General features: G+C 42.1%; 1 protein-coding gene across 3 annotated transcripts; it reads left to right on the top strand.

Moving 5' to 3' along the window:
- The first annotated feature begins 26,679 nt into the window (after positions 1–26,679).
- Positions 26,680–120,157, top strand: ADRB2 (adrenoceptor beta 2). Of its 3 annotated transcripts, none has more exons than XM_061616880.1 (2): positions 26,680–28,596; positions 114,453–120,157. In XM_061616880.1, exons 1-2 carry the CDS (start codon positions 27,396–27,398, stop codon positions 114,485–114,487), a joined length of 1,236 nt encoding a protein of 411 aa, XP_061472864.1. In that variant the 5' UTR covers positions 26,680–27,395; the 3' UTR covers positions 114,488–120,157. The 3 variants fall into 3 exon arrangements, with proteins under 3 accessions (XP_061472864.1, XP_061472866.1, XP_061472865.1); XM_061616882.1 differs by lacking the exon at positions 114,453–120,157 and adding an exon at positions 40,334–40,453; XM_061616881.1 differs by lacking the exon at positions 114,453–120,157 and adding an exon at positions 31,567–33,506.
- The last annotated feature ends 24,022 nt before the right edge of the window (positions 120,158–144,179 follow it).

Below are 144,179 nucleotides of genomic sequence, written 5' to 3'. Positions count from 1 at the left end.
CTTATCTTAGAATCTTTATTTTAGCATATCCTGTTTCCTATCAATGATCACCAATTTGCTGTGAAAGTATTCAGTTCACTGTTTCGAAGTTGATTTTCATATTCCCCATACATATTTTCTTTCTTCTGGCAGACTATTTTAAATAAATAATGTTATACATTGACTTGAATACACCTTGATGCTCCCAGTAAATTTGCTGTAATATGCTAACTTTAAAAAAAAATTGTTTCCAGTAGGTTGTATCCAACACTGAGTGTGCAGATTTGCATTTGCACAACAGGACTTCTGCTTCCTCTCCTCTTCCTGTGCACCCCTCAACCTTCTTGAGCATATTTTGAGGATCCATGGGGGGCTGCAGGGGAGAGGAAGGTAGACGTTCTGCTGTGCAGGCAGAAGCCTGTTGTGCAAGTGGAATGGTAGTGTTAGATACAACCCAGTAAATCTGCTACACTGTCCCAAAACAAATATAATAAAATGCAGGGAAGAAGGATGACTTAAAACAATTGTGGTGTTAGTAGGCCCTTGGATCATGAAGCAGCTTTAAAGATGAAGTTAGCAAGAAGTTAGTGGATGAAGTTAGCAAGATACCCAGGTGGCCTGGGTCATCTCCTTGTATGATGGCTTTTTTTGGAGGGGTGGAGGTTGGTAGCCGATCACTTGAAAAAGTATAGACCTGGACATTCATTTAATCTGTCCGATAACAAAGCAATTGATTTAATTGTAGGCATTATTTAATAAAGGCCACTCTTTCTATTAGTTAAGTAAATTATAAAAATTTATGGAATCATTTCAAATACAAGCCAACTGAGTAATGAATGTGTGTAAAAGCAACAGCATGTGTGTTTTTCTTCTGTTTCATCTTCAGCAGCTTTTTGCATGAAACTATTTCATCTACGGAGATGTAGTATAGATGGACCAGGATTAACACCATTCTGCCATATTAATTATGCATCAAGATCAGAGCTTGGAAAGTTCATTTTAAAGAAGAACTGGTCCAAGTTCAACATGTACAAAAAAGAGCTAATTTGAGTTCACCCCTTTACAAAATGAACTAGCTTGGTTCACGTTCAATTCAAGCTCATCCAAATAATCCCTGGCATTTTTTTCCAGCATTTAGAATGTTACAAGCTGCTGTGCTGAAGTATAAAATACATTTAAGAAGGCTGAGAAAACATCAAAATGTGCACACAGTAGAATGTGAATTTAATTTATTTTTCCCAACAGTTATTATCTTTAAGCTTAAAAGCTCAAAGAATCTAAAGAGTAAAACACACATGTAAGAGGTGGACTTGAGCTAGAAATCATTCAGAGTTCTACCCCAAAAACAAACTTAATTCATGTTCAGTTCACCCAGCAATTATGTAAAATACTTTCAGGTATAATCCAGAGACTTTTGAACTACTTCAGTGAACTTCATTCATTGCAAGCACTGACCTAGACTGATATAACTAAAAAAGTATAGCATAATTGAAAACTAGACACTACACTACATCAAAATGAGCCCCAATGAATGATTCAGCAGAAGTGACTGTCAAAGTCTGTGTTTCAGAAATGAAACTTTTAAAGTAATGCCATTTCAGAGGAACTTTCAAGAACATAATCATGATTTGTACATGCAGTTCTGTGTCACAGGTGCCAGTTAACACATACTCTATTCCTTGGAGGAAGCACTGATATCTTTTTGTGCAGAGAAATGCCTGAGATAAGTGCTTTGAGATGTGCATGGTTTAACAGGTGCTCCATAGGGGGGTGGCCAAGATATATAGTCATAGAATCATAGAATAGTAGAGTTGGAAGGGGCCTATAAAGTCATCGAGTCCCACCCCTGCTCAAGGCAGGAATCCAAATTAAAGCATACACGACATGTGGTTGTCCAGCTGCCTCTGAAGGCCTCCAGATACAATTTAGAACTATATCTTTACATCTCAGTTTGTGGAGGATGTCACCATCTTTTGTACCCCTCAGCATATTCTTACTATCTCTGTTGTCTTCAGAGGCATCATGACTCTGAGAATCAATTTCTGGGAAACAACAATTTCTTGGAAAGGGCTATTTGCTTGTGTGCTGATCCTCCAAGAGGAATGAAGATGCTGGACCAGATAAGCCTTTGAACTAACCCAGAAGATCTCCTGTGATGCTTCAGGGTTCTGTGATTTAGATGAGGAAAGGTAGACTGCCATCACTCTGGAGAATGGAATAGTCTGGACAGAACATTTGAATATTTCTTTTATCTCATAAAATTAAAAGAATACAACCAGTTAAAGGCCAATTCTGACAATTCGCAAAGACTCAAAAGTGCTCTACAATCACCCAATCCCAAACCACTGCAGGCTACTTGACAACAGTGAATTCTTTGAAAAAATGAATCAACAATGCCAGTTAACTGTTGCTATTTATGGGGCAGTTTTTGACTTTGGTCTTTCAATTATCAGGGCCCGCTTTTCTTTCTGCTCTCCCCTTCTTTTCTTTTCCATAATCAGGTCTCTCTTTGCAGTTTCTGCATCAGTCTACTCTGCTGCTTTCACTTGTCACTTCTTTCTTTTTCTTCATTTAAAACAAATCTTATTATTTCTGATTGTTTCTGTATTTGTAATTTAAACTAAATAAACACCAAAGAAAAATCAGAAGAACTACACAGCACAAGAGTATTTTCCATGTTTCAGATATCTATTTTTCTTAATATAACTGATCAAGCCTTATCTCTTAAATATGTTGTTCCATAGATATATTCACGCGTCTTTGGTAGTCTCTAGTTGCTGTCCCCCTATCCACAATGTGAGTAAAAGAATACCATATGTTCTCAAAAATCCAAACAAGATGTTTTGCCTCTAGCTTCCCATATCTGCATTGTTGACTTTTCTAATAATGCAATGTCCCAAAACTTTTTTTTCACAGTTCTATTGGTATTTGTTCTCCTAATTTCTGCTTTTTTGCTGAGCAGCTTTCAATATATATTTTTTAAAAACTCTTCTCTCTTGTCTCCTCTTGTACTTTGCCTCATGCACAGAGAAAATGGGGGATGTTTCCATTTCCTGCTCAGAAAGCTGCCCATGTGCTACAGGTAACAAACTATAAACCAAACTTCAAATCCCATGGGGCTATAATGAGATAATGTGCTATGTGTGAGGCACCATGCATCAGTGCACATACACCAACATTATGAACCAGGAGACAGCTTTTGCAGAAGAACAGAGGAAAACAGGTTTTCTACAAGAGTTCTCTGAGGAAGGTTGGCAGCTTGTTTATCACTAAAATAAACAAAACATTATGTGACATCTCAGGAAGAACCTATATGTTACATATAGTTCTGGGATTGTTTCCCCACAAAGATTGTCCTTTTAGGAGCTAAAGCAGCTGTGATTGGCTTTATATTGGTGTGTGTAAAGAGGCTGGGGGACTTATCTTCCTAGCCACCCCCCTTTTCTATCTCAATTATTTTTCAACTCAAAATTATCCTCTTGTCCCGCACCTTTTTTTATCTGAGGCATAAAAGATATGGTGAATTACCTGTATCTTTTATCTCTTGGAGAGCAAATTAGTTCAGGAACAGGATTATATTGAGCAGACAAGTGAATGAGAATGACAGGGTTAAACTCTCTCCTCTCTTCCTTCCCCTACCAGTCATCTGCTCAATCTGACGTAATGCTTTCAGTGTTAATTCTGAATTAGACTCTAGGGAAACGATTGCAAACAAACAGAAATAGAGTTCTTTCTTGAGTGATTCACAGCTTCAGATTATCTCAAGTGGCCCCACCTAATATTTAAGAAAGAGAGACGAGAGGACTAAAGAGGAACTTGGTGAGGTTGTTGTGTTACCACGTCAACCAGTCACAAAAAGGTGCAGGTCTCTTGCCAAGCTCTTTTGTTTGGAGGTGAGACAAACCCATAATCAACTGTCAAGCCACCCATCCATTTAGAAAAAATAATTTGTTTATGCTAGGCAGAGCCTCTGGGTGTCTTCTTTATGATTTAATCCTGTTTGAGGTTCTGAAGTGGGTTCCATAGCAGAGCACAACAGAGATCTGAACACCCATTACCTATCGAGTGTGCATGGATCCATTTCAAATACTAGATAAGCAGAGAATGCAGAAAATCTCCCTTCTGCAAAAAGAGACTTCAATTCTTCTCTTGGTTTTTCTACTCTGAGCCCAATTGCAATCTCATGTCATATTATCTGGAGAAAATTTATGTATATAGGGACACAAAAACAGTCTATTTATAGAAGTTCTAAACCTCAAGGTTCTATGATATCCAAGATCCCTTGAAATTCTTGGCCTTAGGGATTGAAAGATTCCTCAAATGCTACTGCGATTGCAGAAGGAAGAACAGAGGTGGAGGTCTTTCCCGGCCCTCATGTCTCATCAAATCCCAGTATAGGCTACCAGTCCTCAATTAGGAGGCAACATAAATGGAAACTCCAGCTATTCTACACCTCTGGCCCACTCCCTCCCATGTCAAACTGGATCTGGACTCAACACCGTGCTGTCAACAGCATTTCCAGTCTTGTTTTGCCAAGAGTAAACATTCCAGGGATAGTTTTGTGGCATCTCCAGTCCTATTACTTTTACCACCGCACATAAGGCATGTGAAAAATCAATAGCTGAGAATAAAGTAGTCTGAGGGATACTGAGTAGGTAGATTTGAGCATCTGGAAAGATGAAAAGATTTATTGATCAAGGCCTGTGCACTTTTTTGCACAGACTTATGCCAACCTATAACTTGATAACTGTTGCATCTCTCACAGCAAGCTGTCAAAAATTAGGTATCTCACATGCCTTAGTATATCATGGTGGGACTACTGCAATGCACTCTTTGTGTGTGGCTGCCTTTGAAAAGTGTCAGGGGAAAGCTTTATTCCTTAGATCATTCAAATCTGGAATGAACACAGACCTTTACTTCTGCCTAATATTCAAAGGGAGGGAATTCCACAGGGTAGGTGCTGCCACACTAAAGGTCCGTTTCCTATATTGTGCAGAATGAACCTCCTGATAAGATAGTATCTGCAGGAGGCCCTCACCTGCAGAGCGCAGTGATCGCCTGGGTATATAAGGGGTAAGACGGTCTTTCAAGTATCCTGGTCCCAAGCTGTATAGGGCTTTGTACACCAAAACTGGATCCTTGAACTTGGCCCGGTAGCAAATGGGCAGCCAGTGCAATTCTTTCAGCAGCGGGGTGCCATGTTGGCGATACCTTGCCCCAGTGAGCAGTCTCGCCACCGCATTTTGCACCAGCTGCAGCTTCCGGACCAACCTCAAGGGCAGCCCCACATAGAGCGCATTACAGTAATCCAGCCTGGATGTTACCAGTGCATGGACAACAGTGGTCAGGCTATCCTGGTCCAGAAACGGCCGCAACTGTCTCACCAGCCAAAGCTGGTAAAAGGCACTCCTAGCCACTGGGGTCACCTGGGCCTCTAGTGACAAAGATGGATCCAGGAGTACCCCCAGGCTATGAACCTGCTCTTTCAGAGGGAGTACGACCCCATCCAAAGCAGGCAACTGACCAATTATCCAAACTCGGGAACCACCAACCCACAGTGCCTCCGTCTTGCTAGGATTCAGAGTCATTTTACTGGCCCTCATCCAGCCCACCATCGAGTCCAGGCAGCGGTCCAGGGCTTGCACGGCCTCTCCCAATTCAGATGTTACGGAGAAATAGAGCTGGGTATCATCATCATACTGCTGACACCTCAGCAGTTGGGGGATCCTTTAGAACAGTGGGGGGTGCAAGGGGGTGCAGGAGAAAGGGGGAATTTGGAAAAATCCCTTCCTCCTCCTCCTGTTCACAAAAGCCTCTGTTCAAGCAAAAAGCCTCCCATGAGTGGGTAGATACAATTGAATACAATCCAGTATGTCTTAAATGTTTAAAGTGCAGGGCCAGCTCTAACATTAGGCAGGGTGAGGTGGCTGCCGCAGACATCAGATGATGGTAGGTAGCCAAAGCCAGCTTACTGCCCTCAGGTGCAGTGGAAGATATTCTGCCATCTTTCAGTATTGGAAGTCAGATTCAACTGCCAGTCCAGTTCAGAGGTGAGGCCATCTTGTCCTTCACCCCAGGCAGCCAAATGTCATGGACTATCTCAATTAGTGTTGCAATATTTGTTATAGGCCTTAGTGTTTTGCATTTTGAGAATCAATCTAATAGATGAAAAATCCATTCTTGTGAAGTTATATAAACTTTTTAAGACTGCCATAGTGGAGTTTACAATGCTTGAATTGTTTAAAAAGTCTTTGGATTTGTGATTTTAATGTTATGTGTTTTGGGAATGGAATATATTAGACCTCCCAGTGCAATCATATGCACATTTACCTGGGAGTAAGTTCCATGAAACTCAGTGGGACTTGCATCTGAGTAGTCATGCATATGATTGTACTGTAAATAAGTATTTCGAGTCAAGTTGAAACAGTACATTGAAATTATGACAAATAGAAGTTGATCAAAAATATGGTAAGTGTTCAGAAACTTCAGCTGGTCCAGAAAGCTGCACCATACAATTGGCCATAGGCCAATTTCTGGAACCTTGTGCTACTCTCTTACTGCAACTGCTTCACCAGCTTCAGTTAAGTGCTAATTATTACTTCTTTACATTCTTTATATGACACCCTATAACAAAGAGTTCTTGTGGTAGCTCACAAAATTAATAACAATACAAGATACAATGCAATAGGTATGGTGCAGCATTAAAACAACAGTTATGAAACAAGATTAAAGAACATGATCTAACAAGGAAGCTAGGAACAAGATGGGCAAAGGCAGGCAGTTTTTAATCTGTTTTGTATATTATTTCTGAATCGTGTTTGTATTGGGTAGTTTTAAATCTGGTTTTAAATAGTAAGCTGGGGTAAAAATATTTTAAATAAATAATAAAATGACCATTTCATGAGTAAATAGGAAAACAGTGTTAAGGGGGAGGGAGAAATCTTGTCTGTTCAGCCAATTATGTCTCATCTGACTCTTTCCTGGGCCTTATTTTCCAAAATGCAGCCATCCTTCAAAATATACCCTTCTCTGAATTTTTACAGTGCAGTTCTCTAACCAGAAAAATGCACACTAGATTGCTGATGAATTTTTGTGAGGACTTTAAAAAAAAAAAAAACGGACATGAAAACATGACAAACTGAATTTGATTGGAAAAATGGGGAATTGAGAGAAACTGATCTGTCAATTCCTATTTAGGGATGGAAGGATCTGTCAATTTTAGTTCTCTCTGTTTATCATTTTTTCCATCTTTAATATTCCCCACATATCTGCAGCAGTTTATTTTTTTTAAAAAAATCCTCCTGAAAATTCATCAGCATTTCTCCTAATAAACACATTTTTGTATGCAGTTTTTACTAATGTACACATTGTGCAAGCAATTTTTCTTAATAGGATGCATTTTTGTATGTAATTTACGCTAAACCATTTTTATGTGCATGTTTCCCTAATATATGCATTTTTGTAAACATTGGTTGGAGAACTGCATTGAAAAATTTGGATGTGTGAAATTTGATAGATGGTCATGTTTTGGTTCTCATATTGTTTCAGAAAGTGCAAATTTTATATCTTGACCTTTAAATGTAAACTGAAACAAATTTCTTCCCATCCCTGCTCCCATTCTACACCTAAGCTTCCTTCCCGATGCTGAGCATCAATGGGTCATTCTCATTCACACTCTGCACTGATGTCTGTCTGCTGGAGACGTTTAAGTAAACCCTAGGGTGCTGCTGGCAGGCAGCCTCCTTACTGGCTTCCCTGAGTCTTGAGGCTACAGCTGGAGGTGAATTTTTCTACCTTGAGGGCCACATTCATTTGTGGGCAATCTTCTGGGGGCCATATGCTAGTGGTGGGTGGGGCCCGAGGCAAAAGAGGGTGGGGCTGGGAGTAAAAGTGGGCAGAGGAATAGATGTGAATCTTATTATATAACCACAAGAGTCTGCAATGCAGCCAATTGTACAAAGATTCACTAATAGGCAAAAAACCCTGCGGTTTAAGAATGTACCTATAGCCCACAGATATTTAAAAAGCAGGGAAATTGGGCAGCTATAGTGAATGCACCAGGGGAGCAGGAGACCTCTCTGAGATATTGGACTGCCCTACAAATTTGAAAAAATGCAAAAACAATTTGGGTTGATTTTTCATAGTCCAATCCACTTCCTGTAGAGCTTTGAAGAATTTAGTAACATGTGCCTCTGAGCATATGGTGAGTGGTGGCAACACCTGCAATGAGGACTGCAGATGGAGAATTACATTTTTGTATGTTGGTATTTTTCTTACTTTGCTTCTTTCCTGTGTTACTACTGTTTCTACAGAGAATCTAACTTAGACAATTATATTTCTTTCATTATTGTTCTTAGAAATATGTGTCAAATTTATTTTTATTAATTTCAGAGCCTTTTTGTTGTTCAGTGTCATGTGATGGTGAAGACAGCCTTTTGTGGTTCAAACTGGAGGTTATATTCCATTTCTATTTTGGGTGATTTACAGTTGAATCTGAAACTGCAGCTTGATGTAAAATTAGACTGACTACAATGTTGCTACTTAAGCAATGACTCTAGCTGTTGGAAAAAACAAACTTGGCCTGCCCAAGATGCATGTGTTCAACCTGCTATGCTTAAACCACTCCACTTAAGGAAGTTTTTTTTTTGCCTATTAGTGAATTTCTCTGGTTTTTGATCCAGGATGTAAGAAATGGTTCCTGTGCAAGTCTGCTGAGAAAGTATTATCATTTGCACACTTATTGAGCTCAATGGGATGTACTCCCTTGCAATCATGCTTAGGATAGGTGAAACTGACCAAGGGGGAGGAGGAGGGAGGAGGAGACAAGGGAGGGGAGAGGAGGGGAGGATGGCAGGGCAGAGGGGACAAGGGGGATGGGAGCAAGGGAGGAGAGGAAGGGGAGGGCAGGTTTGATCATTTCCATGCTTATTGAGTTCAGTGGAATTTATTCTCCCACAATCATGCTTAGGATAGGTGAAACTGATCACAGGGGAAGAGGGGGGAAGGAGGGAGGGAAGGGGGGCTGGAGTGGGGAGGGATTGAGGAGGAGGGAGGGAGAGGAGGGAGGGGGAAGAATGAGGAAGGGAGAGAGGAGGTGAAAGACAGGTGTGATCATTTGAATGCTTATTGAGTTGAATGGGATTTCCTCCTGTGCAATCATGCGTAGGATAGGCGAAACTGGCCACGGGGGAACAGGAGAAGGGGGAGGGAGGGCTGGAGTGGGCAGGGGAGAGGGAAGAAGAAGAGGGGAGGGGGAGGGGAAGGAGAAGCAGAGAGGGGAAGGTTGGGGAGGGGAGAAGCAGGTTTGATTATTTACATGCTTATTGAGTTCAGTGGGATTTACTCCCCCGCAATAGGTGCTTAGGATAGGTCAGCATTTCCCAACTAGTGGGCCACCAGATGTTGTTGGACCACAACTCCCATCAGCCTCAGCCAGCATTGCCAATGGTCAGGAAAGATGGGAATTGTGGTCCAACAACATCTGGTGGCCCACTAGTTGGGAAATGCTGGGATAGGTGAAACTGACCTGGGGGAGGAGCTGGAAGGGGGGAAGGGGGAGGAGGAGGAGATGGGCAGGAAGGGTATGGGGAAGGAGTAGGGGGGAGGGGAGGAGATTGGGGGTTGGGCACTGGCCAGAGGGAAAGCCCCTTTGCTTTCCAAAAGGAAAACATTCAGAACAGTATCTTTTTTTTCAGGCTTTCTCTCTTTTTAACTAGAGATATTGTCTTTTTGCATTCTTCCCTGATAAAATCTCTGACTTCACTCCATAGTTCTTCTGGTTCTCTGTCAACTAAGTTTAAAGCCTCAAACATATTCCTTATTTGATCTTTATATTCTTCTGGGATGTTGTTTAAATTGTATTTTGGCATTATGATTGCTTTGTTGTTCTTCTTTAGCTTTACTCTGATTTTAGATATTACCAGTTGCTGATCTGTACCGCAGTCTGCTCCTGGTCTTGTTTTCGCAGAAAGTATGGAACCTCTCCATCTTTTGCTACCAATTATATAATCAATTTGATTCCTATATTGACCATTTGGTGATGTTCATGTGTACAGTTGTCTTTTCGGTTGCTCAAAAAATGTGTTTGCAAGAAACAAATTATTGGCTTCACAGAATTCAATAACTCTCCTGCTTCATTTGTATCTCCTAAGCCTCATTTCCCCACAATTTCTAGTTCTTCTCTGTTCCCTTCTTTTGTATTCCAGTCCCCCATGATTATCAGCACATCTTGTTTGGTGTGTGATCAATTTCTTCCTGTACTTCTGCGTAAAATTTCTCCAGTTCCTCTTTTTCTGCATTTGCCATTGGAGCAGAGACTTGGATGATGGTTAAACGTTTCCCATTTAATCTCATTGATATAATTCGCTCAGACCTTGCTTTATAGCTCCTAACTGCTTTGCTACATCACTTTTCACTAGTAAAGCAACCCCGTTTCTTCTTAATTTTTCATTTCCTACATAAAATATTTTGTAGTTGCTTGATTGAAAGTGCCCCATTCCCGTCCATTTTAATTCACTCACGACAAGTATTGTAATATGTTCCATTTCTTGCTTGACAATTTCTAATTTTCTCTGGTTCATGCTTCTCACATTCCATGTTCCTATTGTGTGCATCGTACAACTCCGGAGTCTCCTTTCACATCTGTGCGCATCAGCCTCTGGACTTCCTTTCGGCTTTGACACAGCTGCGTCATTAGTCACAGCACTACTCGTACTTGTCCTTTGTTCTTCCCCAGTAGCTCGGTGAGTGCCTTCTGACCTGGGGGGTCTCATCTTCCAGCACTATCTCATGTTGCATTTTGGATACTCTGTTCATAGGGTTTTCGTGGTAAGAGGTATTTAGAGGTGGTTTACCATTGCCTTCCTCTAAGTTTGGATGCATCTTAGTCTGGTGTCTCAGCTTTGGGTGTGCCTTGGGTTCCGCTTTGGGTGCCCCTGCTGGGAGTCTAGCCTCTTGGTCTAGACTCCTGATGGTATTGCTCTCAGCTTCTTCGACACTCTCAAAACCCCTCACCACATTAAGGTGTGTATCCTGAAAAAGGTAATGGATTTAGGCAAGGAAAAAAAGCCTCCTCGTGCTTTAATTAAGGGTTTTCAAAGTAACACTAATTAGCAAAGGCCACATCTGCCCCATACATTTAAAGCACTGTTGTGCCACTTCAAATAGTCATGGCTGCTATGTTTATTAAGGCTGCTGAGAGGAGATCCCTATTCCCCTCACAGAACTACAATTCCCAGAGTGGTTTAACAGTCAATCTGTCCTCCCAGGGGAGTCTGGGAATTGAAGCTCTGTGAGGGAAATATGGGATCTCCTCTCAGCATCCTTAACAAACTGCAGTTCCCAGGATTCTTTGCGGGAAGCCATTCCTCTTTAAAATGGTATGATAGTGCTTTAAATGTATGGTGCCAATGTGGCCAAAGAGATATAATCAGCCCTAAAGTTAAATTACATAATACCACTTCATTCTCTCCTTTGCACCTCATACTTCTCCACATGACAGCAGGTCTGGATTCTTGAAATACATTTTATATGCAGAACAATATTACTCCATTTTGCTGTCTTGTGAATCTAAGGGCTCATCCAGACGACTGCAAAATGTGTGACACACGCGCTATGTGTGCTTATTATTTTTTGGCCGTCCAAATGACGTCGCGCTGTGTCACTCATTTTCGCAGGTTAAATCCGCTCCTTCCAATACCAGCAAAAATGCGATTTGCTATTTGAAATCGGGAAATTCATTGGGACATTTTTTTTTCATTGGGAAACAGCGAACAAAAAGGCAAAAAGTGAGGACTATCAGCTGACAAACCGGATATGGAAATGGTGGATTATCCTGCTCTGTTTGGATAAGCCCTAAGTGCAAAGTCATGCCAGAAGTTGCACCTTTGGACTTGCAAAACCGTGTGTAATTGCTGTTACATATAACCTTTTAAAAAATATATATATATTTTTACATTGGATGATAGTAGTGAGTAGGGGAGTATGGCTTTCAGAGAAAAACCACAAAGTTGCCAATATATATGGCTCCCCCTCACTATGTAAGAAAAGCTTGCTAGTGAAACTGTGGTCATGCTTGAATTTCCTGAGTTAGTGGTATCTTATTACCGCTTGAAGCCAGAACACTTCTATGTATAGTACAGTGATGGGTACATGGATAACATTTCCAAGCCTGTATGCTATAATCCACTTTGCCATTGCAGAAATTTTGAGGATCAGGCATTTGGATCCTGATGCCTGCCACAGTGTTTTCGGAGGCATCCACTGGTGCAGGTGGTTATCTCATGCATTCTACATATTTTCACAGTGGTACCAGAAAAGGCTGCTGCACTGCTGAGGCGGGCAAAACATGATGGCAAAGGAAGGGAGAGGGCTTCCTTTAGCGTGTCAAGCATGCAGAGGGTGATGCAAGCTGGTGTTCTACCTCAGATGAAAGTAATCATTTGGAGGATGCCCTGCAAAGAGGCAGAAATAGATGGTTCTGCTGAATAGGACACTGGCGGTAGGACAGAAGGCAGAGAGGCCAATATTGTGTGGAGCTGGAGCCAAGGACAGGTGGAGCCAGCTCATTCTAGGTTCATGCCCCCCCTCCTCCCTACTGAGTTCTATAGGGACAACACTGAAACTAAGGAGGAGGAAGCTGGCAGTCGGTGCCATTTCCTGAACTGGTTGTAAGCAAGAAGGCAGACCGGTGGGGCTGGATAAGGGTGTAGAAGTGTCCCATTTGCCCTAATGGATCAGCCCCGATTGGAATAGGGACAAGCCTTGAAATTGCTCCAACAAAATCTCCAGGTGATAGCTGGAGCAACAGCATTTTGGGAGTGTGGCTAGGATGCCCACATGAAAAGGCAGATCAAAACCCTTTCAGAAATATTCTGCACAACTGGCAAGGTGAGCAGGTGGTGAAAACACCCCCCCCCGTTGGCTCTGCTGGATGATCGTGACATGGCTTCTTGTAGCAGACCTGTGGATGTCCCAGAATTCTCTAGGTATCTGCTTCGCATGCTCTGATTGCATCTAGCATGACCATGGATGGTGAAATCACCAGCTGCAGGAAGCCTGGTCATGTGAGCAAAGCCATTTTGTGTGCTGTGAGCCTCCAGCATAATAAGCAGGTGGACCACCCAAAAGCCATGCTGGAGGCTTGGACATTCAGGGTGGCCTCCTAGAGCAGGCAGGCAGGGCCTGAAGTGCATTGTAGAAGCTGTTCCAGCTTCTGTGACCCATTCTACAGTTTTGAGCAGGACAGAGTCATTCTACTCTCCATCAAAACTTGGCAGAGCAAAAAGACTTGTTTGTGCTTTATCCCTTCTGCTTAATCTGCGGTAGACAGAAAGTTAAGGGAACTGTGGCAAGAGGATGTGTGGGGAGATGAGAGGGAGGGGAAGTTCCATTGCACAGTCAAGAGCTTGCACTAATGGAACTGTTTAGCTGGATACCACTCCATACTAGCATAACTTGTATTAGCTAGCTTGCTCGGTTTAACAAATATGAAAACTGAAGTTTTGCAATACAGTGCCCTCCCCCCACAATCTATTCAGAGACTCATGCAGCAGATACCAAGAAAGGTAGCTACTAGTTCCATGCTGTAATTTCACAACAAAGAAATGGCAGATGCAAAGAATAAAGTTCGTCTCAAAGAAGCATCACCTTCAAATAAGAGTAAGGTAGGGGGACTGTTGCATATGTATGTTCTTTCTAGAAACAGACTGGTGCTTCAGCCACAGTCCAAAAGTCACTGCTTTGATTGCCGCACTTAAGCTGATCCTACAGATCTTATGGATTCCTTAAGCTGATTGGGAAACCCAGTGCTAAGCAACCTGATATTCAGTAGTTGAATCTATTTCCAATTCTTTTTTGTCCCAATGCAATTACATCAAATTGACTTAATATATTTATTTTATTTTTATTTATTTATTAAATTTATATACCGCCCCATAGCCAAAGCTCTCTGGGCAGTTCACAGGTTTGGACTATTTTCTTTAAAATATTTTTCTCCTTTCAGCAGAATCATAATGAGCTGAGGAAGGAGGTCACTTTGGGTATAATGTAAAGCATGTTTCAGAGCTCATAGACAGCAGTTTTAGATATGATGCTGATTTTGTGGGAACATGGCAGTGGAAATGCCTTGCTCATTCTGTCTTTGTGCTTTCCCATATCATCCAAAACACAGTGTTCATGTCTTCTCCATGGAAAAGCACAAGCTTCCTGTGCATGGACAAGCTATGGGGGGGGAATGCAAGAGTTCTATTTTGGATGAAATAGAAAAGCATGGAGAAAGGAAGTGCAAGATACATCTGATTCTTGTTTCCTCTGCTGCTCTTACTGTCTCTCTCTCACACACACAAAGCATACCAGCTGCTGTGGCTTACAGTACCTGATCTCTCCACCACCAGGTCTGGCTGCTTTTGACCACTGCAAGCATGGATGAGGCCGGCATTCACAGATAAGTATAAGCCTCCAGTGTGCGAGTCACACAAGCTTCAGAAATGTAGTTAAGTGCCTGATCCCCAAGATCTGAACAACTTTCGCCCAATCTCAAACTTACCATTCTTGGGCAAGGCAGTCGAGCGGGTGGTGGCGAAGCAATTGCAAGCGCACTTGGAGGAAGCGGATTATCTGGACCCATTTCAGTCGGGCTTCAGGCCTGGACATGGGACTGAAACAGCCTTGGTCGCCTTGGTGGATGATATGAGGAGAGCGTTGGATAGGGGTGAGTGCACCTTCCTCGTCCTCCTGGATCTCTCAGCGGCCTTTGATACCGTTAATCACGGTATCCTTTTGGACCAATTAGAGGGGTTAGGCATAGGGGGCACTGTTTTGCAGTGGTTCCGTTCCTTCCTTTCTGATAGGTACCAAAGAGTAGCACTGCGGGATGAGGTTTTGGACCCTTGGCCTCTCACCTGTGGGGTGCCGCAGGGCTCCATCCTCTCCCCGATGCTATTTAACATCTATATAAAGCCGCTGGGGGCTATCATCAGGAGATTTGGGCTGCAGTGTCACCAACATGCGGATGACACACAGCTCTATCTCTCATATAAATCTTCACCGAGGTTGGCTGTAGAAACCCTATCCAAGTGCCTGGAATCGGTGAGTGGCTGGATGGGAAGGAATAAGCTGAAACTGAACCCTGACAAAACCGAGGTACTGTTCGTGGGAGACAAGGGAAGGTTAGGGGACTTGGACCTGGTGCTCAATGGGGTACAACTGCCCTGAAAAGACCAGATCCGCAGCCTCGGGGTCATTCTTGACTCCTAACTGTCCATGGAAGCTCAGGTTTTGGCTGTGAGCCAGGCAGCACTGTATCAACTCCATCTAATACGGAGGCTACGCCCCTACCTTCCCAATCATCTGCTCCCATCGGTGGTACATGCCCTGGTCTCCTCTCGCCTAGACTACTGTAATGCACTCTACGTAGGGCTACCCTTGAAAACGGTCCAGAAGCTGCAACTGGTACAGAATGTGGCGGTGTGCCTGATTATGGACAGCCGCCGGCGAGATCAAGTAACTCCAGTGCTCAAAGAGTTGCACTGGCTACCAGCTGCTTGCCGGGCCCAATTCAAGGTGTTGGTTTTGACCTTTAAATCCCTATATGGTTTCAGCCCAGCCTATCTGAAGGAGCGCCTCCAGCATCATCAGCTATGCCGCCTAACAAGATCAGCCTCAAAAGACCTTCTCTCTATCCACCAGTCAAAACAGCTAGACTGGTGGGGACTAGAGAAAGGGCTTTTTCAATTGTGGCCCCCACCCTATGGAACTCCCTTCCAAATGATCTCTGCCAGGCTCTCTCTACAATGAGTTTCCGCCAGGCCGTGAAGACCTGGCTCTTCAGGCAGGCCTTTGGGGTGGGCTAGATTTTAACATCATTGCTTTTAGATTTTAATGTTATTGTATTGATGTGTCATCTTATGCTATTTTGCTTATTTTGTACGTCATCCAGAGTGACTGGTTAGCCAGCCAGATGGGCAACTAAGAAATCCAATAAATAAATAAATAAATAAATAAGACTTGCTGCCACACCTTACATCTACCTTCACATATTTGTTTCAGTTTCATTTATAAGCTGAGTTAACAGGATGCCAGTTTCTACACAGCTTACAATACCTGATCTGTCCATCAATCAAATCAAAATGCTTTTGTCAGCTATAATTCAATGCATCAGGCTCCTATTCAAACAATAATTAAACAGGGGGGTGTGTGTGGATTATGGCTTCAATCATATACTCATTACAGGGAAGTAAATCCCACTGAACTCAATTGGACTTACTTATGAGTAGACATGCGCAAGTTTGGGTTGTAAAACAATCACACATCCCAGACATCAGCTGCTTTAAGTGCTCTCAGTGTTAGTGGGTTTTTTTTTTAAGGTTCTTGACAGCACAGAAAGGGGAGCTGTGAAAACAGATCTGAAGAAAGATGATGAGGTGACCCTGAAAGTGGGTGGAGGAGGATGCCTCTGTGCAGGAGATTCACCATAGGAGAGAGTGCAAAGTGCAAGTCAGAACATTTAATAAGAGTGATGAAAGCTGAATGTGCAGCATTTGACATTTCAATAGTTTATAGAAGATGCTAGAAAAAACTAGACCACAAATGGCCTTACAAGCAATTTTGTACCCTAATTGCCATTCAACAAACAATATTTATGCATGTATCCCCCTAGTCCTGGCTGCCTACTCAAAACTGTCATTATTTCATAGAAAAAGATAGGTGAATACCAAATGGATGGTAGCTGCAGGGGAAAACAGCCTGAAGGTGTTCCTTGAATATAAGAACAGAGAGCCAAAAGCTTAAACAGCCCCGCTCCTCGCTCAGGAAGGAAGCCTGAGAGAATACTAAAGAGTTAAGCCCCAGCTGATAGCCATCAGCCTCAAGTAACACATCATTGACTGGCAGCAGTAGCTGGGAGGAACCAGCCACACATATAAAGTCAGAGCACCCTAGCGAGGGAGCCTGCTCCACGAGCTAGAGGGAGCCCCAGCTGACGAAGTGTCAAGGCCCCAGCTGACAAAGCATGAAGGCGAGTTAAGCAGCAGAGCGAAAAGAGGGTAAGTAGCTCCCATTTAGTCCATTATTTAATTGAAGTAAAACAGCTCAGAGCAATAACTAATAAGGGCAGCCCAAGGTCACCCTGAGCTAGGAGCCAAATCCTGAAAGAACCTATATCTTAGGAGACAGATCCTAGGAGAAGGAAGCGTATAGAAAGCTAGTTTTCAACACCACTCTAGCAGGAAAGCTTCAGGGGACACTGTAAACAAGGCTAAATTCCAGTCAGAGAGAGCCGGGCCTGTACAAAAGGGATGGGCTCCACTTGAACCAGAATGGAACCAGACTGCTGGCACTTAAAATTAAAAAGGTGGCAGAGCAGCTTTTAAACTGACTGAGGGGGGAAACCCGACAGGAGCTGAGAAAGGTCCGGTTCGGAATAAACCTCCCCCCTGGGATAAAAACCAAAGAAATGATGAAATTTTAAAAGGGGTAGGCCTAGAAGTAGGCATTGTGAGAGCAGGGGCACAGGATATAAATTCAGAAGAGCAAAATTACCACAGGCCTAAGCACAAGTGCCAAAGACACTTGAAGAGAGACACTGCTTACAAGTGCCTGTACGCTAATGCTAGGAGCCTGTGAACCAAGATGGGAGAACTGGAGTGCTTGGTCTTAGAGGAGAGCATTGATATAGTGAGCATAACGGAGACCTGGTGGAATGGAGAAAACCAGTGGGATACGGTTATCCCTGGATATAAACTATATCGGAAGGACAGGGAAGGACGTATTGGTGGCGGAGTCGCTCTATACGTGAAAGAAGGCATTGAATCCAGCAAGCTCGAAACCCCAAAAGAGGCAGACTCCTCCACAGAATCGTTGTGGGTGGTGATACCATGCCCCAGGAGGGACTTAATACTTGGAACGATCTATCGTCCCCCTGATCAAAATGCTCAGGGAGACCTTGAGATGAGATATGAAATTGAGGAAGCATCCAAACTAGGAAATGTGGTAGTAATGGGTGACTTCAACTACCCAGACATAGACTGGCTGCATATGTGTTCCAGTCATGACAAAGGAGCAAAGTTTCTAGATATTCTAAATGACTATTCCCTAGACCAGTTGGTCATGGAACCGACCAGAGGGACGGCAACCCTGGACTTAATCCTCAGTGGGGACCGGGACCTGGTGCGAGATGTAAGTGTTGTTGAACCAATTGGGAGCAGTGACCACAATGCTATTAAATTAAACATACATGTAACTGGCCAATTGCCAAGAAAATCCAACATGGTCACATTTGACTTCAAAAGAGGAAACTTCACAAAAATGAGGGGATTGGTAAAAAGAAAGCTGAAAAACAAAGTCCAGAGGGTCACATCACCCGAAAATGCTTGGAAGTTGTTTAAAAACACTATATTAGAAGCTCAACTGGAGTGCATACCGCAGATCAGAAAAGGTACCGCCAGGGCCAAGAAGATGCCAGCATGGTTAACGAGCAAAGTCAAGGAAGCTCTTAGAGGCAAAAAGTCTTCCTTCAAAAAATGGAAGTCTTGTCCGAATGAAGAAAATAAAAAAGAACACAAACTCTAGTAAAAGAAATGCAAGAAGACAATAAAGGATGCTAAAAAAGAATTTGAGGAGCACATTGCTGAGAACATAAAAACCAACAACAAAAATTTCTATAAATACATTCAAAGCAGGAGACCATCTAGGGAGATGATTGGACCCTTGGATGATAAGGGAGTCAAAGGTGTACTAAAGAACGATAAGGAGATTGCAGAGAAGCTAAATGAATTCTTTGCTTCTGTCTTCACAGTGGAAGATATAGGGCAGATCCCTGAACCTGAACTAACATTTGCAGGAAGGGATTCTGAGGAACTGAGACAAATAGTGGTAACGAGAGAGGAAGTTCTAAGCTTAATGGACAATATAAAAACTGACAAATCACCGGGCCCGGATGGCATCCACCCGAGAGTTCTGAAAGAACTCAAATGTGAAATTGCTGATCTGCTAACTAAAATAGGTAACTTGTCCCTTGGGTCCTCCTCCGTGCCTGAGGACTGGAAAGTGGCAAATGTAACGCCAATCTTCAAAAAGGGACCCAGAGGGGATCCCGGAAATTACAGGCCAGTTAGCTTAACTTCTGTCCCTGGAAAACTGGTAGAAAGTATTATTAAAGCTAGATTAACTAAGCACATAGAAGAACAAGCCTTGCTGAAGCAGAGCCAGCATGGCTTCTGCAAGGGAAAGTCCTGTCTCAGTAACCTATTAGAATTCTTTGAGAGTGTCAACAAGCATATAGATAGAGGTGATCCAGTGGACATAGTGTACTTAGACTTTCAAAAAGCGTTTGACAAGGTACCTCACCAAATGCTTCTGAGGAAGCTTAGCAGTCATGGAATAAGAGGAGAGGTCCTCTTGTGGATAAGGAATTGGTTAAGAAGCAGAAAGCAGAGAGTAGGAATAAACGGACAGTTCTCCCAATGGAGGGCTGTAGAAAGTGGAGTCCCTCAAGGATCGGTATTGGGACCTGTACTTTTCAACTTGTTCATTAATGACCTAGAATTAGGAGTGAGCAGTGAAGTGGCCAAGTTTGCTGATGACACTAAATTGTTCAGGGTTGTTAAAACAAAAAGGGATTGCGAAGAGCTCCAAAAAGACCTCTCCAAACTGAGCGAATGGGCAGAAAAATGGCAAATGCAATTCAATATAAACAAGTGTAAAATTATGCATATTGGAGCAAAAAATCTTAATTTCACATATACGCTCATGGGGTCTGAACTGGCGGTGACCGACCAGGAGAGAGACCTCGGGGTTGTAGTGGAAAGCACGATGAAAATGTCGACCCAGTGTGCGGCAGCTGTGAAAAAGGCAAATTCCATGCTAGCGATAATTAGGAAAGGTATTGAAAATAAAACAGCCGATATCATAATGCCGTTGTATAAATCTATGGTGCGGCCGCATTTGGAATACTGTGTACAGTTCTGGTCGCCTCATCTCAAAAAGGATATTATAGAGTTGGAAAAGGTTCAGAAGAGGGCAACCAGAATGATCAAGGGGATGGAGCGACTCCCTTACGAGGAAAGGTTGCAGCATTTGGGGCTTTTTAGTTTAGAGAAAAGGCAGGTCAGAGGAGACATGATAGAAGTGTATAAAATTATGCATGGCATTGAGAAAGTGTATAGAGAAAAGTTCTTCTCCCTCTCTCATAATACTAGAACTCGTGGACATTCAAAGAAGCTGAATGTTGGAAGATTCAGGAGAGACAAAAGGAAGTACTTCTTTACTCAGCGCATAGTTAAACTATGGAATTTGCTCCCACAAGATGCAGTAATGGCCACCAGCTTGGACGGCTTTAAAAGAAGATTAGACAAATTCATGGAGGACAGGGCTATCAATGGCTACTAGCCATGATGGCTGTGCTCTGCCACCCTAGTCAGAGGCAGCATGCTTCTGAAAACCAGTTGCCGGAAGCCTCAGGAGGGGAGAGTGTTCTTGCACTCGGGTCCTGCTTGCGGGCTTCCCCCAGGCACCTGGTTGGCCACTGTGAGAACAGGATGCTGGACTAGATGGGCCACTGGCCTGATCCAGCAGGCTCTTCTTATGTTCTTATGCCCCATTATCACATATCATAGATAAACAGCATCTAGCTATGAGATCAGCAGTGACAGCACTGAGTACATTGTACAACATGGGACAATTTGTGGTTTTTGGTGCTGCTAGTTCTGAGAATGTCACCATTATGACAGTCAATTTTACCAACTGGGTTGAGAAACAGAAAAGTGTCTAGCAGATTTTTCCAGAAGAACGTGCCACCTGACCAGGATGGGATGGCTTTCCTTTTACGCTTAATTTTCTGTAACAAATAGCTGTGATAAGTTCAGTATTATCCTTTGAGAAAAGCTTCTCAAGATCCTTATCCAGAAGTTGTTTGTTAATCTCCATATTGATATGGAGTTGTGCACCCCAAACTAAACTTTGGGTCACACCAAATCATACACCAAAACCTCCACAGGGGTGTTTTTTATGAGCCTACATACAATTGTGTCTGTGCTTCATTTGTGTGCATGACATTGTAATGTGTTTAGGTCCATCCCAACAACAGCCAACACACACACACACACACACACAGAGTAATATGTTTGGCTCAATGGGCTTTTGGGGTCCCCTCCAAGCATGTGATTTTATTGCTGTTAAGATGGGATTTTTGCAGTAGTGGGAAGTTCCACTGGTGTAGCATTTACCCAGTCTTGGTTTCCTTTTGGAAGGTCATTGGAGGCTTATTGACTGTTTGTATTATTTGTATTTTCTGTATTTAAAAATATACAGGCTGAGCACAGGTGAAACCAAGCAGCTTAAGAGCTTTAGCAGAAAGCTAAGGTCTACTGTTTCCACATCATATCTGTAGGGCGACAGCCAGCTTCACAAAACTTACAGAGCTGAAACTCAGCTGTTTCCATGCCTCTTTTCAACTGCTGTATCTCTTTTCATACAGACACCTATATGATTATCATCCTTAGCTAAGGAGTGGAAGGACAGGTATGCCCTTCTGTCAAAATGCCTTCCAGAGAAGTCTCAAGTTTTCAACTCTGTTCGAGTCATTTTGGGCCAGCTATTGAGAGAAATCAGTCAATCTCTCTATTAAGGGGAAGGTATGTGGCCACTTTGCCAGGACTGTCAAGGAGTCTCCAGTTCCATTAACCCCTCCCTTACAAAATGATAGATAGGTTCTGTAGGTCCTCAACTGGGGCAATTAGAGAGCAAGCAAAAGTTCAAGTAATGTCTCTTGACTTTAGGACATTTTCTCCTTCATGGTTCTTAATATCACCATTTCCTCTGCCAACTATAGTCCAAGCAGAATTATCATCTACCTGTCCTCCAGGTATTTTCCCCCTCCAAAATATGAGATTTGTGTTTCGTTTGTATCCATACAAAAAAAAGCAGTAACAAAGAAGAGCATAAAGGTTGGAGGAGGTAAGAGGAGAGGATGCAGCAGTTTTCACCCCTGCAGTGTTAAAGTTGTGTTTGTCCTTTGTTCTTGGATGATGGTTAAACGTTTCCCATTTAATCTCCTAGATATAATTCGCTCAGACCTTGCGTTATAGCTCCTAATTGCTTTTGCTACATCACTTCTCACACTTAAAGCAACCCCGTTTCTTCTTAATTTTTCATTTCCTGCATGAAATATTTTGTATTTTCTTGATTGAAAATGTCCCATTCCCATCCATTTTAATTCACTCATGCCAAGTATTGTAATGTTGATACGTTCCATTTCTTGCTTGACAATTTCTCACTTTCCCTGGTTCATGTGTACAATCATGCAACTATAATCCCATGTGGGGTAACCCACGGGGGAGGTGGTGATTTGTAACAGAGTATTGTTGAGTGGGGAAAGGGATAAGCACTTCCCCCTGTTGCTTCCCCATTCTAAATTCTCAAAGTGCCTTCTCATTTTTTTTTAACAAGTGATGGGCTCTCTTACGCATGCTTGCCTGCACTACTGGGGTCTTCTGAAAATGGGTATTTTGTGGTGCCCACGACAATAAATTTCCAAATGTGCTCCTGGGCCAAAAGAAGTTGGGGATCACTGATGTAAGGTGTAGTTAACCCCTTAGATAACTAGATATGTTCTACATGTGTTATGCGTTGTTGTTTTTTTCCTTTGCATTGGTGGTGATAGTCTTTTTTCAAAGGATATAATCCATCACAGCAGCATCTACTCCACATTAAGCATGCCAAGGAGGGGATAGTTAGAATGACTGAGATAGCATGCAAGCAGCTCTATATTACACAGCCACCTCTACTGCTAGCAGAAGAAATGATATTCACTTCATTTCAATTAAATGCTATTCATTTTGATATGATTTTTCCCCCTCCTTAATGTAGAAGCTGACAAGCAGGAACTACTTGTATTACTAATTTAGCCCTGGAACACAGTGAGGCAACAACATCCTGGCCTCCTGTTGGGAGAACGGGCTGGATATAAAACTAATAAATAAACATTCTGAAAATGTAAAGCATAATTTATAAAATAAGATTGGTACATTATTTTCACAAGTTTTTTTTTAAAAAAACTCTCTCTATACACCCTTTTAAAAAAGTGAAATATAGCCCTAACCAAGTTACAATAAAATTTATGTATTACTGTTAATGGCCTTGAAATGTGCTGAACTGTCTCACTAACATATGGCAGAAAGGTTCTATAGGTTCTCAACTGCATCAGATATCCGTTAGAGAGCAAGCAGAAGTTCAAGTAATGTATCTTGATTTAGGATAGTTCCACCTTCATGCTTCTTAATAGTGCCACATCCTCTGCGTGTTTCAGTCCAAACATCACAATCATCTACCTTTCCCTCCCAGCTTAATTATATGAATAATCACCAATGTTGCAGGTGGAAACCTTAGTTGAAACTAGGATGGGGCGTTCTAGACCTACTACATCTGTTTGCTATAGGGAACTGCAACTCCCATGTTATGAAGGCTTCCTAGCTTCTGGTGTGCTCTACAATATGCCTACATCTAAAAACCTCCCACTTTGGTTTATTATGCAAGTGATACAAACATCTGCGAAGTGGCATGCAGAGAACGTGACTTTTGTTTTACACCATTAACATCAGATGTGCCTTGCTGGATCAGACCAAGGTCCATCTTCTTCACCATTCCGTTTCCAATAGCAGGCAGTCACCTGCTGCTGAGTGTGGGGGGTGATGGCAATCCCACTGTTTGTCCCTAGTAGCAACAATTATTATCAGTGTTCACACATAACAAAAGATGTCAGCAAGCCATCAACAAACCATGGCTTCAGGGTGGCTATTGACCATGGCTTGTTAGGGAGCAACAAACTATTATCCTTGGTTTGGCCATAACAGGAAGTCAAGGCTTCCTGGTTTGTATATCCTGCTCACACCAAAGGAGGAATAAAGTGGAAATGATCAGACAGCATCTACCAGCACAGGCCCATAGCCAGCCTAAAATTTTTAGGGGAGCACGAAAAAGAGTAGGGGGGAGGGAATTTCTGTAATAAATGTCTTGTTTATTTTTTTGTAAAAAAAATTAAGGGGAGAAATTTTTTAGGGGGGTGCCTGTGATGCGTCCTTCCCTGGCTCTCCCTGTCAGGTTCCTACCTGCTCGTGGTTACTGCCTGTCTCTAGGCACCACCAGGGACTCCACCAGTCCGGACCGCTCTCTCTTATGATTTCTCTCCCCGCTCTAGCACAGATCTCAACAGATCCCCCTGCTAGGCAACCACCAGTAACGTCCCAATACTAGTATTCCCAGAGACTCTGAATACTGGTATTGTTATTTTCTTCACCGCTGCCACCATTTGTTACAGTTCCCCTTCAGCCTTGGTCATTACCTTACCCTCCCTTCTGGTCTGTGAAACCCCAGCCAAGGATCAGGCCTTTGGTAAACCAAATTAAGTATTTATTAAAGATAACAAAGCTAACAAGATTAACAAGATTTCTTCTTAAGGCACATAAGCATATGGTTTTACTCAATACTAATCCGAACTCCACCTCCTTCCTGGTAAACAACTCTCTAAACCCCACCAAGCAATCCACTCTTTCTCTTCTCCCCCCAGATTCCACAATTCACCACCTCACATTCCCCCAGATTTACCTGTCATCCTTTCATTTATACTGTCAGCCATTTTAAACATTCAGCCAATCATCAAGCATTCTATTGCCCATTCACTCCCCCTCCTCTTTCACTACTTACCATGTATACTCTAAACAACCAGCACTTACCATATATACACTAATATATAGGAACATCACAGTGCCCCCCACTACAGATCAGTACCAATGCACTCTGGCTTAGCGTTAACATGCAAATGCAGACATTGTGTTGTTTTCCAACTCCTGTAGCATTTTAAGTTTCTCGTAGTTAAAACATTGAACACCACGCTTTCCATCTGTGCAATCTGAAAACTGAACAATGAAAACACACATTAGGGGTGGAACCATAGCTCTGTGGCACAGCACATGCTTTGCATACAGAAGGTCCAGGGTTTAGACTCTGCTATCTCCAGTTACAGGATTTTCACTATTATGAATCTGAAAGATATTCTGTGCCTGAAAGAGTTCGGAGAGTTACTCCCAGTCAAAATAGTAAACAATACTGGGCTAGATGGGCTAGTATATGGCAGTGTCATACATTCCCATGTAAGCTGGCAACATGCCAATACAATAATAACACTTGGAGGAAATATACTCTCTTTAAGAGCACAATCCTATGCATATTTACTCAGAAGTTAAGTCCCACTGTGTTCAGTGGAGCTTATTCCCAGGTAAGTGCAGTAGGATAGTGGCAAATTCAGAAGTGCAGGGTCCCTTCATGATAGTCATGCCACACACCCTCACAGCCACACACCCTCGCTTGCTTGCTCTCCACTATCATCTTCACACTCCTGTGCTTCCCCCACGCACCTTCTTCCATGATAGCAGACATCCTGAGGAGTCAATCAGCATGAATAAGGAGTGCGAGCTAACTCACCTCCTTTCACTCTAATTGGCTCCAATCAGCAGGAAAGGACAAGGAAGTATGTTAGAAGACTATTTTCAGTAGCTAACACACACCCCTTTTACGGTGATTGGCTCGAAAGACTCTGGACACACAGGGACCTGGCTGCAACTGTTCCCAAAATGGTAAGGGGTCTAAGACCCCCTGAGACCCTAGACGACTACACCCCTGGGTGTGTGCACAGTAATATAGCCTATGGTAGTATTTAGTGTGAAATAATCATTATATCTGTAGTAGTTATTTAGAGTTTGCCTAAAACAGACTGATACTATTTGGGGCTTTGTGAGATGATTGTATGTTACAAGTACAGATACAGCAGTTGAATCACTCTTTTTCTGTTGTTTCCCAACAACTGGTATTCAGATGCATGCTGCCTATGATCCTGAAAGTAGCACAGAGCCATTGTTGAATCTTCTGTTGGCAAACAGACCTAAATATTTCCTCTCTACTCCCCTTCAAATAAAATAACAATAAGCTCAAAATAGATCTTGTTGTACTTATTTGATAGCAACAATTGAAACACAGTAACATTTACTATCTGGGTAGCGCTACCCCATTCAAGGGGAAGGACTGGAACCTCAAACAATGGTAACTCTAGTACACCTGAATGCGTACACTATTTTTTCCTCAGCTATCCCCAGTCATAGGAACTTAGGAAACTGTCTTATCCAGGCAGGCCATTGGCCCATCTAGCTCAGTACTGTCAACACTGACTGGCAGCAGCTCTCCAGGCTTTCAGGCAAGATCCTCTCCAAGCCTTGCCTCGAGTTGTTAAGAGATTGAACCTGCATGCACAGCAGATGCTCTGTCACTGAGCTACAGCCTTTCCTTTATTTCATTAGTACAAGCGAGTACAAGAAAATGGAAGTGTCCGTGAGACAAGTAGAGCATAGGATTTAGGAGGCATGACAGGAGGCACTCTTTGCAAGGTGCAAGGGTTATAGAATCGGGGTGCATTCGCTCCAAAGAGATGCTAAAATAGGTCGAGTATTATGGCGTGTGGGCTAAAGGAATCCAGGGAGAGGAGGCAAGGGATGCTGTAAAGCAGACTGTTGGAGGGCGGTGTATGTTGCAAAGCGAGATCTGGGTGTAGCTTCTCTTCTTTGGGTGGAGTTTCGCCACACCTGTGGAGCCTGCACCCGAAGAGTAGGCTCGACGGCGCACCGCAGCTCGTCCGGATCTCTACCCTTCCCGCCAAGCGTCTCAGCTCTGAGCGCCACGAGGGGCGGGGCAAGTATTTCTTAACAAACTGCTGCTCTCGGTAGCCGACACTGCTTCCCCAGCCAGGTGCCAAAAACGAGGGGGAGAAGAGAGTGGGGTCGGTGACGGGATATCGGAGACTTGGCGGTGGAGGGCGGCTCAAAGCGGAGGCTTTAATCTGTCTACCTGGAAGCGCCGGCAGCGTAGCTGCAGCACGCAAGGATCAACAGCCGCCGAGCAACGCTCGCAGCGTGAGTGTGCCTGCGCGTGTGTCGCGTTGTGTGTGGCACCCTCCTGGCTGCCTATTGGCTGGGCGATGCTTGGCGTCACAATTAGGAGTTCCTATAAACTCCCCCACCCCAACATAACGGGCTCTGGATAAGTTCTAGTCAGTAAGGGAGGTGACCGGAGGGGTCCGAGCAAACAAATGCTTTCAAGGCTGCTGGCTGCACGCGGCTCCCGGCCCAGCCAAACCCCGCGTGCGCTCCACAAGTTTGGATCTTCTTCAGCGTGCCTGTAGCAGCAACGGAGAGCAGAGTGCCGCAAAGGTTCAGCGGCTGGGGACTTGGGGACTTCGGATCCGCTGACGCGCAGAAGGGAGCTGGTGGCGTGGCGGACGGATCCTCCGCTCGGACCTGCTCAGACTTCCGTGAAGTGAGAGCGGCGGCAAAAAAGGACCAAAAGTTAGTTTGTTGGTTTCCGAGGTGCCGGCCGCTATGGAAGCGGTTAGCGCCCCCAGCTTTGTGCACGCCACGCTGGGCGCGAACGGCACTGGTGGCGGCGGCCAGAGCGCGGGCAATTCCACCGCCTCTGACGAGAGCTGGCTGGTGGGCATGGGCATCCTCATGTCCGTGATCGTGCTGGCCATCGTCTTTGGCAACGTGCTGGTGATCACCGCCATCGCCAGGTTCCAACGGCTGCAGACGGTCACCAACTGTTTCATCACCTCCCTCGCTTGCGCGGACCTCTTGATGGGGCTGGCGGTGGTCCCTTTCGGAGCCAGCCACATCATCCAGCGCACGTGGAAGTTCGGGAACTTCTGGTGCGAGTTTTGGACCGCGATCGATGTGCTGTGCGTAACGGCCAGCATTGAGACTCTCTGCGTCATTGCCGTGGACAGGTACTTCGCCATCACTTCCCCCTTCAAGTATCAAAGCCTCTTGACCAAGAATAAAGCCAGGATGGTAATCCTGCTAATTTGGGTCATTTCTCTCCTAACCTCCTTCTTGCCTATCCAAATGCACTGGTACAGAGCCAGGGAGGATGAGAAGGCTGAACAGTGCTATAAGGACGATGCCTGCTGTGACTTCTTCACCAACAAAGAGTATGCCATCGCTTCTTCTATCATCTCCTTCTATCTACCATTGGTGGTCATGGTTTTTGTCTATGCCAGGGTCTTCCAGGTTGCCCGGAAGCAGCTAAAGAAGATAGACAAATGTGAAGGGCGGTTCCACCAGCAAAGTTTGCAGCAGGAGCAACAGGCTGGCAGGGCAACTCACAGGAGGACATCCAAGTTTTGCTTGAAGGAACACAAAGCTCTCAAAACCCTGGGCATTATCATGGGCGTCTTCACATTGTGCTGGCTCCCCTTTTTCATTGTCAACATAGTACATGTTGTCTCTGAGGATGTCATTCCCACGTTTCTGTACAAAGTTTTGAACTGGGTGGGATATGTCAATTCTGCCTTCAACCCCTTAATTTACTGCCGGAGCCCAGACTTCAGGTATGCTTTCCAGGAGATCCTTTGCTTCCGGAGGTCTGCCCTGAAAATGTACGTCAATGGGTATTCCAACAGCAATGGGAAAGGCGACTTCAATGGGGATCACAATGGCTATCACATGGGACAAGAGAAGGCTAGAGAATTGCTGTGTGAAGAAGGCCACCCCCATACTGGGGACGAGTTTTTGCACTGTAAAGGTACTGTCTTGCATGGTAGCGTTAACTCCCAGGAGACTGCGCATAGCACAAGTCACTCCCTGTTATCGTGATTGCTGTTACTACTATATGCAGAGAATAGAATGTAGTGGCTGCATGTCAGCTGCCACCAAGCAAAGGTTTACCCAAAATGTGGGAGGTGCCCCACAGTTTATTAACAGGCAATGGAATTTATTTAAGGATGGGCACGTGTGGAATTGAAAATATCCATATTTGAGCCCCCTTCTTCCATCAAGAGTTAAGACAATGTAGGAGTCAGCCCACAAAGGACTTTATCGTTGTGATGTAGTGTTACCATGCTCATCTACCTCACAGGTGTAGGAATAAAATTGAACTGAGCTGCTATTCCTAAAAATGAAATCCCTACACTCAAGAAGGAACTTGGTGCTACTGAGGGCTCGCCCTCTCATCAGAAGACGCTAGCTTTAAAGACTGGTTTATGGCAAGAAGTTAGGGCTGGTTGTAGAGTTTTTAGGAATCTGTAAAGTCAGTTGTTTACTTTTTTATATATATTGCCCCTATGGCCGAATTGCTTGAACGTGTTCAAGTGCGGGTGACTATTCCAAGCATAGGAACCTGTTAAGTTTAATCTTTGAAATCATTAATACCCGATGTGTGTTGATATTAACACAATAAACATCCCTGTCAATTCCCTTTCAGTTTAGGTCTATATTTCTATCCACACAACCCCAATGTTACCTCATTTTCATTAGCCAGCGCTTTTCAAAACATAGATGTTTATGTAGTTGTGAAAGAAGCGCCTAGCGTTGCTTTGCACTGAAACCAGGCCTCCCTTGCTATTCATTTATTGTAACGTCCCCAGACTAATAATCCAAGGGTATCCTGTGCTTGGGCTCATTGTTCCATATTTAGAGTCTTGGCAAATGGAAATGGCATCATCTTCAATGGCAGGATTAAGCCTCATTACTGTAAAATTATCAAACCGAATCTTTTGCTGCCTTTGCCAAAATCCAGAAGATGACAGCAAGAAACCCAGGGTGGGGAGTGAAATATATTTAGCCTAATTTGTACTGCAATATAAAGTAACATTTCATTTCTGAGGGCAGAGGAGCTAAATCACCTGCTGTGCCAATGATTTCATTTGTCCTTCTCTGACTTCTAGTCGCAATGACAGGAAGGTAAAGGTATTTATTGCTGTGAGCAGTGCTCTGCTGGTTTTGGATCAACAAGTAGCTAGCAAGTAGTTCCCATTTAAGGCCCCTCTTGCTAACTAGTTAAGTTTATGGAATGCCTTTAAAGGCATTAAGCGGTTTAAACTGTAATTAAGACAATAAATGCTCCCTTTCCACAAATTTCCCTCTTTCTGTTTGGCTAAAGCGCAGCCCACAAGAACCCACAGGCAACAAATTCTGGAATAGATACGGGGTTGATCTGGACCACTATATTCTTTTTGATATGTTAAATTAGTACCCAGTGTGCTTGATGCTCTACCTCGTTCCTGCCTGGAGGTGTATAGGTGAAATAAAGAGTTTATGTGGCCATTTGTATTTTAGGTTCATTAAGCTGTATGTAGCCACTTCCCTGTACACCACCAGACTCTTTCCCTTTTTTGTCTCTGTAAAATCAGCCTTCACTTTCTGCTACTCCTTGGGGAGGACTGCTGGGCCCACAAATCATTCTATGATATTTTGCTAAACCAATCAGTGTTGATGCTTCCGAACAAAAGCGGAAAGTGTGTGCCATAACAAAGCTTGTTGCCATTCTCCACGTCAGCCAAGCTTACCCTCGGTTCCCTGATCTGAGCAGGGTGTACAGTGTGTCACATTTATTGTAATCTCAAACAAACAAAAATGCCAGGACTGTTGGATTCTAGCAATGTGTAATAATTCTTGAAACCTTTTTGCTTTCACATTTGGAACTGAGTCTTACTAGTACGGTTTATGCTGTTGGTGGGGATGCATTATCTTCTCCCTGAGACCATCCAACTCAGTTTTGTGGATATGTATGTGTGTGGTGTGCACGTGCATTACAGCAGACATTGGCAGTCTGTGGTGTGAGTAGCTGTATATGCGTCTCCTTCGGTTGCAGAATATGATGCAGTTATCTGTCATGCACAACCCCATATTTGTAATGAAATATGGAAGAATGAAATGATATAATGGGGAAAGGCCATAGCTCTGTGATAGAGCATCTGCTGTACATGCAGAAGGTCCCCAGCGCAACCCCCAGCAATTCAGATCAGGCTGGAAAAGAGCCCTATCTGAAACCCTGGGGAATTGCTGCCAGACAGTGTAGACATAACTGAGCTAGATGGTCCAATAATCTGACTCAGTATAAGGCAGCTTCCTAAAAATTTGTTTGATTCCTCCATTGGCACAGAGCTCCCTCATCTGGCAATCAAAGCCTAACTCTCTTTAAAAGAAATGCACAGAGGAAGAGGAAAGGAAGGATGCATGTTTTCTCAAATCAGGTGGGCTCATAGCAACAACGCTGGTGATTCACTGCACTTGTATTTCAAAGAATTCAAGGATTCAATATTCCTAGGCACATTCCTGAAATAACTTCAAGAAATTCCTTAGCCAGTATATAGTTTTCTATGAAATAAGGCTGCAACCCTATTCCCAGTTTCAAGTAAGAGCCATTGAACTCAATGGGACTTACTCTCAAGTTGACATGTACAGGATTGTACTGTAAGTCCTATATCTTCACTGGACAGAAGAGGATGATGGAAAAATAATTGAATTTTGGGAAAGTGTCAGAGGAAGCGCCCCTTTTGAATCTCAGTGCTAGAGGTCACCCCAACCTTTCAAATACTATTTCTTACTCCTGGTTGTCTTGCAGAGGAAGACATATGATCCCTTTTATGGAGCTGACAAAAGTGAAACGCTGACTCAGCCCAGGCCAGTTTTGATTTGCCTGCTGTCTGGCTTGTTAGATTTTCTGACATGTTGCTTTCCTTTTCTTCTGGGTCTCCATTATGTCGGCTGCCAGTTCTTCAGGGCTGTCAGATGGGAACTTGATATTCATACGTGAATCAACAGGTGTAAGAAAGAGGGGAGCGGGAGGTGTGAAGTGGGTGGAAGACAAGTGCTGGCTCCTTTGCAGGGCTGCAGAGGGAAAAGTCAAGCTCCAGCATCAGGTCTTCAGCCGTATCACATCGCAGAACAAACCTGGAGGTGATCCAACTATCAATTGACGTTTTGAAATACAGTTCATCAGCCCCTCTGCACTTTATTTTCAGAACATGATTGAGAAGGGGATGTGAAAGTGCCTATGGCAAACATAGAGGCTATAATGCAATCTGCAGCCTGTACAAGGCAGTGGCACATTTTCCTTTCCTGTTTGTCTTCTTACGGATTATTATTCTAATTCCTCCACTTAGTATCTGGATCGCTGAACTGAAGGCCTTCCCAACTCTGGGATTGAGAGCTATTTTAAGCTCCCCAGAGCAGTACCTTTCCCCCCACTGCTGTAAACATCAGGGAAATTGAAAAGAGTAAACTATAATACTATTTTTTATTTTTTTTTCATTTTGTACACATTTCTTAAGTTTGCAATGTTGATTTCTGCCTTTCAGCACTTTTAATTATATTAGTTCACTATCGGTCAGTTCAGACATCACAATATACCATGGTTTACTATGATGGGAATGAGCTGCAGCAAGCTTTGGGTTTGTGTGCCCCTCTTCGCTATCTGAGGAGGAGATTAGAAGATTTCACGTCTATTTTTATTTACTGCAGTTTAGTGTTACATCAGAACTCTGGTTATTTTTAATTATGGTTTGTTGAAACAAGACAACTTCATAACTCATTGTTTTGAAGTTGGTTTGTTTCAACTAACTGTAGTTAAGATCAGCCACACTTTGTCTGGATCAGATGAAAAGACAAGCTGTCGTTAATAAAAAATGGAAGTTAATGCTGCCAATCTCCTTGCAATCATGCTAAAGGATGAGAGGGAGTGGGGAGCACTCAAGCCCAAAGCTTGCAGTGGCTCACTCTTGTCCTGATAAACCATGGTTTAGTGTGTCATTTGGGAGTGGATCTTAATAACAGCAGCAAAAGAGAGAGGAACAAAAGATGTGGATCAGGGGAAAGTCAAGAAAGTATATTGTGTCCCTCCTTCAACATAAATATCTAAGAGGCCAAGATAATTGCCTAGGTTTGAGCCATGTCATATGGCTTTTGAAGGCTCTTCCATCTCTGAAATGATGCTTTGAGTGATAGGATAGCTTCCTGGTTTACTCTGTTTCAGTTAAGTAATTTTACTTGGCTCTCTTATTATAAGAGACTTCCCATTAGCACAGAATTGCTGTTGTTTTAATATCTTATGCTTTGAATGTGTTTGTCCAGTTTTTTAATTGCTTGAAATAGCTACTGACCAATAATGGTGTACCTCATGCTGCAGGCAGCCAATTAAGAACATCTGGATCAGTCTTTGAGGATTCTAATAAGACATTTCCTGGAATAGTGTCTTGATGGGGAAAAAACGGGAAATAAATTTTTGTTTTGTCTTTAAAAGACTTACCTACAAGCTCAGATTTTCTTTAGGATCTAGTCTCATTTAACAAGGGGGGAACAGAGCACTTTATATAAAAATATTGACTTTTATTTTGTATATTGTCTGAAGCATTGTAATTTCAAGCACGAGCTTGCTGAAAGAATTGTAAGCAATGAGAAGCATGTGCAATCTTTGCATTTTGATACGAAAATGATGTTTGCTATCTTTTTGTGTTAGGCTGTTCACAGTGTTGTCTGCAGGCCAGGCATCTCATTGAAAGCAAAATAAATAAATCTTGAAAGGAGTTCTGAAAACGAGATCTAAAGTCTACAAATGACTATTAATGAAAGTGACCGGAATGTATTCTCTGTTGAAGAGGTGTTTGTGCTCAAAATGCATTTGGGGTTGCCACTCTTTGTTTTGTACATATTAAAGCACTGATGTACTTTCTGTTGTTTGATACTCCCATTTTTTTGCTTAGCAAACACCACAGTGGACATCACTCATTAATGGCGTCCCCTGACTGGTGTATCTTTATTCGACATGTGCTTGATTAGGATGTTCCTTTCTCTGGAAACACAGAAGAAGACTGTCTCCTTCAGGCTGAACTGGTAAAAGATCTGCTGAGTCTGTGGAAAATGCTGTTTGCAGAACATGCAACATTCAGTTCTTTCACAAAACTCTTCCATCCACTCCAAGAACAACCAAACTCTCACTTCTGCAGTTCACAAGGATTTTTCCTCACAATCGTATTTTCTGTCCCATAATGCACCTTCATAAACCTTTGAGGTTTGTTTTTACTCAGGCCAAGTTATTATGGGAATGAAAAGCCCAGCCCTTCCTGAAGTTGGATGCAAAGAGGAAGGACATGTAGCTGCAAGCTTTGGAGGGGAAATTGTACAGGCGAAACTGTCAGACAGTTCTCCGTTCCATTTGTCAAGTATGCTTAAGGGATAGGCTCAGAGGATAGGAAAAGAATAGGAAAGAAAGCATGGATTGCCCCCTGTATCTCCTCATTTACCCTAATGCTACAATCCTAAATGAAATTACAAGGGCATAAACACCACTGGACACAGTGGAACTTCTGAACACGTATGGATTGGCTTGTATTGTAATTACGAAATATGCCACCTGTCCCTAAACAGGGAGTTTCTCCCAGCCCAACTTGCACATGCTGGGGATTGAACCTGGGAGCTTTTGCATGCAGAGCACTTGCTCTGCCGAAGAGCCATGGGCCCCCTCTATGTTTACTCAAAGGTAGGTCCCAATAAATGGCTTAGGGCACAATCCAAACCTTGACTGAGGCCTAGCAGGGTTTAATGGAGGAGCAGGGCCACCACCACATCTACAGCCCTACTGCACATGCAGGACAAAAGATGGGCGGGGGCAGAGGAGGCATCCACTGTTTTCACATGATGGCAGTGGGATTGGTTCTCCATTCAGTGACAGTCCTTCCATGCCCCCAGAACACCCCATTTGAGGGGTTTTTTTTGCTGCCGGCAGGAATGCCACTGGTAGAATTTCTATCCGCCTGCATGTTCAGCAGATGAAAGGGAGAGCTCTGCACTAGCAGAGTGACACGGCCACCACTCCACAGGTGGGGGGGCAGTAGGGCTGGGTGGAGCGGCACCTTTACCAATCCATTCCCCTCTGCTACCTGATGCAAAGGGGATTTGGATTGCATCCCTTTCTCCCTGTGCTCTTCAGACTGCACCCATAAAAGAAAGGGAGACTAAGAATGGGTAGGCATTATATAAGAGAGAACGTAAGGAGAGGAAATTCCTAAATGAACAAAATATTAGGCCCACTGTGTCCTCTGGGGCACTGTAAAATGCAACACCATGCTTTCCAAAAGCACTTTGAGAAATGCATGTCTTGTTGGGGGGCCTTATTTACCACTGAGAGCCACATGAAGAAGAGGAATCTGCTGTGAATCAGGAACACAGCTAACTTCTACACTGAAGAAGAGATGTGGAAGTTTGAGGGAGCAGCACAAACACTCATCTTCTAGCCTTATTGCTAAGAAGCGCAGGTTGGGTCCACATGACATTACCCTCAAACAGCACCAGTCTCTCTTCCCCTGTAAATTTGGGTTTACTTAATATGGGGATAATCCAATAAACTGGTAGAAATCTGGCTCCAAACCGCTCCACTTGGGATCACAGAGGATTTCTTTTGACTTTTTTTTGGGGGGGGGGGCAGATCATCGTCCCTTTCTGCTAAATCCCCTTTCCACACCCATTACTTCCTCCATGCTTTCATTTCTTTTCTGGCAGTGCTCATAACTATTTCTGGTGGACATACATATATTTTTCTTTTGGTCTCTCAGATTGAGGGAGCTTCGCCCAGCAGCATTCAACATGAGAAGTGCCTTGCTCTTTGCTGGATTCCAATCATCATGCTCAACCAGCAGGCAGAGCACTTCATTTTGTTTTAGTGATACTGATTGGTGCCTCTCTTCTTGTCCATTTTGAGGTCATCAGCAGGGCCAGTGTACTGCTTCACCTTGGTACAAAGTTTGACCCTGTCTCGTGGAATAATGACACTAGAAGGGTACACAATTGAGAAAAGTTGCCAAGTCAACAAAAACATTTTCTCTTCAGATAAACAATAACAGACTGTCCTGGCACTGAAATCTGATACAGGGTGAGAGCCTGGGACTTGGCAAGATCAGCCGATGTTTGTTAATGAAGCCTGTTTTACACAGCATATGGTTGTATGTCAGTGGTATGGGGCAGAAAATTTTCCAGGGGTTTTCTTTTTCTGTGGGAAATGTTCTGTTTCATAAGTTGATTAATAACAATGAATGGATGCCAACTGCTGATACAATATTAGGCCAGCTTTGCAGTTTCAAAGGTTTTATCTTTATTTACTAAAAACAAGTAAGATGGACATGCTATATTAGATCACCCTCTGGGGAAAATTATTTTTTTTTCTGATGCAAACACCTTAATTTGCATAGGTCCCCCCCCCGGCAAATTTTTCTAATTCAAAATTTTCCAGAAAACCCACATCACTCGGTTAGGTATAGGCTACTGTTATGCAGTATAGCACACATACACTGAAATACAAACATGTTCACTCTGCATCAGTATTTCAGGGTGCTCTAAAGAAGACTTAGTGCAAACCTATACATGTCTACTTAAGAGTAATCCCCACTGAATTCAGTGAGACTTACTCCAAGGTGAGTATATGACTGCAGCCTGATTTGCATTTGCTGGCAAATGTGTCAGCGCCAGTCTTTATTACAGATAGAATTATTTATTACATTTGTATCCTGTCTATATCCAAGTTACTCAAGGCAACATATAAAATTCTCCCTCACTCCCCATTTTATCTTCACAACCTTGTCAGCTGCAGTTAGGCTGAGGAAGAGTGACTGGTTCCAGGGTCTCCCAGTGAGCTTCATGGCTTCGGCTGCAATCTAGTACTTGTCTGCTCAGAAGTAAGCTCCATTGGATTTAATGGGACTTACTCCCAGGTAAGTGTGTATTGGATTGCAGCCTAAGTGGGGATTTCAGCTCAGGTCTTTCCAGTTCTAGTGTGACACTCTACCAAGTATAGCACACATTTTAAAAAAATTATTTAACAAGATTTACATATCGCTTAATAAAAAAGGCCTTCTAAGTAGTTTACATAAGAGTATATAAAGAATGAATTAAAAATAGTAATAAAAACAAACTTTAACACAGTAAACATAATAAAATTGTCAGAATATAGATAGAATCAACACATTTATAAAAACAAACATACAGAATACTTTTTGCCTAAACAAACGTTTTTTAAAAAAACCATTTTATACATATTCAATTTTTCACTGTTCTGCTTGATTAGATCTCCCATTTTTTTGTATCTATGGAACCTCAAGGAGCTGCATGTTGTAATCAATGGTGGATGAAAGGCTATATATGCTGTTTGGTGAGTCACATTCTAGAATCCAGAACATCAGCAAGCTCCATGAAGTATTTTCTAATGTGTCAACATCTGTTGGTGCTTGCTGGTACAGCTTCTAGAATGTGGCTCCACAGAGGCTTCAGTTTTATGTACAGTGGAAAATCCCATTTACTAAACAGATTCCTAGGGTCAGACAGCATTTCATATTGAAACACAAAAGGGACTGTCCTAAATCTGAAAGCCACCACAGCAGAAAGCGTGTGGGCATAGTTTTCGTGCCCAGCAAGCTGTTGATATTTCAAATTGACTCATAGCTAGGAACACAATCATATCTCCTTTGTCATTTGACTCTACATGAACAGTCACCATGTTCTGTGCTACAGAAAAATCAGAAGGAGTATAGTGCAGGGAGTAACGGAACCACTCTACAATGTTTAGAACTGTGATTCATTTATAGGGATGGGAGAACCTACCTGTGGCTCTTGAGATGTTGCTGGACAACAACTCCCATCTGCTGTTGGCCATATTGGATGGTATTGATGTGAGCTGGAGTCCAATAACATTGAAAGGACCACTGGTTCTCCATTCCTGGTATAAACTATTCATTGCTGAGGGAAGCATGCTTTGCCTGGTGAGGTGCATTCATCAGCATGTGCAACCTGGTCTGTAGTTTGAAAATGTAATTGAAGCTGAAGCTGTTCCTGATGAGGGGCACTTTGTGTGTGTGTGTGTAGGGGGAAATCCATATTATACTGTAGTGTGCCATCAGAAGCCCTACACTAATTCTTATTCAGTCTTTGAGAAGTGAATGAGACTGTACTAGCTGTGGCTGGGAAATTTTGGAACCATGCATCTTGTATGTATCTGGCAAAGATCTTGTAGCTATGATTTACAAGCCACGGAAACAAAGCAGCCTCTCTCCTGGAGGTATACATTGCCAATTCTGCTTTCTCAGGTGCAGCTACGCTATCAGGATCTAATTGCAAATCCTGTCTCTGAGGCCATCTGTAATCTCACAGCTATCCTACAAGCATTACTGTCAGCATGCGAGCCCTGTACAAATCGTCAAACTGGGTCAAAATGTGGAAGGGGTGGTCTGCTTGCTGACTGTACTTCAACCTCCAGATTTTGACAACGTCTGTACAGATCTCTAAGTATATACTCTTCAGTATGTAGGCCATTCACGCATAATCTGATCCCTGCAAAATCATTCTTTGGAGTCTGTGCCCACTGAGAGGGAAGAGGGTGGGCATATACACACACCTCTATGTAGAAGTTACCATCAGTGTATGGAGTCTGGGAAGTAAGGTCACCAGGTTCAGTACTCTTCCCTCGTATGTGTATTTCTACCCTGATTGATCATCTACCTAGAGCTGTAGTTTGAGGTAATGCAATCGGGTGGATGGTTGCTCAGATCTAGGCTGCACTAAGTCCATGCTTGACTCTTTGGCTATATTCTCATATAATGATAAGCCAGACTTTCTGGTTTACAATGGTTTATATGGAATTAGCAGCATGATGGTGCTCTCACTTCACTCTTCCCCTGGCATAAGCAGGATAAACAATCCAGCAACACGTGGCTTCCCATTATATCTCAACCAGGTAAATAAACTTGTGGTTTATGTCTCCGTAACAAGCCACAATCACTAGCCAGTCTTAAGCCATGGATTGTTGTTGGTTTGCTGATCATGACTTATTAGGGAGCAACAAACTATGATTTCTGGTTCAGATGTAACAGGAAGCCAAGACTTCCTGATTTGTTTATCCCACTTGTGCTGACTGCTGGGGAGGAGTGAAGCAGGAGCATATTGGGGAGTGAGCACTAGCACAATGCTTATACACCACAAACCACAAAATGCCAGAAAGCCTGGCTGATTGCTAAGAGCAAACACCATCATTGGTGGTTGATCCATGATTGTTCAATGACTGGGTCCATAACTATGTGAAAATATTTCACATGAATTAGTCCTTTTTCTTGCATCATCATCATCAGTTTCATAATGTAGTGCACAGAGTTAAAAAAAAACTTCCTGAGTCATGTTTTGCTGAAGTTTACTGAAGTTACAACATTAAGAGGATCACATTCTCCCCTCCTCTTATGCTAACATAAGATACTGAGATGTTCTTCTCTGTGAGTTTGTGCCCTCATGATAGTGGCTGCAAAAATTCCAGGAGATATGGGATAAGTTGAGAAATCTAGCAGCTGACTCCGCAGCAATAGGCACGTTGGTACTGTCAGCATATTATATGCTTAAGCCCAGTTTTTGCTTTGGGTCAACTTGCAAATAGAGCCTTTTTTGTGCTATCCCAACTCCCCTAGATTCTGAAAAGATAAGATTCAGTTCTCAATTTCTGCTCCTTGGGTTCCAGATGAACCTTGTGTAATCTCATTGACTTTTGGTTGTCGTCTACATAGAACAGGGATGGGGAACCTCAGGCCAAATGCTGCCTTCTAGGCCTGTTTGGCTGTCTGGACTCTTCCCAAGTTGCACCTGCTCCCTAGCTGCACATGCTTTGCCCAAGTCATACGCCTCACTGGCGTTGCTTTGCATCCTCCTCGAGTTCTTTTGCCTGGCTGGAGTGTGTCCTTGAACTTTAATAATGCCTCTTGCTTGCCTGCGTGGAGGATAGAGACGTGTATGTGTGGATAGAAACTAGCCTATTGTACAAAGATAAAATGTATGATAGTTGCTCCACCCACTTTTCCCCCTGACCCTGTCCACCACAGGCATGTTATGCAGCCCCTAGGAGGTTGTCCAGAAGGAAACATGGCCTTTAGGTTGAAAAAGCTTCCCTATCCCAATACCTCTTTCCTGGCTTTATGTCTTGTGAACCGCCCAGAGAGCTTCGGCTATGGGGCGGTCTATAAGTTTAATGAAATAAATAAATAAATAAATAAATTTATGGACCTTAATTCAGGCATATAACAACCACCTGCTTGTGTATGAGTCTAAGGTCAGAGGGGCCCTGCTTTCTTTCACATGTGGGATCGATCAGATGGGCAGGTACAAGAGACAGGGCCTACCCTGTGGTGAAGGCAGAGGCACCAAAACTGTGCAGTGCCCTCCTAATGAAGAGCTGTCAGGCTCCTTCCCACTCCTGCCTCCTCCTCCTTTTAGATCTCTATTGAAGAGATTTGTATTTCAGCAGGCTTTTAACATGTAGTTATTCTTTGATGTTTGTTTTTAAGGAATATCTGTGACTGGTACTTTTAAGCTGTTTTTATGACTGCTGCTCTTACAACTGCTGCCTTTAAGTTTTATTGCTCCTTATTTTTATTTTACTATTTTGTGCATTGTATTGGTTTTTAATTGTATTTTGTTATACAATTTGTTAATTTGTTATTTTTGTTGTTTCTAAATTCCAGAAAAGTAGGATAGGAAAAGATTTTCCTCCTTCCTTGCCACAAATGCCTGACTGGATAGGCCAGCTGGGCAAAGAGGCCAACAGGCAGACTGCCACCACACTTCCCTTGTGCTTCCCTCAGACCTCAGGCAGAAGTGAAACATCCAGCATTCACCAATCTCTCAGCAGAGCCCAAGGTAGCTTGCTGTTCTCTGTCAAATCCTACAAATCACGTGGTCTAGGCACATGAAAGAAAATTATCCCTTTGAGTCTGGAACAAATGCACACAAGGACCCCAACAGCCAATTTTAAGAACCTTATTAAGAATAATGGGCAAGAGAACAAAAGGGAAAGGCAGAATGGTGTTTTAAGGAAATAAAGAAAACATTTTAGAAGACTAGCTAAGTCGAGGAGCTGTATGTTCATGCAAAATTAATGCCTTCCTCACAAGTAACACAGCATCTTGGATGGTCGGAGGGGAGGGTGAGGCAGTGTGGTGTAGTGGGCTGGAAAGTCTCTAGGACTGGGAAGACCCAAGGTCAAATCCTCACTCAGCCCTGAAGCTCTTGCTGGGTGACCTTGAGCTAGCCCCAACACTCAGTCTAACCTTGCTCATAAGGTTGTTGCAGGGATAAAATCAAGTGGAGGACCTTGTACACTGACTTGAGCTCCTTGGAAAAAAGGTGGGCAATGCATAAAATAAATAAATAAATAATACTAATACCATCAGTTATATAAAACATCAATCATACCCACTAAAGTCTGCAAACTCAACCGCTAAAGCTGCTAACAGAAGTAAATGTAGCATAATAATATAGGCCTCTTCCATCCAAAAGGAAGTGTTGTGGGCTTCATGTGCGTGTGAATCCTATTTGGCAGCAGCATCCATACTGCCACATAAGCCTCACCTAAAGTTTGAAGGTATATCAGGAACAGCCTGAATGCTGCGGAAAAGAACTGCTGACAAAATTTATACCCAAAAATACTTGATGCCAGGATGTTTGTTTTTTAAAAAAAATCAAAACAAATCTTGCTCTTATCCAACACTTGATTTGTGTATTTATTTGTTGTCTTCCAAAAAGGCCAGGTTTTGCCATTGCATGAAAGCAATGCTAATATCATGCTTCTAGCATTTAGTTCCTGCCTGTGTATATTTCAGCAGTTTAGATTTCATAAACTATTGGACAATCTGGCATCAAGGAAAATCTTTCTGACCATTCCATTCTAATTTTGCCATTCCCTTTCCAGTCCACAGTCTTCTATCTCACAGTCTCTTCATATCTTCTTTTCTTCATCATGTGCTCTATCTGATTCTTGTTAATCTATGTGGTTTATCCAGCCCTTATGAGATCAGTTAATATGGGACTGTCTGTTAATTGCCCCAAATCAAGCTCACCCAATCCCCCCTCCCAAATGCACACTGTACTTTTGCTAGGTTGCCAAGAAAGCATCACCTGCACTTTTCTCAAAATGTGTGAACAAAGTATCATAAATAAACTCTTATGTGCCAACATATCTTCCTCACAGAGTCTATTGAGTGTGTGAGAAATGCACGCTGCATAGTCTGGAGGAGTCATATGATAATGTCCGCCAGATGTTGTGGACTGTAACTCTCATCATCCCTGACCATTGGCCATGCTGGCTAGGATTGATGGGAGTTGCAGTCCAACAGCATCTGGAGGGCACCATGTTGCCTGTCCCTATGGTAAGTCCTTGGCTCTGGCAGTTCCTTAAAGGTGCCAAAATCTGACCCATCTCTCTTAAAACAACATTTCAAAGCTAACTATTTTGGGCTGAATCTGTGGTACTCCCAACAGATTTGAAGAGCCTACTTTAAACATGGAAATAACACTTACCATATCTGACCTTAAAATGCCACTCAGTAGCATTATAAGTGACCTATCCCTGATTCACACCCGAAATATGGGCCGCTTGGACTTTGCTTTCTTCATCAAAGTTGGCTTAAAGTATTCATTTTCATGTGAGTATTGAAATTTCCACTCTAGAATGGTAGCTATCTGTCTCTTTCCAGATAAGAATGTTTACTGCTGTTGCAATTTTGCCTCCCTGGCAGGTAGATGCTACAGTTGCATTTAAGGATGAAGAAATTTGATTCATTTCACATTTAAAGGTGACCCTATTTGCACTTTCCAAAACAATACGCAAAGTGGAACATAGCCATCCTTTTGTTGTAACATTTAAGCGTTTGTTGAAAACTTTTTCACACCACCAGCTTTATTCAGACAAGTAAAATAATTTCTGTAATAGCTAGTGATTTGTAATTTTAATTGTTGTGTGGGTTGTGTGTTTGTGAAGATAGATAGGTAGATAAATGTTGTGAACTGCTTTGATTTTTCAAAATGAAATTGTGGTATATAAGTATTTTTATAAATTAAATACATAAATAAATCTTTCAAAATTCATACCTCTCCAAATTTTGCAATATTGTTCTCCAGCCAAGCAATGTGTACAAAAATTCATAAAATAAAGTGTGCATAAAAATCCATATATTTGTGAAAAAGTGCTTTGCAAAAATGTGTATATTAGGCAAAATTAAATGCTGAAATACTTATATTAGGAGAAATGTACTCTAAAATACTGATGCATTTTCATGAGCCTTTTTTATAATTGCAAACTGATGTAGAAATGTGAAGAATTGAAGAGTGGAAAAATTGTAAACTGTGAGAAACTGAAATCGCCAGATTCATCCATTCCAACTTTCAACCCAGACATTACATGCAGCTGTTTAAGTCTCCCAGTTCAGTGTGCAGGGCCAGTTCTAAAGGGTGGCCAGGTTGGGCACTGGCCCGACGGCCCCTGGAGCTACAGGGGCCCCCTCTGCCACCCCTCCGCTCCCCTTCCATGATCCACGCCCCTCCCACGTTCCCCCACATCTCCCCACTTACCTGTCTGCTGTCTTTTACCATTGCCCTTAACAAAAATGGCAGCCGCGGTTTCCTTAACGTACCGAAGCCCCTGCCGCCATCTTAGTTGATGGCAGAGATGTGCGCGTAGCATCCATGGGTGCCATTAACAAAGATGGCGGCAGAGGCTTCATCCCCTTAGGGAAACCACGGCTGCCATCTTGGTTAATGGCACTAGTAAAAGACAGGAGACAGGTAGGTGGGGGTGGGCTGGGCTGCGCGCGAACGTGAATGCATGTTCACACACACGCTGGGGCCCAGGGGAAGCTGATGGCCAAGGGCCCTGGCATTCCTGGAGCCAGCCCTGTCAGTGGGTGACAATCCAACAGCAGTTCCTTTGGCCTGTTTGCTCGCCAGTCTTGTAGTCCACCTCCTACTTCACCTGCTTTGTGATACATCTTGGAGTAGGTGATGGTGGGGTGGTGGACAGCAGGACCAGGGTGGGAGGAGCCATGGCTGTCTTATCAGCCATTGCATTAAGATGTTTAAAAATATGTTTTAAAAATATGAGATAGCAACCTTAGTAGATGGTTGAAAGCTGGCAATCAAGAGAACATGATGTTGGTCAGTCTGCCGACACTGTGAAGACTGATCGGGTTTCACTGTTGGAAAGAATGGAATTGGAATCCACTGTTTTAAATGCCATTTCCCCTAGAATAGCTCTGTGAAATAACAAGCATCAATTGTCAGGGTAGGAATTTGAAAGAATAACTTGATTAAAGTCACAAGAGAAGCAGAGCAGAGCAGTAAATTCACTTTCTCAGTGAATGAGACCTATTTTTTAAGTAATAACAAATCAGCTCAATTAAAAGCCTTCTTATCGCAGAATGGGACACTTACTCAGATTATACCTTCTCAGTAGAAGTGTATTATGTTTGAGAGGTTGCACAATATTGCTGGAAACCAGCAAAAGTACATAGGGGAAACTATTTTCTTATTTATTCATTTTATAAAAGTTTCTTTTGCATAGTTGTACTTATGAGATGGGAGGCAGGGACAACAAAAAATATCAGTTTTATAGCTAATTGCTTATTATGTATGTCAGAGTCTGATAATTATTATACAGCCACAAGAGTAGCTATATACTATAGTCAGCATGGATTTTTTGCATTCCGCAATGTTAAATCAAAAATACCCCCATGCCATTCTGATGCTTCCCATAAGCTCATTTCAAAACAAAACCTTACAAAACTTATAGTCCTGAACTCAGAAACGCTTACTTAACAACCTTCCAAATTTTCATGGTGATACACAAAACTATCAGAGAGAATCGAGAGTTCAAAGTGTAAAAAGAGAGGGGGGAAAACCAGACCCCTTTTAGACTTTTTTCTGTCAGAGTTCTCATAATCTGTTGTAATTCATTAAAAATCAGCCATGTTCACAGAGTACCTATAATCCTATTAGACCTTGCCCCATACTCTGACCTTCATCTTCTGCATTTTAAAAGTTAAAAAATGCCTGGCTGATTTTTAATTAATTTAAGAAATTTTGCATTGAACTGAATGATAATGTTGGGCATGCTCAGTAAGAACCAACTGTCAGTATTCTAAAAGCCAGACTCCCAACTGCTGGGCTTCTCTAATCAGGGGGCCACACCCACACCAGACTTTGATTTCACTTGAGACAGTCATGGCTTCCCCCAAAGATTCCTGGAAAGTGTAGTTTGTGAAGGGTGCTGAGAGGAGGCTTCTATTCCCCTGACAGAGCTCCAGTGGCCAGACTGGTTTAACAGTCAGCCACTCTTCTGAGGATTGTAGCTCTGTGAGGGGAACAGGGTATCTCCTAGCAACTCTCAGCACCCTTCACTAACTATACTTCCCTGGATTCTTTGGGAGAAGCCGTGTCTTTCTAAAGTGAAATAAAGGTCTGGTGTGGATGTGGCCAGGGACAGCTTTGGTTTAAATTTGGGTGGGAGGCTACATGTGCCTGCTGTAGAATAAAAAGGTGAGGGAAACCCTGAAAAAGAATGATACTATTCACTAGTATCCTTTTGGAAGGAAAGGGGCTTCCCCTCTGCCCAGTGCCCACCAATCCAATCTCCTCTCCTCCCCCTCTTCTCCCACTTCCTGCACTCCCCCTCCCCTTCCTGCCCTCATTCTCTCCTCCCTGCCCCTTCTCCAGGTCAGTTTCACCTATCCTAAGCATGATTGCAGAGGAATAAATCCTACTGAACTCAATAAGCATGCAAACAATCAAATCTGCCCTCCTCTCCTCTTCCTCTTGCCCTTTCCCTCCCCCTTCCTTCATCCCTCCCTTCCCTCCCCTTCCAATACCCTCCTTTCCCCTCCTCTTCCTCCTCCCCCTCCCCCATGGTTAGTTTTACCTATCCTAGGACTACGACCTGAGACACCAGGGTTCGAATCCCCACACAGACATGAACTTCACTGGGTGACCTTGGGCCAGTCACAGCCTCAGAGGAAGGCAATGGTAAACCACCTCTGAATACTGCTTACAGTGAAAACCCTATTCATAGGGTCGCCGTAAGTTGGAATCTACTTGAAAGCAGTCCATTTCATTTTCAAGCATGATTGCACAGGAGTAAATCCCATTGAACTCAATAAGCATGCATCTTATCAAACTTCCCTCCCCTCCCATCACCTCCCTTTTGCCCCATTGCTCCCCTTTCCTTCATCCCTTTCCCTCCCCTTCCAATCCCCTCCTCCCCCTCCCCCTCTTTCTGCTCCCTTCTCCCCCCTTTCTATTTCCCTCGACTCTCCCCTCCCCCTCCTTCTCCCCCATCGTCAGTTTTACCTATCCTAGCCATGATTGCACGGGAGTAAATCCCACTGAACTCAGTAAGCATGCAAATGATCAGATCTGCCTTTCCCCTCCTTTCCCTCTCCTCTCTCTTCCTCCTCCCTTCTTCCTCCCCTCCCCTCTTCCTCTTCCTCCCCTGTCTGCTCCAGCCCTCTGTCCCCATGGTCAGTCTTACCAATCCTAAGCATGACTGCAGAGGAGTAAATCCCACTTAACTCAGTAAGCATGCAAATGATCGATCCATTCTCAGCAAACTTGCACAGGATCCCATTTCTTACCTCCCGGATTAAAAAGCAGAGAAATTCACTAATAAGCAAAAAAACCTTGTTGTTTAAGAATGTACCTATAGCCCACAGATATTTCTATCAAACTTTAAAAAGCAGGGAAATTGGGCAGCTATAGTGAATGCACCAGGGGAGCAGGAGACCTGACCTCTCTGAGATATTGGACTGCCCTACAAATTGGTCAAAATGCAAACACAATTTGGGTTGGTCTTTCACAGTCCAATCCACTTCCTGTGTAGCTTGGATGAATTTGGTAAAATGGGCATAGGCGATGAGGTGTTGGAGGACAGAGCTGTGTATACCACTTGGCCTGTCTAGCATTTCCTGCTTACCTCTGGTGCAGTGGAGGATGCTGTCTCAGTGCCAGTGTTGAAGTCAGAATCAACTGCTAGTCCGGTAAAATGGAAAAGGCATCATATTGTCCTTTGTCTGAGACAGAAAAATTCTTTGGGCCAGCCCCTCTTTTGACTATCAGGAGTCAGTTTGTTCAATAAAGGGTAAATGTGCCAATTGCTAAAGTGTTCTAGAGTCTACAAAGGAGTTTCCAAACGTAAGGCTGATTTGTACCACCCTGGACAACCTTTGCAGAAAATCAGTTTTTAGCACTTCACAAAAAACAGGTACCTGTTATTCATTTGTCATGGGGGAATTTATATATCCTTTGGAAAGCACCAATAATTTTGCTCATTTTTAAAAAAATGTGCTTATATGTGGGTGTGCATGTATCTGTTTGCTCTATGCGTTAATTACTCACCAGAGACCCAGCCCTGATTGTCACAGTGGAGCCATTTCACATTCTTCATGCCACTTGAAAGCTGCTTGAGGAGTGCAGCCATGAAAGGCATGCATTTATCCTAGACACGCCTTACAGATTTCAACTCTTACTCTTCTGAAACACACACACATACAAAACCAAACCACAAAGCTTTTAATTAGGTGGTATCAAACCCACACAATTGGCAACTTTCTAATTATATCTCCTTTTTGGAGGGCTGGTTTTCAACAGAATGCTCCACAATCAGAGGCCGTTTGTGCATGGGAAAGAAAGCATTTAGCAACTCCCAAGACAAGTCCATAAACATGATTCCATCCTTGATCTTTAAATATAGTTCTAAAAAGTGAGTGTAATCTAGATGGTAGAGTTTTGGAGTTGGTTATGGGAGAGCTGAATTCAACTCCCTACTCAACCACAGATTCTCTGGAAGTATTTGGCCAAGCCAGACTCACATGCCCAAAGGATTTTTAAAAAATAGCCGAGTAAAAAGAAAAAAAAGTTTTCTTCAAGGAGTCCCTTCCTAGGAATCTTTTATTACTTTCATATGCCTTGATTTCATAGTGTACATGAATTCCAGGTAATTTATAAGCTATTCACTAATAGGCAAAAAACCTTGTGGTTTAAGAACATACCTATAGCCAAGAGATATTTCTATCAAACTTTAAAAAGCAGGGAAATTGGGCAGCTATAGTGAATGCACCAGGGGAGCAGGAGACCTGACCTCCTCTCTGAGATATTGGACTGTCCTACAAATTTGTCAAAATGCAAACACAATTTGAGTTGTTGTTATTATTATTATTATTATTATTATTATTATTATTATTATTATTATTATTAGTTTATTTATACCCAGCCTTAAGGTCTTTCACAGGCCAATCCACTTCCTGTGTAGCTTGGAAGAATTTAGTAACATGTGCCTCTGAGCATATGGTGAGTGGTGGCAACACCTGCCATCTCCAAAGATGGAGAATTATATTTTTGTATGTTTGTTGATGTTCTTCTTACTTTGCTTCTTTCCTGTGTTACTAATGTTTCTACAGAGATCTAATCTAGAAAATTTTATTTCCCTCATTATTCATCTTAGAAATCTCTGTCAAATTTATTTTTATTAATTTCAAAGCCTTTTTATTGGTCAGTGTCATACGATGGTGAAGACAGACTTTTGTGTTTCAAATTGGAGGTTATGTTCTATTTCTAATTTGGGTGCATTAACAGTTGAATCTGAAACTGCAGTTTGATGTAAAATCAGACTGATTACAATATGTTGCTACTTCAGCAATGACTCTGTTGGAAAACAGAGGATGCATGTTTTCAGCCTCCTATGTTTAAACCACTTTATTTAAGGCAAGGTGGGCATGGTCAATTAAAAAAATAGAACACACGTAGAATTTTGCTAGAATATATTTCACCTCCCACTGTTTTATCATGTGCAAATTGAGACACTCCTGAGGTCCACTGGAGACTATTCTGCAGAAGTCAGTGCCATTATTTGTTGTAAACCGCCCAGAGAGCTTTGGCTATGGGGCGGTATACAAATGTAATAAAATAATAATAATAAAAAAATAAATCCACAATTATGTTTGGAGTTTTTTTAGTGTAAATTCTGCAAAGTGTACTTCACATTTTCACAGAAACAGATACCAAAGAAAATGATTTCCTATAGGAAACTTCACTAAAATTGCAAAGTAAATCAGACATATTTAAAGTGACCATCTGAACTATATCAACTATCTTAATAATGTTGCTTCCTCCCTGCTAAAACAAGATCAGCACAGCACATGTCTTCTTTCTATTATTTGGGCTCGTTTCAGGTGTTGCCACCACTCACCATATGCTCAGAGGCACATGTTACCAAATTCTTCCAAGCTACACAGGAAGTAGATTGGACTGTGAAAGACCAACCCAAATTGTGTTTGCATTTTGACCAATTTGTAGGGCAGTCCAATATCTCAGAGAGGAGGTCAGGTCTCCTGCTACCCTGGTGCATTCACTATAGCTGTGCAATTTCCCTGCTTTTTAAAGTTTGATAGAAATATCTCTTGGCTATAGGTATGTTCTTAAACTGCAAGGTTTTTTGCCTATTAGTGAATTTCTCTGCTTTTTAATCCGGGAAGTAAGAAATGGGATCCTGTGCAAATTTACTGAGAGTGGATCGATCATTTGCATGCTTATTGAGTTCAGTGGGATTTACTCCCCTGCAATCATGCTTAGGATAGATGAAACTGACCACAGGGGATGGGGAGGGGAGGAGGAGGGAGGGGAGGAAATGCAGAGGGGAGGACTGGGATGGGAGCAGGCAGGAGGGGGAGGGGGAGAAGGCCAGGTTTGATCATTTGCATGTTTATTGAATTCAGTGTGATTTACTCCCATGCAGTCATGGTTAGGATAGGTAAAAGTGACCAGGAGGGAGGGAGGGCTGGAGTGGGCAGGGGAGGAGAAAGAAGGGAGAGGAGAGGGGAAGGAGGGGAAAATCAGGTCTGATCATTTGCATACTTACTGAGTTCAATGTTATTTATTTTTGTGCAATCATGTTTGAAAAAGGAAATGGACTGCCTTCAAGTCAATCTTGACTTATGTTGACCCTATGAATAGGGTTTTCATGGTAAACGGTATTCAGAGGTAGTTTTACCATTGCCTTCCTCTGAGGCTGAGAGGCAGTGACTGGTGCAAGGTCACCCAGTGTGCTTTATGGCTGTGTGGGAATTCGAACCCTGGTCTCCCAGGTCGTAGTCCAACACTGACCTGGGGGAGGGGCAGGGAGGGGAGGGGAGGAGATGAAATTGGGTGGGTGGGCACTGGGCAGAAGGGAAGCCCCTTTCCTTTTCAAAAGGAAAACATTGTGAACAGTATCATTGCTTTTCAGAGTTTCCCCCACCTTTTTATTCTATAGCAGGCGCATGTAGCCTCCCACCCAAATTTAAACCAAAGCTGACCCTGGCCACATCCACACCAGGCCTTTATTTCACTTTGGACAGTCATGGCTTCTCTCAAAGAATCCTGGGAAGTGTAGTTAGTGAAGGGTGCTGAGTTGCTAGGAGACACCCAGTTCCCCTCACAGACTTCAATCAGAGTAGCTGACTGTTAAACCAGTCTGGCCACTGAAGCTCTCTCAGTGGAACATGAGTCTCGTCTCAGCACCCTTCACAAACTACACTTCCCAGAATTCTTTGAGGGAAGCCATGACTGTCTCAAGTGAAATCAAGTCTGGGGTGGGTGTGGCCCCTTGATTAGCCAAGCCCAGCAGCTGTGAAGCTTTTAGAACTCTGACAATTGGTTCTTACTGAGCATGCCCGCCCTTATCATTGGCTTCCAGCCAGAATTTATTAAATTAATTAAAAATCAGCCAGGCATTTTTTAAACTTTTAAACTGCAGCAGATGAAGGTCAGAGTATGGGGCAAGGTCAGTATTAGGATTACAGGCACTTTGTGAACATGGCTGATTTTTAATTAATTTCAACAGATTATGAGAACTCAGAGAAAGTTCCAAAAGGGCTCTGGAGTTTTTTCTCTCTTTTTACACTTTGAACTGTCTATTCTCTCTGACTGTTTTGTGCATCACCATGAAAATTGAGTATTCACCTTTACAAAATCCATAAATTGTGGAAAGCCTTGGGAACCTTTAGATTGCTATCTGCCTCATTAGTGTAGGAAATAAAACTCCATCATTCTGTGACAAATGTGTCCTTTTGTTTTCTGCCTTTTGCAATCTTTATCTTTTGTGTAAGATTTTCTATTAATGCTAACTGCCAAATTCTGTCATACCCCAAGAGGATGAAGGTGCCTTCCAGGTCCTTCCAAAATCGAGCAATAAGAGATCGGGCTGCAACTAACATAAAACTAATCCACTAATAGGCAAAAACCCTTGCAGTTTAAGAATGTACCTATAGCCAACAGATATTTCTATCAAACTTTAAAAAGCAGGGGAAATGGACAACTATAGGGAATGCACCAGGAGAGCAGGAGACCTGACCTCCTCTCTGAGATATTGTACTGCCCTACAAATTTATAAAAATGCAAACACAACTTGGGTTGGTCTTTCACAGTCCAATCCACTTCCTGTGTAGCTTGGAAGAATTTGGTGACATGTGCCTCTGAGCATATGGTGAGTAGTGGCAACACCTGCCATCTCCAAAGATGGAGAATTACATTCTTGTATATTTGTTGGTGTTTTTCTTACTTTGCTTCTTTCCTGTGTTACTACTGTTTCTACAGAAAATCTAACCTAGAAAATTGTATTTCTCCCATTATTCATCCTAGAAATCTATTCAAATTTATTTTTATTAATTTCAAAGCCTTTTTATTGATCAATGTCATATGATGGTGAAGACAGCCTTTTGTGTTTCAAACTGGAGGTTATGTTCTATTTCTATTTTGAATGCATTAACAGTTGAATCTGAAACTGCAATTTGATGTAAAATTAGACTGATTACAGTATGTTGCTACCTAAGCAACGAATCTAGCTGTTGGAAAAAACAAACTGGGCCCGCCCAAGATGCATGTTTTTAGCCTGCTATGCTTAAACCACCCCACTTAAGGAAAGGTGGGCATGGTCAATTAAAAACATAGAGCACACCTAGAATTTTGCTGGAATGTATTTCACCTCCCACTGTTTTATCTTGTGCAAACTGAGACACTCCTCATGTTCATTAGAAACTATTCTGCAGAATAGTCAGTGTCATTATTCCACAATGGTTTTTGGAGCTTTTTTTTAATGTTGCAAAGTGTTGCTATACTTCACATATTCACAGAAACAGAAGCAAAAGAAAATGATTTACTATAGGAAACGTCACTAAAGTAAATTGCAAAGTAAATTAAACATATTTAAAGTGACTATCTGAACTATATCAACTTTCTCAATATTGTTGCTTCCTCCTTGCTAAATCAGCACAGCACATGTCTTGTTTGTGTTATTTGGGCTGATTGCAGGTGTTGCCACCACTCACCACTTTTTAACTTTTAAACTGCAGAAGATTAAGGTCAGAGTATGGAGCAAGGTCAGTAATAGGATTACAGGTACTCTGTGAACATGGCTGATGTTTAATTAATTTCAACCAATTATGAGAACTCTGACAGAAAAAAGTTCAAAAGAAGTCTGGTTCTCTCTCTTTTTACACTTTGAATTCTCAATTTTTTCTGACTGTTTTGTGTATCACCATAAAAATTTAGAGGGTTGTTAAGCAAGTGTTTCTGAGTGCAGGACTTTAAGTTTTGTAAGGTTTTGTTTTGAAATGAGCTTATGGGAAGCCTCAGAATGGCATGGGGGGATATTTTCAATTTAACATTGCGGAATGCAAAAAATCCACACTGGCTATAGTATACAGCCACTCTTGTGGCTGTATAATTAACTGCTTATCCTTTAGTGCCAAATTTTCATTCAGAAACAAATTCAGTAGAGCCACTTTGGGAATTCTTTGTATTTTTAAAATTTGTAATCTTTTCCATTTCTGAAAACAGTGAGTCCCAGAGTTTTATAACTTCAGTTTCACCACATATGGGTGAAAGAGCCTTTCTCTGCAGAACCCTTCCAGCAGAGAGGGGAGGCACTTTTAAGTGATGTAGGATAACGTTACAGTGGTTAAATTCCAATTTTGAACCACCTTTAAGATCAGCTCCTTTAGGATGAGTAAATTATGTTAAACAACATAGATAGGGTCACCAAATTGTAACCTGGCAATTCACTCTTATTTTAAGACTAACAGTTGAGCAGAGATGTTGCAACAGCCTGCCTGCTTGGCCCAGTTGTATGTCTCTCCGCCTGTTCCTGATCCTGTCACCACCACCACCTGCTTTCTTTGTGGTGCACTTAGAATTCAGCTTGCCTCTGTGGGCAGCAGAGTATGCCAAATCAAAGGACTGGAAAAGGAACGGGGTGGGGAGGGCTAGGAGAAGCTGCAACATGACTGTTGAATTGGTATTTTAAATTAATCTTCTACAGTTTGCCTTCTGGCAACCCAGTGCATAGTCTACATCTTCATGATCCTGGTGGACTTACCCAGCAGGACCGGCTCCAGGTTTCTAGGGGCCATGGGCAAAGGCTATCAAGGGGCCCCTTACCCTCTTGCTTTCCTCCTCAAACTACACTCCTCCTCCCTCTTGGCCTCACCCTTTTAAAGTAAAACAAAGCTGAACAGAAAGACTGGGTGACAGAGGAATCAGAGAGAGAGACCGGAATGCCAAACCTCTGCCTGCAAGTGCATTGGGGGCATTCCTGCCATGGATCCAGAGCCCCACTCCTGCCACCAAGTCCCTGCTGCTTGCCCTGCAGTACAGCACACCATGCAAGGAAGCCTCCTCTTCCTCCTTTGCTCCTTCATGATCCACCCTGGTTCAGAGCTGCTGCCACTGCTCTGACCTTTTGCTGGAGGGCATTTAAGGGGTTAATACCACAGGGATTAGGAGGCAACTAGCCTAGACAATCTCCTCAACACCAGCACTGAGTGAGACAGTGGCCAAGTTGAGGAGCCCCTCTGGGTTTAGCTTTTCATCTCTATGGTATTAATCCTCTATGGTATTTTCCCTCCACCCTTGCAAATTGGATAAAAAGAGCAGGGGAAAACACTTCTTGTCTGTTGGCATAGGATAGGGTGGGCAACAAACAGCAGGTCCCATTCCACCGAGGCCAGTGAGGGGCCCCTCTGCACTCCTGGGCCCTCAGCCATTGCCCTACCTGGGCCACTGTTTGAGCCAGGCCTATTACCCAGCTCCCTAAATGGGTTCTTCAGGAAGTGGGCGTAGTCTGATCTCAGTTTGGCTCTGCTAGTGTTCATCCTAAATGTTTGGGCACATTCCTAACTGGGAAGGCTTGAATTTTTCTCAGATCTCACCCCCAAATGAAATCCCACCAAGAGAAATGCAGCTCTCCCTTCAAAAACAGTCTGAGGACTAGCAAAGAATTTCATTTTTCCAAAGGCCACTTATAGAACAAAATAGCTCCAGCTCTGTCTCACTGATAATGAAATATGTCTTCATAATAACATTTCAAGGCAATAGATTTTGGAATAATTCTCATTCCTCATTACAGTTTTCGTTTCTAGAGTCAAGTTTTACAGTGCTTTCGTAAATTAAGAATCAGTTCACACTGAAGACAATACAACAAATGAGACACAATTGATTGTAAACCTCAGAAAGCAGACGCTGTGTAGCACAACTGATAGCATGATCAATAGGTATTTATAATAATCAATGGATCAAAAGGGTTTTTATATAACTGAGCTAGATGAGCAAACACTACTTCTCAGTAATTTTTTTTTTAGTGCTTGTGAGATATTCTAAAAGAGTATAAGGCTGAAATGCTGAAACCATTTGTCTGCAGCAGTCCCATTTAAAATCTCACATCTCTATAACAGATTCTCAAAATGGGTGGCTGTTGTGGGGAGTGCAAAAAATCCCCATTTCTCTTCCCAGTATGGAGCATTGCTACTTTCACCTTGCAAGCCTCCAGAGAGTAGCTGCACAATGGCCATATATATCTTCTGCACACCATAATATTCATGCCAATGGCATGTATCCAGAGTAGAGATGGGGGAGGAATCCATTTGGTCTGCTGTTCACAGTGGATTGACCTCATCTGAAGCTCCCAAACTGGTTTGCGAATTGGAATGCAACTGCTAGTCAAATTACGCACTTTCCCAAATTTTGTGGTGCATTTTTGGTGAGCATAAAGTGTGCACAGCAATAATATTTTATGCCAATGATATGTACAAAATGTACCTTTTACTGGTGAATACATTGAAAATTGTGTATTTTACATTAAAATGGCATATTTTACATTAAAAAGTGCACACAAAATGCATAGAAAGGGATATAAGGGGGTGGAACAATATCACACAGTGGACCAATAGTGACTGAGTGCCAGTGAGACCAAAAACAGGACAGAATGAGCTGCCCGGCCCTATGCAGAGCAGATTGGGGCACAAGCCCCAAAGTTCAACAATGTGATAATTCTAGGAGGGGAAGTAAAGCAATGGATGTACACAGTTGTTCACTATCAGCAACCTAGAATAATGCAACATTCCATTAGTTTTTATGGTTTGGTTTTGAGAGTGGCTGGATTACATCTGTAGTACTGGAATTGCAACTGGTTCCTAATAGAATTACTGACAATCAACTGCGGTAAATGTTGAGGACTGCAGCAGCTGTGTGCTCTGTGCAGAGATAGCATCTTACCAGGTAACCAGAAAAGTTAGAACTGATTCACATCATGCTGGAATCAAGCAAAGGATCTGCATGATCACTGAGCTATGACTGAGCCCGTGTTGCTGACAACTCTTTCTTGGAAGTCTTTGCAGTAGTAACATGTAGATTTAGACTTAGTGCCTTGGCATGCAGTTCAGGATTGCATATGTTGGCCCTTTGGTTTGCAAAAGGGTTGTATGTCCAGCATAGAAACCCTGTATAAATTTGCATCTGTGGCATAGAACAATGAACTTCTTTTAAAGCTCATCCAAACGGAACGGGATAATCCACGTTTTCCATATCCGGTTCGTCATCTGACAGTCCTCACTTTGCCTGTTTGTTCGCTCTTTCCCAATAAAACCCCGCTTTTTTTGCACCCGCACATGCAGTGAGAGGACCCGTACTTCTTCTCGCTTTTTCCCAGCTCCACCCATAACACTCCCCCCTATCAGCCAATTGGTCCACAAAAATATGACGTATGCTCCTCTCCCCCTTTGCAACAAAGCACAACAAGGTGCATGAGCTTGAACGTACGAGCGCAAAAGCTTGAATTTCCTGATGGTTTGGTAGTAGTGGCTGTAATGGAGTTCCTTGTCGCTCACCACTCTGGAGCAGCGCCGGCCGTGGGGGTGTCTCCAGGTGCCCCTGACCATCCAGGGGGATTGTGGGCAGTGCAAGGGGTCAGCGCTTGAAATCGCCAGGCGAATCCCCCCATAACCCTTGGGCTCATTCACTGCAGGGTTCAGCCCCAGACCGTTATGTGGCTCGGCGGCAGGAATGCTGCCCCTGAGGGAAGCAAACAGCCCTCCCAAGGGTGGCCGCTCTTGGCTTGGGCAGGGAATGCGGGCAAACAGCCCCACGTGCTGCTGTGTCAATCTGCACTGAAGCGACCAGCACAGGCTTTGTGGTGTTCCCACTGATAAAAGAAAAATGCAAACCACTTATATGCCTATAATTCCTGTATTTTTGTTTGTTTGTATTTGCGATATTTCGCAAAACCGACTGTATGCTTTTCTACCTTTATGCATATTAACGTTTCTGGAGATACACTTGATTGCAATTCCACTTATTTCTCCAGAACAGCAAGTAACGATGTGTCATGTCTAGGAAGGTAGACCACCAGTCTCTATGGTTGCGGGTGGCTGAGACGCTCTAGCAAACTACTTATATGCCAATCATTCCTGTGGGTTTTTTGCTTGTATTTGCATATTTGGCAAAAGGGACTGTATGCCTTTCATCTCAGCTGGGCTGCAGAGAACCTGCAGGCTGTGGTTGAAATTGACAAGACTCAAAGAGAGTAGCCTTGCAGGCAGGAAAGCGAAATTGACTAAGGGTGCCTGAGTGTCTGTAATCCAAGAGGAAAGCTTCTATTTCTCTTCTCCCTCCCTCTCCCTCGACTCTGGATGCCTGGAAGCAAAGACCAATACGTTCAAGAAGGGCATTTGATGGGGTGGGGGTTGAGGGGTGGGAGGTGGAGGTTAGGCAAAGATAAATATTTTCTCCCTTGAAAAACTTTACAAACAACTACAATTGCAGATCTCACCCTGAGCAGCTGCCCAGTTTGCAGGCTGGCTAAAAATTAACTGCTGTTGCTGCTTCTGCGCAAATGCGCTTTTTTGGATCTGCGCAGTAGAAGTTGCAGGGGGGGCCCCTGTGAGGCGTCCTTCCCTGGCTCTCCCTGTCAGGTTCCTACCTGCTCGTGGTTACTGCCTGTCTCTAGGCACCACCAGGGACTCCACCAGTCTGGACCACTCTCTCTTATGTTTTCTCTCCCCCCTCTAGCACAGATCTCAACAGATCCCCCTGCTAGGCAACCACCAGTAACGTCCCAATACTAGTATTCCCAGAGACTCTGAATACTGGTATTGTTATTCTCTTCACCGCTGCCACCATTTGTTACAGTTCCCCTTCAGCCTTGGTCATTACCTTACCCTCCCTTCTGGTCTGTGAAACCCCAGCCAAGGATCAGGCCTTTGGTAAATCAAATTAAGTATTTATTACAGATAACAAAGCTAACAAGATTAACAAGATTTCTTCTTAAGGCACATAAGCATATGGTTTTACTCAATACTAATCCGAACTCCACCTCCCTCCTTCTTCACGCTCTCCTGGCAAAAAACTCTCTCAAACCCCACCAAGCAATCCACTCTTTCTCTTCTTCCCCCAGATTCCACAATTCACCACCTCACATTCCCCCAGATTTACCTGTCATCCTTTCATTTATACTGTCAGCCATTTTAAACATTCAGCCAATCATCAAGCATTCTATTGCCCATTCACTCCCCCTCCTCTTTCACTACTTACCATGTATACTCTAAACAACCAGCACTTACCATATATACACTAATATATAGGAACATCACAGCCCCCAACACCACACCATTGCTCTGATAGGTTCCTTTTTCCCGGGCTTTCCCCGGACACTCGCGCACATGCACAACATTGGCTGAGAATGAGGGAAGGGATATAGGGAACCGCCCAAGAACCGCCCATCAAACGCCCACAGCTGTAAAGTCTGAGGTATTGCATCCAAGCGCCTGAAGGTACAGCGGATGATTCCCGGTTTAAAAAAGCAAATCGCATGATTTGTGGTATTACAGGAGTAGATTTAACCACGTGAAAATGCGCAAAAGCACGCAGTGTCATATGGATGACCGAAAAATAATGAAAACACAAAGCGATCATGTCACACATTTTACAGTCGTCTGGATGAGCCCTTAGATTGCCACCAGAAGAATAACATGTGATCTGTTCCTTTTGGACCCCTTCTTCCTTTTGAGTCTGCAGCTGACGTGTTTAGCAGGCTCTAGGTAACAGCTGTGGTCAGATCTCACTTGCAACACTAGGCGATGACAAACTGTACAGCACCACGCTGTGGCGATGAAGAACTGGGGAAGAGGGTGTGCAACTCTGCTACATTTAAAAGTAGAAGAGCTGCGTAATTAAGGCTAGGAACTTAGCTCATGAGCTGGTGCGTAACAGCCTCAAACCTGAGAGCAATAATGGGTATCACAGGAAGTGACACCGTTTCTCAGCACGGCTAAGTTTGTTTTGGCTTGGAGAGGCAAAACTGAAGAAAAGATAACATACATCAACTGAGAGAAAACTGGCTTTTGTATCCACCAACTTCATAAACATCCAGCCTTGTGAACATCCTTGTATTTGTTATCACATGCTAGAGTTGCCTCTGGAATCCTCAGGGAATGTCCCCTGATCCAAAAAAGGGGATGTTTCATATATGCACACTATTTTTTGCATGCAGATCATCCACCACAAGTATATGAAGCTTCTACAGGGATACAAAATTGTCCAAATCTCGTAGCAGAGACTCTGCTTTAGAGATCTGTACAAACAACAGCAGGCTGCAAATGGCTGGTGTTCTCAGGGAGTTTCCAGCCCGACCTTATATTCTGGTGAGGAACGGGAATGCAGTCCAGGCATTACTACCTGTCATTATTTAATATTTGATGTGGGGGGGATCTATTTGGCAGGGGTGAGGTGTGTGGATCAAGATGATAGAATAATTTTCATATATTTCTTAATTCCTCTAAGAGTAGTGCAGAATTTTACTATAGCGAACACAAATCCTATGTGCTTGTGTGAGTGCATACATGTGTGTTAAGGATGTGTCTGTGACTGTGTGTGTGTTAAGGGTGTGTCTGTATGTTACAGGCTGTGTCTGTTGGGCTTGTATGTTACAGGCTGTGTCTCTTGGGCTGAAAAGGGTTTCCCACTCTTTTCCTACATGGTGGCCTAATTATAACAATAAAGCTCTGGTGTTACTAGAACCTTCAGCACTAGGAAGGAGATGATTCTGGAACTTGCACCTGACCTGACAGACCGCAATCTATGCAGCTGCCTTTACATCTCTCTCTCTCTCCCTCTCTCCCTCTCCCTCTCTCCCTCTCCCTCTCCCTCTCCTCTCTCTCTCTCTCTCTCTCTCTCTCTCTCTCTCATATGTAAACTTGTAATGAAGGACCGAACTGCTAGAAGAAAGCCTGAAGATAGAAAGGTGCGGATTGCTGACTTTCCAAATATCCTGAACTTTCTCGACAGCATTTTAAATCTTCTTTTATTACTGGCTCTTGCAATCTCTTGCTGAAGATTAAGGCTCCACAGACTGATCTTATGTGGGTACATTTTGTTTCCAGTGCTTATGGCTCACCCGGTGTGATTGCACAGTGCACTTTTAGTCAGATTACTTGGGCTGGTTGGTTCAGTTCATGTGTATTCTATCTGTTAAAGCTAAGACTGTGACTTATTTTCTAAAAAAAGAAATGGGAGGCGTGATGGTTGCATGATGGGCCCAAGATATTTTGCTGTCTGAGGTGATGGACAAAATGGTGTCCACCTATTCTGCTCACAGAAGCTAGCAATCTTTCTTCAACACGGACCACAAGGCTGCATCCACCACCACATCTGAGGGCAGGGGGCTAGCTGAAGGGCCACAAGACAGGCAATGTGCCACACACATTTTTCTCCTTCAACACCTTATCACTGTTCCCCAGTATCTGACACGAGGTGGTCACCTCACTCTGACTAATGGTAGGGCTGGCCCTGGATGGTTGATCCCTTGAAGTCTTTTTTCCCTATCCCTTTTCCTTTCTTATCACAGCTGCCCCTCTTTGGCAGAAAGATATTCTGAAATGCTTGCCTCTCATTTCTCCTTTCCTTCACCCTGTTCTGCAGAAGAAGCTCTATTGTGGTGGGCATTAAGCAGTGGATTTCAAGAGATCTAAATTTACAAACAAAAAGCTCCCTGTCCTTGATAAGCAGATAGACATGAGGCAAATTCTTCCAGAAACTGATTAAATGGTGAACCTGCAATGTGTTTAGATCTTTGGAGAGCACATGATGCCAGGAAGTTAGAGCTTTGCCATTCAGTGCTAGGTGATTGTAGTCTGAGTAATGCTGTAACGTCTTTATGGAGCCAAGGAGAAGTTTCTCCTATCTCAGAAGAGAGAAAGAACTCCCATTTGCTGCATACCCAAGGGCCAAACTCCATGTGAAGTAGGAGATTCATGATTGGATCTCCCAACATCTCTTTCTTTTTCCTAAACATAGCCTTCAGGTGAGGGCAGAGATAGTTTAGACTGAAGCTATGGATCTAGAGTTAACCCTTTCCCTTGTGCTGATTCTTTGATCCAATTTGACACATACTGTACATTCCCAGATTATTAGACACAGAAGTAAAAACATGCAGGCACAATACAAGTGCCTGGATGTTTTTCCCCTCTGTAGCAAAAAGCAGCTGGATGTGGTGGTGCTAGTGGTGCTGTCTGTATCAGGAAATTGGCATGGGGAAAAGGATGATCCCACACACCATATCAGAAGTGTGTGTGATACTCCTTGATTATTTTCCTTAGCATTATAGCAGGGATGGGAAATCTGTGGCCTTCCAGATGTAGTTGGACTACAACTTCCACCAGTCCCAGGCTAGCATGGCCAGTGGAGCAGGGATGATGGGAGTTGTAGTCCAGCAAGATTTGGAGGGCCACAGGTTCCCCACCCATGCTTTGTGGATGTCATAGATAAAGTGTCACACTAAGCTGCTTTTATTTCGAAAAGATTTTAGGATGCTGTTTATGAGCTTGAATTCTTCAGCCGTCATTAGTTGAAAATAGGAATAGTCACTGATAGTCTGACCTTCTATGGCAGTGACCATGTTATTATACATAATAATCTCAGTCTTCATCCAATTACAACCTGCATGAGGCACTTATGTTTGAAGCAGTATCTGCCCTCTCCGGATGGGCCGTTGCTCAGTGGCAGAACATCTGCTTTGCCTGCAGAAGGTCCCAGGTTTAATGCCTCACATCTCCAGGCAGGGCTGGGAGAAACTGCTGCCTGAATCCCTGGAGAGGTGCTGCCAGCCAGTGTAGACATCACTGCGCTTGATGGACCAGAACAGTGGTCTGACTCAGTATAAGGCAGCTTCCTGTGCTCCTATGTTCCATGATTTCTTGCCCACTTTGCTCATGTATGTATGTTTTCAACTATCTGGTGCATTCTCAGAATCATCTTCAGATTCCAGACTGAATAGTCTTTGCCATTTCTGCCACTGAATCTCTTCAATACTTTCTTTCCTTACACTCCAAGGCTGTGACATGCCTCAAAGATAAGTTAATCTTCCGAGAGCCACCACTGCTGGGAGCAGAGTCAGCTGGGCCTTCTCTTGACTTCATTCCGGGAATGTTCATAAACAGGAGCCTTGTTCATAATTGACTCTCCTCCAGATAGGCCTTTTCGAGCTTGTCAGCCTCAGGCTTCATTTCACATTCATTCATGTGATAAACACTGAAGTTTGCATTTTTTTTGAAGAATTTTACCGAATGGTTTTACCTGGCAGTTGTTGGTCAAAACAGTGATCTCATAGAGACAAACTTGGCAATGGTTGTGCCTTGTTTTGCCAATGTGTTGTGTGCATGGGCACCTATGCAACTGAGTTACAAGTAAGCATTATCCCCATCACTCCTTAGTATGACCCAGTTTGACCTGGGTGGGTTTGCTCTTTCCAGAAATGAAAGGGAGCCCAGACTATTATTAATTCTGGTAAATTAATGGTCTTTTTTCTTCCCTGAAGTCTCTTAGCACTTTTTTCTTAGAACAGCCAATCCTTTGCTGGTTTTATGGGGGTGTTCCCGCTGTTGTTAATAGCAGCAAACCATGAAAATGAAGATCTTGCATTGGCCAGTCCTCTGCCCTAGCTTTGCAAAGCCACAAAGCTGGAAGAGCAGAATGAGAGGCCCGTTTTCTGTGGCTAGCAAATGCAGCTTGTGGGTGTGGACAGGAGAAATAAAAGGCAGAAGGAAGTAGCTAGGTTTAGAAATCAGAAAAGCAAAAGCTGTCACAAAGGTGCTCCCCCCCTCTTTTTAAAATAAATTTAGTAACCCGTTCTCAGGCAAAGGAGGTGCCTGGAGAGAAGAGGGTTGTTTTCTTCTTTATTTAGGAATGGACAAATCTGTCAGTTTTGGTATCTCTCAGTTTCTCATTTTCCCAGTATTAAGTTCTGTTCACCACATTTCTACATTAGTTTGCGTATTTTTTTTTATAAAAGTCCTCATGGAAATTCATCAGTATTCTAGTGCATATTTCTCTTAATATACACCTTTCTGTATGTAACTTTACCTAATATACGTATTTTTGCAAGCAATCTACTCTAATCTCGAGGTCTGTGCACAGGTGTTCTGTTATTTATATACAACACAAAGGGAAACCACATAATCTGTGAAATTGCCTTACAATGCTACCATGCTAGGTGGTTGTGGTGGGTCAAATGCACTGATAGTGCTATTTGCCACGGTTTGTAGATCTAGCCCTTTACGGAGTAGCTTGCTCTCGATTTCCAGTGTCTGGCTACCTCCATGTGGGCTGCTGCCAGCATCAAACCTTTCCCCGCTGTATTACATTCCCAAAATAGGCTCAACACCTTGGACACCTCCTTGAAAGTTCAGACTACAACACAGAGCAGATTCCACTGCCCCACTGACATGGAGCCACCAGCCACCAATGCATTTATACCCTGTCTTTCCTTCAAGCAGCTCAAGGTGGCATACATGCCCCCCCCTGTGTTTTATTCTAACAACAAATCTGTCAAATAGTTTAGGCTGAGAGAGAGTGACTGGCCCAAAGTCACCCAGTCAACTTCATGGCTGAGTTGCAATTTGAACCCAGATCTTCTCAGTCCTAATTCAGCCATGACACCATGTTGGCAGAAGGAAACACTTTTCTTATAGAGAGACCCATTGGCCACATGCAGGTGTATCATTAAACTGTGCTTTAGTCATGCTCATGTAGTCCTCCTTTTTCTTCCTCTGGCATAGCCACAAAGAAGATTTCAGAAGCACCCACATAATTATTGAGTCATCTATCTGAACTTGCAACCCTTGCAATTACTTCAGTTTGCCTAATGGAAGCCCTACCCTTGCCAGCAGCGGACATCCAGTGCTACTGACAGGAGCAGGAACACTGGTCCCGCACTGTTAGACTTTCTGACATTGCCATTTTAATTTTCCCCAGAATGCAATGCTCTATGTATGCACAGCACTGCATTCTGGGAGAGCGGCAAGTCCAGCCACATAGTAGTGGCACTTCGGTCAGCCCTGTTTGATGCCCTGTGCTACTGGGGCACCCCTGCCACCCACTACCTGATAATCCTGCAGGGGGAGCTGACCCTTTGGGAAGGTCCCATTGACAGTGGCCTAGGAGGTGGGGCACTTTGTCCAAGGCCCCTTTGAAACCTGGAGCTGTCTCTGTTCATTCTCCAAAAGAAAGTCATATCAAAATTTATCTATATCCCTCTTTGGTTGAGCAGAGCTGCAAATAATGGAAGTCCTGTTTGGGCCAATTTGAGCATTAAGCAAATACTTTTGTAAAAAAAACCTTTAAGTTTTTCAAGTGTTTGATTGGGACAATTAATTCTTTTCTACTTATTTTCGAGGCAGCAATAGTGAGATTCTGTACTGGAATTGGAGGAGAGTATTCTAGTAACTGGATGTGAATGTTTTCTTTCAGAATTACAGCTGCTGAAGCACCATGTGGTTTTCTCATCACATAGAACGAAGTACATATCCTGTTTCTAGGTTTTCCCCCTCTTCAAATGTTGAGGCTCTTATTTTTCTTATGAATATGTCTGCTTCACTATTTGCTTTGGGCTAGAGAAATTTTATTTTCCTGTGAGCAAATCCTGCATAAATCTAAAACTGTACAAATTATTTTTTCCTGCCTCTCTGGAAGGACTGTGAGAACTTGAAATTTCAAGGGCCCCTGACACGAGTGCTTGTGTTTACTTATGAATACAGTAAGGTGGCCAAGGAGTTCTTCCCCTTAAAACAGGTTTTGAATGCTCCATTTGGACTTGCAATGGCATGGGACTCTTCTTTTTTTAAAAAATACATTATTTCTTTTCTTCTAAGCTTAGGCTTGTCATTTGATTGCTCATTTCCCCTGGCACAAAAGCAACTTGCCCCATGGCATATTGTGACTCCGAGCTAAAGACCTGTGTGTCCTCCTGCACATGCAAACACATGCATACTCACATGTGGATGTGGACACACAGTAACAATAAGCAAGGCACCCCATTGCATGCCCCTCTTAGCAAACCACCCAAGGTTGGAAAGATGACTGACACCCAGGCTGGGCCCCAAGATCGCTGGTGACTGCCCATTTCTCTGCTCACAAGGTAATACTGTGGCTTTAGATCCAAAGGAGGAGTGGCTGGAAGAATAAAAAGAGAAGCCTGTTTGTTTTTGCTATGGCTATAGCTCCGCCTTGATTCCACCTAGCCATCGTCTGCACTCTCTGCTCCACCTCTAGGCTTAAGTAACCCTTGGAGGCCCTAAAGCACCAACTACCTACTGCCTTGGTTTCTGATGTGCTCATGCCAGCTGCCGTGGCTATCACTGCTGCCTCAAAGGAAAAGACATGGGCTGCAAAATCTTTCAGAGTCAGCTCTGATCCCAGCCACCACCCTTCCTAAATACCTATATAAATTGGAACCATATCAGATATAGCCCATCCCCATGGATGAACAGTGGGCAGCTAGTGTTAGATGGATAGATACTTTCACAAGGCTGCCAGCAGGGTCACCTCCACCTCCCTTTCCTCATTTCTTCAATACCACAATCTATGAGCCTTCACTGTCTCTGTTACCTGTATGATCTGAGGCTTGATCCCTCCATCAGGGTGTTTTAAGAGCACAGTTTGTTGCTAAGTGCCTTAGCCATGTCCATTATTTCCTCTGTTGTCTCTGTAGTGTGCTGATTTGCTTGACTAAACTGAGGGTCAAACTATGTGTGATGGTCAACAGAATGAATGTTTCCCCCAATTTCCCCCTTTTTACCCAAAGCAGCTAGAGAAAGCTGCAATCTAGACTGGAAGATTATGGGGGGGGGATATGACCACTGGGTGCTAAAGAGTTCAGAAGGCAGCCCCCTTCTCCCTATGTGTTCTTTTATTGTAGAATGCAACTTTCTGTCTCTGCTTTGGATTTATTTATTATTTATAAACACCAAGAAAAGATCACAGGAGTGAATGTCCCGTGTACTTTGCTATTACACATTTCAAAGCTGTTGCTTCTTTTAGGATAAACTCATTTGTGAGGCATTTTACAGCTTTTTGAAAACCATCTTCAACACTTGTAACTAGGGTTGCCAGGTCAGAAGGACCCCAAACCCTGAGATTTCAGGGATGGACCCAAGTGATGTCACAGGGGTGGGCCCAAGTGATATCATTAAGCATGATATATTAAGCATCAACCACAGTTGCTTGGGGCATACAATTCAAACAAAACATTTCTCTGATTGGAAATTAAGCCAGAAATCTTAGCTAAAAGATGGAGCCTGGGTAGGGAACATTTAATCTAGCCTACTTGCTTCTGGCAAGAAGGGTTTAAGTGCCCTCAGGCCAGGCCAGTCACCAGAAGGCCATTGTAGGAAGAAAGGAGCCTAGTGTTGTGGAGATGTTAGATAGGAGTGCTCAGGAGTAAAGATGGATGCCTCTGAAAGCTGCAATTCCAAACACACTTACTAAAGAATTAAGCCCCATAGAACTCAATAGGACTTACTTCTGAGTAGATATGGTTTGGATTGTGCTGTTGGTAAAGCTTGACTAGGGATACTCTGTAAAGATATCCCTATCCAAGTGGGGTTGGCAACCCCCTGCCTGGAATACCCTACCCCTACCTTTTAACATGGCTGCTCCAAACCTCTTTACAGATTTGACCCTTCAAAAGCGGTCTGAGAAATGGGTAAGAGTAAAACGTTTCTCTACCCTTTTCTGTTTACCCTGTGGGCCCAATTCCAGATAATAATTGACACAGAGAAAACACACATAGTTTGGTCTACCTTCACAGGAAGCAGCTTGGCAACAACAGTTTCAGCCACACTTCCCAGTATGTGAATTCTCTTTTACCACCATTGGGCAAGAAACAATTTGTCATGCAACCAACAAGGTGCACCAATGGTTTAAGAGGATTGAACTAAGTGCATGGAACCACTGTTGTTGCTTCTGTGCATGTAAGGGACTGAGGCTAAAGATAAATGAAATGCCAAGAGAAAAAGAAAAGCAAAAGACAGTGATGATTTCCTAAATGCAATACCATACCAACCACAACAAGATTCCTATGAGTAAGGCAGAAAATGCGCATCTCACAACCAGTCAGGATTCCTAACCAAAAACCAAAACTAAAAAAAATCCTGGCAGCCAGTCAGCTGAGATCACAGAAACCCCAATGCAGCAAAACCGGACTTGAGGCTGCAGTTAGTGCAGAATGCTGTGGCACGATTGCTGACATGAGTGCGACCCTATCAGCACATAATACCTCTGCTCTGAAATCTGTACTGATTGCAGATTTGCTGCCAGGCCAAACTGCGCAATGAGTGGGGAAAGGGGAAAGGCGTGAAAGCCAGCCAATCAGCGGCTTTGCACACAGCCCCCAGGCAGACTAAACGTTTGCACCTGGCACCAGAATTCTTGCTCCATCAGAGTTGGGCTGGGTGCAAAAAGCAATCCCCACATGCAACAGTGAAGCTGGGGGAGGGGACCAGGATCGCTGTTCCATGTTACAGGTTCCACATAGTACTTGTTCTGCTCTTGTAAGAAATCAATCCTTTAGTGTGGCAGCACCTACTCTTTGGAACTCTTTGCATTAGGCAGACACTTTCATTGTACTCTTTTCAGCACCTGCTAAAAACATTTTTGTTTAGGCAAGCCTATCCAGACATGTAGAAGCTATCATGTTTTTTTATCTGTTTTTGTCAGTTTTATTATTATTATTATTTTGAATGTTTTTAAATACCTGTCTTTAATTGTTTTTGCCAATAATTTTATTGTTTTAATTCCTTCTATAAACTGCTTTGAGATTTTTTACAATAAAGCAGTATATAAATGTTGTAAACAAAATAAATAAATTTCAGAGACACTGTGGCCCTTGGATCTCTCCTCTTTTAAGGAACAAAGGAATCTGCCATCTACCAATTCAGGCCATTTGGTACCATCTAGCTCAGTATTGATGACATGGACTAGCATTGGCTCTCCAGGATTCCAGGCAATAGTCTTTTCCAGAAATTGAATCTTGGACATTTGCATGCAAAGCATATGCCCTACCACTGAACTACAACCCTTCACCTGTTTAAAAAAAGTATCTTAAAATTGTTCTTTTCAATTCACTAATGAATGCACATCATACCTAGGGCATATCCACACCATTTATTTAAAGTACATTCAACACACATTTGAAGCATATGAATCCCACCACAGAATCATGGAAATTGTAGTTTGTTAAGGGTGGTGGGAACTATAACTGTGAGGGGGAAACTATACTTCCCAGGATTCCTTAGGGGAAGTCGTGTGCTTTACATGCGAGTTCGATGTGCTTTAAAGGTATTGTATCAATCCACTTAATAAACTTTGCCTGCATGTAAATTGTTTAAATCAATTGTTTAAAGTGGAAATGAGCTATAAAGTTTACGGGGTGACCATGGACTACTTACCATCTCTCAGCCTAATCTGCCTCCCAGGATGAAAACAACAGAAGGGAACCATGACCACCCCAAGGAAGAAGGGCACACTTAAAATATAGAGGAAATAATGATATACAACCATAGAGTGAAATCAGATACATATCGAGACATAAGAAGAAGAAATATTTATATAAGTATGACTGTCAAGGTTGATTAATATTTACACAACCTGTAAATATATTTATAGTGCAATTCTGTGTTTGCAAGTCCCAATGTATTTAATGGGGCTTATTCACACGGAAGTGTGCAGAGAACTGCAACCTCAAGTGATAAGGAAGTTCACTCATGCAACCCAAAATTCAGAATCATGCCAATTTAAGCTGTTTTGCAACTATTTATACTTGTTTTTATGGTTATTGGGCTTTAAAGGAGTTTATTTCTTATTGTGAGCTGCCTTGGTTTCCAGTCAGCAACCCTATCTCACAGGGTTGTTGGAAAGACTCCATATATAGACACACACTGGAGATGTAAAAATACATACATCCCATATAATAGTTTATTGTCAAAACCAGTTAGTCATTGCAGAACATTAAAAAATAAAATAAAATCAGTATTAGTTTCCTACATAATAAAAGCAGTGATACCTAAGTAAGCCCTGCCTAAATGCTTTACAAATAGGATTGGAGGGGAAGAGAAAGATTTACAAAACAAACACAATTCTTTGCTATGTTCACTCAAAAGTCCCATTAATTTACAGCGCAATCCTAACCATGTCTACTGAAAAGTAAGTCCTATTGAATTCAATGGGGTTTACTCTGGGTATGTGGTATTAGCATTGCAACTTTATTCCCAGAAAAGCGAGTATAGGATTAAAGCGTCATATTGGGAAGGTTTTCAAAACACTGCCCTCTTGAACAGCCCAGGAAAATGTAAACTTGTTTGACTCCTGCACGCAAGTGAGAAAAGGACTGAAACCTATATACTTACTCAATTTATGAGACTTTCAGATAAGCAGGAAAAAACAGCTTTCTGGCCTTGCAATGGGGTCTTGCTACTGCCTTGTCAATCACAACTCTGACATCACTTATTGGCTACAAACCTGAAAGGCAGGGTTAGAGCAGACAGCCACAAGCTCATTTAACATAAGCTGCAGAGTGATGGCTGATGTTTTGTTGTCTATCTCTTGAACCAGACCACCTAGAAACTTAATTTTTCTTTTTAAATGAGAGCTGAGAATCTGCAGATTAAAATGACTTGCCCAGAGACCCAGAGAGGACCCAAAAAAACCAGGGTCTCTGGGCAAAAACTGGAGACCTGGCAACCCTACTTGCAACGAGATTTGTGTCAAATAATACCATCATCTTATTTTGTGGCTTAACACAAAAATAAAGCTCTCTTCCTACTATTATTAGTAATTCCAAGGACCCAAAATCTGTTCTGTGGTCTGGGTCCTTCCCCTCTCCTCTTCCCCCTTGAGCTGATACAGCAATTTTTATGCACTTCAGGTACTGGCACAACAATGGTGGACTGGAGCAGCCATTTAAAAGTTGAACAAACCAATACCCTCAGCAGGGATGGGAAACCTGTGGCCCTCCAGATAGTTGTTGTTGGACCCCAATTCCCATCATCCCTAACCATTGGCCATGCTGGCTAGGGCAGATGGAAGTTGGATTTCAACAGTATCTGGAGGGCAATAGGTTAGTTACTCTGAACATACAGTTTGTATTCACTTCTGACATATGAACTAAGGCAGTCTTTCTCTTCTAGAAGCATGCTTGTTTGCTTTTCTCAGTCTGTTTTTCATCTCATTGACAGACATACTGTTGCTCATGAACAACTACTAAGACACCTTTCATTTTCAAACTGTACAATTATCTATCCCAGCATGCAACTCTTCTTCTAGTCCTGATTTCCAGCATGTGTGAACCACAGGTTCTAATCTTACACCCGCTTACCTGGGAATAAACCCCAATGAAGTAAATGGGACTTACTTCTGAGCAGGCATATATAGAATTGCACTATTATTCACTTAAAGTGGCAATATTATATAGCCACAAGAGGGGCTGTATACTATAGCCAGCATGGATTTTTCACATTCTGGAATGTTAAATTGAAAGTACTCCCATGCCATTCTGATGCTTCCCATAAGCTCATTTTAAAACAAAACCTAAAAAAAATATAGTCCTGAACTCAGCAGCTTAACAACCCTCTAAATTTCCATGGCAACACACACAACAGTCAGAGAGAATCGAGCAGAGCTTGGAAAAGTTACTTTTTTGAACTACAACTCCCATCAGCCCCAGCCAGCACGGCCACTGGATTGGGCTGATGGGAGTTGTAGTTCAAAAAAGTAACTTTTCCAAGCTCTGGAATCGAGAGTTCAAAGTGTAAAAAGAGAGGGGAAAAATAGACCTTTGTTGGACTTGTTTCTGTCAATGTTCTCATAATTCGTTGAAATTAATTAAAACTCAGCCATGTTCACAGAGTACCTGTAATCCTATTACTGACCTTGCCCCATACTCTGACCTTCATCTTCTGCAGTTTAAAAGTTAAAAAAAATGCCTAGCCGATTTTTAATTAATTTAAGAAATTTAGCATTGGAGTCAATGATAAGCCCGGGCATGCTCAGTCAGTACCAACTGTCAGTATTCTAACATTCAGACTCACAGCTGCTTGGCTTGGCTAATCAGGCGGCCACACCCACATCAGACATTTATTTCACTTGAGACAGTCATGCTTCCCCCAAAGAATCCTAGAAAGTGTAGTGCTGAGAGGAGACTCCTATTCCTCTGACAGAGCTCCAGTGGCCAGAGCGATTTAACAGTCAGCCGCTCTGATTTAAGCTCTGTGAAGGGAACAGGGCATCTCCTAGCAACTCTCAGCACCTTTCACTAACTACACTTCCTAGGATTCTTTGGGGGAAGCCATGACTGTCTAAAGTGAAATAAAGGTCTGGTGTGGATGTGGCCAGGGACAGCTTTGGGTTAAATTTGGATGGGAGACTATATGTACCTGCTGTAAAATAAAAAGGTGGGGGAAATGCTGAAAAACAATAATCACAATATTTTCCTTTTGGAAAGGAAAGGGGCTTCCCCTCTGCCCAGTGCCCACCCACCCAACCTCCTCCCCTCACTGCCTCTCCCCCAGGTCAGTTTCACCAATCCTGACCATGGTTGCACAGGAGTAAACCCCACTCAACTCAAAAAGCATGCAAATGATCAAACCTGGCCTCCCCTCTTCCTCCTATCCCCTCCCTCTTGCCCATTCCCCTTCCTTTGCCCCTCCTTCCCCCTCCCCTCCTTTCTGCCCTCCCCTTCCTCCTCCTCCTCCCCTATGGTCAGTTTTACCTATCTTAAGCATGATTGCACAGAAGTAGATCCCGTTGAACTCAATAGTATGCAAATGATCAAACCTGCCCTCCCCTCCCCCTCCTCCACATCACCTCCCTTTGCCCCATCCATCCCCCTTACTTTGCCCCTCCCCTCCCCTTCCAGTTCCCTCCTTCCCCTTTCCCTCTTCCACTGCCCTCTCCCCTCCCTTCGCTTCCTCCTTCCCTCTCCTCTCCCCTCCCTCCCCCCCCTCCTCCCCCATGGTCAGTTTTACCTATCCTAACCATGATTGCATGGGAGTAAATCCCACTGAACTCATGCAAATGATCAGACCTGCCTTCCCCTCTCCCCCCCTTCCTCCTCCCCCTTCCTCCTCCCTTCTTCCTCCTCTCCCCTCCTCTCTTCTTCTCCCCTGCCCACTCCAGCCCTCTACCCCCATGGTCAGTTTTCTGAAACTGGCAGAATTGAATTCCCTGTGCATCAGCTGATGTGCAGGGTGTTCAATCAATGCTTTGGGCATGCCGGCCAGTTCCCAGTAAGGACCAGCTGGCATGGCCAAACCAAGGATTGAATTCAGCTGATGCACAGGGGGGTTAAATCCTTCTTCGTACAGTCGTACAGTCGTGTCTCTACCTGCCCCACACCGGATGTCACATATGACATCCGGTGTGGAGAAAAGTAGGTGTGGTTTCATTAAAAAGCCCTCACAGACCAAATAGGGCAGCTTGGTGGGCCGAGTTTGGCCCATGGGTGAGAGGTTCCCCACCCCTGCACTAGCATAAGGAGATCAGGATCAGGGCCTTTACATCAGTTGCCCCAGGACTGTAGAATGAGGTTTGCCCTCGGTCTAGTAGTTCTTCTTTGTTGACCTTCCAGAGAGGTTGTAAAGTCTTTCTCCTGTGCTTGGCAAGTGCAGCTGGCTGATTTGTTTTCTCAGCACTGTTAATTCTGATTTTGGTTTTTGTCCTACAGATTGTTTTTGTTTGTTTGTTTGTTTATTGTTTTTATTCAGTTTTATAAAAACAAACATACCTATTTAAATTTTCATTTCCCATTCTGTTATGAGTGGGAGTTGAACCATTCCTAAAGGCAGTTGGCAAATTGATTTTAATAAATAATAAATACATTCAAACCATAAATGGAGAGAAGTGTATGCAGGAGAAGATTGTTGCATGCAGCACTTGTCTTTAAATCCTGGCATAATTAATCATCTTCTCCAATGGCAGATATAAATTACTTAACCAGCAAACATCCCTTCCTATCAACAGGCGGTTTTCTCAGAAATGCATTAGGTGTGTTGCTGTCTGTCAGTCATCCGGTCATTAGCCTTTTTTTCACTCTGAGAGTCAGAAGAATGTCTGACAGGCATCAAGAAGAAAGGCATTTTCTTTTCACCACCAAACACTAACTGTAACACTGACAGATGGCAACATGTCTGCTCCACACCCATGGTGAGCATGGACTTGCACATAACTAGGAGTAGCCTGGATGAAAGAAAGTAATTTGTTATTATTCTTAAAGGGACAACATGATGTAATAGAAAAAGGACTGAGCACAGCTAAGGAACTGAGGAGAACAATGGAACAGTTGTATATTACCACAGATAACAGACCCTGACGGAGCTGGCTTAAAAATATTTTCCAGAGACACCGAGTCTGCCTTTATACTAGCCATCATTACCACCATCACTCCCTCCCCACCAAAAAGCCAGGGAGAAGAGGAAGAGAATGCTTAGGAAATTGTCTGCTTTGTGGATTACAACTGCAGGGCTTGACAAGAGCGTGAGGAACTAGAGTAAGTATGAGAAAGTAACCCCATAAAGCACTGTGCAGACGGTCAATTGGGATAAAAATGAGTGCGTGGAAATGAGGAACAGTACCATGCCTGCTGGTGCTGCTTGGCTTATACAAGTTAATTGAAACTTATGCATAGGGGACCTAAGCAGGTACAGATCAATGTGAATTAGCTCTACATACGCAACCTGCCACGATCTATGTCACTTATGAATCCCTTCCCATGAGGCATCCCCAAGCAATTTGCAATATAAACCATGCTAACATGGAGGGTGCAGATTGCACATTCAGAGCCTTTGCACACTGACATGTGTATACATAGGCATACTTTCCCATTGCTAGCAGGCATGATCCTCTTTCCCCCTTCCACACATTCATTTGTGTGAATGTCTGCACAGTGATGATGTGATCAAATGCCATGAGTCAGAAGTCCTGTCATCCCTGCAAATTATTAAACAGGGAAGTTCCACCTCAAACTATTTGATGGTTACATCCTAGGCAGAGATATATTCATCATCATCATTATCATTGTCAGCATCAATCATCATCTTATTCTTTCTTTATTAAAAACTATATACCCCACCCTTTCCTTATATAGTCACAACACTTCTAGAAACTGGTGCCATAGAATGGCCATATGTCATCCATTCCAGAGGACAGCCCTCTATTGGAAGTATGGATGGGGGAGAAATTCGATTCAGTTCACATTTGAAGGTGACCCTACCTAATTAGCGCTTTCTGAAACAATATGAGAGCCATCCTTCAAAACTGGCACTTCCCCGAATATTGTGATACATTTCTCCAAGCAGAAAAGTTTACAAAAATGCGTTATGGGAAATTCCTGGCAAAAATGGGTACATTGGTCAAAACTGCATACAAAATTGTGTTTACTAGGAGGAACTTTGCGTTAAAATGCTGGTGAATTTTCATGAAGATTAATGGTTGCAGAAATGTGAACTGAATTTAAGATTGGAGTAATGGGGAACTGAGAGAATCGACACTGATCGATCCATTTCTCCCTCACTGGAAAGTACCCTTTGTTTGATGGGCTGTCCGGTCCAAGCCTGATTTAAAGATAAGGAAGGGAAAGCAGGAACCTTGAAATTGCCCATCTGCCATTAACACCTGAACAAAAGACTAAGCAGGCACATCCGGCAGGTCACCTGGTCGTGTCCTTTCTCTTCTCCTCGACCCCCCCCCCACTATGGAGGGATGAATTGTATTTCTGTTTAAATTATAGTAATTATTTCTAAATGTGAACCTATACATATAAAGTGGGATGTGCAAATTTTATGAAAATCTGTGTCCTCTTTTATGCTTTTGTTGGGGGGGGTGATACATTTCCTCTTTTGGGGGGAGTGCATAAGTGGCCACTCTATTAATGCTAGCAGTAACAGTATTAGTAAAGTTTCATGATAGTTTGCAATGGTGATGCTGCATTCTATACGAATGAGAGGGGTTTTTAAATCTTGTTAATAGCTCTATAAACTCTCTGAAGAGGCTTTAACTGAATCCTGTAATTAATGAGCTGAAGTGGATCTTTACAAAAGAGCCTTGCTGGGATATTGCTCTAGGAATAGTTACATGGGCAAAGGAAAAGCACCCATAGGGGGCAGACTGTGCTTCCTCTTTAGAAATGCAACCTTCCCCCCAAACAATAGTGTACAAATGTATTATTTAGAAGCAAGGCTCCTTTCACAGCCCTGAGCAAATCAATCTAAGCGACGTCTGTCCTGGATCTTCAAGACTACCGGGGGGGGGGGGAGTTAAACTTCAATCTCTGCAAAGGTTGTTAAGATCACTGGTCAGACTGTTCAGTGTTACAATTAAAGGGCAGCCTCTGCAGGAATTTGGGGTGCATTTAATGTAGTGCTAAGTCACTTCTCTTTGTGTAACAGAACACTCCTCCCTCTCCTCTCCCTGTGCACCCCTTACTTCTGTTCTGGGGTAAATTTGGGGGTGGCATGGGGCACACATGGGGTGGAGGAGAGAGGGGAAAGCTCCCATTGCTCTAGTGGTAATCTTTGCATGCCACTATTTAGTTGAATACTGCCCATAGCCCTTAAGCCCTCCACCTAAAAAGCTCCATGTAGCTGTTTTACACAAATGTGTTAATTCAGGTGTTACATTTATATCCCACCTTTTCTCCACGGACCTTAAGGTGGCATACATGGCTCTTCCCACACCCCATTTTACCCTCAAAACAACCCTGTGAGGTAAGCTGAGAGACAGTGATTGGCCTCAGGTCACTCAGTGAGCTTTATGGCTGAGTGGAGATTTGAACCCTAGACTCCCAGGTCCTAGTCAAACCCTCTTAACTACTACACCACCCTAGCTCTTGTACAACTGATACACCTGTGATTTTGAGATACGTAGTCGCGTCTGCTTCCACGGGCGTCGGCTTCAAGCAAAGAATGATGCTCTTTCAAATGGAAAGACTTGTGGGCGAATGCACATCCTCAGATGATGGGAAAGCCAGTCCCTGGGAGATTTATCACCTCCAGATTGAATGTCAGGTGACTGCCTTAGGTACTAAGAGGCAATGATATAGGAAAACTGACAGTGAAATGACTGGTGAAGGTAGCTTTCAACTTTCAGCTTTGTGCAGAATGGTTGCAGCTATCGTGTGAATTACCTTGTGGCCTGTGATTTTGTGCAATACCATTTGAACAAGTTTTGTCCATAAATCACACATAGCCCATATTAATAATTAGCCCAAAGGCTATAACTTTTCTTTCTCACGAAGCACTCATTAGCCTTTTCTCTAGTCCCTTCCATATGTTACCAAGACGTTTCTGTTTATACATGACTTCTCCTTTCACAGCCATCTTTCTGCTGGCTCTTTCAGTGAAGCAGGAGTCTGTTCTTTGTTATGTGAAAGCCTGGCCTTAAGGAAAGCAGTGTTACATAACCAAAAGTGGAAGTCTGAATATTCATTGGCTAGACCTCGCCTGAGAAACGTAGCATACAAAACCCAAAGGAATGTAACCTGTCCCAGCTGTCTAGCCCTAGTGATTTTTAAGTTTATGTGACAAATGATGAGTAATAGAAATCAGGGTGGAAAAGAACAGTTACGCTATTTTAATCACTTTCCCAAAATCCTCTCTTTGATTGACTGTGGATCATCACATGCCCAAAGAACCAGTAAATATATCATCATCACATTTATTGCAAGTTATAACAATGAATAAGATTCCCTTGGGTTTACTGCACATTCCAGGGCATTCATTTATGCCCAATGCCAGTGTGCTGTATATTTGCCTTGGTAACTTGATTTCAGTATTTTAAAATCTGTGTAATTCTACTGTGATAGCAAATGTTGGTTCATAAATACTGCCTCACTGTCATGCTAAGCCTTTGGGACCACCTACACTTTCAGTCGGGCTACCATGCTGTAGTTTGATCTCGGATCACAGCACAAAGTTAGACTCATACTCTTGAGACATTGTGGCATGCCACAGGGAACAGCAATATTTTATAAATCAGTCTGATTTTTTTTAAAAAAACCCTGAAATATCTCAGGGTTGTTTGTTGAATTTTGTCTATGATTTTGCTGCGTTTGGACAACACAAAACAGGCTCTCCCACTTTGTGAATTCCTAAACCTATATCTATAATTACATTTAGGCAATATTTTAGCATAAATAAACCAACTCTTCAAATTCAGAGAAGCTGCATTCTGAAATTATGAGTGTTATGTCTCTGTAAGATTTGAGCTGGAGAACTACAGTTTAGGGAAATGTTGGCTTCAGAGTAATAAATACTGAAGTAAAACAGCTAATGGAGGGGGCAGGGCTTGGACACCAAGAAAGATGGCAGTGTAGGCTAAGGTCTCTGGCCAGTTTTGTAAATAATGCCCATAAAAATGAGAGATAAGCAATAACTAGACCACACAAATACCCTCCCCAGTGGGGTATGCTCCCGGGTACATTGTGGAGTAAGGACATGGATCTAACACAACATTTCAAACCAACACGAAGAGTTCCGACTTCAAGGGCTTCCCAGGAAGGGCAAAAAGTGGGAGCTAAAATGGTGTCAAACCCAACAGAGACCAATATAGACATGCAAGTGCTGGAAATGGTGGGCATCCCTGAGAGAATTGCTGGAACAATCAAGTATGAAACTACAAAGATTTCCTCTCTTTTAAGCAAGACTTAGTGAACAGCTGGATGGCAAACCTAGATGAAAAGCTTGGCAGTGCAACACAACTGGATGAAATAGAGGGAAAAACTCAGATGGAGGAAAAAATAAAGGAACAGGAGGAGAGATCTAAAGCATTAAACGCAACCCAATTAACATTAAATTAAAGCTGGAAGACCTGGAAAATAGAAATAGAAGATCAAATCTTCATTTTTGTGGCCTGGATGAAGATGCAGAACAAGGTAATATAAAAATCTACATAAAATAGATTCAGTCCCAATACTTACCTTGCTATTGCAGAGGAGGACTTTGAGAGGGCACACAGAGCCTGGTTCCGTGCTGTAAAGATGGCCCCTGATATAGTAGTGTGCTTTGCCAAGTACTCTAAAAAGGAAGCGCCACTTAAACACATCAGTGAAATAGGGGAAATCAAATATGACGATTCCAAAATTATGGTTCTGCAGGATTTAGACAAGAAACTCTTCAAAGAAGACGGCTCCTCCATCCCTATACTCTTATACTGCAGAAAGCCGGCTTAAACAGGCGATTTCTGTTCAAACTCATAGTCCCATATAAAGGAACTGCACACATGGCCACGTCAGAAAAGGAAACTGCAAAAATACTTTAAGTCTTACATTTGGAACAACCACAAAGGAATTGAGAAGGTGAGACCAGAGAGCAAACCAGAAGGACAGAATTTGAAGAGGAAGACAACGATTCCGAGTCACCCTGAAGGAAAGATTGGAACAGAGAGAAACAGGAATTCAGAGGAAATGGAGCTCTACCATTCTATGACAAAGCCACCAGCAAAACCTTAGAGACCTACTGAGCAGGTGCCACTGAGACAGATAGCCAGGAAAGGTTACTATTATTGTTTACTACCATGGTAAAAAAGAGAAGGGAGGGGTATATCCGAGAATATCTGAAGTTCACAGAGGTTGTAAATTATCATCATCATCATGAGGAAAAGGGCATTTAAAACAATGAGCATATAATTTATTAAGAGATCAGCACGATTTCTTGGTCTATATAATCGACCTATGAAGAAATAGGTCAGTTCCCATAAATAGAATTCATTTATCAGTAGGATATAAAGAAAAAGAAAATTTGGAAAAAGGTATTTTATAGAAAAAGGATTCAAATTTAGTTATTTTATTTCAGGGTGACACAAAGTGGTGTACCTGGCTTTGATGCCAGACCTCATCCCAGGGGTAAGGCCAAAGGGGAGGGAGGGGGATAATGTATGGATTCAAGAGGTATTGTATATAGTTGATTAAGCGTTTTTGGGGAGAAGAAGTTCAAGAAAATTAAGTAAGAGAATGGTACCATTTTTGTAATAAATTTCTAAAGATGAGGGTGTCTCCCCTCAACTTCAAAGACATGGGCTCAATCATTTATTTATTTATTTAAAATATTTCTATCCCACCTTTCTACCCTATAATGGAGCACTCAGGGCAGCTTACAATAAAATTGAACATGTACATAATAAAAATTGTACACAATAAAGATCACAAAAACATTAAAATAAATTAAAATACATAAAGTACAATACACACACACATACATATATATAGGGAGTGGTACTGAAGGGACTCATAAAACAAGGCAGGTTACACAAATTGATTAGAGATATATATCTGCATGTACTAATGCTACAAGAGACACATAAAGCAAAAGAGATGGATGGAATTTTAAATAGTCACCAATGGAAGCATAAATTCCTGGCAAAAGGATCAAGCAAAGTTAGGGGGGTAGCACTACTCTTCCAATTTCTGAACTGTGCAAACATCTTACAGACCCACAGGGCCGATATATCTTTGTGGAAGGAAGATTAGATGGGCAGAACATCACATTTGTCACCTTTTATGCACCTAATAAGGATCAACTTCAATCCTTTCAAAACCTTTTAGAAAACTACACAATTTCTCAGATATAAATATAATAATGGGAGGGGATGTGAACACAAACTTGAAGGGAATGAACTCAAATAGAATTGATAAAGGCAGAGGCAGATGGGGACTCCTGGGAAAACACACTATAGGGGAAACCATGTCCCAAACTAAAAAACAAGAGGCAAAACTAAACAAAATGTAATACAAAATGGGATTAAGGGAAATCTAGTTAGAACTCCATCCTAATGACTCTAGCCACTCTTTTTACTCCAGACCACATGGAAAATGTTCAAGGCTGGATTCGATCATGATTTCGGATGAATTACTCCCCTTAGTGTGAAAGGTAGAGATCAGTACAATATGCGTAACAGATCATGCCCCAGTAAACACAGAGCAGGAGGATGGCTCCACAAACCCATCCTGCCCACCACAGAAGCTGGACCCAACTCTACTGTCCTCCTCACAAAGCAGGGACAAAATTCAGAAAGAACTGGAGAATTATTTCAAAGAAAACTCGGCGGAAGAAATTGGGAAGGAGAGCAGATGGGAGGCTATGAAGGCTGTAATGAGGGGCTTATTCATAAGTGAGTGGGGATTTCTTCAACACATGTGCACAAGAGCTGAGGCAAGATTTTAAAAAGACATACAGGATTTGACAGAACAATATAAGGCAACAGGTTCCAGAGGATTAGACAGGAGATGAAAACGAAAAGAACAACTAAATTTAACGGATTTAGACAAAACAATGATCAATCTTTTATACCTAAAACAAAAACATTATGAATATGAGGGCAATGGATCAAAACTTCTAGCCAGAAGGGTCAAAGGAAAAAGGAGAAAGAACCTTATACATTCACTTAGAGTAGGAGAATCTAACTCCGTAACAAATTATATCAAATTTTTTATGAAAATTTATTCAATCAACAAAAAACACACGATCAAAAAATAACAGATTACCAAACTCACTGCCTAATGCAGTCCCTGTCAAACACAAGCAGAGACATTCTAGAGGAACCAATTACAGAAGAAGAGGTGGAGGCCATGATAAAAACTCTCAAATCCAACAAAGCCCCTGGCCCATATGGATACACTAATAATTTTTATAAACTATACAGAACCACTCTTATCCCTCATATGACTAGGCTATTCAACACCATTATGTCACGGGCACGGTTGCCCCCATCTGGTCCTCCCCTTATATGGTACTATTTATCTCCAGGTAAAAGCCCATCCCACCCAGATTCATATCACCCAATCTCATTATTAAATTCAGATTACAAAATTTTCACATCAGTTTTAGCAAATAGACTCAAATCAGTGGTCCCCAAATTGATCCACAAGGACCAATATGGATTTATCCTGAATAGATGCATAGCAGATCCAATGTGCTAACTTTTTAGTGCATTGAAGTTTTACAAATTTGCTCGGTGCCCCCTAGTTATATTGGAGCTGGATATATATAAAGCTTTTGATAGCGTGAATTGGACATTTTTATTAAACTCCCTGAAGATTTTCCAGTTTGGCCTGAAATTCATATCAGCTATGCAGGCAATTTCTACTCTCTTCACAACAAAAATAAAATTTAATGAAATAGAATAAAGGACAATACAACTGAAAGCCGGTACATAACAAGGTTGCCTTTTATCCCCATTCCTATTCACCCTAGTAATAGACTTTCTAGCCAACAATCTTAGGAGGAACAATAAGATATCAGGGATTAAAGTAGCTAAGGAGGAACAACTAATAAGTCTCTATGCCAAAGATACTCATACTCATACCCAGTGGAAGCGACATCCCAGTTACAGGAGGAATTAAGCGATTTTGGAGAAGTGTCAGGCCTGAAAGTAAATTTTAGAAAATCAGATCTCTTATGCTATAATATATCTCCCACAGTACAAATCCAGATATCACAGGAACTGGGAGTACCATTTGTTCAATTGAAATTTAGATCTCTAGGGGTGAACATTCCTCAAAGCCCTAAAAAAGTATTCCAAGCCAATTATAGCCCCTTATGGAAACAAATTCAACCAGACCTGAAAGATGGTCAAAAATGAATATGTCATTATTCAACAGGGTTGCGGCAATCAAAATGATGATAGTCCCAACATTCACTTACCTTTTTAATGTCCTTCCTATGCAGGTTCAAAAAAAAGAGCATTTCTTTTTTGCAATCAAAATTAGAGCAGTTCATTTTTTGATCAAAAAACCCAAGGATAGCAAAACACAATAGATACAGAGGGACAAAGGAGGAAGGTTGGGGGGTCCCCAACTTGACCTCTATTATGATGCCTTTCAAATATGCCACCTTTTGTCATATATGAATCCTAAAACAGCTAAACATTGGGTTCACATAGAAAACATTTCATGGAACAACATAATCCCAAGGGTATCCCATACATTAGAGGAGAAATCAAGAAATGAGCCGAAAACGCAAATTGAACAATGGCACTGATCTTTAAGATGTGGCGGTTCAGAAAAGAGCATTTTATGTGAAGCATTCCTCCCTTACTGCTATATGCTCTCACTGGGAATTTTATAAAAAAGATAGGAAATTAGATGATGAAATCCTCATAAATAGCAATCTATTTAGAGCAAAGGATTATTTTGTAAATGGGGCACCATTACCCCAAGACACCTGGAGAACCAGACTTAAAGAATCAGGCTTGTCATGGCTCTCCTGGTATTATCTGAGCTCCTTTATTCAAAAAGATTCGGTTTTGAACCAGGGAAAGAGACAATTAACTAGGGAATGCTTAATTTTTAAACTTGAAAGCTCGGGAAAGGGGATGGTCTCTAAAAAAATTTTTTTTTTAATTGAATGGGACACGGGATCCAATTTAACATTAAAACATGGGATAAAGATCTAAATTGCCAAATAGAAGATGAAGAATGGCAAAATATGTGAGGAAAATTTCCATACAAATCTCTCTCAACGATGCACAGAGAGCACTGAAAATAATACAAAATTGGTACCTAACTGCAATATATATAGCATGAGTTTTAAAAAAAAAATTCTCATGCCTGTTGGCAAGGATGCAATACACAGGGCTCAAACATACACATGTGGTGGGAATGCGACAAAATCATAAACTTTTGGAAGGAGATCAAAGAAGAAATACAAGGACTGACAAAGCAGACAATACTTCTCCCCCGGAACTGGCCTTATTAGACATCTTTATGAATCACAACTTGGACTTGCAATATAAAAAGCTAATTGGGTTTATGCTGGCAGCTGCCAGGGCTGTGATACCTAGACACTGGAAGACTTTGGACAGCCTGTCAATTTTCAAGTGGAAACGAAAGCTATGGGAAATAGCCCTTCTAGGAATAACATGAAACTGGCAGAAGGGGAAAAGGACAAAGACTCATTTGAAGCAGAATGGTGGCCTTTTATTTTAACATCAACAACAGGCACTAGAGTTGGACAGGTTCCTGCACCATTCAAAACACTCTGGCTGACTTGACTGGTGGATTTCCACCTTGTTGTACCTGCACAGAAAAGTAAAATAGTAAGGTTACTCTTTAGAGGAAATGGGGGAGAGGGAGAGGAAAGGAGGGAATTTATTGTGTATATTTGTTTAGTTTTATTATGAAAAGTTAATGTTTTTTAAAAAAACACAACTAATGGAGGAGATTTTAAAAGGTGCTAGAATGGGTATGTTCCAACCAAATACCCAATTGTCATGGCTGCAGTCATTATATCGTGATGTCCTGCTGAAGTATTCCAAGTATTATTTTGCCCTGGGGAAGGTGTAAAATGGGATTTTTATAATTTCCATTAAAGTTTCTTACGTATCTCAGAAGTGTTTTGAGTTTTTGCTTTCTTATTTGTCAAAACCATTATATCATTAGTGAGCCAAGCCTAAAGCACCACTGGTTTTATATCCACAAATGTATTAGAAAATAACCTATATTAAACTTGTGATTATTAAATAGCAGTGGGTTGAATATGCCTATTTTAGTTTTAAGGGCAAAAGTAATTCTTTTGGAAGCTAAGTATTTCTTGTAGAAAAATGTGTAATTAATAAGAATGCCCCCCTTTTCAAGCCATGTTCAGTCATTTCTGTTCATCTGCTGCCACTTCAGCACCATTTTTTCTTGGCCTCCTTCCTAGAGTGATCCTAGGCAATCAGGGATCACATAATTAGCACAGCAACATCACTATGACAGCAGGTGAAGCCTATCCTGGACAATGTTTCTAATCGGCACTTTCACCCTCTTTTGGAACAAACCTTTAACAATCCCCCAAATTATGTGATTTCTGAAGCTGTGAAAAAAGTTTGTGAAAAAAAGCTCTGCTTTTGACTCAGCCCTATTATTAAATGTCTCTGCCAAAACCCCAACAACCTAGAAATGATATGGTGCAATTATAGCCCCAAAGAAGCCTAAATCTGGGTGTTACACATACTCCACCCGGGAATTTCAGGTCATTACTTGTCTTGCATTTATATTTTAAACTCTAAGCAGGCTGTGTTATGTCATGTTGCTTTCAGTTTGTTATATAACAGCTGATGCCACCATTTGAAAGTCAGCTCAGCAATTTGGCTTTCTGCCATGACAGAATAATGGATGAAGTCACGTTTAGCATATCGTAGCTGAGTTCCTTGTGACTATTACCTCCCCATACAGCCTTGGGAAATCCCTCATAAAAGATTGAAACCCAGTTTGCCCATTCTGTACACTGATTATGATAACCCATATTAACAACTACAGAGTTGAAGCTATTTTCAAGATTAAACTACGCTCTTCCCCCCCCCCCAAATAAAGAGCAGGACATTTTAAAAATATTTGTTGTACTTACTTTTTTATACTCAGGCCCAAGCAGTCTAGAAAAGAAATTTGTGTTTCTCACTTGGAAACCTAGTGCATGGGCCTATTTCATTGTTATATAATCATATCACTGTGCAGAGTTGCCCAGAAATGTAGTTGCTCATAAGAAATAATGGTCATCCGTCACAGCTGGCAGGGCAGAGAGGGCTGGGGCAGTGTCGCTTACTTGGCTTCCCAATGTGGAGATCACTGCCAGTAAGTGGAAGGGAGAGGGGTGAAGAGGCAGGGAAGTCAGTGCAGGTGCAGTGGTGAAGCCTTACACTCCCGCCACTCTGCTCACACTGTACTGACTTCGCTGTCGCCTTGCCCGGAAGCCAGGTGAGCAATGCTGCTCCACCCCGCTAGCCAATATTGGTGGCCACCATCCTCTGCTTGACTATGGGGAGTCCCCGCCCCATCCTACAAATGTTGCTGACAGGCCCATGCAGTTGTTTAAACATTTCTTGAGTAGCCAGACATGGTAATTATTGTTCTTTACTGCTCTGAATGGCTGTCCACCACCCTGATATTTTATGAGAGGGTGGTATATAAATACTAAACAGACAAATTGTGTGCCCCTTAAGCTGAAAGAGCAGAACAAAGCCGCTAGGGAGCATTCCTGTAATGACATATGACTACATGAGGATCCTGAACTGTAAGAGTGCAGGAGGGAAATCTAGTGTGTGCGATGCATTTGGGAATAAAGCTTTGGATTTATGTCCCCAAAGTCCAGTTGATGCCGATCTTAACAAAATCTTGGAACAGAAGAGTCATAGCTTAACCGTGCAGTCTTAATCATATGGGGAAGATTCTAGTGAGAAATGTTCGGAAATTGCCTCTTAAATCCAAGGAAGCCAAATGTCAAGATATAAAGAATTTTATTAAAGAGAAACAGGGAAAGAAAAGGGAAGTCAACAATCACACACATACAAACACACCACACACACACACACAGAGAGAGAGAGAGAGAGAGAGAGGCTTGCAAATAAAATAAATATAGTCAATTTAACTTAGCTAGCTATGTAACCTGCTTGAGTCTTGGGTTTCACGGTTCTTTGCAGAAGAGAGGTTCTGAGAGACAACGTCTTTGGACTTCTGATCAGATGTTTCCAGGAAATCCAGATTTCATATATCTGGAGAAATCTGAGAACCCTTTATGGAGATGGACTGCTGTTTTGTCCAGTCTGGTGAAGAGAAGGCTGAGGGGTGATATGATTGCACTCTTTAAGTACCTGAAGGGCTGTCACATAGAGGAGGGTACAGATTTGTTCTCTGCTGCCCCAGAGGGTAGGACTAGGTCTAATGGTTTTAAGTTGCAGGAGCGTAGATTCAGATTGGATATTAGAAGGAACTTCTTGACAGTAAGGGCGGTTTGGCAATGGAACCGACTGCCTAGGGAGGTGGTGGGATCCCCTTCACTGGATGTCTTCAAGCAGAGGCTGGACAGCTATCTGCGGGAGATGCTCTAGCTGTGGATTTCCTGCTGTGAGCAGGGGGTTGGACTCGATGGCCTACAAGGCCCCTTCCAACTTTATGATTCTATGAAGTGATATTTCTAATGTCATGGTCTATGCGGCTAATAAGAAATGTATATAGAGGCGGGCAGAGCAACTCAGGGAAGCCAGTATTAAGTTGTGCTGGAGCAAGAGAAACCAGCGTAATGTTGTTACATGCAGTTGTAATTCAGGAACCCCTGGGTTGGTTGAATGCCAGCTCACCTTGGAGCTGCACACAGGGACAAGAACTGAAAGCCTGCTCTCACAAATACCCCTACAGGGGGAGTAAGCCTTCTCCATTGGCTTCTGTTGCAATTATTTTCTTAGACTGACCTCTTTCCCGGTGTAACTTTTGCCTGAATTGGGACCTGCAGGTGCACTCCAAACATGGGTTGGCCTAACTCCCCTCACCTCGGACAGTTCCCTGACATGCCCCCAACATGCCCCTTTTTGGGGCCTTATGCCAGCTTACGCTGGCTTCACTTACGTTGGTCTCGGTTGAGCCAGCTGTGCCCTGGCTCAGCCCAAATGCCCCGGCTGAGCCCTGGCTGAACTGGGCTGAGAGACATATGCTGGTGTAGCCCAGCTGAGCAGGGACCCATTCAGCTCAGCTGGAAATCTGGTGCATCCAACTCCCCTCAAGTTGGATTGAACCGTTAGTTGCACCTTCTTAAGTGTACATGCATCTGTTGAAAGAGCTAGCCAGTTATAACTGGATCAGTGGGGAATGGTGAGGGTATTTAGGGGTATTACTTACCATGTGATGACTAGGGCCCATCCATGTCACTTTTCAGCTCAGTTTTTTTCTTGTCCCATTTATGCGTTAATTTGTAAATCTTTTTTTAATATACACAAAACTTGTATTTTTAAACTTGTAGTATCTCAAAATTACGTTTTAAAATATGTATCTTTGAGCATTTTTGAGCCAACAACTGTGTCAGAACACTCAGGAGGTATGAAAGCCAAAAGCTTGCACTTTAGTCAAGAAGGTGTGTAGGAGGACTGCATTCAGACTGTATTTATTCCATTTTTGCGACATTTCCTTACCGGATATTTTCAGCATTTTATTTGATTTTTCACATGATGTAAAAGACTTTTCTGAAAATCTAGAGGAATATAGTGGAGGTTTGGTGCTCATTTCCATGTTAATTGCTTCCAGAAAAAAATCCACTCGCAATCCCATTAACCTCCAAAATTGCAGGAGCAAAGTGATGAAATTTGGGATGCTACACTAGCATACGGTTCTTTCCCACCGTTTTCATGGAGGAATCCTGGGAGGACAGAAGTGTGCATGTGCAGAAAGGGTGCGGGGAGTAGCGACATATCCAATGATGCTCATTGTTGTGTCATACCACGTCCACTGGTGTGAGTGAAATTTAGCGTGACACAGCCATATATGGGTCAAAAAGCCACAGGTCCATAAGGCAACGGTTACTGTGGTGTAAAAGGAATATTAGAAATTGTTATAGAAGCACTACCATTATAATCAGTAAAACTTAACACAATAAACCCCATGTCTGAATGCAGCCCAGGTCCATTCATACCAGAATTTACAAAGACTAAATTCCTCAAACATCCCTGGTAATGGCATCTTGGAAATGAAGCTCATAAAAAAGTTATCTTTTTTATAAGGCAGCTGTAATTTTTCCCACCGTCAATTTGTAGGAGTCAATCATTTATTTGGTGTTTTTAAAAATGTTTCTGGTCCTCCTCTTTGATTCCAGGAGCACAGAGCAAGATTTAGACAAGCTTTAGATGAAGTATAAACATCAGGATATGGTTTACTTCTGCATTCAACAGAGGGAAAATATTCATCTGCCTTAAACTGGAGTTTGGGTGCATTCAAATATCATTATTTAACTAATGGTGTTTGTTGTCCCCCGGTAGGATCTCACAGCAGATGGTAGGAAGAGGCAGGCAAAAGATCCTTCCCAGCGTAGGACTTCCCCCCATCTCAGAAAGATATTATGACTGCAAAAGCAACAAGAGAGTCTTCAGTCAACCAAGGTCTAGCTTAACTGCATTTGGAAGAGGCAGAGAAAGAGGGTTTTCTCCAGCAAGTAGAAAAAGCAAATTAAATTAATGGAGCAGGGCAGGGGGCAGCTACTCCAGCGCAGTCACACATCAGCAGTTGCCGTTTTTAATTCTGATGAGGTCATATTTAGAAACAGAAGGCCATAGGCCATGGTTTGCTTTCTGAGTTTGTTGCTGCAATGACCATAGAACATGGGCGTGGAGAAGAGAGATACATATACACAAGGGAAACCCTGTGATCTTAGCAGCAGACTCGGCTGTTTTGCAACTCAGCTGACAGTGGCTGAGGCCAAAGCTTAAAGCACAAACTCTTGAAGCCTTGAAAAGAGTGGAACTAAGCTGAGCATACAAACAGACTAATTTGTAACTCCCCTGGATTACATTTGTATGTGTGGGTACAAAAGGAGTTTTGGCCAAGAGCAATGATTCCACATAAAATGCTGTTACCCACACTACACTGCGGCAGAGTAAGAGAGACTGGCTTTGTACATCCCACAGAAAACTTAACTGGAGGAGGTGTGATTGATTCTCTGGAAGTAAGATTATGGTTGTTGGTTTGTTTCACACCCACAATTAGTGTATGGGCGTGAAAGAGAACGAATGTTTACATGGAATAGACTCTGCTGCAAGGCCAAATGAATATGCATTTAATAATAGCTACCAGATTGCTTTAACAAATAGTCACTGGAGGCTGGGAAGTCAAATTTCATCATCTAAATTAAGTCATTTCTGTAGCATTCCTAATGTGCAAAATGCTTTATAATTGTTTGTATTGACAACAGGTCTCAGAAGTTAGATTCCATGCATTCTGAAGCTATGAGGGTGGAAGACTTAGACATTGTTTTGGCAAATGTGTGGTCACAATCCCACATTTTGTAAAATAAAGGGATTAAGGGTGTTTAGTCTCCTCTTTTGGTGCCCACTGTTTTCTCTTTTTTTTCACCCAAAACCGATTCACCCGAAAAGGTACCCACTTTTTCCCTTCCAACTGGGCTTACCTGTGGTTTGGGGACATTTCTGGAGACATTTGCAGGGGCAAGTTGGCAGGTAGAGGAGAAGGTAAGCACCCCATCCTGTCACCTAATTCTTCCCAAAAGTCCCACTTATACCCACACCAGTCCTGAATTAGGGTTATGCAGTGTGGATAAAAATGATACTAAGGGTTAAAAAAACTTTTTAATGCACCTATAGTAAGTTTTCAATAACTAATGTTAAAATGAGCTTTGAAGTTAATGCAGACATGACCTCTTAATAATAAACATATGACATATTACAAAATTATGAAAGCCTGTTTTTCTTTGTAAAAGAACAAAGTGTTGGGAAAGCATCATTGTTAGTCAACACACAACACAACAGTTCATGTACTAATATTATGGCTTGAGACTTGGGACCATGTACTAGCATGTTGTCACAAATGCTACAGTCTAGACCAGTTTTTGTTAACTCCTGTTAATTCAAAACACTCCAGGTGTCTTGAACTACAATTCCAATCAATCCCAGCAAGCTCGGGAATTGTAGTCCAAAACATTTGGGGGACACCAAATGTTGGTGAAGTCTAGTCTAGGTGGTGCTACCCTGTATGTCACAAGGATAATCCACTGAGCCTGTATTGTTCATCTTGTCTCCAGCAAAATAAGCTCTGCAATGTGTTCATTTCTGAAGTTATTGTTTATGACTCTACCAACTAAACACATAGTCATTTCCATCTTATAGATAAACTCTATTTTAACTAGAACCAGCCACCCTTGCTTCTGTAAATTCCTGGTCAGCTGTTACAGCCCACTCTAATATATGAAGTCTGTTACACTTTGTTCAGTGGAACCTTCCAACTAAGATTGCACAGGGCTAAGTGAATGTGTTCATTATCCTTGCATGTGTCTGTGCCTTGCTTATTAGCAGAAATAATTCTATATGGCTGCATGGGCAAACATTTTTCAGTTATGCCTTTAGGTTACAGAAAAGCTCTATTTAGTTGAAAAGCAATATTATCTAATTGTTAGAGCAAACAGAAAACGCATGCTTGCTGAAGAAATATATCCATTTCAAAATGGGAAAGTTGACTTAAATCAACATATTTTAAATACGTTATTTCAGTTGGGCCTTTTTCTTGGTGAATTAGATCAATCCACCTTGGTGTTATGAGTACTGCATGGCTCTGACAGCCTCATGTTTCCCTCATATTCTCTAGTACCACTCTGATAGCAAATGAGTTCTTCAAGGCCCATAAGCCCTTTGTTAGTCTATGGCAGAACCTCTATGTCCCAGGTTCATGTCCAACACACTGTTCACAGGACTGTGTTGGGTCACATTTAGTTGCCTATTGCAAAATGGTATGCTTGTTTCAGGATCACAGGAGAAAGCTAGTACACCTATCCATATCAGTAACATTAAGGAGGTGATGGTTTCCCTACAACATGGCATAAAAAGTCATAGTATACAATGCTGTCATTGCCCTCTCAGGTTTTCAGCTGGAGCAGGTGTGGGAAACCTTTAGGCCTCCAGATGTTGCTGACCTCCAGCTCCTATCATCCAGGCCATTGGCTATGCTTGCTAGGGCTGAAGGAAGTTCCAGTTCATCTGGAGAGCCAAAGATTCCCCACTCTTGAGCTAGGATTTCTTATGATTTCTTGCTATTAGGGTCCCAAATGATTTAAGAAAGAGAAAGAGAGAAGCATCTGAGAATGAAAAAATTATGGCATGCATTGCCTAACCCCGATTTACACACGCAGCAATTCTTGGTGGCTGTTTGTTAAGACAGGACCAAAATCCCCCCGTTTCAATAAAATATTGTTCCTCTGTGAAAACAAGGGCTAATTTTCTGCTGCTTTGTTGGAGCGGAGAGAGGTGGTTGCAGCTTCTTATGCTTGGTTCCGCCAGGAAGTGTAGCTGGCACGGAGCTGTGTTGAGAGCCTTGCACTACTTCCCACAGCTAAACTCCCAGAATGCCCTAAGAGTAACATGATGTCATGTGTAATGTGATGTGGTGAATCTCCCAAGTCACTCAAAGAAACACAGCTGGCAGGGAACTGTGGAAGGAGACCTGTCACTTTGAGAAGGGCAGGGCTTTCTTATCACTTAAAAAAGAAAAAATAGAAATCCTTTGGCCACCTCATAAGTAAGCAGCAGCACCTTGACCAAATATTTAGGAGAAATTCCACCCCCTCCCTTGATTTTTTCAGCAGGGTTTCATTTCAATCCCCTCCCAGATTTTCAAAATGTTTGGCACAGCTCTGCACCCTATTGCACCAGATTCAGTAGGCTACTATCCTGCATGCAATCCTGTGTACTTCATTCCACTCAAGTCAAGGAACCTAAGTACATGCAAATGACTGTAGGGTTATAGCCACTGAATTTGTGTGCTTCTGCACTGCCCTGTAAACTTCACGCTCAGCTTTTTTGGAGTGCCAGTTCTCCTGGAAGCATTCATTCTAGGTAGGAAATTTCCTTTTGTTCTCCTCAGAGCCTTTTGAGAGTCCATTTCCAGCATACTTATAGGAAATTACTTCTTTTGAATCTATTGCGTGAATGCAAGTCTTGATTAATTAGAGTCAGCTATTTCCTTTTCCCCAATTGTCCTTAAAATGCCCTTTTATGTGGTGGTAGACATTCCTATTGATAACCACCAAGTAAATTACAAAAAGGATTTATATATGTACATGCTATGCACATCCTGTTTGCAAATATGCTGGGCAGTTTTCACATTGGCAAACAGTTCTTTGAAATATCTGCAAACATAGTGACTGTAGTAGCGTGAGAGGGCACACTTCACTCTATATATAGGTTAAGCAGCTATATTTTTGAGTATGATATCAAAGCCTGTGAAGGACAATGAGAGATGAGAAAGATTTGTGAAGCCATCCTCTCCAGAGACCTTGGGCTCATCTACATAGTGGTGTACTGTGTGTTTGGTGCTACTCACATCTCTTTTTAATCTGCATGGTTCACAGGACATTGCTGGCAAACAGAAGCCACTGATAATAGGAAAAGGGGGGGGGAAGTCTTTACTTCTTTCTCTAGTGCTTGCAGATCTTTGCTCCAATGCTTTTAGGTGGATGTGTCAATCCCCTCTCCATGCCCACTCCCTCCTCCTCTCTTCATTCATTTTATTTCCTGTAGGCTGACAAGCAACTTGTGGTTGCTCTCCTCCATTCTGCTGGCCTTTTTTATATTGCTGCAAATGGTGCTTTTATTTTATTTTCCCCCTAACTTGTGAGCAAAAGCATAACACTGCTCAAAGATTTGTATTTCAGCTGTATCCTACCAGGGAATCACAGATATTTCCACTTCCAGGTTTTTTTTAAAGGAACCTACTGCATCTGGTAGAACAGACTGAGCATGCTTGGTCACCTAGCAATCAGAGGGAGTGGAAATGTATAGAGGGCAGGACCACAAAGAAAAAGCGAGAGTAATCCTTCCCAGAGGAATGCCTGCTTCTGTGAATGGGAAAAAGCAATTGGCAGCTAACATTTGAGCAGGAACAGCAGACGATGCAAATAAAACGCGAAGGTAAAAGAAGTGTGTTTCCTACGAAGAAATACTCCCATGTAGATGAGCCCCTGCTCTTGTGGATGAAAGTACCCCTCATGGCATGAGCCACTTCAGAGCTTCTCTCCTGTCTTGGTTTGTATATGAAAGTCTGCAAGCAGTAAGAGAAAACATGTACACACATCCCTTGAGGGATCAGGGGTTTAGTACAAACTAGTGATGTTATGTTATGGTTTGTTTATATACCACTTTTTGAACAAAAGACCCCCAAAGTGGTGAACAGCATATGAATACAAAAGAAAAAGACAACAAACCAATCAAACAATAAAAATGCCCTTCAGTCTCACTGGATTTGTGTTTTGAACACCAGTTAACCCTGTGGCAAAGAAACAGAAAAAAAACCCCATCAATCAAGCCACCCCATCTCTCACCTAAGGTGTGCACACTCCCCTCCCATCTCTCCCTCATGGGGACACGTTCCTTTTTCACCCAGGTGGGTCAGGAGTGGGGAAGAGAAGCAGGGAACCCACAACCATTGACTTTCTTTGGGGATCAACATAATATTCAAAGGGAACATTGAAAGAAGGACATGGCTAAAACATGATGCTTTCTTCTCACAATTTTTCTGCAGTCTAGATCCTGGGAAAAGTGGATGTGAAAGGGGGGGGAAGCAGAATATACTGAAAATTGGCATGAGAGCACTGAGCACCTCCTTTGTAGTGGAGTCGTGGTTCAGTTTAGCAATGTTTAGCTTAATTGTCTCCTTTCATCAGCAAAAAAAGATTTGTGAGATTCAGATTCAGATTGTATAAGATTACCAGCTGTGGCTCTGTAGAGAGCAAGCTGACTAGATGAACAGAGGGTAAAAGTGTTTGTTTTCATGGCTAAAAAAAAAAGAAAAGAAAAAAGTGGGTGTGTGAATAGGAGCTTCATTAGCTGAGTGTTTTCATCACATGGCATGCAATCCCAGGTCACTTTAATCCTAAGAGTCCCTTTCATCCAAATGTCTCTAGTCCATTAATATCACACTGTTTTTTTAAGTTTAGGGATAAAACACTTTCCTGGCAGGAGTCCATACCACCCATGCAGCTGCCATTTCCCAGAGAGCAATCATGCCTGCTGGAACTTGGGTGAATCCTTCAAAGTTACCCATTCATGTAGGGGTAGGGAACCTTTTTGGTCTACTGGGCCAGATCTTTATCTCTCTCCACCCCCACAGACCAACTTTGCCAAGTGGGCAGGGTCAACCACCTGTCAAGCATCTGGTGTCATGATGGTGTCAGGTGATTGATAGGTAACCCACCTATCAATGTTGAACCAGGGTGGGGTGGTGGAGGAATGCACTGGTGAAGCAACATCCAGCAGTATTGTACCCCGTCCCCTCACCCATCAACTGACATCACTCAGTGATGTCAGCTGATTGACAGGTGGTCTTGGTTTGGGGAAAATGGCCTCATGGCCAATTTGGACACCTTGGCAGGCCAAGATTTGCCCACAGGATGTACCTAGGAATAAGCACCATTGAACTCTGACTTCCTTCTGAGCAGATGTCTATAGCATTGTACTATTAGGCAGTGAAACATCTAGGTCTGTTGAGGAAGTGGTCTGGAACAGAACTTCAAGGTTGTTTTCAAAATAGCATTTGTGAATGCTAATGGCAGTAAAGCACTTGATCCATTTAACGCCCTTTAATTGTCACAGGGTGAATGAACTGAACAATATATTAGTTAACTGAATCTATTCAAATAAATGGGTTATTAACATTCAGGATCATGGACAAATGAGCCATTCAAACTGGGGCACATGGGTCTAGCTGGCAAATGTTGAGATTCATGTGGTTGTGTGTTTACAGTATCCCAAGTCAGATTTGGCAACATTTTAGGATGGACCACTGTATTCTCCTATGATGCTCAACAGGAAAATCTGTGTATTTTATCATAGGTGTTTGTTTTTGTCTAGTACACACATGTACGCTATTTGGTTACTGTAAAGAGAATCTTATGAAAATGTGCACGTCAGTTCATAGCTATCATGGTTTGGAAATAGCTTAAGCATCTTGGTTGCTATTTTCATGGTGCATCTTTTTTTTTGCATAAAATGCAAATGATATGTATGCGGACATGCCATGTCACATGTCAGGATCTGTAAGATATTTATGTGCTGCATCCTCATTAAAGAGGAACAAGCTTCTATGGGAAGGTTCTGGACACAAGTCTTACAATCCAGTCACCTTGCCCCTCCTGTTCAATATCATACTGTAGCTTCTTATTTCACACCTTGTAAATGTCACTTTGAGGGTAATGGGGGGAAGCAGCAGCTAAACCTTGCTATTACATGACCAGCCTACTCTTCAGTCTCATCTCAAGATCCACATTCCTTTCTGGACAAACCTGTTCACATTTATCAAGGGGTATAGATGGGTGTAACTGAAATCCAGTTTTATTATGAGCATTAAAAATATTGAGTGTAAAATGTTCAGAGGAAGAAACACCAACATGGCAGGATGCAGCTGGATTGACACACAAGGCTTGCTCTTTAGCCATGATCTGTGTTGATAGCCATCGTCCACAGCATTGATCTCAGCAAAGGAGCGTGGGAGAGGAACCTGTATCAGAGTGATGATTTCAGGTCAAGGAGTCATGTAGCAAAAAGGAAGAAGTCATTCCTTTACCTTTCAGGAGTTAGCATAGGTCAGGCAAATGATCAACAGTGATGTTGGCAATGACAGTTTCTTTGCAAAGAACAATCAGCTTAGCAGCTCCCAATATTTACCAGACTAACTACAAAGGCAAAAACTTCACATGATGGAGTTTGTCCCTTTAAAAGTGTGAATGGATGCATGTGTGTATGTAAAGCACACCCATACCTCCATATTTACAGTACCATTTGAGGTTAGAGGGAGTTTCTTCCACTGGTAGTTGACGTACAGCCACAAGTGTTACAAGCCTAATTCTATTGACTTAATATAGTATGCCTACATTTCAAAATCTGAATCTTTGCAACTAATTATATAAATAAGTCCCACCAGACTATGCATATTAAAATGTCATTTTAGTCTGTTCTGTAGACAGTGTATCTTTCCCGGCAAGAGGCTATAACTTTGAGCCTCACTATTTCTTGAAGATTTTACATGTATTTGTTCAGGGACAGAGTGAAACAACACTGAAACAAAGTGTGATATAATGAATACTAGTCTGGATACACCTTCAGACAGGAGGCATCTGTCAGCAGAACCGAAGGGAGGTGATATTCGGCAATTCCTTCTCTCCCCTTCCTTGCTTCCCTAAATCTACCCCAGAGGGGACCAAAGACTGCCTCCTATCAGCAGAGCGACCATAACTGGATTCCATCCTATGTGTATTAATCTAAATGCCCTTTTGATATTGCAATGGCCCTAGTTTATCATGAACGTTTTCTCACTCATAATACAATGATCTGCTTTAATTGTATTTGATGGGGCACTTTTTTTAAAAGAAAAGTTCAAATGAAGCTCCATTGCTTTAAAAGTGTTGGTGTAAAAACTGTAATTTTATGGCATGCTATTAGCCTCAATACATTTTCAGGCACTTTTGAAAATTTATCAGTGCATAGAGAGGAGGGGATGATAATATATCCCAATCATCTCTCTAGCAACAGACATCTGGTATCCAATTCCTTATATGACATTGTCTCCCTTTCACAGCTTTAAACACAAACACACACATACACACATCCCACTTATTTCCTTCCCTTAGTGTCATCATTTAGAGGATAAATGATTTCCCAAGTGATAGAAACAGAGTTAACAAAATGTGCTATAAGTAGATTGTGCACAGACCTTGTGTGTCAACAGTTCTGTCAATTGATGTCCATAATGTTGGAACTTCACAAAATAAGCCTCATCACTGGCTCCATCCTGCTGTTTCCATCCTACCTGATAAGCACCAAGTGTTGCTTCCTCATTTTAAACGAAAGGCTCTGATCTGCATTCACAAGCGATCACTGGAAAGCCCATGCCATAGATGGACTAAGATCTTTAAAGCTCCCCAAGGAACTCAGTTGTGTGAGCCAAGACGCATTAGTGCTTCGGTAACATCAGAGCAGATAAGTAAATGACAATCAAAAGGCCAGAGTTACGCTGCCAACATAGCCCATTGTGACATCAGAGTAAATCAGACAATAGCATCAAAAATGGGAGGCAATCAGAGACACAGAAAAAGAGAAAAGTGAAAGATAGTGAGAAAGGAATTACAAGGCCTCTTACATGGCTTGACCTAATGAGGGGTCCTTTGCTAATTGTAACATAGCAGTGTTAGGGTAACCCAGTAAATAGTTTCACAGAGCTTGCATTCAAATTTTAGTTGACAGTAATGCTGAGGTAAACCGCTTTGTGGTAATCCACGGATGTTTTCGGTTTATTTGCAGGTGTTGAAATATCCTTTTTCATTGCTCTTGGTGGCTTATACCTGCAAACAAATGCTTGTGTGATGATGTGGAGTTCACTCTGCATTCTGCAGAAGAAAAATTAAGACACTGGTACATATCTTGGCAGGTCTATAAATATCTCTAGAGTAACCTGGAGGATTGGAAATGAGAAGGTTCCTAGTACAAGACCATGCAGACATGTATACACTGATAGTTATTATGACCTTAGGATACATACCATAGAACAAGTGAAGTCGGAACTGTATTATGTTGTAAAGACCTCACCCATATAGATTTACTGGTGATTGTCAGCATTTCATAAACATGTCATTTGAAAAAAAGTTTTGAGTTTGATCATGAGGAAGTAACATTTCCCAGAAATAACAACTAGCTAACTGGTGGGAATCACAACTCTTTCAAATTCCACAAACAATTGCCTTACATCTGGAGAAATATTTCCATCACATGGAGCCAAGTGTCCACAAAGGTTTCCTCATTAAGAGGCTGAATCCATTTTAATCTGAAAGATTTGAAAGCAATTTATTGCAAGCATCGAAATCTTCACATGCCAGCAAGGAAAGCGACCCTGCTTTATAACCTTTAATCTGTCATCCCATCCTCTTTCATTATCCTTACTCTTTGCACCATGTCCAAAGTGAGGTAAGCTGTAGACCTGGTCTAAATATCCAGAAAGATTGACTGAAGCCGTGTTTAGTATTGATTGATTGATTCCTTATTCTAAAGAGTGCGTAGTTATCTATTCAAGATGACTTCCTTCGAAGCGCTTCTGGATTTGCCATGCACCAAAATATTTTTATTTACCCCTTTTCAGAGCTATGCAGCCCACTCCAGGCAGTTGTTATAAAATAAAAGAACAAAATACAAATTTCACAAAAAAGTAACATATTTAAAAACCAGCAGTAAAATAGTGACAGGATATGGTAGTAAATCAGCAGTTAAATTATGTTTAAAAGCCCAGACCAGCCTCAATATAATCAGTGAATGTCCGGTCTTTAATGAGGGAGTGAAGTGCACTTCCCATGGGAGGGAAGGGAGTTACATCATGATGAAACCACTGCTGAGAAGATCCTGTTTCTTATATCCACTGGTCTAATGGAGGCACGCATGGCCTCCACGACTGATCTTAAGGGTGAGACAGACTCATGGGTGCAAGTAGTCCTTCAAATTACCCGGTACCAAATCATTTGGGGCTTTAACGATAACAACCAGCCTTTTTGCATTGGGCCTGGAAGCGCATGTGTAGCTCTAATTGTTTGGCTCACACTAGCAATTATGTAACTGTATTCTGCACCATCTGAAGTTTTGGACTATTGTCAATGACAGATCCATGTAGAGCATGTAAGTAGTCTAGTCTGTATGTAACAGGGCATGAATGACTGCAGCAAGGTCTGCTTTCTCCAGATAGGGGTGAAGCAGATGAATCAGCTGATAAAAGGCATTCTTGGTCACTGACACTACCTGCATCTCTGTCGATAGCACAGAACCCATGAGAATCCTCAAGCTGTGCATCTGGTCCTTCAGGGGGAATGCAACTTCATCCAGTACTGGTCAGCAGATTTCTCCACCCAAAGTATCTCTGTCTTATCTGGGTTATGCTTCACCTTGTTTGCCCTCATCCATCCCAAAATTGCCTGCAAACATATTTCAAGATTTTAGAACCTGGTAAGTTTAGGGATTGTTTCCTGTGAAGTGTCTAAGTCTATTTCAACTTCAGATTTTCCTCCATGTATCCCAGGAACTGCTGGTGTGGTATGAATCGTATTTCAGATAGGGTCACTGCTTCCACTTGGGGTTTTGTTGTGAGAAAAAGTTAAATTGAAAACAATAATTAGCACACATCTGTGTGGTAGATGTATGTGAAAATGGCTCTAAATGACTGATGGGGCCATATCTGAAAATGGGTTTTAATTTTAATGCTTTGTTATATTTATTTATTTATTAAATTTATATACCGCCCAACTAGCAATAGCTCTCTGGGCGGTGAACATAAAAAAGCATAATCTCTATTGTTGAGAATAGGAACATTTTTGAGATCCAGCAGTATGGAACTCTTCTTCAGTTCATCTAACACAAATATGAAGTCTCTTTTTTGTAGGGAGAATATAATCTCTGTGTTGCTTCCAGAAGGTATCACATAGTGATACTAGACACATGATTAGTAGAAGTGGCAGAACCCTGTGAGACTTTTTAACATGTTCTCACTAAGTCCAATAAAAGCTGTCTCCATGCCTGATTTGTACTGCCTATTTTCCCTTTGTCCATGCCTAGTTTTAAATAGCTCGTTAGGAACGCTTCATATATCACAAAAGACAAATGCATGCTTCAAAGATGGTTGCACTAATTGGGGTTCCATGCCATATCACTGGCTCCTGGTGCAAGTACATCAGTATGTACTGATTATTCAAAACACAAGTTAAATGTGTACAGATTGAAAATGTAATATGTGAGGAAGAGAAATGAGTTTGACTCACACATATCTCTGTGTCAAGGACCTATTAGTTGGCCAACATTTCTTGATCTGTAAACGTGTCTTTAAAAGCATACACTGTCTTCCATAATGGATGAAGTGGTCCTTAGTCATAATTTAAACATAAAAGGTACACACACACATGTGCACGCATGCACACACACACACACACATACAAACATGGCTGCTCTAGATAACCTGTTTATTGTGCATTCATCTTAATTTGTTTCCACAAAGCTTGTGTGGCGGTTAGAGTATGTCCTGTGGTCTTTACTGAGCATAGATTCTGACTGGTCTGTGGAGAGGTTATACAAGAGTAAGCTTTCATCCTGATTGGCTCATGTGGCGTTTATGCCTCTTCACTCATCGCACACTTTTCAGTGTGTTTCCATCACTTTCCTAACTGCCAAAAATCCAGTCATTGTGGAGTTGGGCCAGGGTGACAAAGCACTTTAGTAAACCTTAATTGCACAAATCTAAATTTCTGGTATGTGCTTGAATCCCTCCCGCAAAATACTGATAGCCTGGTGACAACCACACACCACCAATTATCGTTCTCGTAGCACAAATGTTTTCCACATTAAACTACTGCCTTGTTAGTTTGGGATGAAGTAATATAAGGAAATCCATTCCCACAACTGTGCATTGCTACCTGGGATAAATGTACATAAATAAATCCACATAATAAAAAAAAAGTTTCAGACAGGAAAACGTAGGCATTCAGAAGCATCTTTAAAGAAAGTAAGTGTTAACAGTTTAATCAAAGGCCAGATTCACACCGCACATTTATTCCACTATTATTCCATTTTAAATGGTCACAGCTTCCCCCAAAGAATCCTGGGAAGTGTAGTTTGTGAAGGGTGCTGAGAGTTGTTAGGAGACCCCTATTCCCCTCAGAGATCTACAATTCCCAGAGATCCCTGGGAAGAGGGACTGACTATTAACCCACTCTGGGAATTGTAGCTCTGTGAGGAGAATAGGAATCTCCTAACAACTCTTAGCACCCTTCACAAACTAGAGTTCTCAGGATTCATTGGGGGAAATGATTGCTGTTTAAAGTGGAATAATAGAAGAATAAATGGATGGTACTAAAAGGATGGTAACTATGAAATATTGTATACATGATCCCACTACATTCTGAGTGATACTAGCTAAGGGTTTGTGCTGATTGGGTTTGCAAAAAACAACAGGAGTCCTTGGCTGAGATTGTAATTCAGGTGCTTCTCTTGGTTGTACTCCAGAATGATCACTCCCAGCCTGCTTCAAGAGCACAATGATGGTTTATTAGTGTGTGGGTGGAGGCAAATGCCTGCTTAGAGATGAGATGGCAAAGGGTTACTAACAGTAATCAAAGAGGAGGCATTTTGCAAGGAAATTAAATGTAACAACTGACACTTAATGACTAGCTGGGTAGCCATGGCAGGAGGAGATGAAAGCAATTAGCCTCTTGTATGTGAGCCACAGCAATGAAGTACAATATTCAAGGCTAAGCACTCATCATCTGTTGAAAGTACTGTATTTAATCCCCCTGACAATATTGATTTAATCAATTGCTTTGCATCCCCATCTTCCCCTCAGTTTCAGATCTCATTGTACTATAGATAGAAGGAAAGTGGGAGGTGAACTAGTATTTTCAAAGAGGCAGATAGAATCTGGATTGACTGAATAGCAGACAAAGGAAAGTTTATTTCTTGCCTTTTCCTAGGCACAGTTCACCCATTATTTTAATTAGCAGTTTGTGGAAAAATTATAGTTGTTTGGGGGGGGGGGTTCTCCCTCCCATAATGGCACAACAAGACTTTTTCATACATGAAATTGGCTAATAACAATACAATGAAATCTACATGCATGTATGAGTTTCATGGGACCCCAAGGAACAACCCCCCCAATTAAAATACACTTTTACCCACATGCTCTTATCCAACTTCTATACTGTCTACACTTACATTGTAGTGCAATAACATTTCCCAAGCATTCACTCAAACAGGCTTTTGTATCTTGGGGAAATTCTTTGTGATAGCATGTCCATTGCTATACCATTTGCTGTGTGGAACATATCTGTTGCAGCATCCCATCCTCTGTTGGATATTGTCTTTAAGGTGGATGGTGACAAGGAACATGGCCACTCTTTCCACATATCATATTGCGGGTTGCAAAGCATTCTTTTGATGCTGAGCACTTGCCTGCTGTGCCACTCTAGTACCAGAGCACGCTCATTTAACCTTTTCTTTTTAAAAAACAAAACACTAGCAGTATATTCACTCCACCACCACCATCTTGTGATTCATTGGCTTTTATTTGGTGTAGTCTTTTTAAGTGCTCCCCATTCCCCCAACTCTGGAGCACATATCTGCCCTGGTGTTTGTTTGTTTTTTCATTTTTAAGAAAAAGGGGGCAAGTCGTAATGCCAGGACTGCTGGAATTCCAGCAAACCATTACTTTAAAGGACTGCTCTTCTCCTTGTTCCAGTCTCCATTTGTATGTCTCATTAAAAAAAGATAAGCTCTTGCTAATTTCACTTGAGCAATATAGGCTGACTTTAAGTCGATTCTGACTTATGGCGACCCTATGAATAGGATTTTCATGATACGCAGTATTCAAAGGCAGTTTACCATTGCCGTCCTTTGAGGCTGAGAGGCAGTGACTGGCCCAACGTCACCCAGTAAGCTTCATGGCTGTGTGGGGATTCGAACCCTGGTCTCCCAGGTTGTAGTCCAACACTCTAACCACCACGCCACACTGGCTCTTAGCTACCTTCTCACAGCAACCCCCCCTCGCTCCCACTCCCACATCGGGACTGCATATCATGCTATTTCTTCTGAAAGAATATTTGAAGTTGGGCCAATATATCCAGGGCAGTATCCAACTAACTTGTTCTTTCAATGCGACAATTTCCACTTATGTAATAGAATTTCCCCTCTCCTCTGCCCATCACGTGAGCCCACTAAATGGCATCCCCCAACTCCCTGGCACAGATTTGAGGAGGGTGCAGAGCATGCACAAGGAGAGGAGATGGAGGGGAAGTTCCATTGCGCAAGTAGAAATACTTGCACTGACGGAATGAGTTAGTTCAATACCTCCCACAGTTGATGCATGCATTCACTGGTTGATGGGATAGTGGAGAATATAAATCAATTTTCATAATTGTTGCACTCATATTTGCTTATGGGTATGAATTCCTACAGGGGCATATTCTAGAAGGGTAGCCATCTTAGTCTGTTACAGAAAAATAAATAAATAAATAAAAACCAGGGAAGGCTTGCAGCATCTTAAAGACAAAGGGCTGAATCCAATGGAGTTGCTCAGCTGATGGTTCCATCATCGTAACAGGAAATGGAGCAATTTTTAGCTGTTCCTTCTCTTCCCTGCAGCCTCCTCATCTCCCCTAAATCTGCTCTGTAGGTTGCCCCCACCCTCTGGTGCAGATTTAGGGAGGGAGGCTGTAGAGAGGAAGGGGCCTTATAAAACAAAATGCTTCCCTCCTCATTCCATCAATGAAAGGCTTACCAGCATCAGCTGAGCAACACCATTGGATACAGCTTATGCCACAATAAATCCGTTAGCATTTAAGATGCCATAAGGCTACTTTTTGTTTCTACAGGGACAAATAAACAAGGAGGTGAAATAAATGGTAACTCTGTTTTGCCAACGCCTGCTGTGTTGCATCTGTTCCATGTTCTAAATACACTGCAGAGTTATTTATTGCTGGTCCAAGAGAGAAAACATCCCTTACCTCTGAAATTCAAGATACACTTTGTTCCCTGATTCAGTAAAGAAGCAACCTCTCCCATCCCATTCAAGCTGTAGACAGGGTTTTTCATTTCCCTGGCATATTGGCACCACCAAGTGGTGACGTCCTAATCTGTCATGGAATTAGTGCTAAATGCATGGAAGAATATAAAGAAATGACTTCTTGAAATATGAGACATACCTTTAAAAACTGAGCAGAGGAGAGGGAGTAAAATATCTTCCTTGTTTTCTGTTGCAGAGCTGTTGCACTTACTGTAAATAAATAGGAATATTATGGCAAACCAGTGTCTCCTGCCTCAAGCTGGGACTTTTCCATTCCTTTCTTAATAGGCACTCAGGTACTGCAGAGAACAAATGCCATCTGTGCACTGCGAGGTTCAATTTTATGCTAATGTTTCTCTGGGCCCTTGTACACCTGCCTGTGGCTAAGGACAGGCTGTGAGGACTACTTGCATGTAGGCAAAATGGACCGTGTGAACTAATCCCTAGTTATAAATGTGGAGGCGTGAACCTTTCCCCCCTTCCTTGTGAAGCATAATTGATTTCAGAATTGCTGGAGCTGGAATCCAAAATGATATAGATTAAAATGATACAAATTTTGCATCTACACATATAAAATTGGCATATGCAATTCTGTATCCTCTTTTTAGCGACAAATTTCCTCTCTTTTGGTGATGCACAAATGGTCACCCTACTTTCGATGCAATCCATCCAGCATAGACCACATTCAAGCCCCATTCATTCATTTCAGTGCTTTACTTTCAGCTTAATTATGTTTTTGTGACAGTGCTGTATGTTTTATGAGATCCCAATTTTGTTTCATATCACAAGAAGGGAGTCATTTTCCTTACATTTCTTGGAGAGTTCGGTATGCTCATACTTACAAGTGTTCATTTGTTGCCCTGCCATCCGTTCATTTTATCACAACTGAACTGAGGACTTTCTCCCATTAAGTTTCTTTTTTGTACATCTAGTATATACAACAATAGGATGATAACAGGCTGGTGCCCTCTCCAGCCATTGCACCGTTGGTCTGATGTTGTTATAATAGTCATGCTCATATATGGGCTTTGGAGACATACAATAGTTCAGCTCCTAGAAAGAGTCAGTAATCTAGTTGATGCACCAAAGATTTGACAGTAGGGATGGGGGGGAAGTCAGTTTGGTTCACATTTCAAGCCAAATCTATCAAATGTGTACTTTCCAAAATAACATGAGAAGCAAAACACAGCTATCCTTTGAAATTCACTTATCTCGAAGATCACTTATCTACATTTTTTGATGCAGTTCTCCAACCTGTGTTTAGAAAAATGCATATATTCGGGGAAGTGTGCTTAAAAAAGAATATGTTAGTGAAAATAACATACAAATGCATTATATTAGTAGAAATTACTTTCAAAAATCTGTACATTAGTCAAAGCTACAAACAAAAATGTATTTATTATGAGAAATTCACGCTAAAATGCTAAAGAATTTTCATGAGGATTTTTTTAAAAAATGAACAAACTGCTGCAGAAATGTGGAGAACCAAATTTAAGACTAGAAAAATAAGAGTCTGAGAGTACAGAAATTGACAGATCCTTCCATCCCTACCCAACTGAAAAGTTTATTCTAACTACAACACAACCTGGAGCATGAATGAATGAAGAGAGTCAGACAATGAGAGTGTGACATCCAGAGATATTCAGGAGGGAGAGGAAGTGGACTTCTTAAAGCAGTGTTTCTCAACTTTTTTTATTTTTTTGTTGCTGGACTACAGTTCCCATAATTCCTGACCATTGGCCATGCTGACTGGGGCTGATGGGAGTTGTAGTCCAGCAACAAAAAAATAAAAAAGGTTGAGAAACACTGTCTTAAAGATACATTCACATATGTATCACAGTTATATACCATCCAGGTTCCAGAGGGGCAACCACATTAGTTTGTTGCAGCAAAAACAACAAAGAGTCTTAAGACACACCTTAATGTTGGACAAATTTATTATGACATAAGCTTCTGTGAACTAGAGCCAAATTCCAGATGCACAGAGTGTGACCCTCACTTATTATATATCAACACATGGGTGTAAAGGGAAAATGTAAAAGAGTTAAATTGCAATGAAATGGAAAAACTTCAATTTATGACCACTCACGTAGAGGTTAATGATATGCAAACTAATCCTTCACAGCATCAGTAATTGGAAACATCACAATCATCACAATACAATCAGAGTGTAAATGTATTAAAAATTAGTGCAGTAACCCTTCACAACTGCAGTGATTGGTGACAACAGGATTATCTTAGCATTGCTGAATAAATATAACACATGTAGTCAAACAGAAAATCGTTATCTCTATTCAGATCCAAATGAATAGAACTGAACTTTTTGATAGGTTGCATGCTGGAGTTTCCATTTATTTATTTATTTTATCAAAATTTGTATACCACTTGATTGTAATATAACCTTTAAGTGGTTTACAAGCAATATTAAAATTATCAATAGAAACGGGGGGAGGAAGTAATTAAAACATCTAAAAGATAATTAAAACTAACAGTAAACTAAAAAGAGATTCAAACACATCAACATCTGCATGTCTGAATAGGCTTGCCAAACAAAAATGCTTTAAGCAGGCCCTGAAAAGGGTACAGTGAAGGCACCTGCCTGATATCAATAGTCAAGGAGTTCCAAAGTGTAGGTGCTGCCACACTAAAAGATTGATTTCTTACAACTGTGGAAGAAGTATGATGTGGCACTTGTAACAATGCTAGTTCCACAGATTGAAGCAGTGTAGTGGGTACATATGGGGCAAAGCAATCCCACAAGTAAACTGGTCCAAAGCTGTTAAGGGCTTTATGCACCAATCATACCTTGAATATGGCCCAGTAACAAACTGGCAACTAGTGCAGATTTCTGAGCAGAGGTATTATATGTTGACAGAGCATCACTCCTGTCAGCAGTCCGGCTGCATCATTCTGCATTAACTGCAGTTTCCACATCAAGCAAAAGGGAAGTACTGCATAGGGTGCACTGCAGTAATCCAGTCTTGAAATCACCAGTGCCTGAACTACTGTGGCCAAGTTCTCCCAGTCCAGGAATGGTAATAATAGCTGTCATTCTAGACACAGCTGGTAAAAGGCACTTCTAGCCCTGAGGCTACCTGGGCCTCCAGTAACAGAGCTAGATCCAGAAGCACCCCCAGACTATGTATCTGCTCCTTCAGGGGGAGTGCAACCCCGTTCAGGACAGGCAGTTGACCAATTTCTTGGACACGGGAACCACTTATCCACAGTGCCTCCATCCTGCCAAGATTCAAGTTCAGTTTATTTTTCCACATCCATCCCACCACAGTGTTCAGCCACTGGTCTAGGGACCACACTGCCTCTTCTGATTCAGATGTTATGGAGAAATAGAGCTGGGTGTCATCAGTGTACTAATGGCACTTTACCCAAAGCTCCTTATGTCTATTCCCAGCAGCTTCATATCAATATTAAATAGCATTGTGGATTAGATGGTACCCTGTGGCACCCCACAGCATAATTGCTAGGAGGCCAAAAAACACTCTTCCAATGTTTCTCTCTGGACTCAGTCCTGTAGGAAAGGCCAGAACCACTGTAACACAATGCTCCCAGTTCCCATTTCATAGAATTGGTGTAAAAGCATACCACGGTCAATGCTACTGAAAGCTGTAGAGGGATTGAGAAGCAGGAGCAAGGGTGCACAAGGTTGTCTTGCTTTCTATAAAGGTCATCCATCAGGGCAACCAAGGCTGACTTAGTTCCATTCTAAAGCTCTTTTTTCCCAGTCCTGATAGTCAATAAAATTCTAACTGCTCGGGATGATATTTGAGCAATAGAATGTTCATTAATAGTCCAATTCCTGCAAGGGAAGTGAAATATCAGATTGGATGGGAGAAAAGGGACTAGGGGAACTGTGTTCTGTTGACAAAAAGGGCAGAAAAGGCAAGATTGCTGGGCAGGTAGGCATGGGGTAGGAAGCTGGGTGCAAAACAGCCAGTGGGGATAGGTGAGTTTTAGGATAACTGCAGATAGGGCCAGGAGAAACCCCTGCCTGAAACCTTGGAGAGCCTATGCCAGTCAGTAGAGACAATACGGAGTTAGATGGACCAGTGGTCTGGCTCAGCACAAGGCAGCTTCCTATGGCTCTATATAGAGGCCAGGGCAGAAGCAGGATAGATTAGGCAGTGGGGTGAAAAGTGAATTCAAGGAAGGATGAGTAGAAAAGGCAGGGAGCTTTTTTTAAAAAACTGTGGGAAACACTTGTCTGAAATACAGGAAGGATTACATACTGCCAGCAGAAGTATATGTACAGGCAAAAGGAAGGACCAAGGATAGGGAAGAGCAAAGAGCTAGTGAATGACATGCTTATGAATCAGTTCCTTTGGGCTGTTCTGGATTGTTTCCTACGGGGATTCAATCAGACACCCTCTTGCACCCTGTTCCATTCTTTATGTTGTGCCCATTGCTTTCTGGAACGATCATTTGGCCCTAGAACAAGTGCAGGCTTACATGAGGAGCAAGCAGTGGTAAACTACAGGCAGGCCTTGTGAGAGTTTCCTTCAGCTGGCCTTTGTTTTGGGGTCTGACTCAGTTAATGAATTTGGCCAAATGTTATTCATGGGTCAGAAGGATGGCCATGGGAGGTCAGGAAAGCGAAATCTCTCACTGGGTTACCCAGAGCAGTAGATAGCTGGAATTCCAGCTCAACATCTGATTTTTGACTTCATGCAACAGATGTTTGGAGAAAAGCATCTGCTCTGCTCCCTTTCCCCCCCTTTTTTATGCATCTCTTCTTCTCATTTCTCTTCCGTGCATAGCAGTAAAAATAAAATCTTAGGTTGTAAAACACTTAATAACCTCAATTTCTATCACAATCTGTTCAACGTGATGAATGGAATTCCTACATCATTTGCTATAGTTTTACAGGGTATAAAGTTCACTGGGGAGGAGAAAGCGGTAATTTATTCACCCTTTATATAATGAGGAAAAGGTGTAAAGACTGTTCTTACCCCATTGTTATAAAACAATGTGTGACTGTGAATGTTTAGATCACAGAGACATGTGCCCTGAAAGAGCATGTCTGCATTACAAACTGATTTCTATGCCAGTCTAACATTAATGGCTTCCATTAATAATATAGCCATGAGAGTGGCTGTACACTATAGCCCAGCCTTTCCCGACCAGTGTGCCTCCAGATGTTGTTGAACTACAACTCCCATCAGCCTCAGCCAGCATTGCCAATGGTCAGGAAAGATGGGAATTGTGGTCCAACATCATCTGGAGGCACATTGGTTGGGAAAGGCTGCTATAGCCAGTGTGGATTTTTCGCATTCTGCAATGTTAAATTGAAAATACTCCCCATGCCATTCTGCTGCTTCCTGTAAACTCATTTCAAAACAAAACCTTACCAAATTTAGAGTCCTGAACTCAGAAATGCTTGCTTAACAGTCCTCTAATGGCAACACACGAAACAATCTGAGAGAATTGAGAGTTCAAAGTGTAAATCAAGAGGGGGGGAAATCCAGACCCCTGTTGGACTTTTTTCTGTCAATGGTCTTACAATTTGTTGAAATTAATTAAAAATCAGCAATGTTCACAGAGTAACTGTAATCCTATTACTAACCTTGTCCCATACTCTGACCTTGATCTTCTGCAGTTTAAAAGTTAAAAAAATGCTGGCTGATTTTTAATTAATTTAAGAAATTTAACATTGAAATCAATGATAAGAATGGGCATGCTCAGTAAGAACCAACTATCAGTATTCTAAAAGTCAGACTCACAGCTGTTTTGCTTGGCTAATCAGGTGGCCACATCCACGCTAGACATTTATTTTACTTTAGACAGTCATGGCTTCTCCCAAAGAATCCTGGGAATTGTTAGGAGACTCCTAGTCCCCTGACAGAGCTCCAGTGGCCAGAGTGGTTTAAAAGTCAACCCCTCTTCTGGGGTTGTATCTCTGTGAGGAGAACAGGGCGTCTCCTCGCAACTCTGAGAACCCTTCACAAACTACACTACCCAGGATTATTTGGGGGAAGCCATGACTGTCCAAAGTGAAATAAAGGCCTGGTGTGGATGTGGCCCAGGACAGCTTTGGTTTAAATTTGGGTGGGATATTACATGTGCCTGCTGTAGAATAAAAAGGTGGGGAAAACCCTGAAAAACAATCATATTGTTTACAATGTTTTCTTTTTGGAACGGAAAGTGTCTTTTCCTCTGCCCAGTGCCTACCCATCCAATCCCCTCCCCCTTCCTCCCTACCCCTACCCTTTCTCCCCTTCCCTCACCTCCCCCAGGTCACTTTCACCTATTCTAACCATGATTGTACAATTGAACTCAAAAAGCATGCAAATGATCAAACCTGCTCTCTCCTCCTTCCTTCTATCCCCTCCACCTTGCCCCTTCCCTCCCCTTCCCCCCTTCCTTCCCCCCTCCTGCCCCTCCCCTTCCAATCCCCTCTTTACCTCTCTTCTCCCCTTCTCTTCCTCCCCCTTGGTCAGTTTCACCTATCCTAAGCATGATTGTATAGGAGTAAATCCCACTGAACTCAATAAGCATGCAAATGATCAAACCTACCCTTCCCTCCAACTCCCTCCTATCCCTTCCCTCCTGCTCCTCCCTTTCCAATCCCCTCCTCCTTCCTTTACCCTCCCCTTTCCCCTTGCTTCCCTCTCCTCTCCCTGCCATCTCCAAATATGGAGAATTATATTTTTGTATGTTTGTTGGTGTTCTTCTTACTTTGCTTCTTTCCTGTGTTACTAATGTTTCTACAGAGAATCTAAACTAGAAAATTTTATTTCCCTCATTATTCATCCTAGAAATCTGTGTCAAATTTATTTTTATTAATTTCAAAGCCTTTTTATTGGTCAATGTCATATGATGGTGAAGATAGCCTTTTTAAATTTCAAACTGGAGGTTATGGTCTATTTCTATTTTGGGTGCATTAACAGTTGGACCTGAAACTGCAGTTTAACGTAAAATCAGACTGATTACAATATGCTGCTACTTTAGCAGTGACTCTAGTTGTTGGAAAAAAGAGGATGCATGTTTTCAGCATGCTATGTTTAATCCACTTCATTTAAGGCAAGGTGTTCACGATCAATTAAAAACATAGAGCACACCTAGAATTTTGGTAGAATATATTTCACCTCCCACTGTTTTATCTTGTGCAAATTGAGACACTTCTGAGGTCCACTGGAGACTATTTTGCAGAAGTCAGTGCCATTATTCCACAATTATGTTTGGAGTTTTTTTAGTATAAATTTTGCAACGTGTTGCTGTACTTCACATATTCATAGAAACAAAAGCAAAAGAAAATGATTTCCTATAGGAAACTTCACTAAAATTGCAAAGTAAATCAGACATATTTAAAGTGACCATCTGAACTGTATCAACTGTCTTAATAATGTTGCTTCCTCCCGGCTAAAACAAGATCAGCACAGGACATATCTTCTTTCTATTATTTGGGCTGATTACAGGTGTTGCCACCACTCACCATATGCTCAGAGGCACATGTTACCAAATTCTTCCAAGCTACACAGCAAGTGGATTGGACTGTGAAAGACCAACCCAAATTGTGTTTGCATTTTGACAACTTTGTAGGGCAGTACAGTATCTCAGAGAGGAGGTCAGGTCTCCTGCTCCCCTGGTTCACTATAGCTGCCCAATTTCCCTGCTTTTTAAAGTTTGGTAGAAATATCTGTGGGCTATAGGTACAGTCTTAAACCGCAAGGTTTTTTGCCTATTAGTGAATTTCCCTGCTTTTTAATCCGGGAGGTAAGAAATGGGATCCTGTCCAAGTTTGCTGAGAATGGATTGATCATTTGCATGCTTATTGAGTTCAGTGGAATTTACACACACACACCAGGCAATCATGCTTAGGATAGGTGAAACTGACCACAGGGGATGGGGAAGGGAGGAGGGAGGGGTGGAAAGGCAGAGGGGAGGACTGGGAGGGGAGCAGGCAGGAGGGGGAGGGGAGAAGAAGGACAGATGTGGTCGTTTGCATGTTTATTGAGTTCAGTGGGATTTACTCCCGTGCAATCATGCTTAGGATAGGTAAAACTGACTGGGGGGGAGGGACGGAGGGCTGGAGTGGGCAGGGAAGGCAGAAGGAAGAGGGGAGAGGAAAGGGGAAGGAGGGAAAAGGCAGGTCTGATCATTTGTATGATTATTGAGTTGAATTGGATATACTCCTGTGCTATCATGATTAGGATAGGTAAAACTGACCAGGCTGGGCCTGCCAACCAAGACATCTTCTGTATCTTTCACAGTTGGGCAGGGGGAAGGGACAATTCTACCTTGTGGTTTTTCCCATTACAATGTTGCAAGAACACCGGCACTTGGCTGACTTTCTCTTCTCCTAAAGATACAGGATCAGTCTCAGGCCCTGAACCTGGCAACCCTACCTCCCACCCAAATTTAAAACAAAGCTGTCCCTGGCCACATCCACACCAGGTCTCTATTACACTTTGGACAATCATTATTTATTTATCTATTTATTTAGTGTATTTATATACCGCCCCATAGCCAAAGCTCTCTGGGCTGTTTACACTAACTAAAAACATTAAAAACAAATATACAAATTTAAAAACACATCTTTTAAAAACAATTTAAAACAATTTATCATGGCTTCTCTCAAAGCCATGGCTCAAATCCAATCATGGCGTCTCTCAAAGAATCCTGGGAAGTGTAGTTAGTGAAGGGTGCTGACAGTTGCTAGGAGACGCCCTGTTTCTCTCACAGACCTTCAATCAGAGTGGCTGACTGTTAACCATTCTCTCAGGGGAATAGGAGTCTCCTCTCAGCACCCTTCACAAACTACACTTCCCAGGATTCTTTGAGGAAAGCCATGACTGTCTCAAGTGAAATCAAGTCTGGTGTGGGTGTGGCCCTCTGATTAGGCAAGGCCCAACAGCTGTGAGGCTTTTAGAACACTGACAGTTGGTCCTTACTGAGCATGCCCCGCGTTATAATAGGCTTCCAGCCAAAATTTCTTAAATTAATTAAAAATCAACCAGGCATTTTTTAAACTTTTAAACTGCAGTAGATGAAGGTCAGAGTATGGGGCAACGTCAGTATTAGGATTACAGGTACTCTGTGAACATGGCTGATTTTTAATGAATTTCAACAGATTATGAGAACTCGCAGAAAAAAGTCCAAAAGGGCTCTGAGTTTTTTTCTTTCTTTGTAGACTTTGAACTCTCGATTCTCTCTGACTGTTTTGTGTATCGCCATGAAAATTGACAGGGTTGTTAAGCAAGCATTTCTGAGTTCAGAACTATAAGTTTTCTAAGGTTTTGTTTTGAAATGAGCTTATGGGAACCCTCAGAATGGCATGGGGGGATATTTTCCATTTAACATTGCGGAATGTGAAAAATCCCCGCTGACTATAGTATACAGCCACTCTTGTGGCTGTATAATAAACCCTTAAACCTAAGTTTGTATGGAAAGATGACTTTGCTAAGCTCAGACAGCCATTCTGCTTTCAGCATGTACAATTGTTACCTCATGTTTCCCCTTCATGGTATTTGACCAGCATCCATTTCCTCCAAGATGACAAAGCACCTAACATGATTGCCCAACATGGTAATAAGCCAAGCAATCAGTGAAGGGCTGGTGTTCTAAAATAACATCCAAACAAATCTCTGACATTGTCTTCATAGTATCGTATTAACCTGCAGGGTGTTTGCAGTTGCCACCATGAAGTAAATGAACATAACGGAATCCTTATATTTATATATTTATTTTAAAACATATCTAAATTTCTCTTACAGTAAAAAAATATCCAGGGTGGTTCACTGTAGCCCATAATCACAATAAAAATGCAGTAATCAGTTAAACATAATAAAAGGTGCTAAAAATAATTGCGGCAGAAATCAAAGACAAGAGGTGAAAACAATGAGAAAATAGAAAAGTCTTTGCCTGGTTCTTAAAAGATATTAATGCAAGGCCAGAGTGAGCTTCTCTTAAGGAGAGAATTCCATAAGTGAGACAGAATATGAGACTGGATCCAATGATAAATAGAAAACAGAAACAAGGATAAAAAGAGAAAGTAATATACTAAGGAATTATAGAGAGCAGTTGCACTGCATGACTGGAGACTGGGACATGCTATTGCTTGGATATATTACAGCAGAAATGTGTTTCATTAAAATGCACAAAGAAATAAAAGTAGGATGTCAATGTAAAGGTGCAGGGGGATACAAAAGGGCTGTCTTAATTATCTCTGTAAATTTGACAAGCCCACCTGGAATTTGCTTAAATACTGTAACAACCTTAACATTATAATGGTGCTGCTGTTCTGCTCACCTATTGACCCCAACTGCAAAGGAGAAGTTGTTGCCTTTGGAACACCTATTCTTTCAAGCTCATGCCTGATAAATCTTGGCCAGTGGCAGGGAGGAGGGGAGGGGAGGCTTTTTTTAAATGCAGGTGTCATCCCATTCAATACAATTTTGCCAAACTCTCTTAAAGCAGGAAAAGCAAACCTAAATGAATGGTGGAAAACATCCCACACCCTCTTGTACTGAGCATTCACTGGTGATGTACACTTGCTTTGGGTCATGTAGCAACTTTTACATGATCTGTATATTATCATTAGGAAAGCTGTTAGGATTGTTCATAGTTTTTAAGTTGAACCTGCTATTGACACCCCCATGCTATCATTCACCTACCATCAGTTCTCCAACACGGTTCAATGCAGTTGTCTTCCCCCTTTCAAAAAGCTCCTTCATAATCTTATTCAATGGATTTTGCGCAGGCTGGGAGCTATAGTCAAAGAAATCTGGAGGGCACCAGGTTGGTGAAGATTTAGCTAAGGCAATGAGTTGGAACTGACTACTAAACAATCCCTGTATGTGAGTTTTTGCTTTTATTGAACTTGGTTTCTCGTTTCATTGAATTTTAGTTTCTCATTACAGGCCCACTTTTGTGAAACAAATATTAGGAGTTGCTACATGATTAGAGATTCTTTTTAAAAAAAACATGTGACTGCAAATTTACAGAGAAAGATTAAGGCAGCCAAATAATGCTGAGAAATTAATTTGGCAAAACCCAAAGAATTGTTGTCCCAAATATATCAAATTATTATTCATATGGGAGGTAGTACACAGGTTGCCTATGTTGGAAAATGGAAGAAATTATTGGGACACCAATCCCAAGAAATATCTGGAAATACATATGAGAAAATATTACTAAATGTACTGCCTCGTTAGCACTGACAGACAACACTATTAAACTTTGGACAATGTGATATTTAACACCATCTCAGATATCTAGAATATATAAGACAGGAAGTAATGGATGTTGCAAATGTGAAATGGATAGAGCAGATTTTATCCATTGCTGGTGGAACTGTCCCGAGGCTAAAAAGTATTAGTATGAAATTGCATCTACTATAACCAACATTTTGAAGCATTTGGTAGAGTTACATTCAAAAGTATACTTATTAATTTATCTCAAGGATATTGTTCCCCAAAGACAGAGATAAGTTCATATGATTCTAGCTGCAAGGATTTACGTGCCAAATATTGGAAAAAGAAAGATGGTCCCTGTGCAAGGGAACAGTTTATTCAACTTTGGGAACTGACAACTTGAAGCAAAATCACCTAGATGCTTGTGGCCTGACTCTGAAAGAGAAAAATAAAATAGATTCGAGCAAGTATGGGCAATGTTTAAAGAACTTTGGAACAATAAACAGAGAGGGTGTGTGTTAAAATCCTTTTGCAATTTTATGAGAACATATGGATATGAATCTTGTAAAACAAAAGTTCATAAAATATAAATAAAAGGGTCCACTCAGTGCCTCCTCCCTATTAAATATATTAAGTATGTTGACCTCTTGTCCTTTTCTTTCTCTCACCTCACCTCTTTCTTTCTTGATATTAAACTCTAGATTAAAATAGTAATCACTGTAATGTAAAGTCTACTCATAATCTGATGTTTCCCTGTAAACAGTGTAAACATTGTTCGGATGTTTACTTGTTTTCATTTTGGCACTACTGCTAATAATAATAATATATAACAACTTGTTACATGATGGAATCAAAATCAGGATTGTGGATGAAAGCATAAATATAACTGTGACACATCACCTTTCAGGGGCTACCATATGCCAAACTGAAAAACTTCTGTTTCTCTCTAATCAACAGAGATCCCTGGGTGTCCTGGAATGGTTGAAAGTTGAACGAGCTAAGCACTTCTCCTCACCATTTGCAACTTGCAGAAGCTTGTGAAGAGACAAGTCCAAGTTCAGTGATACCTTTATGGTGGAACTTCACATTCCATAATAAAGGGAGATAGGAAAGGACAGCGAGCAAGCCAAGACTCCATCCTTACTCTGAAATGGGAGGAATCGGCAGTGAATGAATCATTTTGGGGATTCACCTGTGAGAAGCCACATCAGTTCTGTGAAACTACTGCTTGAGATAGGATTGGAGGAGGCTACACCATGCAACAATAGAAGGCTTTCTTGAAGCTGAACAGTATGAGTTTCCAGAAGCAGGGGAAGAGTTAACAAAATCTTTCTCACCCACACTGTCTCCACAGAAAACATCCTCAAGGAAGAAAGTTGGGAATACCTTTTCCAATCTTATTGTTTGCCTACCTGTGGAAGGGGCATCAAATATCCAGCTTCCTAGTGAAGCCAATGGATTGTTACAGTCTGAGCTGGATCTCTGCAGCTCAAATATGAACAGAATCTTGGATGTAATAAATGGAGAAGCACTATGAAAACCAAATTGGTTTGTAATATGCACTCGAAGCTGTTTTCTGCTCCTGCAAGTCTTTAGTCAACTTTTCCCAAGTCAGACCCCCCTCCTCCTGCCCTGAGCCATGTGGTACCACAAAGCCGGAAGTGAAACATCATCCTGCGATAAGACTTTTACCAAAGACCCTTATTCAGATAGACCCAGTTCTTGGTAATATTGGCTTCTGTGCAATTTCATTTAAACAAGGATTGCATGAGACCAAGATTGGAAGGCAGCTTCTCTCTTTTCTTTTCAAAAAGCTTGTAAGCAACCAAACAACCCTCATATACTGTTTCTGAAACTAACCTTTCTTGCATGGAACCTAGACCTATCATAGGATGGCTGAATTCTTCCTTTGGAATATAGAGAGGTCTGGCCTTGACTAGTACTATTTTGCTAGCTCTAGGTCCTGATGAAGTACAATACCCTTTATTCGTTGGTTAGGAGACAATGTGGCCATTAGGACTATGCACAGATCCCCCCCCCATCTGCCCATGGTTCCAATCTGAAGGGGGGGGCATTAGGCCGACCCACCCTGGGTCGACCCAGGAACCACCCACCCCAGCTCAGAGCTACTCTTGGATAAGTTCGGGTGGGGCAGGGCTCATGCTTAATGAGGGTAAAAAGACCTAATTAAATATATGGTGAGGAGGGGGGCAGGGGAAGGAGAACTTGCCTCCTTCCTGATCGAAAGCAGGGCCAATTTATCCTTCACAATGCTGTTTCCTTCAGGAAAGCAATTTGCAAAACAGCATTGCACTGGAGGGAGCGATCCTGGAAAATGTTTTGCAAGGGACTTTCCTGCAAAACAATATCCCCCAGGATTATCCCCCCCCTTGCAAAACAGCATCACATAGGAGGGAGTGATCCTGTAGAGTGCTGTCTTGCAAAACAGCCCCTACACCCCTGGAGGATTGTTGCCTCTGCTTATCAGACTGGAAAGAGAGTCATGGCTGCCTCTTTATCCTTCCTGATGCTGCATCCCCAGGGCCGCTCTGAGTCATTGAATATGACCCATAGCAATCTGCAGTACCTACCTTGGCCAAAGCCAAAACCCATCTAAATGGGCCCAATTTGGCTCAGACCTTGGCTAAATCTGATGCACAACCCTAGTGGCCATTCCTTGCAGGAAGGGGAAGGAGGCCATATAGAGTGCTGGGAGGGACAGATCAGTGCTGGGGAAGCTTACATGAGGATTATGGAGTCAAAGCTGGATGGGTGAGGGTGGTTTCAGGATATGGGAGAATCCTTCAAGTTATGGTTTTATAACAAAATTCCATTCCCTGTATATTATATTAAGAATTCTAAGGTGTAAAAAAAATGCTCTCAAATGTAATATTTTTCAGCCTGGAAGGTAACATTTGGCTTAAAAATGCAGAAGAAAACGTTCTTCATTTTGATGATTATGTTAAGGGCTTTGTCCCATAAGGTTTAAAAGATGCCTGGAGCCGACCCATGTTTTATTAAGGCTTCTATGTAGAGTGCTGTCCCTTCGCCAATAAGTGTAATATTGCCTAAAATCAAATGACTTTTTGCTCTCTGCGGCTAAAGAGAAATCCATGCTATAAACTGCAAAGAAACTCGTGTTCTTGCCATTGTGAATGATAGTATTGCTGTTTGCTCTCATGGACTGTGTGCAAGCATGAACTCCTACCCATTGGATCCCTTTGAGACCATTGGATCCCTGAGTATCAGGGGGGTAGGGAGGGCAGGGAGGAGAAGGAAGGGATTCAGGGCTCTGCAGAGCATGTTTGCTGTGAAATCAAGACACACTGGGCTTCACCCTGTGCTGCTCTACAGTTGTGATGTCTATTTATTTATTGGATGAGGATGATGTAAGAGGAAATTGCAGAGTTCTCTAGCTTCCTTGCCTTCCTTTCTACAGGGGAAGAGAGTGCCAATTCTCACAGACCAATAGCCACTGGCTCCACCAAAATAAAAATTGAATCCATTGCATGACGGTGTCCAATATCTGGTAGAAAAAACATTAAGATGTACAGTCTGTCATTTTCTTCTTACTAGATAGGTCCAGAAAAGGATCCAGAGGAGAAAATACCAATTTGCTATTGTCCATTCTCTCCATTGCTGCTTTCTTAGAAATGCCATGGGTAGTATTTAAAAAAACTGAGTAAATGCTGAACTCTCCATTGCATGCCTTCACTGTGTACAATCAGCAGGCCAAGAGCCTTAGTGGATATAAACCAGGCTAACTTCACTACAGTCACTATGTTTATCTATGCATATTTCTCCAGCAGAGGCTCTCCACTGTGGCTCGCTATCATACATTGCAAGCTGTGTAAGCAAACATTTTCACTGTCCACACTGGCATTTGACTGTTATCCATCAGAGCCAAACTAGGGATGATACAAAAGATCTGTGAACAGCTGCAGGGTCCCTGATGTCCCTGATCACAAAACCCAGAAGTCTGTGTGTTTGGGGGAGGCATAGAGCCCACATTTTATGTCAGTCAATTATTTGGAGTGACACACAGCAGTTAACATGTACAATTTTTGGCATAAAAACCCTTTGAGGGCATATCAGCTCAAATCTTTCTGGCCTCTAACAAGCCACTCCTGTGACAACCCAGATATTGTATAAACCTTATTCAGAGATTATTGATGTTGGGTACCAATAATTCTCTACACATGGTAACATATGTTGCCAAGGGCCAAGATGATGGTGGATCTATCCCTGCCATGCCAAAGTCCTGTAAATGCCTTATGTAGCATCACCCAGTTTAGAGCTGCATTTCTTCATCAGGAACATGAATGGAGGTAGCATTAAAACAGCTGCCCAGCATGCAAAGACCATCATCAAAAACTCATGCTATGAAAGCCACATGTATGGTCATGATACTAGCCAGTTGCAAAATGCAACATGGGCATAAGAAACAGCCAGGCAACAGCTCATGTTTGGGCAGTACAATCCTATAGATCCGCTATGTTATTCGCTACTAACACCAACACAACATTGGTGTAGTCATGATCTTATTCATTTCAAACTGCAAATCAGACAACAAAATGATACTATTTTAAAGGACAGACAGAATAGCAGCACTGACCTCCATTAAAATTTCCATTACAGCTCTGCTATCACCCACCAATCTTGGTGTTGTGTATCATCACTGCTTCCTTGTTCGTCATGCACAAAAGGAAATGATCAATGCACAATGATGGCTCAGTGACCCCCTAATGTCACCTTGTCTAGGACTCACACAAAATATAAAAGGGCAACTACAAAGATATCACACTGTCCAACCAAGCATGGACCATTGTGATACAACAGCCACAGTTGATCAACAGCTGCCTTCAACAGCCATGGTCTCCAGGACTTCCTACAGAATGATTTTGAATCTCTTTGTAGCACCAATATATTCAAACAAGATGCAATCATGCCAGGCAAACACATGGAAGCACACAGGGAAGGAAAGAGCGGGCTTTCAGACTGTAATACCTAGCCAACTCCATAGGTCAGCTGGGAAGAAGCATGAATGAAGAACTCATGGGCTACTGAGGAAAAGGGTTCAAGTCTCACTGGCATTCATCTAAATGATCCATGTAATGCAGCCTGTGTGGAGGGCATAAGCGTATTGCAAAGGAGAGAGTCGCAAGCACATGGAAGAAAAAGAACCCCAACAGGGAGCTTACAGGGACCAGCATCAGGAGCTGCCTGCTAGCTCCTCAGGAATGAATAATACCATGAGAGGTGATAGACATAAGAGTGAATCACACACCTTGGAGAAATATTGATTTGCCACCCCACCTGCAAGGTAAAATTCATGTTTTGATTCCCTGGCCAGAAACAATTATCAGATGCAAAAAAGGTAGAGGAAGAAGAACTAGGACACCCATGCTTCCTACAGCAGCTTCCTAAACACACAAGTCACAGAAAAAAGATGCATGATAAGTCACAGAAAAAAACATGCAGCCCACTGACCCAAACATATGAACATGAACAAGTTTCCTTGTACCAAGCCACAGCAATTGTCCACCTGGCTCCGTATTTCCTACACTGACTGGCAGTGGCTCTCCAGGATTTCAGACAGGGTAAAAGTGTCTCAACATCTATGGTAGTTGTATGTGTATGGACATAGATCAATGCAGTTTTGTTTGTTATCATGCTAGCTCCTGCTGATGATGTTGGTTTTTGAGTCTGAAGAACTTTGAGGGTGCTTCGGAAAAGGGCAACCAAAATGATCAAGGAGATGGACCAACTCCCCTATGAGCAGCATTTGAGGCTTTTTAGTTTAGAGAAAAGACAAGTAAGAGGTGACACGATAGAATGCATACAATTGTGAATGGCATGGAGAAAGTGGATAGAGAAAAGTTTCCTCCCTCTCTCATGACGCAGGACCTCGATATCTGACGGAACGCCTCTCCCGCTATGAACCGGCTCGTACACTACGGTCTGCTACGAAGGCCCTCCTCCGGGTTCCAACTCATAGGGAGGCCCGGAGGGTGGTGACAAGATTAAGGGCCTTCTCAGTGGTGGCCCCGAACTATGGAATAGTCTCCCTGAGGAGGTCCGCCTGGCGCCGACACTGTCATCCTTTCGGCGCCAGGTTAAAACCTTCCTTTATTCCCAGGCATTTTAATTTTAATTTTAATTTTAATTTTTGTTAACGTATTGTAATGTCTGAAACTTGATTCTGAGCCTTTGCTGTTTTAGACTGTGATATTTGATTTTAGACTGTGATGTTTTTTGTACCATACTGTATTTTATTGTATCTATGTTCACCGCCCAGAGAGCTATTGCTAGTCGGGCGGTATATAAGTTTTAAAAATAAATAAAAATAAATAAATGACACTAGAACTCATGAACATCCAATGAAGCTGAATCCTGAGAGATTCCGGACAGACAAAAGGAAGTATTTATTTATTTATTTATTTTATTTCATTTTTAAACCGCCCATAGCGAATAGCTCTCTGGGCGGTGTACAAAAGATTAAAAGTACAGAAATACAAAATATCACAATAAATAAACTGAAACAAAGAGATTTAAAATTGTAACATTAAACGCATTAAAATGCCTGGGAGCATAGCCAGGTCTTAACCTGGCGCCGAAAAGATAGAAGCGTCGGCGCCAGGCGTATTTCTTCGGGGAGGCTATTCCACAATTCGGGGGCCACTACAGAAAAGGCCCTAGAACTATGAAGTACTTCTTCACACAGCACATAGTTTAAACTATGGAATTTGCTCCCACAAGAGGCAGTGATGGCCACCAACATAGATGGCTTTAAAAGCGGATTACACAAATTCATAGAGGATAAGGTTATCAATGGCTACTAGCCATGATGGCTATGCTGTGCCTCCATAATCAGAGGCAATATACTTCTGAATACCAGTTGCTTGAAACCACAGGAGGGGAGAGTGCTATTGCACTCAAGACCTAGAATCGTAGAGTTGGAAGGGTCCTATAAGGCCATCAAGTCCACCCCTCTGCTCAATGCAGGAATCCAAATTAAAGCATAACCAACAGGTGGCTGTCCAGCTGCCTCTTGAAGGCCTCCAGTGTTGGAGAGCCCACCACCTCCCTAGATAATTGGTTCCATTGTTGTACTGCTCTCACAGTTAAGACATTTTTCCTGATGTTCATCTGAAATCTGGCTTCCTGTAACTTGTGCCCATAATTTGGGGTCCTACACCCTGGGATGATTGAGAAGAGATCATGGCCCTCCTCTGTGTGACAACCTTTCAAATACTTGAATAGTGCTATCATATCTCCCCTCAATCTTCTCTTCTCAAGGCTAAACACGCCCAGTTATTTCAGTCTCTCCTCATAGGGCTTTGTTTCCAGTCCCCTGATCATCCTCATTGCCTTGCTTGCAAGCTTCCCATGTGCAACTGGTTGGGCACTTTGAGAACAGGATGCTGGACTAGATGGACTATTGGCCTGATGCAGCAGGCTCTTCTTATGCTCTTAAGTTGCTAGGTTATGAAATAATTAGACAAAAGAGTAAATGCTTAAGTTTTGTTTTTCAAACCAAAAAACTATTTCATGTCTCCTGATGCCTTGCTGTCTCTCTAAATATTTTCCTCCCATTCCCAAAGGTATGATGTCCAAAGTCTCTCCTTTCCCCACAAACAATGGAAATAACTGTAGCTCTTGATCTTACTTAAGCATATGGGTGCAATAAAAACCTCAGTTTCATCCTTTCATGGCTAGATGTGCAAATGTGAATTATTGCAGTTTAAATGGTCTTGATGGGAGCATGCAAAATTATGATACGCAGCTTTTATTAAAGAGCATTGTTAAGCTGATGAAAATGACAGCCCTTGCAAACAAGGCTGCCCAAGTGAGGCTATTTTATTAATATATTTAATCTTCTCAAAAGGAAAATGGCTGTTGTTCATGCACACACTGCACAAAAGACATATGCTCACTGCCACCCAGTGGAGGCTGGTGGCTCCGATGTCAGAGGGGTCGTGAATCCACTCTTGAGTTTTAGTCCAAACTTTAAACTTTACAAAGCACTTTGGACAGCTCCTTGAAAGTTCAGACTAAAATCTGGAGCAGATTCACTGCCCCTCTGACACTGGAGCTACTAGCCTCCACTGCAGTCCTCACACTGACTTATTCTAGCATGTTCATTCTCTTTGTCAATTTCCACATTTGTCCTCCCCTCACCCTGGCTTGCATAAGAAATTGCATTTCCCAAATGTCCATTTTTGCGTACCTCCCCAACTAGGGATAGAGAAGCAATTCAAATCAGTTTGCATCCAAAGGTGAACCTACCCACTTTGCACTTTCCGAAACAATCCACAAACCAAAATGTAGCCACCCTTGAAAATTCACACTTCTCCAACTTTTTCAATGCAGTTCTCCAGCCACGTCATGTGTACAAAAGCGCTGATGCTACATATGCATAAAAATGCATATATTAGTGGGAAGGGGCATTCAAAAATGCACTATATCAGGGGAAATTGCTTGGCAAAAATGTGTACTTTGAGAGAAATTCACAGTAAAATGCTGATGAATTTTCATGAGGGCTTTTTTTAAAAAAATGCAAATTTATGTGGAAATGTGAAGTGAAATTAAGAAAGAGTGGAAAAATGAGATAGGAAAGAACTGAAACTGGCAGATCCTTTCCATCCATACTCCCAAGTAAGCGTGTATAGTAGCCTTTACCCGCGTGGTGCCCTCCAGATGTTTTGGACTACAATTCCCATCAGCCACAGCCACCATATCTGGAGAGGACCAGGTTGGTGAAGGATGGTATATTGCAGGTGTAGAGAACGTTACACCTGGGGTTCAAAAGTGGCCCTCCAGGCCTCTCTATTTGCTCACGGGTCTCTCCCCAGGCAACAGCCCCTTTCCAGGCCCCACCCCACACTGGTCCTGCTCCATACCCTAGTCCTGCTCTATTGAACTCTCTTGCTTAGCTAGAATTTGCCTGTCTGTCCTTGAACTATGATAATGCCTCTTGCTTGTCTAAATGGAGGAAGATGTGTGTAGAAACCTCTGACTATTGCATGGGTGGATTGTAACCCACAGTACAAAGGTACAGTGGGCCTGTTGCTCCACCCACTCTTGCTTCTAGCCCCACCCACCACTGGCAGGCAACCCATAGAACGTTGCCCAGGAGGCAATGAAGCCTTCAGACTGAAAAGGCAGTGGCGTAGCTGGGGGGGCGGAGGGGGCGGTCCACCCCGGGCGGCACTTTTTTGGGGGCGGCACTTCTCAGGTGGCGGAGAAAGTCTCTGGGGGGCGAAGGGAATCCGTGCCCATGAATGGACTCAGCGAAACGCGAAATCCGCTCTTGCAGACGGCGAGGTGTACGGAAGGAAGGAGGGAGGGGAGGGGAGGGGGACAGTCGGGAAGGGAAAAGCCCCCAGGAGGCTCCGGGCTGTTGCTAATCCTGGCTCGCGAGGGGTGGAGGGTTGCGGAGCGAGAAGTCCACGAACAGCAGCAACAGGAGGAAGAGGGAGGCCCCCTTCTCTTTCTCCGTCTCTCTCGAGTCCCGTCTTTCTCACTCTTCCCCCCTCCCTTCTCCAGAGGTGAAGGAGACGCTGCTCTGAGGCGGCAATGCTGCTTGCCGATGAGAAGAGAGGCAGGCGTGCGCCCTCCCCCCCTTCTTTGGCAGTGCGAAAGAGAAGCTGTGAGGAACTTCTAGCTTGTTTGTTTGTTTACTTATGTATTAATTATCTATCTATCTATCTATCTGTCTATCTGTCTATCTATCTATCTATCTATCTATCTATCTATCTATCTATCTATCTATCTATCTATCTATCTATCTATCTATCTATCTATCTATCTATCTATCTATCTATCTAGTTATCGTTATATACACCGATCCAGTACCGAGGCGGCCTTCTGAGCACTGCTATCGTAGCCGGGGTAAGAGACTGAACCCCGTACGGGTGTGGGTGTTAAGTCGCTCTGTCAGTCTTTTGGTGGGAACAGCCAGAGTACAAATGCTCTGAAACAGGGGTAGGGCACCTGTTGCCCTCCAGAAGCTGGGTGCCGACTCCCCTCAGCCTCAGCTGGCATGGCTGGTCAGGGATGATGGGACGTAGTCCAGCAGCATCTGGAAGGCCATAGGTTTCCCATCCTTGCTTTAAAACTAAGCCAGTGGTACAGTTAGGTAAGTTTAGACTTGGTGGTAGGGCTCTAGAACTAATGGTCTTATGAGATGTGGTATCTCTTTACATGGTGAAGTGCTTTCTTCACTTCAAACTGTGGTAAGCCAGGCCTGCTGCATTTAGAGGCCACCCACCGGCACTTGCTACGGAACGGGGCCCTGGGCTTCTGCCCTAAAGTACTGCCTCTGAAGGGTGTCACAGTGTATGGACCCCTTAAAAGAGATCCAACTGCCCAAGGTGTTTCAGTTACACCAGGTGTGGGAACCTTTAGCCCTCCAGTTGTTGCTGAATGACATCTCCCAGCAGCCCCAAGGATGAGTTGTAGTCCAGCAACATCTGGAGGGCTCCAGGTTGCCCATTCCTGTTGGTATTGCAGGTAAACAGTCTTATTGCACCAGGAAGCCAAACAGAATCACAGGGGAAGCCTCTGCATGTTTAATAATAATAATAATAATAAATTTAATTTCTTCGTCGCCTATCTGGCCAATGGCCACTCTAGGCGACTTACAAAATTATTAAAATACAATTAATAAAATACAGTAATACAATAAAAACAATAGATCTACAACAACAATATTAAAACTGGGTAGGAGGCATTACAATTATATCGATTAACCCTCCCCGGATACCCCGAAGGCCTGCTGAAAAAGCCAGGTCTTTAAGGCTTTCCGAAATACATTTAGGGAAGAGGCATGCCGGAGATCTTGTGGGAGGGAGTTCCAAAGAGTGGGGGCCGCCACTGAGAATGCCCTCTCTCTTGTACCCGCCAATCTGGCTGTTTTTGTTGGCGGGATTGAGAGAAGGCCCTGTGTGGCCGATCTTGTCGGGCGGCATAATTGTCTACTCACAAGTATGTCCCACTGAGTTCAATAAGGCAGGTTTACTTCTAAACAAGTGGGTATAGGACAGCACTCTTTTGTGGCCTTAATAGGTGCCCAATAAAGCCTACCCTTGACTTCCATCCTGCTTCCTCCAACGGAAGGAGCTTCGTTCAGTGGAGGAGTTTTTTGTCCACTGGAAGAAGCACTTTCGGTTGGAGGAAGGAAACCAATTTCCTCATAACCTCAAGACATTTTTACTATAATGCACTGAGCATGGACTCAATTCAGTTACTGGCTGGAAGGTGCATGCAACTGAGTTGAGTTTCAAAAGACTTTGTGATACATGGAGTGCAACTGTTTTTTAAAAATAGGGGAGTCAACTAGGCTAGCACAGTCTCTTGCATAAATGTAAGCAGATTTTGAACCCCTCTTGTCCATATGATATCGTATGGCCAATTTATCTTTTTTTAAAATAAAGGCTTTCCAGAAATGGATGTTGTGGTATTGCAGTGTGCAACATGCAAAATGATAATTACTTGCCATGGGTTTTACTTCTGTTGTTTTTGGTAAAGGATTTAGTGAAAGAAGCATCTGAAGGGGAAAGGATGCAGAGACTTAAGTCAAGTGGCAAGTAGGAGATAATTCAATCAATTTCTTTTAAAAACATGTGGCTTACACTTTCATTGACAGGGCATATATTTTCATGGTTGTGGTGGCAGTAGTGGAACTTGTATAACCCCATAAAAGTTGTTATATGTGCCACATTAATGTATAGTTCGGACTTGTGTGCTTTATGGTATGTGTCACCTACAATGGCTAACCAGGTGTTTTACAAGAGACCAAGCAATTTGAAGCTAGGACTGGGAAGATAGCTACTCAGATCTGTATAGTTGTGGTTTGCAGTGCCTGGAGAACCATTTTGCAAGTCTTTGCATGCAGCCTGCATTGTTTATTTATTTTTATTTTTATTTTATTTTTTTCCCAAAGATCTCGGATGAAAGGATACAAATAATGCGTCTGTCTGTCTAATATCCTGGGTGCGAGAGAGGTAAACTTTGAGCGCTCTCCTAACATCCAGCGAATGCCAGGCCTTTTCGAGGGGATGGACCGGCTTTGGACAAAAGGATGGAAGTACAATGTCCTGGCTACTGTGGAACACTGAGTTGACCTTAGGACAGAACGATGGATCCAGCCTCAGGACTACAGAGTCCTTATGGAATACGCAGAGATGACGGGCCGATGACAGAGCCTGTAACTCCGAAATCCGCCTCGCTGAAGTGATAGCCACGAGGAAAAGGACTTTAAAAGACAACAGTCTTAGAGGCACTGAGGCAAGAGGCTCAAATGGAGGTTGCTGTAATGCCTGCAAAACTTTGGAGAGGTTCCAGGATGGAAAGTGGTGACGTACCGCTGGAGAGAGGTGGGTAGCTCCTCTTAAGAAGGACTAGCAATAGCTCTCTGGGCGGTGAACATAAATACAATAAAATACAATATAGTACAAAAGCATCACAATCTAAAATCAAATTTCACAATCTAAAACTGCATAAGCTAAAATCAAATTACAAACATTACAATCATTAACAAAAAAAGAATTAAAATGCCTCGGAGAAGAGAAAGGTTTTAACTTGGCGCCGAAAAGATGATAGTGTCGGCGCCAAGCAGACCTCCTCGGGGAGACTATTCCATAGTTCGGGGGCCACCACTGAGAAGGCCCTTGATCTTGTCACCACCCTCCGGGCCTCCCTATGAGTCGGGACCCGGAGGAGGGCCTTCGTAGCAGACCGTAGTGCACGAGCCGGTTCATAATGGGAGAGGCGTTCCGACAGATATCGAGGTCCCGCGCCGTATAAGGCTTTATAGGTTAATACCAACACTTTGAATTTGGCCCGGAAGCGTATTGGAAGCCAGTGCAAGCGGGCCAGAACAGGTGTTATATGGTCAGATCGCTTCATTCTTGTTAGCAGTCTGGCCGCCGCATTTTGCACCAGCTGTAGCTTCCGAACCGTCTTCAGAGGTAGCCCTACGTAGAGCGCATTACAGTAATCCAAACGTGAGGTTACCAGAGCATGTACTACAGATGTAAGATCCTCCTTACTCAGGTAGGGACGTAGCTGGGCTACCAATCGAAGTTGGTAGAATGCATTCCGTGCCACCGAGGCTACATGAGCCTCAAGTGACAGGGAAGAGTCTAGAACGACTCCCAGACAACGAACCTGTTCCTTTAGGGGGAGTGTAACCCCATCCAGGACAGGATATGTATCCACCATCTGATTAGAGAAACCATGCACCAATAGCATCTCAGTCTTATCAGGATTGAGTCTCAGTTTGTTAGCTCTCATCCAGTCCATTGTCGCGTCCAGGCAACGGTTCAGCACATTGACCGCCTCACCTGAAGAAAATGAAAAGGAGAAGTAGAGCTGCGTGTCATCAGCGTACTGGTGACAACGCACTCCAAAACTCCAGATGACCGCACCCAACGGCTTCATATAGATGTTAAAAAGCATGGGAGACAAAACCGAACCCTGCGGGACCCCACATTGGAGTACCCACGGTGTCGAGTAATGTTCCCCAAGCACTATCTTCTGGAGACAGCCCGCCAAGTAGGAGCGGAACCACTGCCACGCAGTGCCTCCAACTCCCAACTCCGCAAGCCTCTCCAGAAGGATACCATGGTCGATGGTATCAAAAGCCGCTGAGAGATCAAGGAGAATCAACAGAGTTACACTCCCTCTGTCTCTCTCCCGACATAGATCATCAAACAGGGCGACCAAGGCCGTCTCAGTGCCAAAACCAGGCCTGAAACCCGATTGAAATGGATCTAGATAATCGGTTTCATCCAATAGCGCCTGGAGCTGGACAGCAACCACTCGTTCCAAGCTCTTGCCCAGGAAAGGAACGTTCGCCACTGGTCTGTAGCTGCTGAAATCCTCTGGGTCCAGGGAAGCCTTTTTCAGGAGTGGTCTCACTGCTGCCTCTTTCAGACAACCGGGGACCACTCCCTCTCGCAAGGAGGCATTTATCACTTCCTTGGCCCAGCCAACTGTTCCCTCCTTGCTAGTTTTTATTAGCCAAGAGGGGCAAGGATCTAGTACCGAAGTGGTTGCACGTACCTGTCCAAGCACCTTGTCCACGTCCTCGAACTGAACCGACTGAAACTCATCCAACAAAACATGACAAGACTGTGCTCCAGACACCTCGCTAGGGTTAACTGCTATAAAATGAGAGTCTAGGTCCCGATGGATGCGCAAGATCTTATGCTGGAAGTGCTCAGCAAATTCATTGCAGCGAGCCACCGAAGTATCTGCAGTGTCCTGCAGGCCTAGATGGAGTAGCCCTCGGACGACTCTAAACAGCTCCGCTGGGCGGGAGAGAGATGCCTTAATAGTGGCAGCGAAGTGTTGTTTTTTTGCCGCCCTCACCGCTCCTACATACCGCTTGGTGAAAGCACAAACCAGCGTATAGTTGCATTCGTCGGGAGTTCGTCTCCATCTCCGCTCAAGCCGCCTCCTATCTTGCTTCATCGCTCTCAACTCTGGAGTATACCAAGGAGCTGAATGAGCTCTGCAAAGGAGAGGGCGCGCAGGAGCGATCGTGTCGACAGCCCGGGCCATCTCCGCATTCCACAGATTAGCCAGGGCCTCGACAGGAGCGCCAGTCCTATCAGCCGGAAAATCCCCCAGAGCCCTTTGAAAACCTTCAGGATTCATTAGTCTCCGGGGGCGGACCAATTTAATTGTTAAACATGTGGGTCTCTACAGGGAGCATACAGTGTACTAATTTGAAGCTGTAGTTGGTGGCATGTCTCCCATCTTCTTCTAGAATGACAAGAAATCCCCCTTGCTTCTGGAGATCATTATCTTGTTAATGTCTGGCCCAGCCTAGATGTCTTGGTTTTGCATGGACACTGCATATACCTATAGGATGGGTGGGTGACCCTGCGTATACATTATAGTTAGAATGAAAAGAAGTGTGGGGGGGGAGGCAGTAGACATCTGATACTATGTTCAGAGATGGTATACTTCTGATTGCCAGATGTTGGGGATGGATAAAGGGTATAGCCATCACTGTCATGCCTTGTGAATTTCTAGAGCAGGTATGGGGAATCTGCTGCCTTTCAGATATTAGGCCAATGGCCCATCTAGTGCAGCATCCTGTTCTCACAGTGGCCAGCCAGATGCTTATGGGCAGTCCACAAGCAGGATCTGCACACAGGAGCACTTTCCCCTCCTGTAATTTCTAGCAGTTGCTATTCAGAAGCATGATGCTTCTGACCGTGGAAGCAGACCATAGCCATGAGAGCTACTAGCCATTGCTAGCTTTACCCTCCATGAATGTCTAACCCTCTTTTAAAGCCATCCAAGTTGGTGGCCATCCCTGTCTGCTGTGGGAGTGAATTCCATAATTTACCTATGTGCTGTGTGAAGAAGTACTTTCTTTTGTCTGTCCTGAATCTCCCAACATTCAGCTACATTAGATGTCCATGAGTTCTAGCGTTGAGAGGGAAAAAATATCTCTGTCTGCTTTCTCCATGCCATGCATCATTTGTACACTTCTATCATGTTACTTCTAACTCAACTTTTCTCTAAACTACAAAACCCCAAATGATCCCTCACTGTGAACATTTTGATTGTCCTTTTCTTAACCTTTTCCAACTCTACAATATCTTTTTTTAAGGTAAGGCATCCAGAACTGTACACAGGATTCGAAATGCAGTCATACCATAGATTTGTATAACAGCATTATTTGTATAACTTTTATCATCCCTGACCATTGGGTATGCTGGCTGGGGCCAATGGGACAGTGGCGTAGCTGGGGGGGGTGGAGGTATTTTTGGAGTGTATTTAGAGGGGTAGCAAACTCAGGGACCGCCCCGGGCGGCAAAAGCTCTAGCTACGCCACTGTGAAAGTCCTGCTATGTAGGATGGCAGTCTTTAAGTGGGGGTTGCAGGAAGTCTAGCTTGTGAGATTTCCAGTTATATTTAAGTGAGGGACATGAGAATAAGGACTAGAATATGAAGACAAGAATTTGACAGGATTCAGGATGCAGTTTCACAGGGCAATGTTCAGTGATCTGGTAGCCTCGTTCATCCCATTTCTTCCCCAAATCTACCTTGTTTGTAAGCGAGCCAAATATTTTGGAATAAAAGCAAAACATTCAAAGAGCTTTCTCACACTAAATTGCATTTTTGCTGTAGAAGCTTGAGTTCAAAATATATATTGGGTGTCCTCCTGAGCTGAATAAATGTGTATATATTGAAGTCTTTTTCTATGTTGTATATTATGGCATTGCCCTCTTATTGTTGCATCTGAATTATTAAGCAGATCATATTCATTGTTTTGCTAATGGAATAGAACATCAGAGCGTACATAAACTGGTTTCCACAAGACAAATAGAAGAAACATACAACTTTGTCGTTCTGATCTATATTGTCCTGTTTTGTTAACCGGCAGAGCCCAAAATTGTTTTTGTTTTGTTTATGATTTTGTCTTCCATCACAAAAGAAAAAGGAAATAAAGCTCTAATCGCTGTAGAGAGAGTGACAAGGATAGATGAGGCAGTAGCAATACTCAGCTACCAATACTTGTCAAGATGAGCTCCATCCTAGGCTCATTACTCCAATTAACCTTCCTATTATTAGCTAGCGGGATCCTCTGAAAAGGCGAAAAGGGAAAGGGAGGTGTAGAAAAGGCAAGCTGGGAGTGGTTAAGTGGTGTAGTGGAAACACAAAGTGTTTTGATCAGATCAGAGAGATCTGGATTAATGGAGGTAGTGTGGTGCAGTGGTTAGAGTATTGGACTAAGGCTTGGGCACCTGGGTTCAAATCCATACTGAGTCATGAGACTCACTGGGTGACCTTGTGCCAGTCACGCCTCTCAGCCTAACCTACCTCTAGGAATGGGGGACAAATTTACTTCCACACTTAAAGGAGAACCTACCTAATTTGCACTTTCTGAAACAACGCGCACACTGAAACACAGCCGTCCTTCAAAATTCACACTTCTTCGAATTTTGCAATGCAGTTCTCTAGCCATGAAATGCGTACAAAAATGTATACACTAAGGTAAAGTGTGCATAAAATACATACAGTATATTACTGGAAATAGCATGCATTATATAAGGGAAAACTGCTTTGCACAAATGTGTCTGTTAGGCAAAACTGCATACAAATGTTCATTCATTCATTTATAAAAGTATTTATACTCTCCCACAACATCAGGACAGTGTGCAACAACATGGAAAAAGGATTGGGAAAATGAAAAACTGAGCGAAACCCATCCCCACCTATCTCACAGGATTGCTGTGATGATAAATTGGAGTAGGACAGAACTGTGAATGCTGCCTTGAGCTCCTTGAAGGAAAGGCTGGATATAAATGTAGTGAATAAATAAAATAAATCCCCACTTACCCCTGAAACTCACTGGGTGACTTACTGGGCCACTGCTTATATATCTCAGCTTACCTGCCTTACAGAGTTGTTTTGAGGTTAAAAACATATAATGTTCCTTCAGATCCTTGAAGGATGGGTGGGCTACAAACACAACAACAAACAAACGTATAGGAAAAAGAGAGACTTGCTGAAAGTGCTTCTCAACTGCAGGAGATGAAAACTCCCAGCCCAACATTCAATGTAGGCTGTAGGCAACAGCACTGATGCCATTTTCTGATGAATGCTACAATGACACCTTCTTTCCTGGCAGAGGCAGATATGACTTTGTTAGCTGAATGATGGTGAGAAATCAAAAGAGGTGTTGCTTTCCCCATCACATTTTACTATCACAGGAAGAAGTCCCTTCTTAATATATTACCCTTAACAATTGAGGCCAAGGCTACCTCAAGAATCGCCTGATCCCTTATGCTCTGCCCGATCACTGAGGTCTTTGGGGAAGTCACTGTTATTGATCCTCATGGGTCCGATGCACCGCTTGTCTCCACCAGGAGTTCAATATTGTGTGTTCAATATTGTGGGCCCAGTTTTTTGGAACTCCCTTCCACATGAGGTCAGACAGACCCCCTCCTTGCTGAACTTCTAGCACCTGTTGAAGCCTTTTAAAAATTTCAGCAGGCTTTTTAACTGAATTCTAATGTTATAGTTTTAACTGATTATGTTCATTGTATTGAGTCACCTGTACACCACTTAGAGACAATTATAATTAAATGATATGTAAATTTGTCAAAATATATACATTGTCATGTAGCTGTTAAAGGCCCTTTGGCTGACCCTCTCTTGGGAATGGAGGCATCAACCTCCGTTTCTGTGTAGTAGATAAGATTGCAATGGGATTTTTTTTATTGGCTTTGCTCTACACCTTTTACAGTAGTCCCAAACATAGAACTGGTGATGCTTTTACCATCAGTTTGCTTTCTCTACGTCAGGAAAAGTTTCACCTACTAAACTTCTATATCAGACCGCTGCAAAAGTTATAAGGGCAAGGCCAGCAAAAAGCACCACTGGGCATTAAAACATGATTCATCTATATTTTGCTAAGACAGGCAAGCCCTTTTACTGACTGATCATTGACTGAAAACCAGAAAGAGGAAAACAAGTTGGTAATAAATGGGGCAGTTTTTCTAAACAGAAAGAAGAAAACAGTGAGTTTATCCAATTATTTGTAGTAGCACATTTATCTGATTCATAAATAATCTGGAATCAAGAAAACGCAAGAAGAACCCTCCATACAATTGGGAAGTGTGATAAAGATGGGTCCTCCTGAATCGTGCAAGGATCCTGAAGAAATTCACTGCTCAACACTGGGAAGGCCGGGGACTGAGCAGGCAGGCCAATGCGAATTGGGATGTTGAGGTGGGATAGCTATGTTTGCATATATGTGCAGATCAGATTGTTTGTAATGATGAAATCCCAAGCAGACTGTAAAGAACTGTAAAGCTACAACTCTATACACCAGGGGTGGGCAATATTTGGCTCTTCAGATGTTATTGGACTCCATCATCCATCATCATCATTGATCATGCTGCCGGAGACTGATTGGAGCCAGAATTCAACAGCATCTGGTGTGCCAGGTTCCCCAGTCTTGCTATACACATCTACACAGGAGCGAATACAGTTGAACTACAAGGAGCTTACTTCTGAGTGAGTATTTTATTTATTTATTAGATTTATGTCCCACCCTTTCTCCCAGTAGGAGCCCAGGGCAGCAAATATACATAGAATTGTGCTGTGAAAGAATACCCTAAACAGGATGATTGGGCAACATAATGGCTGAAGGGATTCAGCATAAGCAAGAGCAAAATGATGCACACTGGGTTTAAAAAAAAATACTCCAAAAGTAGCAGCTTTACATATCTGCTAATGAGGTCTAAACTGGCTACAACCTCCCAGGAAAGAAATCTTTTAGAGCACAGTGGAAAGCACATGGAAAATATCAGCTCAACTTGCAATAGCAATGAGGAAGGCAAATCACCGTTAAGGATTATTAGGGAAAGGGACAAAAATAAAGCAGCATAATGCCGTTGTATAAATCTGTGGTATTCCCACCTGGGGGGGGGGATTGATTCAGTTCTCATTTAAAGCTACATGTATCAAATTTGCTCTTTCTGAAACAATGAGAATGAAACACAGCCGCCTTCAAAATTCACACTTAATCCAAATTTTGTAATGTATTATCCAGAAATGTTTATAAAAATACATATATTAGAGGAAAGTGTACCTAAACATTAATATATTAGTGAAAATAACATACAAAATGCATTGTATTAGGTGAAACTGCTTGAAAAAATGTGTACATTAGTCAAAATCGCATACAAAACTGTGTTTATTAGGAGAGATTCACTCTAAAATGCTGAAGAATGTTCATGATGTCTTTTTAAAAATTGCCATTGCTGCAGAAATGTGGAGAACTGAATTTAAGACTGGAAAAATTAGAGAGTGACTTAAGTGAAATTAACAGATGTCTCATCCCTAATTCCCACACTTAGAGTATTGTATGTGGTTCTGTTGCCCAAGTTTTAGGAAAGCAATATGAAATGGGAGAAGGTACAGAAAAGGGTAACAAAAATTACCCACACACACTGCAGGGATCTACTGCAGCATTTTGTTGTTGGTCCCAGCTTGTGTATGCCAATAGCAAACTCAAGTTCTCTGAGCACCAATCTTTATGTAGCCAAAACAGCACCAACCCCCACACAAGTGGGGGATATCACCCATTTTGAGTGAGAGAGATCCAAAGGTTTGCAGAAGTGCAAAAATCTTTAGCGAGGGCTCTAAAGTGGGAGGAACAGCCCAATGAAGACTGAACATGCTCAGTGGCCACAGAATGCTGACTGTTGGAGGAGGTGGGAGAGAAATCCAGGAGTTGGGGGAATGGAATGGAGTATCTTTGAAGGGAGCATGGCTGACTGGAACTCTGAACAGGAGCACACCACACTTGAACATTTTATTGCACTTGTCAATAGCTATTAGCCATGGTACTGTCAACTGCTATATTCACAGGAATATACTAGGTCAACTTGAATTAATAGTTTGATCAATATTTCATAAATTGATTCATACTCCCTATAAATATTTTTCTCTCCAGTGAAATTAGTGAGTGTGATACATGACTAATGTTGAATGCTGAATACTGAATGCTGGATTAAATATTTGATTGTTACCTTCCTATGAAATTTGTCACCTTTGTCCATTGTCCTATAAGGAATGAAAGTAGTCCTATTCCTTAACATCCTGGTGATTATCGGTGTCTTTTAGGAGTAGGGTTGCCAGGTCAGAAGCATCCCAAACCCTGAGATTTTAAGGGCAGGCACTAGTGATGTCACGGGGTGGGGCCTTAGTGATGTCATTAAGCATGATACATTAAGCATCAACCACAGTTGCTTGGAACATACCACTCAAACAAAAAAAATACTTTGATTGGAAATTAAGATAGAAGTTTTAGCTAAATGAGGGTGTTCCCAGGTCCAGATGAAATGACAGGATAATTCCTTCTCACCTGCTTAGGGAACCTGGGTAGAAAACATTTAATCTAGTCTACTTGCTTCTGGCAGGAAGGGTTTAAGTGCCCTCAGGCCAGGCCAGTCACCAGAAAGTCGCCTAGGGCAGATGTACAACATGCATTTAAAGCACATTCAACATACATTTGAAGTACATGAATCCCACCGCAGAATCATAGGAACTGTAGTTTGTTAAGGGTGGTGGGAACTATAACTGTGAGGGGGAAACTACACTTCTCAGGATTCTTTGGGGGAAGTCATGAGCTTTAAATGTGAGGTGGATGTGCTTTAAATGTATTGTGTGGATCTGCATTACTTTATAAACTTTGCCTGAATATAAATCATTTTAATTAATTTTTAAAATGGAAATCAGCTACAAAGTTTGCTTGGTGACCATGAGCTATTCACAATCTCTCAACTTAATCTGCCCCTCAGGGTGAAAACACAGAGGGCAACTATGACCACCTCAAGCAAGAAGGGCACACTTAAAATGTAGAGGAAATAATGATGTACAATCAAAGTGTAAAATCAGATACGTATTGAGACATAACATGAAGAAATATTTATGTAAGCATGAATGTAAAAGATTTTATTATTTACACAACCTATAAAGATATTTATAGTGCAATCCTATGCATAGAATCATAGAATAGTAGAGTTGGAAGGGACCTATAAGGCCATCAAGTCCAACCCCCTGCTCAATGCGGAATCCAAATCAAAGCATTTCTGACAGATGGCTGTCCAGCTGCCTCTTGAATGCCTCCAGTGTTGGAGCCCACTACCTCTCTAGGTAATTGGTTCCATTGTCCTCTGGCTCTAACAGTTAGGAAGTTTTTCCTGATGTTCAGTCGAAATCTGGCTTCCTGCAACTTGAGCCCATTATTCCATGTTTACTCAGAAGCAAGTCCCAATGTATTCAATGGGGATTACTCAAACAGGAAAGTGTGCACAGGACTGCAACCTCAAATAATAAGGAACGTCACTCACCCAACCCAAAATTCAGAATCATGGCACATTAAGTTGTTTTGCAACTGTTTTATACTTGTTCCACGATTACTGGATTTTAAATGGATTTATTTCTTATTGTGAGCTGCCTTGATTTCCAACTCTACCTCACAGGGTTTTTGGAAAGATTTCATATACACACACACTGGAGATGTAAAAACCCCATATAATAATTTATTGTCAAAACCAATTGGTCATTGCAGAACTTTTTTTAAAAAAAATGCACTTGTTTCCTACCAAATAAAAGTAGTGACACCTAAGTAAGCCCTGCCTAATTGATTACAACAACAACAAAAGGATTGGAGGAGAGAAAGATTTCCAACACAATCCTTTGCTATGTTCACTCAAAAGTCACAGTGATTCACAGCACAATCCTAACCATGTCCACATAACCAAGTCTACTCAAAAGGAAGTCCTACTGAATTCTATGGTGTTTACTCCCAGGTATGTGGAATTAGTATTGCAGTTTTTCTTCCAGAAAATTGAGTATAGGATTAAAGCTTCATATTGGAAAGGTTTTCACAACAGGCTATGAATTAGACAAATAAGCTGCCCTCTTCAACAGTCCAGGAAAATTTAAACTTATTTGACTTCTTATAATTAGAAAAGTATAACACATTGTAATGGCATCATATGTTGCAGTATGTACATTTTTTCAAATTTCTGTTCAAAAATTATTTGAAAGATAAAATGTATAATATACTATTTTTGCAAGTAATTAAAAAACCTGCATGTACACTTTTATTATAATCATAATTGAAATTGTTTACTGTGTGTGCATGCCTACCAAGTTCCTGCTATGATCTTCAGTTCTAGATTTTCTGCTATATTATTGTAGAAAGGCAATTTTGCTACTGCTGAAAGTTATACACTCACTCAACTTCTGATGTGCAGACAAGCAGGAAAAGGAAACTGTTTTCAGGATTTGCAATGGCTTCTAGCTATTGCCTAGAGGTAAGCAAATCTCTCATCAATCACAACCCTGACTTCACTTATTGACTAGAAACCTGAAAGGGCAGGGACTTGAGCAGCCAGTACTAACAGAAGTTGTGAAGGTGGGATGGCTCACATTTTGGTGTATATCTCTTGAACCAGATCACCTAGAAACTTTTTTTAAAATGAAAGCCAAGAGTCTGGAGATTGGAGTGACTCACCCAGAGACGACCACCAAAAACCAGAGTCTCCGGGTGAAATCTGGAGACCTGACAACCCTAATTAGCAGACATGTATTGTTTTGCACTGTACATTCCCAAAGGGTGTCTGTTTGAGGATATTATTGCTGGTGTATGTTTTGTTTACAGTGGAAAACTCTCATGTATAGTGTAGTCAGTCAAATTCTGCTAAATTTAGCATTTGGTGGTGAATATTCTGCACTGGGCTAGGTTTCAGTTGCTTCTGCAGAGGCCTTCTGCACCTTGCATGGGTTAATGATCCTATCATGCAAGTTGATATCATACCATCAATCTCCTCAAGACAATGGAAGAAGACCCTTCAGCACTTATGGAATAAGGCATAGACCATCCTCAGCTTGCTTGTGGAATATAGTACAGCAGCCAAGGTATCTGAAGCTGATTCTGTAACCAAGATTGGCAAGTCTGAGAGAAAAGTAATTTCTGTGAAAATAGTTCAAGGGCAAAGCTCAGGGGTTCTACTCATGTCAGCTTCCATCTGTTTCAAAGTAATCTGTTTCTCTTCCTTTTAAACATGGGAAATAGCTATTTGTGCTGTAAACTACTATGCTTTTTTTAACTAACTCCTAAACAGGAGAGGGGATGAGGAGCTACATGTTAAAAATGTATATTAATGCTAATTATTATGAATCAGAAACATTATTTGGTCTCTATGGAAACTGACCAAAAAAACATCCCCACCTCTTTAGAATTGTAGCATCCTGCCAGAGGATGCGTTGTAAAGAATCATTTCCCCTTGTTCACCTATTCTGCAGAGTAACTTTGTTCATTTTTCCTACTGGAGAAATGAATAGAATAAAGCTGGATGTGTGCCATCTGCACATCTAACAGTGGCAGGAACAGAACAGAAGGAAGAAAAGGTATAGCAAAAATGGAAATTATACTAATTAAATCCTAGAAAACAAGAGCAAAACATATCAAGGTGTGACAAAAACAGTTGTGTATTGATGCTATTCTTGAGCAAATTGTTATATAAGAGCAAAAGAGAGAAACTAAAAAAAGCCAGACAGTGTTTCTAGAGGACATTATTAACTGTTTCACTGCTGATCTCCAGTGCAGCTGTGCTCTTCTAGTGAAGGACCATGTATGACATAAATAGGTCTTGAATAACTCCAGATCCTAATTCAGCTTCATTTTTTTCAAGCAGTGGACATCCTAATGTAGGGGGGCTACTTACACATCACCAAAAAAAGAAAGAAAGAAAAGGCAATGCATCAACAAAAAGGCCAATTTGAATAAAATTTGCATATGCTAATTTATACAGATAGATTCAAATTTGGAAATAATTACTACATATAATTCAAATAGAAATATAACACATCTTTCCATAGTGAGGAAGCCTCTAGGTATTACAAGACTTTTGCTGTTTTCAGATGGGGTTCAATTACATGCCAGTAAATTCGGGTTGCTCCTTATTGCTCAGTTGATTGGGAGGCTTTGTGCTACAAACCTGCTTCCCCAAAATTTCAGACATTTTGCATTAATGAAAGTGAAAGGAAAATTAACCGGAGAGTGTAGGATATCATTTGCTGTGATGCAATGTCATCTGCAGCCCCATAGCCAGGATGGGGCAAATGGGTGCACTGTCCCATTAGAGCTGTACTTCCCCCTCTCTCCCAGATTTTTTTTGTTGGAAAATGGTCTTTTTAATCTGTGACATGGCAGAGAATGACAGCTTCGCTGCTGCCTTGTATGCACCTACAGCCCTTTTACATCCCTGGTAATGAGAGACTCCGTTGAGCCATTTTGGACAAAGGTGGTAGTGAAAAAAGTTATGTCAGTAGGCCTCTCTCCCTCCAAACTGCTCTCTGTGGAGCTTGGAAGGGCCAAGGCGATTGTTAAACAGAGGCTAGTGGACATTGACACCCAAGAGCTCTCGGCAGCTGCCCAGGGTCCCTGCTCCCCCCAGTCATTGGACCTATCAGGTCTTCCTTGTAAGGATGGGATGCCCTATCTATGCTGGTTATAAGTTCCCAAGTTTAGGAGGGCATTCTCATTGGCCTGATTCAAAGCTTTACCTTCTAAACTCTTGGAGGGTAGATATAACAAAATCCCAAGCAACAACAGATGCTGTCCCTACAATAATGATGAAGTGGAGTCTATCTTACATGTTCTGTTCAATTGTAGATACTGTGAAGGGGCCAGAAAAGATCTAATATGCCCAATTACGCAGTCCTTCCCAGGCCGCCCCCTTGAGTCTCTTCTGACTGTTCTACTCCAGGGTTCTGATAAGGCAATCACTGTGCAAGTGGCAAAATTCTTGAATCTGGCCATTTTAACCAGACCCTGTAAGATCGTGAATGGCAATTAACTTAATTGGACTGTTCTCTGCTTGTTACAGTTTCTGCTATCAAGCAATTTTATCTTTTAATATTTAATACTATGCTCTGTATTGGTGGTCAGTTGACTGTAAATAAAGATTGCAGTTGTTGACAGCTTCCATTTAAAGAATGTTTTAAGAACAGGAGGAATTTAAGAATAAGACCCTCTGAAAAATTCAGTGAATAAGGCAGGGCGATTGATGTGATGTTCCATACTTTCTGCAAAAACGAGACCAGGAGCAGACTGCGGTACAGATCATGAACTGGTCATATCAAAAATCAGAGTAAAGCTAAAGAAGAACAACAAAGCAATCATAATGCCAAAATACAATTTAAATAACATCCCAGAAGAATATAAAGATCAAATAAGGAACAGGTCTGAGGCTTTCAACTTAGTTAGTTTGTTTATTTATTTATTGTTTATTATTTAATTTGTATCCTGCCCTTCCTCACAGCAGGACCCCAGGGTGGCAACTGAAGTGCTAAAACACTTTAAAACATCATAAAACAGATCTTAAAATACATTAAAACTTTAAAAAAGGATTAAAAACATTGTTAAAAAACATATTAAGCAATTCTAACACAGACACAGACTGGGATAGGTCTCAACCTAAAAGGCTTGTTGAAAGAGGAAAGTCTTCAAAAGGCGCCGAAAAGATAGCAGAGATGGTGCCTGCCTAATATTCAAAGGGAGGGAATTCCACAGGGTAGGCGTTGCCACACTAAAGGTCCATTTCCTATATCGTGCAGAATGAACCTCCTGATAAGATGGTATCTGCAGGAGGCCCTCACCTGCAGAGTGCAGTGATCGACTGGGTATATAAGGAATAAGACGGTCTTTCAGGTATCCTGAAAGTTGACAGAGAACCAGAAGAACTATGGAGTGAAGTAAGAGACATTATCAGGGAAGAATGCAAAAACACAATACCTCTAGTTAAAAAGAGAGAAAGACCTCAGTGGATGACTGAAGAAACTCTTAAAATGGTTAAAGAGAGAAGGAAAATAAAAGTGAGAGGAGATAGAAACACAGTCAGAACCCTAAATGCAACAATATAGCCTAGTACATATGAACAAAGAGAACTATTACAATAGTTATTGCATAGAAATAGGACAACAAAAAGAGTAGAACAAGAGCCCTATTCCAAATTATTAGAGAAATGAAAGGCATATTTAAACCATGAGTAGGGATGTTGAATAATCAACAGGGGAACACACTGACTGACCGAGATAAAATAAAAGGAAGATGGAAGCAATACACTGAAGAACTCTATAAAAAATATGCCAGGATGACAGATTCATTCATGGAGGAACAGTATGAAGAACCACCAGAAATTTTAGAATGTGAGGTGAAAGCTGCTCTTAAAATACTTGGAAGAAACAAATCACCAGGAATAGATGGCATACCAATAGAGTTCCTACAAGCTACTGAGACTGAATCTGTCCAAATTTTGACAAAAATCTGTCAAAACTAATGGCCCACAGACTGGAAGCATTCAATATACATCCCAATTCCAAAGAAAGGGGATCCCAAGGAATGCAGTAATTATCAAACTATTGCCTTAATATCCCATACAAGTAACACAATGCTCAAGATTCTACAACAAAGGCTCTTACCATATATGGAGCGAGAAATGCCAGACGTCCAAGCTGGATTTAGAAAGGGAAGAGGCACCAGAGATCGTATCGCAAACATACGTTGGATAATGGAACGGACGAAGGAATTTCAGAAGAAAATCACCCTGTGCTTTATAGATTACAGCAAAGCCTTTGACTGTGTAGATCATGAAATCTATGGAATGCTTTAAAAGAAATGGGGGTGCCACAGCATCTGATTGTCCTGATGCACAACCTATACTCTGCACAAGAAGCTACTGTAAGGACAGAATATGGAGAAACCAATTGGTTCCCAGTCGGAAAGGGTGTGAGACAGGGGTGTGTTTTATCACCCTATTTGTTTCATCTATATGCAGAACATATCATACGGAAAGCAGGACTGGACCAAGATGAAGGAGGTGTGAAAATTGGAGGGAGAAATATCAATAATTTAAGATATGCAGACGATACCATACTACTAGCAGAAACCAGTAATGAGTTGAAATGAATGCTGATGAAAGTTAAAGAGAAAAGCACAAAAGCAGGACTACAGCTGAACGTTAAAAAGACTAATGACAACAGAAGATTTATGTAACTTTAAAGTTGATAATGAGGACACTGAACTTGTCAAGGATTATCAATACCTCCGCACAGTCATTAACCAAAATGGAGACAATAGTCAAGAAATTAGAAGAAGACTAGGACTGGGGAGGGCTGCTGTGAGAGAACTAGAAAGGTCCTCAAATACAAAGATGTATCACTGAACACTAAAGTCAGGACCATTCAGACCATGGTATTCCCAATCTCTGTGTATGGGTGTGAAAGTTGGACAGTGAAAAAAGCTGATACGAGAAAAATCTTTTGAAATGTGGTGTTGGAGGGACTTCCGGGAAGGGTTGCTTTGCCTGTGCTGCCTCTGAGTCGAGCTCTCGTCTCAGAAGAAGCTTTTTCAGCTTTAAAATCAGTCAAAACGTTCTTTTTGACTGGTAAAGATTTTCTCCCGGACAGGGAGAAACGTAGAGATTAACCACAAAGCCTGTTTTTGTGGGGAGGACTGGATTTCATTTATTTATGAGAGAAGGTTCAAACTGCAATGTCGGACGGACTTTCATCAAGCTCTAGCTGATTACAGCGACACATTTATCTTTTCTTCAAAGAAAAACGGACTCTAACAGGCAGATAAGCATCCTTCTTTCTATTTTCTTTTTTCACTTGGTTTAAATTGTTGCAGCAAAAAAGAGATTTGTCAATGAATCAGCAGTGAAGAACTTCTGGGTGAGTTATGGCTTTTCTCTTTCACTCACGAAATTAAGGAGGAAAGAAATCAAAAAAGCTTATATTTGTTTTTATTGCAAAAAGCTGTCCTGGAGGTGCATTCTAAAGATACCAACGGAAGAGGGATTTCTATTTCGAGGAGGGGGAAAAAATTATTTTTTTTTGAGTCTATTTCATTTTGACGAATCTGCTTGTTCATGACGCCACTAATTGTTTTGATGTTGGGAACTAAGTTTGTTTTGTATTCCTGAACACATAAAAGATAAGGCAGGCTGTATTGTCTACACTGATGTCAGCAAGCCTGTAATATTAACCCAATTGTGGCTGAAATAATTTTTGTTTCTGTGGTTTTAAGAATGACAACCAGGAAAGTGATTGAGACCATGGAAGAAATTATGTTTCAGAAAATAATGGGTGAGATTGAGATAACGAAACAAACCCTGAGACAGGGTAGACAGGAGATGAAAATTGAATTTAACAAAATGACGCAGGAGCTTAAAGAAATAGGAGATTCTGTGAGAGAGGTGTTTGATGAGATTAGAGATGAGAAAAGAAAAATTAAAGGGAAGCTACAAGCCCTGGAGATTGGAACAAATGTGAAATTGGAAAAAGATTTGGAGTTTATGGATGTTAGAAATAAACAGAGCTTGGAAAAGTTACTTTTTTGAACTACAACTCCCATCAGCCCCAGCCAGCACGGCCACTGGATTGGGCTGATGGGAGTTGTAGTTCAAAAAAGTAACTTTTCCAAGCTCTGGAAATAAAGTTTACTGTTTGGAATTCAACGTTGTCTCTGAAGAAATTAATGAAGATTTTGGTGGTAAAGTTATCAAGGTCTTGGATAATTTTCTGGACTGGAATGATGTGATGGAGCTTGACATAGAAAAAGATCTATGGAGTTGGCTACAGATATGTGACAGTGGAGAAACTCTTAAGAGATGAGCCAGTGCATTTTGTAAAAAAGAAGAACAGAGATATGACTTTGCAGCAATATTCCAGCAACATATTCAGAATTCTTGACTGGAATGATGTGATGGGGCTTGGCATAGAAAAAATTTATGGAATTAACTACAAATATGTGACAATGGAAAAACTTTTAAGAGATGAGCCAGTGCATTTTGTAAAAAAGAAGAGCAGAGATGTGACTTTACAACAATATTTCAGCAACATATTCAGAATTGATGGCAAGGACATATTTGTGATGGGGGAAATTCCCATCAGACTCTTGTTATATGACTATGGCTATGACAGCAAGATCATCATGGGATACTGATAATGGATGAATGGATACTGAAACCACTGGATTTAACAGGACTACTGAAGATGGAAGATGGAATTAATATTGATAATGGAAGAATGGTTATGGAAATTATTGGACCTAACAGATTTGATGAGATGGATTAATCAATATGTTTATTTGGACTATGGCTATGACAACAAGATTATTATGGGATACTGATAATGGAAGAATGGCTACTGAAATTACTGGACTTAACAGGATTATTGAAGATGGAAGATGGAATTAATACAGATAATGGAAGAATGGCTATTGAAATTATTGGGCCTAACAGATTTGAATCAGATGGATTAAGCGACATGTTTATTTGGAGAAAAATTGAAAGATATATCTCTCAAGGAATTGAAACCTCTCTTTGACTTTTTGTGGAAAGAATAAAGTAATGTTTATGAGATTTGATGATTAATTAAGATAACTACTGGAGGAAAGTGATTTTATAATATAATTTTAGAGACAGGATTGTTATATATTGTAGACCTATAACTGATCTGCGACAAATCGGAAGTCAACATTTTATTTTATTGTTTAATTGTTTTTGTTTTGTTTTGTTTTTTGTCTTTGAAAATTTGAATAAAAATTAATGATAAAAAAAAATGAAATGTGGTGTTGGAGGAGAGCTTTGCGCATGCCATGGACTACGAAAAAGACAAATAATTGGGTGTTAGAACAAATTAAACCAGAACTGTCACTAGAAGCAAAAATGATGAAACTGAAGTTATAATACTTTGGACACATCATGAGAAGACACGATTCACTAGAGAAGACAATAATGGTGGGAAAAACAGAAGGGAGTAGAAAAAGAGGAAAGCCAAACAAGAGATGGATTGATTCCATAAAGGAAGCCACAGACCTGAACTTACAAGATCTGGTGGTTCATGACAGATGCTTTTGGAGGTCACTGATTCATAGGGTCGCCATAAGTCATAATCCACTTGCAGGCACATAACAACAAAGGCAGGGCGAATGCACAACAAAAGCCCCATCTGGAAGAGCCCCCCAAAGTCTGCTCACTCAAGACTTTCCCTGACTGAGGGCATATTTTTCATGATCACAATCACCTCATAATTACTTAAATAATCTTGAAAACAACCATCTGC

This window comes from Rhineura floridana, chromosome 3 (genome assembly GCF_030035675.1).
Source record: "Rhineura floridana isolate rRhiFlo1 chromosome 3, rRhiFlo1.hap2, whole genome shotgun sequence".
Classification (NCBI taxonomy): domain Eukaryota; kingdom Metazoa; phylum Chordata; class Lepidosauria; order Squamata; family Rhineuridae; genus Rhineura; species Rhineura floridana.
The sequence above is the reverse complement of the archived record's forward strand: the minus strand, read 5'-3'. Positions and strand labels throughout refer to the sequence as shown.

Bases quoted from the DNA above. Each gene is read 5' to 3' on its own strand.
- ADRB2 (XM_061616880.1), top strand. From the start codon at position 27,396: ATGGAAGCGGTTAGCGCCCCCAGCTTTGTGCACGCCACGCTGGGCGCG. The intron at 28,597-114,452 runs GTACTGTCTTGC...TCTAATCAACAG, and splicing joins CGAGTTTTTGCACTGTAAAG to AGATCCCTGGGTGTCCTGGA.